At 45.7% G+C, this 113,101-nt stretch overlaps 1 protein-coding gene and 2 long non-coding RNA genes across 11 annotated transcripts; 2 read left to right on the forward strand and 1 right to left on the reverse strand.

The window, feature by feature from the left end:
- Positions 1-12,897: 12,897 nt before the first annotated feature.
- LOC141407403 (uncharacterized) lies at positions 12,898-18,284 on the forward strand. The gene is made up of 2 exons (XR_012416348.1): positions 12,898-12,997; positions 17,910-18,284. It is a non-coding gene; the product is annotated as an uncharacterized lncRNA (long non-coding RNA).
- CAPN9 (calpain 9) lies at positions 16,386-71,203 on the reverse strand. 8 transcript variants are annotated; one of them, XM_005539799.4, is made up of 20 exons: positions 70,898-71,203; positions 63,256-63,325; positions 58,961-59,079; positions 55,785-55,918; positions 50,919-51,087; positions 49,647-49,730; positions 46,857-46,942; positions 44,320-44,397; positions 40,166-40,326; positions 38,976-39,133; positions 38,604-38,812; positions 33,377-33,413; positions 31,787-31,867; positions 29,220-29,277; positions 27,512-27,576; positions 26,946-27,014; positions 26,519-26,597; positions 24,161-24,277; positions 20,920-20,978; positions 16,386-18,075 (listed from the first exon to the last, which is right to left on the reverse strand). In XM_005539799.4, exons 1-20 carry the CDS (start codon positions 71,108-71,110, stop codon positions 18,049-18,051), a joined length of 2,073 nt encoding a protein of 690 aa, XP_005539856.3. In that variant the 5' UTR covers positions 71,111-71,203; the 3' UTR covers positions 16,386-18,048. The 8 variants fall into 8 exon arrangements, 6 of the variants coding, with proteins under 6 accessions (XP_005539856.3, XP_015298184.4, XP_073854600.1 ...); XM_015442698.4 differs by lacking the exon at positions 70,898-71,203 and adding an exon at positions 64,365-64,760; XR_012416258.1 differs by lacking the exons at positions 16,386-18,075; positions 20,920-20,978; positions 29,220-29,277 and having other exon boundaries at positions 20,988-26,597.
- LOC135971611 (uncharacterized) lies at positions 38,489-39,933 on the forward strand. 2 transcript variants are annotated; one of them, XR_010587870.1, is made up of 2 exons: positions 38,489-38,606; positions 39,700-39,933. It is a non-coding gene; the product is annotated as an uncharacterized lncRNA (long non-coding RNA). The 2 variants fall into 2 exon arrangements; XR_010587882.1 differs by having other exon boundaries at positions 38,495-38,606; positions 39,458-39,933.
- Positions 71,204-113,101: the final 41,898 nt, after the last annotated feature.

The raw sequence follows: 113,101 nt of genomic DNA on the forward strand, positions 1-113,101 counted from the left end.
GGTGTTCTCTTTTCACACGCGCTTTCTTGTGAAATCTTGGCTTTTAAATGACTTATCTGAATTGGCGCCTTTTAAATTCAAATCACCAGCTCCAAAATCTCACAAAGAATCCACTCCCACACTCTCATTTTCGATCAGGATGTTTTTACATTGATATTCCATAGTGACCTCAAATCTCAAACTGAAATATACTCCTCGTCACAATGACCCATTTTATTTTTGGTTTTGAGACAAGGTCTCACTATGTTGCCCAGGCTGGTCTTCAGCTCCTGGACTCACACGATCCTCCCAGTCTCCGGAGTAGCTGGGGTTACAGGCTCGTGCCACCACGCCTGCTTCCAGTTTACTCACTTGTGTTAGCGGGACCATTTCCTCCGTCTGTCCCATGGTCACGTCAGCCATCTTTGCTTCATCCTTCCTCTTCATGGCTCCTACCACTCTTTCTCTTCCGTCAGGCTTTAGGCTGGGCCACCACTGTTCCTCCGGAAGGTTGTGTGGAAGTGAGTAAGTATTCCTCTCTCTGCGCCTGTTCTACCTTCTTTCAAAGACAACATTAAAATTCCTGAATTTGTAAAGTGAGGAAATGAGGCACTGATTGGTTTTCATTTGTCTGGGCCACATGTTCCCCGGCACAATTAAGGGCAGTGTCTAGATATTTCAGACACGGGAAGAGGATGAGAGAGACAGACTGAGAAACAAAATTCTCTGTGCTTCTCTTTCATTCTGTCTGAGAACCAAAAGTATTACCAACCCCGCACCCCTGGTGAATGTATGTGAGAAGCCTTGGCCTCCGGCCTCTTCACATCCTCATATGTAAAGGCATGAACAAGGATGGTGGGATTTCTTCCACGCCTGGCTAGCTCTTTCCAAGAAGATGATCTCATTTGTCTTGGGTCTTGGTGAAAGGCTTATTTTTAAAATGCACATTCCATTTTCCATTATTTAATAGGCACATAATGTCTTGCAGCTTCCTTCTAAGTGATTTCATGCATGGTGATTCCATGTGTTTCTCCAGTTCCTATATGGGCCTCAGTGAATCTCTATATATTTTTTTCAACACTATGGTAATAAAAACACGTTGGGCAGTGTGTAGCTGTGGTTTCATTTCAGAAAAACTTTAGTCTAGAACATCAATGCCCTGTGACTTCGGAGCAGGGGCTGAGAGGGAGACTATCTGGCAGATGATCCTGTACTGCCTCTTCCAAACAGAGTTAGACAGGGGAGACACTGGGGTGTAAGCATGTGTAGGGTGGGAAGGGCAGGGATAGGAGATAATGTTAAATAAAAAAATAATCATGACATTTATTAAAGATGGTAAGGGAGGCCGGGCACGGTGGTTCATGCCTGTGATCCCAGCACTTTGGGAGGCTGAGGCAGGCAGATCGCAATGTTAAGAGACGGAGACCATCCTGCCCAACGCGGTGAAACCCCGTCTTTACTAAAAATACAAAAATTAGCTGGATGTGGTGGCACGAACCTGTAATCCCAGCTACTTGGGAGGCTGAGGCAGGGGAATCGCTTGAACCCGGGAGGAGGAGGTTGGCGACAGAGCAAGACTCCATCTCAAAAAAAAAAAGATGGTAAGGGAGATTTTATTTATTCAGAAATATGGAGATAGGTGTAGGGATCACAGCAGTGGTGTTCTGCAGTGCAGGAGAGAGATTGGTCTCAACTCTGAATACAACAAGGAAAAGTGAGAATTTATAGTGAAGCAGTAGAGTGGAGGGAGTGGTCATCGGATGGAATATTAGTAAGAGGAAGCATTAGGGCTAAGGGGGATTCTGGCTAAACCAGCCTAACAGGATTCTTGCTGAAGGCAGGCCAGGGTGATCAGACATCACCTGGCAAGTGGTGGAAGATGAGGAACCTGATCAGATATTGATGGTGATCAGATATTGAATATGGACAATCTGGTTAAGCTGACTTAGCAGGGTTCTTGCTAAAACTGGACAATACAGACACCAACATGGAAGTCCGAAAGTTGTGTCCATTTAAAACGTTATATTTGCCAGAACTTTCAGAACCATGTTGTAAAAATCGTAGACAAACATGAAACTGGGAAGCTTTCAAAACCCAGGATTCAGAGAACACTGACAAATCTTCACAGGAGGTTGCAAATTCAACCTCAGAGATGTCTGGAAAAATATTCTACTCAAGCTTGGTCTTGATTTCCAAAGATCTACACATCTAGTGAAGTTCTTGCTGAAGTGAAAATAGCCACCAGCCAACTGCAGCTAGAAGTTGAAGCACAGGTAGTCTGAAAGCTAATGGCTCCTCAGTCTCAGAAACCACCCAGTGATGAGCACGCCCACCAGTGATGAACACGCCCACCTTCATGAACAAAGGGAGGCGTGAGCTGTCTGGACAGTCCCCATCAAGGGGCCATGATAAGAAGTCAAAGGCACTAGAAAACAGTGATGGCAATTTTTCAGGAAATGGTTTTCAATTTAAAAGTAATCAGAACAAAGCTACAGTTTTAGTTGTACAGAAAAATTGAACAGCAAGCAGAGTATATCCTCTCTTCCCCTCTCTCCCTCCACAGTTTCTCCTAACACTAACACACACACACTCATGCACACGTGCGTGCACACACACACACATTAACACTGATGTGGTACATTTATCGCAATTGATGAACTCCAATACTGACACATTATTGTCAACTGAAATCTATCATTTACATTTGAGTTCACGCTTTGTGTTGTACAGTTCCAAAAGCACCTTCTGATTTTTGTGGAAAAATGCAGAAGTTAATTTAGAGAAAAAAAAAAACTTTATATTTAGAAAAAATGGCTAAGGTGATTGACTACTCATTAATCTGAATTATATATTCTTTAGAAAGATTTATTCTGTGCAATGTGTTAGTATAAAATTTGCATTAACTCTGGTCTTTCCTATAAGAGTTGTAGCAAGCCCTTAGAATTTCATCATTACAATTAATCGCATGCATATATACTTTTCTATAGGAAATAACTTTTTACTAAAAACACATTACGTGTTCCCTTTAGACAACCTATATTCATGGCACAAATTGCATCTTTGCTTTCTCAGATTGCAAAAGTCTGTGTAACCACTGTCCTCAGCAATTGTCACTATTACTTGGCCCAGTGCCATTGTGCAAGGGAAGGAAGGTTTTGTCTTGGCTCAGTGGTAGGAGGACTAACTCTTCCCACATGGAGACATACTAGAGAGGATATTCTGGCCTCCCTGCAGCCTCAAGTTCTCTCCTCCCTGGGAGAATAGCTACTCCACAGATCTGTGTCTGCATGGAGAAGTCATGCATGTGTTCTATGCACTTTTAGCACCACCCAGGTACAGGGTTTGTCAGTCTTAGGTGCTAATCTCTCAGCTCCACATTTATCCACATATGCCCTGCTCTGTGGCACTGAGGCTGGTTCTCTGCAAAACCCATTTCTGTTTTGTAGCTGCTCCCTGTGAGGCTGTAACAGTAAGAGGCCTGAAAAGAGACTGGGAGGCTTGAGGAGGAAGAGGAGACTTGCTCCTTCTTGTCTGCCTTCTGTCCACTTACTGTTGCTATGACCATCACCCTGAATTCTCCACCCCAGCAGCAGTAGAACCTTCCTATAGCTGCAGCAAAGTCAGTTTGCAGTTTTTCTAACCCTTGTAGAGTTAGCCTAAACCCACCCTCTTCAGAGCTGCTACATTGCCCTCATGACTAACCCATTCTCCACAATCCAGATTTAAGCAGCACTTCAGAGGAGTTTGCCCAGTGATGAATATATCTGATTCTTTGTTCACCAACTGGCTATTGCTATTTGTGCATTGACTCCACTGGTCAGAACCAAAGACAGCAGGAGAGGTAAGTCCAGCCAAATTCATCTAGCCTCACACTGACCTTCCTATAATCCATACTGCCAAGTGAGGTGTCTGCAAACCAAAGATACTTTGCCAACTGGCTTACTGTTAGGTAATGTGAATAGGAGAGAGGGCCTGAGAGAAGATCAGAACACAGAAAGAAGAGAGAATCTTCTCTTTCGGGTTTGACAGTGTGGTAGTTTCTGGAAGTTTGTAACACCAGCAAGAACAGGGTAACACCTGAGCAGAAGTAGGATTGATCTGGGCTCAATCCTGGGCAAAGGCAGTACCTTTTTGACAATTTCCAATCTCTGTGGTGCCTTCAACCATGCAGCAGTAGGTACAAACTCAGGAGCACAACTCTTTTTTGTGTATGGAACAGACATGAATATTGCAGCGGGGAGGGAGTCTGAGGGTGAACTGTGTAAGGCCTGCTAATGGCCCTCTAAATTATTCATGCCCTAATCCCAGAAACCTGTGAGTGCATTATGTCATCTGGAAAAAGGGATTTTGATATGTAATTAAGGTTATAGACATTAAAATAGGCAGATTTTCTGAATTTCTGAATATTCTGCGTGAGTCCAGCAGTGGGGAAAACGAAAACTACTAAATGCTGCTGTGGTCCCACCTAACAAAACTTACAAGCAAGGCTCAAAAGGATCAAACTCATTTCAGATAACTGTGTCCCTGAACAAAGCTTGATAATATTTATAGGAATACAAACTATCCAGCAACCATTGTCTGGCATTCAATCACAAATCACCAGTCATGCAAACAAGCAGGAAAACACAACCCATAATGAGGGGGAAAATCAGTCAGTTGAAACTGACCCAGAACTGACACAGACAATATATTTAGTAGACAAAGACATGAAAATGGTTATTATAACTGTATTCCATGTGTTCAAGAAGCTAGAAAAAATATTGAACATGTTAAATAAAGAAATGGAAGAAATTGGCTGGCGTTCTGGCTCATGCCTGTAATCCCAGCACTTTGGGAAGCTGAGGCAGGTGGATCACCTGAGGTCAGGAGATCAAGCCAGACTGGCCAACAGGTTGAAACCCTGTCTCTACGAAAAATACAAAAATTAGCTAGGTGTGGTGCATGCCTGTAATCTCAGCTAGTTGGGAGGCTGAGGCAGGAAAACTGCTTGAACCCGGGAGGCAGAGGTTGCAGTGAGCTGACTGCACTCCAGCCTGGGCAATAGAGCGAGAATCCATCTCAAAAAAAAAAAAAAAAAATAATAATAATAAATAAAAAGAAAAAGAAAAAAGAAAAAGAAAAAGAAAAAAGTAATGGAAGACATTGAAAGACCCAAATTGTACTTCTAGAGATGAAAACCACAATGGCTTAGATAAAAAATACAGAAAATGTGATTAACAGCAGAGTAGACATTAGAGATAAATTCAGTAAATCTGAAGACAAACTAGCCAATCAAACACAGAAGGAAAAAAGACTGAAAAATAAATTAAGAGAGCATGTTAGCTATGGAATAACTTCAAGTGGTCTAATATACATGTAATTAAATTGCCCAAAGCAGGAAGCAGAAGAAGGGGAACAAAAATATTTGAATGAATAATGACAGAACATTTTCCAAATTTAATGAAAACTATAAACTCACAAATCCAAGAAACTCAGTGGACACCAAGCACAAGAAACACAAATAAAGTACAAAGGCACATTATAATCACATTGCTAACTACCAGGAATAAAGTAAAAACCTTAAAAGATGGTAATGGATTTCTCATAAAAAATATTGTAAGTTAAAAGAAAGTGGAGCAATGTCTTTAAAATATTGAGAGAAAAAAGAACAGTCAATCTAGAAACCTGTACTCTATATCAAAGATACTATAACAAAGAAAAATAATCTCGAAAACATTGGAAAATACACTGATGTAAATGAAAACAAAAACACAACATACTAAAACTGATGAGATGCAGTGAAAATAGCATTATAAGGGAAATTTATAGCTATAAATGCATACATTAAAAAATAAGAAAGATTTCAAATCAATAACTGAACTATACACCTCAAGGAACCAAAAAAGGGAAAAACAAAATCCAAAGATAGCAGAAGAAATAAAATAATAAACATTGGAACATTAATAAACAAAATAGAGATATAAAAACAATAGAGAAAATCAACAAAGCCAAAAGGCAGTTTTTTGAAAACATCAATGAAATTGACAAGCCATTAGCTAGACTGACCAAGGAAAAAAAGAGAGAAGACTCAATTTACTAAAATCAGAAATGAAAGGAGGGATTATAATCAATTTTATATCACCTATACAAAATAAATGAGTACCTAGAAACACAATCTACCAAAACTGACTCATGAGGAAACAGAAAATCTGAACAGACCTCTACTCAATGAGGAGAGTGAATCAATAATGAAACAAATAAAAAATCCAGTACCAGACAGTATCACTTGTGAATTCTACCAAACATTTCAGTAAGAATTAGCATCAACCACTCTCAAATTCCTCAAAAAGTTGAAGAGAGAACACTTCCTAACTCATGAGGCAAGCATTAACTTTATAACAAAGTCAGATAAAGATAATAAAAGAAAACTATGTTCCCATATCTCTGATGAATATTGATGTACAAAGCTTCAGCACAATACTAGAAAACTGAATTTAGCAGCATAACAAAAGGATTATATATCATGATCAAGTGAGGTCTACTCCTGGAATGCAAGGATAGTTCAACATATGAAAACCAATCAATGTAACACACCATATAAATAGAATGAAGATACAACCTACATTATAATAGCAATTGATTAAGAAAAAGCATCTGAGGCTGGGCGCGGTGGCTCAAGCCTGTAATCCCAGCACTTTGGGAGGCCAAGACGGGCAGATCACGAGGTCAGGAGATCGAGACCATCCTGGCTAACATGGTGAAACCTCGTCTCTATTAAAAAGATACAAAAAACTAGCCGGGTGAGGTGGCGGGTGCCTGTAGTCCCAGCTACTCAGGAGATTGAGGCAGGAGAATGGCATAAACCCGGGAGGCAGAGCTTGCAGTGAGCTGAGATCCGGCCACTGCACTCCAGCCTGGGTGACAGAGCGAGACTCCATCTCACAAAAAAAAAAAAAAAAAAGAAAAGAAAAAAACATCTGAAAAAATTCAATACCATTTCATGGTAAAAACACCCACCAAAGTAAAAATAGAAGAAACTATCTCAACATGATAAAGGCCATATATAAAAAACTTGAGGCTAACTTCATATTCCATGTTGAAAAGCTGAAACTTTTCTCCTAAAATCAGAAATAAGAACACCTGCTATCACCACTTCTATTTAACACAGTACTGCAAAGTCCTAGTCAGAGGACTTAGGCAAGAAAAAAAAATAAAAGGCATCCAAATGGGCAGGAAGAAGTAAAATTATCTCTGTTTGCAGATGGCATGATCTTATATGCAGGAAACCACAACAATTCCACAAAAATCTGTCAAAAAATGAATTCAGCAAACTTGCAGGATATAAAATCAACACATGAATATCAATTGCATTTCTACACACTAGTAATGAACAATTCAAAAAGAAAATTAAAACAATTTAATTTACAAGCACATAAAAAACCCTTAGAAATAAATTTAACCAAAAAGGCAAATATTTGTACACCAAAAACTATAAAACATTGCTGAATGAAATTAAAGAAGGCATAACTGGAAAGACATCCTATGTTAATGATTGAAAGACATTAAGATATTAATATTTCCCAAAGTGATCTACAGATTCAATGCAATCCTATTAAAATCTAGGTGCAGGTTTTTTTTTTTTTTTTTTTTGTAGAGATAGAAAATCTTATCCTAAAGTTTATATGACATCTCCAAGAATTCCATATAAAATAATAAAGTCAAAACAATCCTGAAAAGGAAGAACAAAGTTGGAGGACTCATACTTCCTGATTTCAAAACTTACTATAAAGTTACTGTAATCAAAAGAGTGTAGAACTGGCATGAAGACCGAAATACAGACCAATGGAATGGAATAAAGAGTCCAGAAAAAAAAAACAAAAAAAAAACTGTCATGTGTACAGTCATTTGATTTTGATAACTGCCAAAACCATTCATTGGGGGGAAAAGACAGTCCTTTCAACCAATAGTACTGGGATAATTGGATTATTCACATGCAAAAGAATGAAATTGGATCCTTACTGAACACTGTACACAAAAACGAACTCAAAGTGGATCAAAGGCCTAAATTTAATGGCTAAAACTATAAAACACCTAGACAAAAACATAGGAGAAAATCTTCATGACACTGGTTTTGGCAATGGTTTTTGGTTATAACTCCAAAACCATAGGCAATAAAAGAAAAAAATAGATGAACTTCATCAAAATTAAAAACTTTTGTGCAGCAAAAGACACTATTAAGAGAATAAAAAGACAACCCATGGAATGAGAGTAAACTTGCAAATCATATATCTGCTAAGGGATCACTATTCAGAATATAGGAACCACAACTCAAAAATAAAAAACAAGGCAATTCCAAAATGGGCAAAAGACTTGAGTAAACATTTCTCTAAAGAAAACATACAAATGCACAATAAGCACATGAAAAGTGCTAACATTATTTATCATTAGGGAAATATAAATCTAAACCACAACAAGATGCCACTTCACACCCATTAGGATAGCTGTTATTGTTAAAAATAACAAGTGTTGGTGAGGGTACGAAGAAATTGGAACCCTGTGCATTGCCAGTAGAAATGTAAAATGATACAGCTAAGTGGAAAAAAAGCTTGGTGATTCCTTGAAAAGTTAAAAAATTTATAGTATGATCCAGCAGTTTCTCTGCTGGGTATGTACCCAAAAGAAAACAGGACCTTAAACAGCTACTTGTACACCAATGTTTATAGCAACATTATTCACAGTAGCCAAAGGGTGGAAATAACCTAAATTCCATAAACAGATGAATGGATAAACAAAACTTGGGATATCTGTACAGTGGAATACTGTTTCGCCCGAAAAAGGAAGAAAATATTGATACATGCCACAACACGATGAAACTTGAAAACATTATTCCAAGTGAAATAAGCCAGATACAAAAGGATGAATATTGTATGAGTCCACTTATTTCAGATACCTGGAATAGGCAAATTCATAGAGATAGAAAGTAGAACAGAGGTTGCCAGAGGCTGGATGGAGGAGGAACTGGGGAGTTATTGTTTAATGATTACATGGTTTCTGTTGGCATGTTGAAAACATTCTGAAAATGGATAACGGTGATGGTTGTGCAACATGGAGAATGTACTTAATACCACCAAACTGTATATCTATAAATGGTTAAAATGGTATATTTTGTTGTACATATTTTACCATGATAAGATTTACAAAATGATTGTCAAAACTGATGATGATATTTGGGAAGATTTTACAGTGTTTTCCTTACATTTTTATGACTTAAACTCATTATAATAAATATATCACAAAACACCCCACTGTTTATAAAGCAGTTTAGAAATAGCAGGACTTATAATTGGTGGATAGAGCTCAATGAGGACTTCACGAGTTATTATTGTGCATATTCCCATGATATGCCATCCAAAGTAATATATAGCTCTGTGATTTCAGCTAAGGAAAGTTCTGTTGCTGCAAATACAGTGACCAATTCCTAGCAAAAAAAAAAAAAAAAAAAAAAAAATCAGCTTTGTAAATAACTGATTTGTTTTATATTTCTAGAAAATGAAATAATAGATCATGGTAAACGTAATATAGGGTTTATGTGGGAATCTCAACCCCACATTCTCTAACATTTCCAGGGACTTCACACCAACTGAGTGCAGCTTGGATTGGTGATGTTTTTAAAGTTGTAATAATTGTGTACAGCAGGCATGTTCTATGAATTGCACTGATTCTTGTGCTTAGCAAAAGGGCGTGCACCTGTTTTCTCTCAAAGGTTTTAACCATAATGCTCATGGCTCCTATGAGGGCCACGCTGTGTGCTTGCAATTTCTATCTGGAAGGCATAATGCCATCTCCAGAGCCAAACACCGTGGATGCTTTTGGAGCAGTGACAGAGCCAGTTTTATGTGCCAGCAAACGACTGTTCAGTAAGCATCACTTCACAGAGCCACAAAACACAAGCCTATTCTGACCATTCAAAGAGACTGAAGGGGACAGGAATATATTCTGAATCCAAGATTTCCTTTCATCCACACTTTTGTTCCACAAACATTAATCAACACGTCCCGTGGGTCCGAAGCTGTGCTGGGCACCGAGGATACATGACAATGAACGTGGCTTGACCTCGTCCCCGCTGTTGAGCTGCTCCTCATTCCTGGGGGAGACCTGCAGGGGGCGAGCGCTGAGAGGCTAAGGGCAGTGCTGTGACCCAGCCAGGCTACGGGCCCGGTTCCAAATGAGAGACCTGTCAGTCCCAGTCCAGGGCTACATCCTGACGGGCTTGTCTAACCACGCTAGAAGTAACCAGGACTTTGCTGGTGTTCTTGGCATTTTTCTGGGAGCAATAGGGAGGCAGGAACTATTGTAAGCAGCGGGGTTACTCTGCAGCCTTCCTGCGCTGGCAGAGTGGGCATCCAGCATCCGCAGAGTGCACAAGCAGAGGCCGCTGGGGAAGACCTGGTGGAGCTGCGAGTGAGAGCAGCCCCAACTCTCCTCTACCATGTGTTGTCAAGGAGCCCAAAGAGGCCAGGGTGAAGACACAGGCATGGGAGGAAGTGACATAGAGATGGAACCATAAAGTCTCCATGCTTCCTCCCATGCCTGTGACTGCAAGGAGACGTCCGGGTGGGTGACTCTCTTTTTAGAATGTAGAAGGTAGACTGGGAAGGACAAGAGAGAACGCTAAACCCATACACACAAGTCGGGTTCTGGTAAGTGTGTATAATGGAGGAGCTGAGTGTGTTGAGATGTTGAAAGGCAGGAGGAGTACAGCTTTATAATCCTTTATACATGTTTTATACTGCACGCTGGCTCACAAGGAGACTAGAACAGCAAACATGAACCAGGAGCAGTGTATAGAGTGAGATGAGAAGAACACCAAAAACTAGGTGTAAACCCAAGGAGAAAGCATGATGAGACTATGAAAGGGCAGCCAGGGAGGCAGAGGAACGCCAGGGCAGGGTCAGGTGCAGAGTAGGAATCAGTCTTATGGGGGAAGGGGTGGTCCATGGCATCTCACATTGCAGACACCCCACACAGGATGCTGGCTGACGCTGTCCCCTGAATTGGGCCATTTTCAGGGCACTGTTGAAACTGTGCCCCAAATAGTTAACGAAACCAATGACTAACAGAAACTCTTGAGTTTGCAGCATGGCAGGTAAAAAAAGAACTTGCTGAAACACTGAAACTCCCTCTGCCTACGAGATTTTTTAAAAAGTGGCTGAAATCAGTTGTAACCACCACGGCCAATTGGAGTCTGTGCAGGACGAGCTTGCTGATGTCACAGCCTGAATTTCCACCACATGTTTCATACTAATTCCCCTGAAATTTGCATAGGGAACTCATGAGGAGGCATGGAGAGAGAAAAACACATGCCCAAGGACTTTCTAGACTTCCTCTTTCCTCCACCAATCACCTACTAATCTCAGAATCTTTTCTAATAAAAATACTGCTTTGGAGCCAGCACAAGAAGACAGATTTGAGCTTGACGTTCTAGTCTTCTTGTGAATCAGCTTGCAGTATAAAGCTTTTCTTTTCTCAGAAATGCGGTGTCATATAGCATTGGCTTCTAGCACACTGGGCAGTGAGCCCCTTTTGTTTGAAAACATACTGTTCACTGTTCTGACTAAGGAAGCTCTTCCAGTGCATTGAAAAGTGACTGCAAGGAGATCGTCCGGGTGGGTGACTCTCTTTTTAGAATGTAGAAGGTAGGCTGGGAAGGACAAGAGAGAACGCTAAACCCATACAGACAAGTCGGGTTCCGGTAAGTGTGTATAATGTAGGAGCTGAGTGTGTTGAGATGTTGAAAGGCAGGAGGAGTACAGCTTTCTGAGAATCCAGGTCCTGATGTGGTCTACAGAGAATCTTCTGCATGACCACATTCTTCTCATAACTCTGAGCTCTGTCAGAGAATCAGATGAATTCTCAGGCTTGCTGGCCCCACTTCTGCTACCTTCTCTCCATCCGTCCAGTTAGACCAGGACTGAGCCACACTTGACCTGGCCTTCTAGTTCCCAGAGGAAGAGAAAGAGGCACACAATTGCAAGGTGCACGGTGGCCCAAAGAGGTTAAGTGATATGGTTAAGTCCACACAGCTAGCTGGAGGTAAGTTCTAGACTGGAATACAGGACTCAAACTCTAGGTTCAATGCTGCTTCCATTACATGATCCTGCAGTTGCTCCATATGGTTCAGTGGTTCCCTTTCCTTGGAGAGTCCTACTGATAATGAACCAATAAACCTCCTCGGGACTATCACTGAGCTACGTTCTTCCATCAGAGGCACTGTTCAGGCGCCAAGGAGAGTCTCACCCTCTGCCTCTCCTCCCACTCAGAAAGGCACTGTGGGGCTGGGAAAATGCCCCAGGCTGGCATCAGTAGCAAGCACAGCCTACTCTTGATTCACAGCTGTGGTGACGAGGCAGCCTTCACACTGGTACTTGGCAGGCGGTCTTGGCTCTCAGTAGAATGGTTCTTTGTTTCTACTAATGATCCAGTACACTGAATTGGGCTGGCACCAATGAACCGGGTACCTCTGCCAACCAGGTCACATGCTCTGTGCTTTCTGAAGCCCTGGCCCCTCAGTGCACTGCGTAGCTCTGCACAGCACAGGGTGGAGAGGAGCCTGGAGGCATGCTCTGTATTTCAGATAAACATGACTACGACTTGAGGTTCTCTCCAGGCACTGTCCAAAGGATTTGGTCTCAGGACCAAAATGTTACAGGTTGATATGGTATGATATGTTTCATGTTGTAGGTTGATATGGTTTGGCTCTGTGTCCCCACCCACATCTCACTTTGAATTTAATCCTTATAATCCCCACATGTCAAGGGCAGGACCAAGTGGAGATTAATTGAATCATGGGGGCAGTTTCCCCCATGCTGTTGTCATGGTAATGAGTGAGTCTCATGAGATCTGATGGTTTTAAAAGTGTCTTGCATTTCCCCTGCTGGCACTTCTCTTTCCTGCTGCTTTGTGAAGAGGGTACCTTGCTTCCCCTTCACCTTCCACCATGATTATATGTTTCCTGAGACTTCTCCAGCCATGCTGAACTGTGAGTCAACTAAATCTCTTTCCTTTACCAATTAACCAGTCTCAGGTATGTCTTTATTACAGTGTGACAGTGGACTAATGCATAGGTCTATTCAGATTTTCAGTATTCTCTGAAGGTAGTTCTGGTAATTTATCTTTTTCTAGGATTTTTTCCATTCCATCTAAGTTGTCTAATTTGTTGACATAAAGTTGTTTAAAACATTCACTTATCATTCATTTAATTTCTGATGGGTCAGCAGTGATGCCTGCTCTTAGATTCTTGATTGTTAATTTGTGTTTTCTCTTTTTTTTCTTGGTCAGTTTAGTTAAAAGTTTATCAATTTTGCAATCTTTTTTAAGAATCACCTTTTCATTTCTTTGATGTTCTCTATTATTTTTCTCTTTGCTAGTCAATTGATTTCTGCTTTAGTCTTTCTTTCTTTCCTTTTAAGGTTTAATTTGCTTCTCTCTTTCTCTAATCTTAAGATGGAAGCTTAAATTATTGTTTTGAGAACATTCGGCTTTTCTAAGTCCTGCTTTAGCTTCATCCTATTAATGTTGATGTGTATAGACATGTGTAAATACATAGTATATTTTATTTTTGTTTCATTCAGTTCAAAATCTTTCTAATTTCCATTGTAATTTTTCTCTTCAGCCCATAGTTATTTAGAAATGTGTTAATTTCTAAAATTTGAGGATTTCCCAAACTTATTTTTGTTTCTATTTTAATTCCTTTGTGGCTGGAGAACATACTCCGAGTGATTTAAATTCTTTTAAATATATTAAAAATTAGTTTTATGGTCTAGTATGTGGTCTAACCTGGAGAATGTTCCATGTGCTTTTGAAAAAATGTGCATTCATTACTTGAGGGAAGAGTGTTCTATGAATGTCAGTTAGTCAAGTTGGTTGATAGTGTTGTTCATGTCTTCTATTTCCTTGTTAATTTTCTGAATAGTTGTTCTATCAGTTATTAAAAATGGGTTAATGGGTTATTGAACTCTCTAACTACAATTGTTAAGTCTAAATAATCTATTTCTTCTTTTAATTACATCAATTTTTGCTTCATAATTTTGAGACTCTGCTATTAGGTACCATTACACTTGTAATTATTATATATTCTTAATGAATTGACCCTTTATAATACTGTAATATCATTTCTTGTCTCCAGTTATATTTCTTGTCTTAAATTTTATTTTCTCAGATATTGATGTAGGCACTCAAGCTCTCCTATTGCCAGTATTTGCATGGTACTCTCTTTTTCATCCTTTTACTTTCAACTTTTGTCTTTTTGTGTGAAGTATCTCTTGTAGACAGTATCCAATTGAATCTTGCTTTTTTATCCATTTTGACAATCACTGCCTTTTGATTGTAGTGTTTATTCATATTTAATATAATTATCAGCATGGCTGGATTAAGGTCTGCCATTTTGTTTCTATGTCTTATTTTTAAAATCTATTCTTCCCTTACTGCTTTTGTGCTAAACATTTTTTTTTTTTAAGTATTCTACTTTGATTCCTCTGCTGTTGTACTGTATTTTTGAGTTATTTTCTTAGTGGTTGCTCTGTAGATTACAATCTGCATCTTAATTTACCTGAGGTAATACTGACTTAATTCTAAGAAAATACAGAAATATTGCTTCAATACTTTGTTTCTTCCCCTCTCCTTTATATCTCTCTATTGTTATAAATCCAACAATACAGTGCAATAATTAATGCTTTATATCATCTAATGTCTTCCCTCAAACAAAATTAGAATGGAAGATAACACGTGTTTATATAGTCTTTTATATTTACCGAGAGATATCCTTTTGAGTGCTCTTCATTTCTTTCTACAGATCCACAGTCTCATCTAGTTTTATTTCCTTTCACCCTGAAATACATCCTTTAATATTTTTTCAGTGGCAGGTCAGCTAATAATGAATTCTTTCAGTCTTTGTTTAACTGGGAATATCTTTATCGTGCCTTCATTTTTGCCGTTCTAGTGGAAAAATAGAATTCTTGATTGAAAGATTTTTCCTTTGGCACTTGGAATGTCATTCTACCGCCTTCTCTCGTCTATCATTTCTGATGAGAAGTCAGTTGCTAATTGCATTGTTCCCTGTTCATGATGAGTCATTTTTCTCAAGCTGCTTTTCAGATTTTCTCTTTTTTTCCCAACAGTTTGACTTTGATGTGTCTAGGTGTGTTTCTCTTTGTGTTTCGTATGATTTTGGTGTGAAGCAATAGCGTTAGATAGCTCGCGTATACTACTGTTTAATTAATTAATTTTTATTTTTATTTTTGAGAGAGTCTCATTCTGTCACCCAGGCTGGAGTGCAGTGGCATGATCTCGGCTCACTGCAACCTCCGCCTCCTGGGTTCAAGTGATCGTACCACAGCCTCCCTAGTAGCTGTGATTACAGGCTGCACAACCACACCCAGCTAATTTTGTTTTGCTTTCTTTTTTTTAATTGTATTTTTAATTTTTTTGAGATGGAGTCTTGCTCTGTCGCCCAGGCTGGAGTGCAGGGGTGTCATTTTGGCTTACTGCAACCTCCACCTCCTGGGTTCAAGCGATTCTTCTGCCTCAGCCTCCCGAGTAGCTGGGACTACAGGCACGTGCCACTACACCCAGCTAATTTTTGTATTTTTAGCAGAGATGGGGTTTCATCATATTGACCAGGCTGGTCTTGAACTCCTGACCTCGTGATTTGCCTGCATTGACCTCCAAAAGTGCTGGGATTACAGGCAGGAGCCACCATGCCCAGCCACTGTTTAATTTAAAGGTAGCAGGGCATGAATTTTTTGGTGCCAAGACCTAAAGCATATATTACACAGGTGGTGATAGACATAATGTGAATGGCCATAAATCGCAATTTTCCTAAGACAGCTCCAGTTTACATCTATTGTCCTGGTGTAATAACTAATATTATTCCTTTCACACTCAAAAGCTGTTGGTTTGAATTATAAGCTACAAAATCACTCTAATTATAGTCAATCAAACTCATGCATGTAAAACATCTTCTTTTGTTTCTGGGTATCAGTATCAGACCATATAATTCAGAAACAAATAGAAGCTAAATTCATACGCGTTTTTTGTTCTCAACTCATGATCATATAATATTCTCTAGAGCCCTATTGAACTGTCCTTCAAGACTGATGGTTCTATAATTCTTGAATTCTTGCATTGAAGAACAGAGATAAACCGAAAGCATGTGATAGTATCTAACTCTTTTAGACATTTAAGAAAACACTGGTTCACAACAGTGGGCCTTAGTTGTGCTGAGTGCCTGTTATGTGTCAAGTACTGTGCCAGGCACCTTCTACTTACTTACAATTTCATATATTCATCATAAGACCTCAGTGAGGCAGAAATTACCATCCTCATGAGTGGAGGAAACTAAGTCTCAGAGAGGTTAATAACTTTCCCAGGGACATATGGATGGAAAGAAAACAGGACACCAAGTTCATAAACTTCATTTCCTGGGTACCTTTCAAGCACAGGAAAAATCAGTGAGAGACAGTTACGTGCTCCTGGATATAAAGGCCGAGAAGCACCCTGTGGGAGTGACACTAGAAAAAGGAGCTCAGAAGCTGAGTCCCCTTCCAAGTTTTACCTGTGAGCAGGGCTAGTGTTCACAACATCTAACAAACAATATGGCAGCAGTGTGCACCGATGAAAGTGGGCACAGGCCGAGCACAGGAGATGGCATGTCTGGGGTCGTACTGGCATGCCCCAGCACAGAACCTTGGTCCTAAGCCTGCTCCTGAGAGAGAGCGCTTGTCTTGCATCCACTGCTGTGTGAACCCAGGGAAGGGCTGGAAGGTAAAGGAGAAGATCATGGTGCCTTGGCCACTATCAGGCACAGGGTTCTGATGAAGCGCCACTTCTTTTTTTTTTTTTTTTGAGACTGAGTCTCGCTCTTGTTGCCCAGGCTGCAACCTCCGCCTCCTGGGTTCAAGTGATTCTCCTGCCTCAACCTCCCAAGTAGCTGGGATTATAGGCGCCCCCCACCACGCCCAGCTAATATTTGTATTTTTAGTAGAGATGGGGTTTTGCCACGTTGGCCAGGCTGGTCTTGAACTCCTGCCCTCAGGTGATCTGCCCACCTTGGCCTCACAAAGTGCTGGGATTACAGGTGTAAGCCACCACGCTTGGCCTCCACTTCTAACTTGATCTTCATCCCAACAATTCTCCCTCCTTCCCTCTTGGCATCTCCCGCTCCCATCCTCCACCTCATCTGCTACAAGTGTACCAGCAAGAATGCGGGGCTTGGCGTGTATTGGGCCAGTATCTTCTCATGTTACCTCCCATTATTGCAGTTCAGTGGATTCTCCTATTTAGCACTAATGAGCTATAATGAGAATTCTCTGTTCTGTTTTCCCCCATCATGTTGAGGATGAGTAAGACCAAACCTCACCAGAATCTGGATTCCTTGAGAAGAAATAACAGCATTCAGCTTTTCTGACCCAAAGTCTTCAGACACAAAGAATGTCTGGACTGGATAATGACTGTTTTAGTTACTACCTCTTGTAGGAGGAGATAGAGATTGTCACCTTGATCCACTCTTATCAGAGATCCACTCTTGTCCAATTATCGGAACTACCTGATGTCTTCCCCGATAAGGAAGCACACTTATGATGCAGAAATGCTAAATTATGACCTCACCCCATTTCCCCCTCATCTTATTCCACACATACATTTATAAAAACATGATTTATAAAGGATGTCTGATCACAATGACTGGAGCTACATGGAAGCCAGGATTCTGTGCATTAGAACTCTGAGTGATTCTTAATGGAAGGAAGTAAGGAAAGTAGAGTGTGGGAAAGCTAGCGATGCCTGAACCTGGATGTAAGGCATAGGTGGCGCCATCAGCCACCTTAAGGCAGTGACTTTACAAAGGAGTAGCACAAAATCAGAGAGTGTAGCTGAGTTCATTTCATTCTTCCCAGATCAAGATGGAGAAGGGAGAAGGCCTGACGATGAGAGGGGAGTGAGCCCTGGGCGTAATGGTTCCACACCAGAAGTTCTGAAGGTCAAGGTCCAGAAGCCAAGATTCAGCTGGGCAGGCTGCATCTCTACAAGGCAGCCTCAGATGTTCATTGTCAAATGGATGAACTGGGGGCGGGGGTGGGGGGGGAGAGAGAGAGAGAGAGAGATATGAGGGGTTGTTGTCCTTCCATGTCCCTTCCAGCCTCAGCCTCAGGAGTGGCCCCAATTTGCTGACATCACAGGAGATCTGCTATTTGATGATGTTGCCTGCCAACTTGGATGCCTGTCTCAACAGGAAACCATTTAAAAAAAATAAATGAATTCTCAGCACTTGACATTTTCTGGAGGTTCTGAGTCCTTTCCGAGTGAGCTCACATCAAGCACAGATGGTAAGACAGAGACGGGAAAATGTGCTTTCTCCCTGTTAAGAAGACAGCCTTGCTGAGGCCTCTTGGGCAGGGCAGTATTAAGTGCCTTTTCCTTGTTGATGAGGGGTCCTCTCACCTTTGGGAGAGAGGTGGCCCTCCACCACGGAGGGGCTGCAGGAAGTGGAAGCAGGTTCTGAAGCCGGTGGGTGTTACAAGTGAGCTGAAGAAGTAGCATGGAATTCCTCCTCATTTTCCCTCCTGAGTCCACCCTGCCTCCTCCTTCCCAACAGCTTGCTTGTCACAGCATGGTGACTTGGGGCAACATGATTATATGAGATATATAATTCTCTGTCCTCCTTCCTGGGCACAGCATATATAGTATGGGGGTTACTGTAACAAAAAGTGCACAGGCTCTTTTAGGAAAGTGACTGTAGGTGAGGCCAATTCAGCCAGGAAAAGCTCCTATTGCTTCCTGGGATGGGTCAGGGGAGAAGGAGAGAGACTTTAAAACATGGATACTTCAACTTGGCTGCACACTGGACTCACCAAGGGGATTTAAAAACAACAACAACAATGTTTGGGCCTCACCCCTAGAGATTCAAATTTAATCAATCTGGGGAGTGGCTGGGGTATCAGAATTTTTAAATCTCCCCAGGTGATGCTAGCATGCAGCCAGATGTAAGGATGGTAGGTTTAGAGGGAGAGAATGCAATGGTTTTCCCTGTTGTCCTGCAAAGTGATGATATGGGACAGAGCAGGAACCCATTCCAGTCCCTACACCTGTGGACACTTGGGTTGGAGATGTCCACACTTCCACCTTGAATCTGCAGCACTGGAGTACTTCCTCCATGCTGCTGGTGCTCTGGAGCCCTTGCCTAGCCAGGAGGCCACTGAGTAACAAACCTTCCCACTCTCTCTTTCCACTGTGGACCAGGGACAGCCATCACACTTTTCATGGTTTTTAGTGACATTACTTATCATTTACCTTAAAGTAAATGATAAATAAAGGTGGACCTAGGGGTCTCTCTTGTTTTCTTTCTTTCTTTTTTAAGAGACAGGGTCTTGCTATCGCTGTCATCCAGGCTAGAGTGCAGTGGCGAGATCATAGCTCACTGTATCCTCAAACCCCTGGCCTCAAGCAATCCTCCCGCCTAGGCCTTCCAAATAGCTGGGACTGCAGGTGCACACCACCATGCCCAGCTTCCTCTTATTTTCATAATAGAATAGTTTGAGTGTGCACATCTTTCTTTGGAATCTTGGAGTGATCAAAGGAGGTATAGTTATTACATGTGTCCTACATGCTGAAGGTGAAAGACAAAACTAGAGAAGAAAAATGCCCAGTTTCTGTTCTCAATGAAATAATAATGCATCCAGGGATCTGAGATACACACTTGAGAAAATTAGTGACGAGTCAACATAATTGCCAAATTATATGATATTATTATAAAGCAAAACTTTTGGTGTAATATATTAAGGCCTATGTCTCTTTCTGTAAATGGTTAAACCGAGGCGCAGAGCAGCCTAATCAATCGAAATCAGAGCACAAAATAGGGGAGGAGGTACAATCCTCTAAAACACATACTGTCATCAAGCTCTTCGTCTTCAAATATTCAATAAAATGTTATCCAAACCCAATGTTACTACTGAATTTGGAAATGAGCTAACTGTGAGTGTGAGCATGGAAACTGGTGGAGAGGAGAAACCCCAGAGATTGGGTCAGAGCCACGGGCTGCCTGGCTTTAGTGTTGTTAGGTAGAAGAGAAAGCAGACCTAGAAAGAGAGATACAGGGAGGGAAAGAAGGAAAAGGGAGATAAAAATTACAGAAACCACTGAAGGAAGCTGCTCCACAGGTTTCCCTCTGTCTTTGGGCAGGAGAATGTCTCAAGAGCGTTCTCAAGCTTTATGTGCACAGGAATCACTAGGGTCCTGTGAAAGGCGACTTCCATTCAGCAGGTCTAGGGCAGGGCCTGGCACTCTGCATTTCCAACGCTCTCTCCTAAGTGATATCTGCGCTGCTGCTGGCCCATGGACCACCATCTGAGCAGACGGGGTCCACGGGGATCCTCTGGGGAGGGGGTGATTGAAACCCCCTGGAATCCTTCTCCCACGCCTCTGACACTCGGACCCATTGTCTCCCACCCCCATCATTGCTATGATGACCCCGGTAACTGACCAGTTTTGTACTTGTCAGAGTTTGGGGGAGCATCATGGGAACCACAGGACAACATGAGCAAGTGAGAGTGAGCAAACTGGCAGCTGGAAGGCAGGCAGGCTAAGTTACCCAAATGACAGAAGGAAGAGAAGGACAAGAAGGCAGAGTCTGCTCACTCACTCAAGTCAAGGTGATTAATCTCTCTATGCCTCAGTTTCCACCCTGCAAAATGGGGATACTATTGGTACTTAGCTCACAGAATTATTGTAATAGCTCAATTGATTACTTAATAAGTAGTATCTCAAAAATATTAGCTATTTTGTTGTAATCACTCCCACAGCTAGATATCAGGCCTCGCATGAAATCATGGGTTCGGCAAACATTTATGGAGCTTGGACTCTGCCGGGCCCTGGCTGGGTCCCTGAGCAGAGGGTCTGGATTGGCCGTACCTCATTTATAGTGAGATGAATGAACTCCTTGTTCTTCGTACTGAGAGCCTGGAACACCCCTGATAGGAGAGACGGGGGAAAGGCATCCTTTTAAAGAAAATTCCTTTACCAAGTTTGTTTCCCAGCGACCAAAGGGCCTTTCACTGGAGCCTGTGGGGAAGCTGCTCCATCTGGTGGTAAACAAGGACTTTCATTAAGGATGGCGGCAGGACTCGGGCCGGCTAAAGGGGAACTTCTCTGAATGGATGGAGGTCTCCAGTCCTGTAGCAAGCCAGTGTCACCTAAGCCAGTCAGCCGGCCAGCAGCTCCTGGATCCAAAGCAACTCCCCTATCTTAACCTTCTGCGGGGTACAGGGCCCTTGAAATCCATGGGCCTCAGAAAAAAAGCACATATACCTAAAGTTTTGCATGAATCTGAAAGTTGTTAGTCTCGCCCTTGTAGGAAGGGGCCGTGGGTGCTGTCACAGGACAGGAGGAGTCCAGCGGCACAGGAGAGCGTGCCAGCACTGAGCCGGAGGCTGGGTCTACCACATGGTGTCACCTGAGCAAGTCACTGCTGTCTCTGGGCCTCAGCCTCCTCACCTTCAGAAGATGAGGTTAGGCCAATTAGCCCTGGCTTCACTTGAGGATCTCACAGGCAGCTTTAACAATACAACCCAAAGCGGGGGCTGGGGGGGGGGGACCGTCACTGAACACAGGAAATGGAAGAGAACCAACAACCAAACATGGTGACTGAGTCTTATGTGGATCCTGAGTCAACCAAGCAACTGTAAAAAGGTGGCCTGGGAGATTTGGGCATGGACTGGGCACTAGAGAACATTGAGGGTTTGCTGAGAATTTTGTTAGGCATGGAAATGGCATGATGATGATGCTAAAAACAAGTCTGGGCCGGGCGCAGTGGCTCAAGCCTGTAATCCCAGCACTTTGGGAGGCCGAGACGGGCGGATCATGAGGTCAGGAGATCGAGACCATCCTGGCTAATACGGTGAAACCCCGTCTCTACTAAAAAATACAAAAAACTAGCCGGGTGAAGTGGCGGGCGCCTGTAGTCCCAGCTACTCGGGAGGCTGAGGCAGGAGAATGGCGTGAACCCGAGAGGAGGAGCTTGCAGTGAGCTGAGATCCGGCCACTGCACTCCAGCCTGGGTGACAGAGCAAGACTCCGTCTCAAAAAAAAAAAAAAAAAAAAAAAACAAGTCTGTCAGCTTGAGATAGTCAGATGAATGGACAGAGTTTCTGAGATCTGCTATTAAATTATTTAGGGGAAAAAAGTGTGTGTTGCGGGAGCACAAGGAAAAAGTCAGCAAGATGATAATTTTTGAGGTTGGGTGTAAAGGTCTGGAAACACCTGGCGAATTTGTATAACTCCCAATGCTGTGTGCCACCCCTGAGATTCTAATAGAATTGGTCAATTGTGCAGCCTGGTCATCAACATTTCTTTAGGCACCCCTGGAGATTGTAATGTATAGCAAAGTTTGAGAAGTGCTGGTGTGAGGTGCATGGGAACCTATTATGATTCTTTATATCTAAGTGGAGGGTTGACATTTTTACAATAAAAAGTTAAAATAATACTGGAGTAAAGCTCCGTCCTTGGTAATTGTAAAAGTCCTCCAGGCGAATCTAATGTGAGGATCCCAGGGTGGAAGGTGTTAAGCCTATAATATTCCTCTATTATAAGAACAAGCTGAGGCACTCCCACCCCTCTTGCTGGGAAGGATTAAGCCTGGGTGGTTTAGAAAGGGAAAGAGCAATTGAGAGAAGAGAAACTAGCAAATCTCATTATTTCTAGGGTCAGCTCTGACCACCCTGTAAGTCTAATGAGTGATTCTCTTTCAGGTGGGGTCTTTCTAGGACGCACCTCTCACTAGCTACCAGTAACCCCTAGGGAAAGCCCAGTCTCCTGGCTTGATATACTAGCCCCTTTGGGGCCTGCTGATCTCTCTGTGGTTTTCTCTCATCATCTCTTAATCAACACATATGATTGTCCATAAATTATGGCTCTCCTGGAGCTTAGAGTCTAGAGGGGCTGTGCTTCAAGCAAGTAATTAGTGTTCTATTACCAAAGAAGCAGAGGGAGCTGTCATGCTGATAACCGAGGGTCACAGCCCTCACCTTTTAATTTTAATTTTATTTATTTATTTATTTATTTATTTATTTATTTATTTATTTTGAGATGGAGTCTCACACTGTCGCCCAGGCTGGAGTGCAGTGGCACAATCTCAGCTCACTACAACCTCCGCCTCCCAGGTTCAAGGCGTTCTCCTGTCTCAGCCTCCTGAGTGGCTGGGATTACAGGTGCATACCACCATGCTCGGCTAATTTTTTGTATTTTTAGTAGAGGCAGAATTTCACTATGAGCTGGTCTTGAGCTCCTGACCTCATGATCCATCTGCCTCAGCCTCCCAAAGTGCTGGGATTACAGGCGTGAGCCACCGTGCCCAGCCCCTTGCCTTTTTTTTTTTTTTTCAATCAAGTATTCGTACCTCGAAGTGGCCTATGGAACATAGATTAGAAAATACCAAGCAGGATCAGCTGCATAATTTGCGAGGCCCAGGGCAAAATGGAAACGCGGGGCCTCCCGCTCCTATGTTATTAAGACTTTCAAGATGAAAACGCTAGAGCATTAAACTAAGCATGAGGCACCCTTGGGGGCATGGGTCCCTTGGCACCTGCACAGAGGGCATGTCCTCGTAGTCACCCCGGTGCTGAGTTACAGGCCCTGGACATGCTTCATTCAGCCCCACCTTCAAAGCCACCTGTGAGGGGCAGGATGGCTATGACAATAAACTGCAAACACTGAAGCTCACGGGCACATAGTCTCTCTCTATTTGTGGTGTAATAAATCTTGTTTAAGGTAACTGGGTTAATGTCTAGGGCTTACAGGGTGGGGAGGTGGGGAGGAGGAGGGACAGAGACTCTCCTGTTTCTATATGTTATGATGGGATTTAACCTGAAATTGAACCTTTCCTCAAACACAAGGCACAAACCTGCCCCACCCCATCATCCTCCCAGAGGCACTATGAATGTATAAAGAAAGGCGATGCCAAGAAACACGCTGCAGGGGAGGCTGGCACATTCTGCTCTTTAGCTAACGGCAGAGGCCCACAGGTCCGCACACATCAGACCATGGCTCTCTGTGGTCTGTCTTTGCCATTACTTTCACCAGGCTGTTTCCCACGCGCTCACGGAGGGTGACTGAAGTTGCCACCCCGAGTGCACCCTCAGCCTCACTGGACACTTACGGCTCGCATTCTCCAGCCGGACCAGGCAGTTGAGGAAGTCATCGAAGTCCATCTGGAGCTCCTCATCCGCATACCTGAGCACGATCAGCTGTAGGAGGTGGCTGCTCAGCTGAAAGCCTGTGGAGATGAAGGAGGAGACCCAGGACCCGCCGTATCCGAGCCCCGAGATGAGTCTGCACCTTTGAGGGAGCTCCCAGGCAGCCGAGGGGAGGCCTCAGAAGGGGGACCCACTGTTTCACTCCTCAAAGCTGGGGTCCCCACACCCAGTGGGACTGCTGTCCTTGGTGTGAATGCCGTGTGAAAGCGTGAATCTGCAGTGCAGGGGCGAGTGTGCGGGGGACTCTCAGGCATGCTTTCTGTGTTTAATGGCTTCCGAGTTTAGTGAGTTCACGATCTTAGTTTTGACACCCATGTCACCCATAGGGTCTCGCTGACTTTACAGGAAGCTTCGTTTGGGGGAACTTAACACTGGTGGTGTCTGAGCCCCACACTCATTCCTACACCGGCCTCCCCTCGTGTTCTGTGTCTCAGGTCACTTCCAGCTGTGGCTCTAGAACGTTTCTCAGAGGGGATGCTGCTGCCCACGGTGAATGACACTGTGTGAGGGGCCCATTCCTACACACCCACGATGGGGGAAGAACGCCAGGCCAGGAGGCCTGGATCTGAGCCCTGGCACTGCTCCAGCCATGGCATACGGGTTCAGTTCTCTGGGCTTTGGTTTCCTCATTGTCAAGTGAGGGGTTTAGACAAAGTGAAGTTCTTTCTAGATCCAATATTTAGTGCTTCTATTTTTTTTTTTTTTTTGAGATGGAATTTTGCTTTTGTTTCCCAGGCTGGAGCGCAGTGGCGTGATCTCGGCTCACTGCAACTTCCGCCTTCCAATTTCAAGCGATTCTCCTGCCTCAGTCTCCTGAGTAGCTGGGACTACAGGCGCCCGCTACCATACCTGGCTAATTTTTGTATTTTTAGCAAAGACAGGATTTCACCATGTTGGACAGGCTGGTCTCAAACTCCTGACCTCGTGATCCACCCGCCTCGGCCTCCCAAAGTGCTAGGATTACAGGCGTGAGCCACCACACCTGGCCAGTGCTTTGATTTCTCATCATTGCCCTTAGAGGTGATTTCTTTCCCCCTTTCATTTTGGTCTACATGTTCGCTTTCTAGGAGGTGTTCACAGGATTGTTCAGAAATCCACCCGGGGTCTTTCTGCTTCTTTGTAATTCCAGCGGAGGAGCAGGCGGGTCAGGCGCGGAGCGCAGAGTCTCTGGAGCCTGCACGGCAGTGCTGGCAGCCGGCCTTGGCCAGAATCCTGGTGTTTGGGGCTAGAGCAGGGGGATGAGAGGCGATCCCCCCTACGCTACGTCAGGGTAGGAAAGACACAGCCATGCCCCTCCTCTCTGAGCGCTCCCTTTGTCCCCTGCTCAGTTCCTTCTCCTACCCTGGAAACAGAGTCACCACCCCCTAAGAAAATCAGGGCGCCCTTCTCAGCCTGGCACTTTGCTCATTTGTAAATCATCTGATTTTCTTCTCCCTGACATAGGACCTGAGATGGTCCTGGCCGTGTATACTTCATCCTTTTATCAGGCCTGAGCCTGGACATGTTTCCAGATTTTGCTTTCCCTGGGAGGGAACCCACTTTAAAAGGTTCAGGAGGCCCCTGTCTGTGAGGTGTGCTTGGTGAGCAGCACAGGCGGCCCGGCGGGCGGGAGGTCTGCAGAGCACCCATGGAAACTACGGTTGTGTGTGCAGGACATGGGACCACACAGAGGCCGACGGCCATCCAACCCCAGACAAGGGTGGGAAACGCCACCTGGAGCCCAGCCTTCGGGAAGGGGAGCAGGGTGTAAACTATGATGCAGTCATCGGTTTGGATTCAGAGTCTGCTGCTGATAAAGCCCGGGGCCGGGCCACAGGTGGCAGAGGGGCGTGCCGCCCACAAACCATGCGCGCTGCATGCTCTGTCTCATCCACAATAACAACCATCTGAGAGCAGAAATGAGACATTTGGAATCACTGCAGCTTGCCACCAAACAGCTATGTGTTAAGTACTGGGCCAGAAAACACGGTCAGAGGCTATGAGGCCTCCAGAGGGCAGGCCAAGTTCAGTTTTAGCAGACACATTTAAAAAGTTTCTACCAGTGTTCACAGCAGTTTAAAATGAGGGCCCTGGTGTCAGCAAGTGAATCTTGGGTCTGAACCCTGGTGCTGCCACTCCAAGGGCCATGACCTTAAGAAGCACCAACTGGGCTCAGAGGCCCACCTCCTGGGCAGCAGAGAGAAGACCTGCCATCTGCTCAGGTTGCCCATGGGCAGTACCTGGCATGCAGTCAGCCACCTGCATTCCAGTCTTTTCTTTACCTGCAGCTTTCAGTGCAGTCCGCAGTTCATAGGTAGACATGGTGCCGGACTTGTCAGCATCAAACCGAAGGAAAAGGTTCTAAAGGGTGGAGAGCAGAGGCATTGAGGAGGAGCGCACCTGAAAGGCATTGCCGATGGCAGCAAGTGGGTGACAGCCAGCCCAGGGGAGCTACCCTCCAGGGGCTGCAGAGGCCACGGTTGGACTGGGCCTTCCAAAAGAAGTGGGTCTCCCTTTTGTCTTCCTTTTCATCTTGGGTGGAAGCACGGTGGTACTCCCATAAGCATCGGAATAGCATGATGCTGTTTTCCCTTCTCCCCTGTCTGAATACAACTCCTCTGGCCTGCAGTCTGCTGCACCTTTTTAAATCCCCTCCGCCCTAGGCGCACAGGTTCCCCTAGAGGCCAAGCCCTGCTCCAGGTTACATACAATCCACTGCTTCAGCTTGTCCCAGAAGACTTTGAATTCATCAAACTCCAGCTTCCCATTCCCGCTGGTCTGTGCCGTGTGGGTTAAGGGAGACGTGAGCAGCGTTTCAGCCTGAGGCTCCTCGTGGGACCTCAGCTCTAGGACTGCAGACGGGGAGGGCTGATGGGCTGGCCTGGGTGACACAGGTTTGGGGCCCTGGGGAAGTGGTTTTAATGGTTAAACCACAAATCTCTGAAGAGGGGAAACGGCAGAGGTGGGATGGGGGTGCTCTCAGAAAGTTCACAAAAACAGAATTCCGTTCCCTTAGACGGGATCCCAAAGTGGCAAGAAGACCCCCAAGTTCCTTCAAAAGCTTCCCACCCCTGCCCCTGGGCAGGCTTGTGCATCTTGATTCTGATCCAATTTCAGCTTCGGGGTCCCCCAGCTTTGGGTTATTTTCTGCGAAGAAGACTATTCTACTGGCTAAGGATGTCATGTTCTTGGAGAGTCTGAACTATTAAAGATTACTCTACTGTGCTTAAAGCCCGGATCCATGTCTATTTCTGTTCAAATATTTGGAAGGATACATCCATCAGGGAAATGATGTTTTTACAGGAGATCAGGCTTAGCTTCTTGAATTTGATGTCCTTTTCTGAAATTGCACATGAAAGCTGAATTTGGTTGACTCCAATAAGATAAGCCTATGTACCCATCTGCTGAAAGCCCAACAATGTGGCTAAAGCCGGGGCTGCTGGAGGCTGTGATGTGGCTACTGTCTTATGATGCTGGTGGGAGTAGAAGTTAACATGACCTTTCAGAAGGAAAATTGGCAAAATGTGAAAAAAGCAATAAAAGTGGGAATACGCCTTCATCCATTTATTCTAGTTCTAAGAATCTCGAGCAAAGAATTACATATGAAGATTTTTGTCATCACATTATTTATAGTGGCAAAAATTTGGAAGTGAAATAATGACCAATAGAAAGGCACGGTCAATACTTTAGGCTATGTCTATGTAATGGAGTATTATATGACCCTGAGGAATCATATTTTTGCAGCCTATTTAATGGCAGGATTTAAATTTGTTGGAGAAATTTGTACTCCCATACTACTGCTGGTGAAAATGTGAAATAGTCACTTTAGAAAAACAGTTGGATAGTTTTTAAAAACATTAAACACAGAATTAAACAATCCTCTTAACTAAACATATAGTTAAGAGGATGGTTACGCCACCATGTAACCATAGACTGTGGCATGGTGATGGAACCATCCTCATAACTATATACCCAAGAGAAGTGAAAACACATGCCCACCCAAAAAACTTGTACAGGAATGTTTACAGTTGCATTATTCATAATGACCAAAAACTGGCAACAACCCACATGGCCACCAATAGATGAATGAATAAACAGAACAGGGCCCATCCATACGATGCGATGTTATTTGGCTATAAGAAGGAATGAGGCATTGATACATGGATGGACTTCGAAAACATCATGCCATGTGAAAAAAGTCAGTCAGAAAGGACCACATATCGTATGATTCATTTTTTTTCTCCCTGAGACGGAGTATTGCTCTGTTGCCCAGCCTGGAGCGCAATGGCGCGATCTTGGCTCACTGCAACCTCCACCTCCCAGGTTTAAGCAATTCTCCTGCCACAGCCTCCCAAGTAGCTGGGATTATAGGTGCCTGCCACCATGCCTGGCTATTTTCTTTTTTGTATTATTAGTAGAGACGGGGTTTCATCATGTTCACCAGGCTGGTCTTGAACTCCTGGCCTCAGGTGATCCGCCTGTCTCGGCCTCCCAAAGTGCTGGGATTACAGGTGTGAGCCACTGCTCTCAGCCTATGATTCCTTTTATATGAAATATTCAGAATATGTAAATCGAATCTATAGAGAAAGAAAGTAGATGAGTGGTTGCCTGGGGCTGGGGGAAATGGGTACAGGGCTAACACTGTTAACAGGTAAAGGGTTTCTTGTTGGAGTGATGAAACGTTCTAACATTGTATGTCTACACATGTGACACATATGTACATACATGCAGATACACGTATGTTAAGAGTGGTTATTTATGGTGGCGAGATCATTTGTGATTATCTTTGTCATTAGGCTTTTCTGCATTTTTAAGAATTTTCTACTATAAACCTGCATCATTTCTGGAATCAGGAAACAATGAAAGCTATTTTAAAAGTTGGCTGGGAGGAGCAGGGAGCCTGGGGGGTTGGGGGGGACCCAGGCAGTGTGGTTGCTGGTCCCTCCATAGGCGCCCTGGGACCCTGATGTGGGCAGCACTTACTCTTTCGCAGCACAGCATTTAAAACATACTCAAGTTCCTCTGCGGTCACCTCCATGTCCTGTTGAAGTGGAGACAATTGCTTTTTATAGCCCTCAGCACCTTCTTTTTTAGGTTTTTTTTTGTTTTAAATCAGTTCTGAGCTTGATTTGGCTCAAGTGACAGGCCAGCCTTCAGGACCCTGCTCTGGGCAGATGTACCTATCTCCTGTGTGGCTGCAACTACATGTCTCATATGTCACATGTTTTAGGGACATGCCAGCCCAACTAGGAGAGAGCCTAACTTGAGAGATGTCTCAATCCAGGAAAGCACCTGGAAAGCTGGGCAGGGCAAGGCAGTGGTTTCCCAACTTCCCTGAGGGTCAGAACCGCTCCTAGAATTGTCGTAAGCTCCTCAGATGGTTCCTATGTTGGAGGTAGTTTGGGAAGGCCAGATTGAGTCTTCCTCTGCACCGTAGAACCACCTGGAGAGCTTTAAAACAGTCCCACATCTGGGGCTTACCCCAGGGACTCTTGAAATCAGAGGACCTGGGAATATGGTCCTATTTTTAAGACCTAGGGGTTGATTTAGAATTAAGAATAAGGGTGAATGATTTAGAATTAAGAATAAAGGTGAATTTCAGAATCATGGATCTAAGGTGCTCCAGGAAATCTCGGCAGCCCCCATCCCGGAAGCTGGTTAGAAATGGAGAGTCTCAGGTTTTTTTTTTTTTGATACAGGGTCTTGCTCAGTCCTCCAGATTGCAGTACAGTGCTGTGACCACAGCTGACTGCAGTCTCAATTTCCCATGCTCAAGCAATCCTCCTACCTCAGCCTCCCAAGTAGCTGGGACTATAGGCAGGCACCACCATGCTGGGCTCATTATTTTTGCAGAAACGGGCTCTCCCTATGTTGCCCAGGCTGCTCTTGACCTATTGATGAGGAATCTGTGTTTTTTTCCCAGGATGCCCAGGTCACTTTATACACATGCATGTTTGAGTAGCACTGACACAGACCTCATTTTGGTCAGGGTTTTGCACTAGCCATGTGGAATGCTGTGGGGTGTTTCTAACACATGTTCGCCCTGAAGTCTCTGGGCCTGGGGAATGGGGGTTTGGGATGTTTGGTGTTGATGAGAAAGCACTGCACCAGCCAGGCCTCCACTGAGAGAGGAGGAAAGAGAAATGGAGCCACATGCCCAAGTTATCCAACTACTTGGAAGAAAAGCAGGACATGAGTCGAGGAGGGCTGAACTCTAGAGGTACTTTTCTGGTTGTTAATCAAGGTCGACTGAAACTCCTGCAGCATTCCCCGCTTCCCTCGCAAACCCTGGATCTCCATCTCACAACTCCTGTCCCTCCCGCATTCACTCCTCTGAGCCTGTCATGCGGGGTCTGACCCAGCATGCTCCAGATAGCGCCTGGAGCAGGGAGGTCACCACTGCCTTCCCCCCTCACCACGCTCCGTCCCGCCCAGGGCTGCGCTCAGCCAGCTTCCTGCTGTACTTTAAGCAGTCACATGAGCCACCCCTTTTCTCCATCCCATCCTGTTGTCCCCTAATCTCCCTGCCTTGCCTATTTATTGCAGTGCCTAATATACTACCATTAGACAGCACCTAGGTTTAGATATCACCATTCCAGGTGACCCCTTTCATAATTCAGGAACCCCAGTTGAGTGAAACACAGGAAGCTAATAGAGTCATTAGCATTTTGACATGAATTAGTTCATCTGCTCATTTTATTTATGGCTCCAAGGGAGCACCTGTGGGGCAGTTTCTAGAAAGACTTCCCTCCCCCATGACTAGCAGGTGGAGGAAGAGCCTGGATCTGTGTGAGGCTCCATCCAGGGTCCCCAAAAAAGAAGCTGAACAGTGGAAAGGACTGGGATAGGGTGGGGGACAGGAAGTTGCAATTGAATAGGAACCTCCTTGAACATGATCCCCTTTACTACAGCAGAGTATTCTAATGGCAGTGATTTTCAGGCAGAGTTCAAAGGAGCCACCTCTTCAAGTCTTGCTCTAGCCTCCCAAAGAAAGCACCTGGGGCCCGGTGTGGTAGCTCATGCCTGTAATCCCAGCACTTTGAGAGGCTGAGGCCAGAGGATTGCTTGAGGCTAGGAGTTTGAGACCAGCCTGAGTGACATAGTGAGACTCTTTATCTTTTTTTTTTTAATCAGCCAAGCATGATGGCATGTGCCTATAATCCTGGCTACTCAGGAAGCTGAGGCGATAGGATCTCTTGAGCCCATGAGTTTGAGGCTGCAGTGATTTAGGCTTATACCACTGCACTCCAGCCAGGACAACAGAGTGATACCCTGTCTAAAACAAAACAGAACTAAAAAACAAAGTGTCTGGGTCCATTCTGAGCTCCTTTGGGCTCACTAGCCCCATCCACAGCCGCAGACTGTGTAAGTAAAAGATGCAGTAAACAGGGTGGTCTTCGGGCCCTCCGTGATCAGTGCTGGTGTTTGCAATGAGCTCCATCATGCCTCGGGACGATGTTGCTGACCAACCCCACAACTGCAACCCTTTGCTGGAAAGCCAGGCCCAGGCCCTCAGCCTAGTGGGGAGATGGAAGCGGGGCGTGTCCTACCTCACCAGCGACTTGTTCAAACAGAGCTCGAAACCGCAGCTCCTCCTCTGTCTCCTGGTCAGGCGGAGTTGGCTTTGGGGGCTAAAAAATAGCCGAAGAAACTTGCACAAAATGATCCACAAAAAGGAAACATGACAAAAATAGCAGGAAAGAAGCCAGGAGCCTCTGTGCCCAGCCCCATGTCACCCTCCTGATGCGGTGTGCACAAGCTGTGTCCTGTAGCGTGAGGAACATTTTCTCATGAAGGCTCTTTAGAAGGTGAGACTAGAAGGACTCTATTAGCTGGACCTGTGGTGCCCTTTTGCCTTACAGACGAGGAGGCCAAAGAACCCTGACCCCTGCCTAAGTGAGGTCCTGGCCACTGGATTTTCATGCTTCCTGCACTTCCTCTAGCTTACCTCTTACCACCCTGGACTGCAATGACTCACTTCATCATCTGTTTTGATAGCTGGTAAAATCACTGAAGGCAAGAGTCTGTTTCTAGCACTGAGCTCTGGGCTTGGTATATAGAAAGAGCTCAGTAAATGTTTTGGGTGGTTTTTGGTGTCTTTGGTTTTTTAGCACCATTAATAAGCTGTGCCCCAGCACGGAGAAGCAAATTCCCTCCTAAAAGCAGATCTCTGCTGCCCCTGGATGTGTCAGACTGTTTCCAGCTATAGCATCTCAGCGCCTCTGGAGAGTCCTCCAGCCCTTGGATGAGGGTAAAACCACCCCCACGGCTCCCCTTCCACACACACATAATGTAGGGGAGATGTAATGTGTTCCCCTGAGTCCACAGTAAAAAACATCTCCCTGCCTCTCTGGTTTTCTTTTCACTGATGAGTTTTCTTAAAATACAATTAAAAGATAATCTACCCCCTTCAGAAGTGGCAGCTTCCTCTCAGGTGCAGTTGGTAGTGTGAAAGTTATTCAATCAAAATGAAGTCACTAATGTTAAGAAAACCCTGACAAGTAGAGCTTGGGAAGGCCAGAAGGTCCTCATGCTTATTTGCCTGATAACAAAAGTATCACAAAAGGCTGCAAAAACCACAACCTTTCACAGAGCCCTTGCAACCATACGCAGAAATACTTCTACCTCTACGTAGCAACTGCCTGTCCAACATCAGCCTGGCCTCACCTTTGTTATTGATCTTTGTAGCCAAGGATAATTATTTCAAAACAATTACGTAATCCTTCTCATTTTTTTCTTTAAAAACCTTTGTCCTCTTTTACCTCCCCAAATATGTGCATAGTTTACTGTGGCATGTATATTCCCATGGCAGTGCTTTATCCCCAAATAAATAGCTTTTCTTTTAGAGAGTGTCTCTGTGTTTGTTATTTCAGTTGACAGTAGCACAGAGGAAGATGATATCGAACAGAACTTTATACCAAGCACCCACCTCACTTCCATGCCAGGTCCTTGTGTACTAGAGGAGCACAGACTAGAAGACACACATCTTGGTCTCCAGGAGGTTAGAATCATAGACGCTTACTTGATCGCATATAACCACTCCCTGAATCACAGAGTTTTACATGACTCTGTGATTAGAAGGAAGGTTTCCAGAACCATCACCTGAATCCTATACTCCATAGCAACATCAGAAGACTCACCTCAGGAAGGTCAATGTCTACATTTCCATCCATATCCCTGTATGGGCAGAAAAACACACAGCCTCAATTGTGGATTAACTTCTCATTGGGATCTGCAGAGCTGAAGAGTCCAGAGCTGTTGGAAGGTTCTGTCCCATTGAATCCCTTATTGTTCAGTGCTGTTTACATTTCACAGAGTTTGCAGACCCCACACATTGACACCCCCACCCTTAGTCATTCAGCCCTTGCTCAGAATGCAAATAAGAGGGACAGCCATTGTGTTAGGCAATTCTTGCATGGCTATAAAGAAATAGCAGAGAGTAGGTAATTTACAAAGAAAAGAGATTTGATTGGCTCACGGTTCTGCAGGCTTTACATGAAGCACAGTGCTGGCATCTGCTCTGCTTCTCAGGAGGTCTCAGGAAACTTACAATTATCACAGAAGGTGAAGGGGTGGGGGAGTTGCCACACACCCTTAAACAACCAGATCTCATGCAAACTCACTATTGTGAAGACAGCACCAAGCCAGGAGAGATCTGCCCCCATGACCCAAACACCTCCCATCAAGCCCCACCTCCAACACTGGGGATTACAATTCAACATCAGATTTGGTGGGGACACATATTCAAACTGTATCATTCTGCCGTGGCCCCTCAAATCTCATGTCCTTCTCACACTGCAAAATATAATCACGCCTTCCCAATAATCCCCCAAAGTCTTAAGTCATTCCAGCATTAACTCAAAAGTCCAAAGTCCAAAGTCTCACCTGAGGTAAGGCAAGTCCCATTGCCTATGAGCCTGTCAAATCAAAATCAAGTTCCAAGATATGCAAATTCCATTTTATACTTCCAAAATACAATGGGAGTATAAGCATTGGGTAAACATTCCCCTTCCAAAAGGCCAAAAGAAAGGGGCTACAGGCCCCATGCAAGTTTGAAATCCCACAGGGCAGTCATTAAATCTTAAAGCTCCAAAATGATCTCCTTTGACTCCATGTCCCACGTCCAGGGAACACTGGTACAAAGGGTGGGATCCCAAGGCCTTGGGGAGCTCTGTCCCCGTGACTTTGGCTGCTGTCATGGGTTGTTGAGTGCCTGTAGCTTTTCCAGGCTCAAGGTGCAAGCTGCCAGTGGATCCACCATTCTTGGGTCTGGAGGATGATGGCCGCCTTCCCAGAGTTCTGCTAAGCAGTACCCCAGTGGGGACTCTGTGCGAGGCCTCAAATCTCACATTTCCCCATCTGCATTGCCCTAGTAGAAGTTCTCTGTGAGGGTTCTGTCCCTGCAGCAGGCTTTTGCCTGGGCATCCAGGCTTTTCCATACATCCTCTGAAATCTAGGTGGAGGCTGCTAAGCCTCGTTCAGTCTTGTACTTTGTGTGCCTGCAGGCTTAACACCATATGGAAGCTGCCAAGGCTTATGGCTTGCACCCTTGCACCTTCTGAAGCAGTAGCCCAAACTGTATCTGGTGCCTTTGAGCAGAGACTAGAGCTGGAGCAGCTAGGATGCAGGTAATAGTGTCCTGAAGCTGCATAGGGCAGTGCGGCCCTAGGCCTGGCCCATGAAGCCATTTTTTTCCTTGGCCTGCGATGGGAGGGACTGCTGCTGCAAAGTTCTCTAAAATGCCTTTGAGGCCTTTTCCCCGTTGTCTTGGTTACAGCACTTGGCTCTGCTTTTTCTTTCTCTGCTATATAGTCAGGCTGCAAATTTTCCAAACTTTTATGCTCCACTTCTCTTTTAAATATATATATATTCCAACTTTAAGTCATATCTTTGCTCCCACATCTGAGTATAGGTTGTTAGAAGCAGCCAGGTCACATCCTGAATGCTTTGCTGCTTTGAAATTTCTTCTTCCAGATACCCTAAATCATCACTATGAAGTTCAAACTTCCACAGATCCCTAGGGCATGGACACAATTCAGCCAAGATGTTTACTAAGGCATAACACACATAACCTTTGCTTCAGTTCCCAATAAGTTCCTCATTTCCATCTGAGACCTCGGCAGCCTGAACTTCACTGTTCATATCACTATCAACGGTTTGGCCATAACAATTTAACCAGCCTCTAAGAAGTTCCAAACTTTTCCTCGTCTTCCTGTCTTCTTTTGAGGCCTTCAAACTCTTCCAACCTCTGCCTGTTATCTAGTTCCAAAGTCACTTTCACATTTTCAGTTATCTTTTTAACAATGCCCCACTCCTCTGTACCAATTTTCTGTATTAGGCTGTTCTTGTACTGCTATAAAGAAATACTTAAGACTGAGTAATTTACAAAGAAAAGAGGTTCAATTGGCTCACAATTCTGCAGGCTTTACAAGGAAGCATGGTATATTCCCTAGAAGTTAACTTGACTCCTTGATTTCTAGGGAGGCCTAGGAAGCTTACAATCATGGCAGAAGGGGGAAGAGTCATGTCACATGGCAAAAGCAGGAGCAGGGGTGGGGCAGGTACCACATACTATCAACCACATCTCACAAGCATTCACTCAGTATCACGAGGATAGCACCAAGTCATGAGGGATCTGTACCCATGACTCAAACATCTCCCACCAGGCACCACTGCCAACACTGGGGATTACAATTCAACTTCAGATTTGATGGGGACACATATTCAAACTATATCAGCCATCACTAAGAACTTGTGAATTCTGGGTTTATGGAACTAAAAGAAGTTAAGCCAGTAGTCACTCCCCATTTCTTTGATGAACTTTAACAAAGGCAACGGATAAAGTGTTTTGTAGAATAGTGGCACCTCCAATGACCCATAAACAGTGCAGTTGCATTACACATTCACTCTCCATGAACTCTGCATCTTCAAGGAGGATGCATATCTGTCAGAGACCATTCAGCCTATTGAGTGATAGGCATTGGGGAGGGGGTGCATTTTCAAAGATTATAAAGTTGAATCAGAACCAAAAAGACCACATTTTTTTTGTTTTGTTTTGTTTTTGAGACGGAGTCTCACTCTGTGGCCCAGGTAGGAGTAAAATGGCACTATCTCGGCTCACTGCAACCTCTGCCTCCTGGGTTTTAAGTGATTCTCTTGCCTCAGCCTCCCAAGTAGCTGGGATTACAGGCATGTGCCACCATGCCCAGCTAATTTTGCATTTTTAGTAGATATAGTGTTTCTCCATGTTGGCCAGGCTGGTCTCAAACTCCTGACCTCAGGTGATCCTCCTGCCTTGGCCTCCCATAGTGCTAGGATTACAGGCATGAGTCACCATGCCCAGCCTAAAGACCACCTTTTGAAGCTGCATCCCTAACTCCTGCCTCTCCTCACAGATGTAAATTCCTGATTCCACTGGTGGGGTTGGGGAGGGATGGGTGTCTCTGTGCTTATGTTAGGGAAAAAGAGGGAAAATGATGCAATCATGTTTTTTTGCTATTCACATATTTAGGGGGAACTTGTAGTATTTGGATAGTAGTAATATTAACAGGAGGAGCAGGTTTCAGCTTTTGATGATGCTAAAAACATTTGGAGGAATACAGTCTTATAGATTAAAACTTGAAGCACTCTCAAAGAAAAACTGATATAAAATCAAAATCAAAGGGAATACAAATAAATATTAACGTTGAATGAGGGTAGTCCTCCCTTTCCTCCTCATCCCCTGGGCATACATGACATAACCCTTTCAGAACTTTTGTTTGTTTAATCAGGAGCCTGAGAGCTAAACCAATGCACACAGAGCTCAGTGTGAATTTTTGTTACCAAGCTACAGAGCTGATTCTTATACTCAGTATCATAGCAGACTAAAATATCTTGTTCAGAGCAAGATTGAGTATGGAGGTTTTTTTGCCATGTACAAGTCACCTGATGCATGCCAGTGACTCTGAGCTCACCACACTAATGGGATAGAGAACAAGAGGCATGGCATTGGCATAACTTGGGTCTCTCTTGTTCTTGCCACCCGTAAGAGATGTCAATCTGCATGGATCTCATACAGGGTACTTTTGTGTGAACAGATACTAGGATACTCATCCCCACCTTGTACTAGTATCTGAGAGAAGGCTGGAGAAAAATTATCCGGTAGAGTGTTTAAAAATTTAAGACTTTTCAGCATCTATTTAGCCAAGAGAAAGAACCATGCCTTTTGTAATCAGCTTGAGAAACCCCACCAGACTTTGTAATTGAGTCTTCTCAATGCATGCCACCAATCTAATTCTATCTCACTAAACGAAAGATGAAACTAGAGTGAGTCATGTATTCACAGCTGTCTCTCTTGTTAACTCTGTGCAGATTGACTTTTTGTTAGAGACTTATCTAGCTTAAATACAGAATTAGCAGATTTTAGCATTCTCCGTAATCTTTAGAATATCGTCATTGGGAAAAGAAATGGATTCCTCTATCTTGAACCATTTTTCCCCCTGTGCCACAGAGCAACCCACGGTGAATGGGCAGTAAAGGGAAACATTTTCCACAGAAGTAACTGATATAAAATAATTTCACTAAGACACTGTGAGGAAGATGCGGTGGAATATTGGGTATGTAAAATGAGAGGCAGATTTGCCAACATTTATTTGAATTGGAGGTGAAAGAACATGTCATTCTTGAAATTTGCAGTAGCCACTGCCTTCATCATGCCCAGAAATGTCTGGCATCCCTGCATGGGGCTCTTACCCCAGAAGCTTCTTGGTAATAGGGTCTGAAAAATGAAGGGCTCCACCCAAGAGTGTCCCGTGAGCATGACTCTGGGACCAGTAGAAAAGAGCAACTTTTCAATGGTTTGCTTGAGGGAGGGAGGAGCAGAGCTAGAAGGAAATGTGCCTTGCCTTGCAGATGAGTTAACAAAGCGTCCTGCAGCCTGGCGTAGTGGCTCACTCCTGTAATCCCAGCACTTTGGGAGGCCGAGGCGGGTGGATCATCTGAGGTCAGGAGTTCGAGACCAGCCTGGCCAACATGGTGAAACCCCGTCTCTACTAACAATACAAAAAACATTAGCCGGGTGTGGTGGCGGGTGCCTGTAATCCCAGCTACTCTGGAGACTGAGGCAGGAGAATTGCTTGAACCTGGTAGGCGGAGGTTGCAGTGAGCTGAGATCGCGCCACCTCACTACAGCCTGGGTAACAAGAGTGAAACTTCATCTAAAAAAATTAATAATAAATAATAGAAAAGAAAGAAACTGTCCTGCCTTGTTTCTCAGGTACACATGGAAAACAGAAGAATGGAGTCTTGGCTCCAGCAGTTCCCGGATGACTTCTGTGTGAACAAACTGCTAAAAGAAGTGGGATTCTGGAAGCCGTTCCTCTGACTCACCGGGTAATGGCTTTTTTCTCTGAAAAGATTCTCAGACAGAAATCAGCTTCCTGGTGGGGCTCAAAAGTGCTGGGAATCAGGATGTACTCCCCAGGGGGTAGCTTGAACCGGTCGGAGACTTCTCTCAGGTTGATGAACGTCTTGCTTCTGGCCCGAGAAGCGTGGTATCTGAAGAAGTCTTTGTTCAGGCGTTCGTCTTTGTCAGGGCACTGCAATGGGCAAGAAAGGGAGGGGTTTCCTAGGGAAGTTCCTCTTGGCTTTTCGGACACAGTTCATGGACTCTTGGTTGAGTCTCAGGCGTGAAACCGAGGAGGAGCTGCGAATTTAGAACTCAGATGGAGAACTCTGAAATGCAATGTGGTTCCCACCTACCTCGTAAATGGCATAGCCGATTGTCAGCACATTGGCACCAAATCTCTTGAGTTTCCTTCTATCTTTCTGCATCAGGGCTACAAGGAAACTGCACTCCTCCTGCCCCTCATCTTTCTCAGTCAGAGACAATTTTATTTGTGGATTGGTCCAAAAGGTATCTGTCATTTGGGAGAGGTGCATTATTTTCCCTTTCTTAAAAAACTCCCCAAAGACCACACACACACACACACACACACACACATACACACACACACCTATCCGCTCTCATTACATATCCTACCAAACATGAGAAAGTAATACCTCCTCTCCCTGTTCAATAAGCCCTCCTACACTACTTCTGATAATGCCTAACGAGAATGCAAAGTATCCTCTCTTTCATTTCCACCTTCTCTTCAACCATTTCCTATGCAGCTTTTTAAGGACATTTTTCTGGGTCTAGTCTGCTAAAGCTTGTTCCATCTTTTTCTTTTTTTTCCACTTAGTATTTCAGAGGAGAGTGCAGTGGACTTCTGGTTGTCTCCCGGCATCTACTTGATAGTGGGCAGTTTGAGTAGGATTGATCTCGATCACTGCTCCAGCATGAATTCTGATTGGTCTATGCCAGTCCCTCTTGCCACCGAAGATTGGACAAAGCCAATCAATGCATAGCATTCACCGGGCAATATTGGTTCAAGGAATTTCCAATTAGAGGGAAATTGAGAACTTTTTTGTTTGATAACCCCAGGAGCTTTGCTGTTCACGTGAATGAGGGCTCAGGAAGCCCTGGATACTGCTGCCAGTCCTCCTGCGATTATAAAGAAAGCCAGACAGAGAAAGAAGTCAACACAGAAAAGAGGGCAGAACAGTGAATTACAAGCAAATGGAATCAGGGCCCTGATAGAACTGTGCCTGAAGCCCACCCTACTTTTCCTCCAAGCTCTTCGATTATGTGAGATAATAAATCCTTTCTATTGCTAAACTGGCATGAGTCATGCTTTCCATTACTTGGAAAATAACCTAAGTGGTAAAACAAAGGAGTTTCCCCAAACAATTCTTACCCGACTAAATCTTTGCAGCCTTCTTTTCCCAGTCACTTTTGAAATCTTACTATGTTTCAGGCTTTCTCTGAGGACCCGGCCCTTATCCTTTGGTGTCCTGGGTTGGAATGGACACTTGGGAGTGGCAGAGAGAATGACAGGCAGTCTACCTACCCAGGAAATTGCGGCAGCCCCCAGCCGTGGAGCCACGAACCCAACTTCCCTGATGGACCGTCACCTCCCATTTGTGGACCGCATCTTCCTCCAGGGCATCGGGAGTGAGGTTGCAGATCTCCACTTTGTCAAAGTGGGCCTTGAAGTCCTTAAATGCCATCCTGCAACAAAGTGGAGAGACACGATGCGCAGGAGGGCGATGGTGAGGGCATCATCCATTCACTCATTCATTAAATCATTCACTTATTCATTAAATCATCTTGTTCCTGTTCACAAGGAGTGGGGCGACTGTAAAGTGTGGGGAGATGGAAACATTTTTTAAAGTAAAGTAAAGGTTAAAAAGGTAAAAAACTGGGGTAAAAATACAGATTTATTGTAGATGTTAAGTGCTACGGAGAAAAATCAAATTGGGTTGAAGGATGGGAGTGTAAGGGTGGGATGCTATTTTAAACAGGGAGATAAGGGAAGCCCTTCCTGATGGGGCACATTCTGAGTGGAGACCTGAACTACCAGGTACTGGGCAGAGCAGCTTGCTGGGGGTCTAGTCAGATGGATAGCAAGGCCCCAAGCCAGAGAGGTGCTTGAGGTGCTCATGGAACACCAGGAAGGCACGAGGCATCCGTAAGGAATAAGATCAAGAGATCACAGTATGTCAAGTAGATATAGGGATTTTGGCTTTGACTCTGAGAAGATGGAGAGCCACTGGAAGGCAGTAAAGGGAGGAGTCACATGCTCCATGGCTGCTGTGTTGAGAACAGACTTTGGGGACACAGGTGGAAGTAGAGAGGCAGCCAGGATGTTAGTGCTGGTGTCCAAGTGAGAGACAAGGGTGGCTTGGTCCAGGCTGGTGGCATGGGAGGTGGGAACAGTGGCCAGATTTGAGATATTCTGAGGCAAATCTTACAGGATTTGCTGGGAAGGAGAGAATGAAAGGAATCAGGATGTTTGGTTTGAGTGACTGGAAGGATGGAGATGGGGAAGGCTGTGGTGAGACAGTTTGAGAGAGAAGCTCAGGAAGTCAGGTTTGGGCACATGAATCTGAGATGTCTATTACACATTCAAGGGGAGATGTTAAGTAGACCGTTGAGTATGTGACTTTGGAATTCTTGGCAAAGGAGCTGAAGATGGAAACCTGAGAATTAGTGTAAAGATAGTTTTTAAAGTCATGAGACCAGATGAGACGCCTAAAGTGTCAGAATAGATAGCAAGGAGGGGGACCACGGATGGGGCCCTGGGACACCTCAGTGCTAACAGGTTAGGAAGATGAGAGGGGGCCAGGACAGGATGTTGAGAAGGCGCTCAGGTAAGAGGAGGACCACCAGGGCGTGTGGTCCCCTGCAATCCAGCACATCAAGGGCTCCTGATGGATCAAAATGATCTGATCAAGCAAAGTGAGAATGGGTGGCCTCGTTGGCAACATCAGGGTCAGTGGGATGGTGGGGCACACTCATAGCTGAGTGGAGTCGAGAGAGTAAGGGAGAAGAGGAACTGGCGGGCTTTGCTATAGAGGAGAGGAGAGAGCTGGGACGGTCACTTGAGTGGATCAAGGGAGGCTTTCTTTTCTTTACAGGTAGCAGAAATGATAGTGTTGGAGTGCTAAGGTGAATGATCCAGAAGAAAGGGGGAATTCATACATAAGGGGAGAGAAGAGAGCTGCAGGAGGTACATCCTAGAGTAGGTGAAGGATGGAAAGAGGCTACACAGGGTTTCAGAGTCAGGATTCCAGGAGGAAGGGCTCCATGCACAGGGTGCATGATTTAACACCACCCATTACTTCGGGCAGGCTCAGCCCAGGTGTCGGGGCAGCTCCTTCAAGAGGGTCAGGGCAATGGATCACTCACATGGACCTCTTTGCGGAGCCTCCTGCTGTGAATTTCTGAGTTTCCTCTGCCCGGCTTCTCCCACCTTCTGTACCAGACCTTCCTTCCACTAGCCTGACCTCAGGTAGCCTCTCAAACTCTGGTTTCTACCTCCTGCTCATATGCACTGATTAGTGTGATGATACTAATTCCAGAACTCAGCTTTCTTCCTGCAGTTTTTGCTCCTCTCTTGTAACCCCCTAAGTCAAAGTCCCCTGTACTTCAAAATTCAAAGTTCATCTGTAATTTCTAATTTGACAGCTTGGGAATCTCTCAAGCACCCTGCACATTTCCCACAAATCTGGGGAACTTAAGCCCTCATGGTTCCTGAGACAGAGACGGCTGGCATTCACCAGCACAGGACTAGGGACTGCACCCCACTCCTTCCATTTGGGAGTAGAATGTGAGCAGTGATGCATTTACTTCTGAGTCAAGATTTTTAGAAAGTGAGAGTGTCTTCTTCAATTTTTTATTTTATTCTTCTCTTCTGCTGGCTACGTGCAGATGACCATGTGACCTTAGAAGATGGCAGAGCCACACAATAGAATCACTGTATAAACAGAGTCACCCACAGAATATGAACATCCTCCCTGGACTGTCACAATGAGTGAGAAAAAAACTTCACTGTGTTTGAGCCTTTATACATCTGGGGCCTATTGCACTACTGCAGCTAGTGTTACCTTGAGTCTTTGGTGCCTCGAATTACAGAACTGCCATAACAAAATTCTAAAATATGTTAGCAGTTTGGCAAGAGGGAACATGGAACTGTTGGAGCTGGAAAATGGGGATATCTATGTTATGCAGTGGCAAAACATTGGGTAAATCTGTTGCATGTTGTTATGGACTGAATGTTTGTGGCCTCCCCTAAATCTGTATGTTGAATCTTAACCCTCAAAGTAATAATGTTAGCAGATGGGGCCTTTGGGAGGTGACTAGGTTGCGAGGGTGGAGCCCTCATGGATGGGGTTAGTGCCATTATAAAGGAGGCCCTAGAGAGCCGCCTTGCCCTCTTTCTACCGTGTGAGGACACAGTGAGAAGGCTCCATCTGTAAATCAGAAATAGGGCCCTCCCTAGACATGAGTTCTGCCTGTGTCATCATCTTGGACTTCCTGGTATCTAGAACTGTGAGAAATAAATTCCTGTTCTTTGTAAGCCACCCAGTCTATGGTATTTTGTTATAGCCACCCAAATAGACTAAGACAACTGTAAAAATACAGAAGGCAGAGCAAATCACTACTAAGGCTGTGTTCTATGGGAAAAGAATGAAAAAGGCTGGAATAGTTATGGTTTTGGGTTGTTGTATTTTAAAAGCTGTTACGAGGAAGAGATGAGTTCAGGCAAGAATTGACTGGTTGGAGCACATGAAAGGGAATAGAGCCAGAAACCAGAAATTATTTCTTGCAGGGTTAGAAGGGCCAACTTCTAGATCCCAAACAGGAAGAAATAAGCCTGAAAAAGATTTTAGAGATGAAGGCCCAACACAAAGATTCAATTAAACAAAGAGATTCAGGCCAAGGCAAAGTCCAGAGTAGAAAAGTTTCCTTCCCACGTAGATCAATATCTTTAGATGCTCTCAGGGCAGCTGCCTTCAAAGGTACCTCTCACCAAAGTGGGTGTGGAGGGAATGGACCCCATGAGCAGCAGAGCTGCCTGTCTTCAAATTCACTGTGTAAACCTGGATGACACAGAGCACCAAGGAGGTATGTCAGGCTGGAGACCAGACACTCTTCCTCTATTGGACTGCAGCAACCCCCTGAAGACTCTTCAACAAACTGAGAGCTGGGGTGAGCCCCCACCAAAACAGGAGGGAGATTAAATTTCCCTCTAATCTGGGTGTATATGAGGGGTCTGAGACAGATGAATTTGATTTGCCAAAAACGGAGAGAGAAGGCTGGGCGAGGTGGCTCATACCTGTAATTCCAGCATTTTGAAAGGTCGAGGTGGGTGGTTTCTCTGAGGTCAGGGGTTCGAGACTAGCCTGGCCAACATGGTGAAACTCCATCTCTACCAAAGACACAAAATGAGTCGGGTGTGGTGGTGCATGCCTGTACTCTCAGCTACTTGGCAGGCTGAGGCAGGAGTATCACTTGAACCTGGGAGGGGGAGGTTGCAGTGAGATGAGATCGCACCACTGCACTCCAGCCTGGGCAATAAGAGCAAAACTCTGCCTCAAAAAAAAAAAAAAAAAATGGAGAGACAGAGAGTGAGAGAGAGAGAGAAACATGGTGCTCCTTACGCCCCTGGGCCATGGGACTTGCTCATATCTGCAGTTAACACAGGAACAAGCACTGTACCAGAATTCGCCATCATCCAGAGCAGTGTGACACAGACGCTTCTGTTCAGCTGGACCAACAGAACGCCACTCCGGAGAACTAGGAGTAAACAAAATTGGTGTTCAGGCAGAGGTCATGAAGAGCAACAACGGCCTTGATGTGGAACCCACAGTGTGTGGTTATGGAGGAAATAAGTCCTGCTCAGTGACTACTCACTGGGTCCCAGAAATGCACCCAGGGATGCAGCGGCCAGTGAGCCACTGGCCCCCAAATAAGAGGGCTGGCCAGAAAGTACATCTCCAAGTGCTGCTGATGGATAAAATACCCCTGAGGATGATTTGAACCACCGACATGGAAGATTATCTTGGGACAGTCGCAAGGCATTGCATGCCCACGGGGTAGCAGAAGAGCCCAGCTGGAAGCCACAAGTCCACTGACTTTCGTGCTTGGCCTCCAACTTGCCATGTGACCTGGAGCAGTGCTTGGCCTCTCCTTAGTGGATAAGCTGACACTTGGAAAGGTGATAATGCCTTACACTTGCCCATGCTTGATGTTGTCTGTACTGGGCACCTTCTGTATGTGACCTCGCTAGCAAGCCAGGTGGGGTTCTGTGAGCTATGTGTGCCCATCCTGCAGATGAAAGGGCTCAGGTAGGCCGATGGACACATGCTCAGGGAAGAGTGGGGGTGGGAGTGGCTGCCTGTCATTCTCCAAACTCAGGATTTGTGACTCCAAGTTCATTGCATTTTCTGTGACCCCCACAGTCACCTCCAAATAGTTCAAAGTATGTCACCACTGTTGTGGTGCTACAGCCAATGTAGCAGCTCCCTCTCATCCTGTGATCTTGACTCAAAATCAGCGGAGTGCTCCGGAGATCCAAGGGGAGGATCAGCAGGGACCTGTCTCCAGGTGCTCGGGCCAGGATCAGAAGAGTGGAACTGGCAGCCATTAATTGCTTTTGGAGCCATTATCTTAAGTGGCTTACACCCAGGTAATTGGCCTGACAGGCTGACCACGTGGTGCCTTCAACCCTACTCACATGTCGCCAGCAGCACAGCAAAGTCAGGGGGTCAGGATGGCTCCTGCCCCGTGCATCAACCATGGAGGCTGCATGAGTGGAAGACGAACTTCATTCCAGCCTCGGCTCCCAGTCAGAATGCACTTTCTTTATTTCTACCTCTGTGAGTCCCAGAAAATGGGAGAAACTGGCCCATTTTCCCTTTATAGGCTACTATTTCAAAGTTGAGGGGCACTGCACATCTTACAACATGATGTAGTCTCACTAATTTTGGTTTCAATATTTCTCTGTGCTTTCCTTTTCTGCCAGGAGAGGGAGGCCAATCTCTTCCCTCCTCAACCCATCTCAGCTCATCTCTGCCAATGCTTCTTGGTTCTCAGAAGGCGGCAGCCAAGGCCAGAGCAGAGGATGGTGGGATGAGAACCTCCACGGGGGCGATGACAGCCTGGAAAGCATACGCCTGTGTGCTCTGCCCTCACACTGGGGTCTGGCTAACAGAGCAGCAGCTGCACCATGCCTGGTGACCTGGTAGCTGTGTCTGGACTGAAGACAAACCCTGGCTCAGTTTTAACCAAGTTCTAGACTAGCTTCAGATTTCCCCAGAAGCTCAGGGGCCACGGGTGTGGCAAGAAAGGCCTTCAGGAGCCCAACAAGCAGAGGAGGAGCAACAGCTTCAGGCGGGCCCTGCCACGCACCCACCCAAACATCCCTGGTTCCCAGTCACCTGGGCCACTTCCCAAGGGACCAGAGCTGGGGGAGCTGTGGGGACACACACAGAAAAGGCAGACCTTTCTTGATAACTGGGAGACCAAAACTCTGGTTAACAGCTCTGTAATAAACGAAAATCCAATTCCACTTCCTCTATTTTTTTCCTTTTTTTTTTTTTTTTTTTTTTTTAAAGAGATGGGGTCTTCCTCTGTTGCCCAGGCTGGAATGCAGTGGCGCAATCATAGCTCACTGCAGCCTCAACCTCTCATACTCAAGTGATCCTCCTACCTCGGCTTCCTGATGTGTTGGGATTATAGGCGTGAGCCACCAAGCTCAGTCCCACTTCTATTTCTCTGCTGGCCTATTGGTCCTCTGCCATGGTTAGTGACCATCAGAGAGAATCCTATAGTTACACACTAGGTAATATTTCAGGGATTCCCATACTCTAAACACACACACACACACAAACACACAGGCGCACATGCACATGCACGCTGCTTACTGGAGCTACTCACAACTACAGATAAAGCTTTTCACCATATCACTGGGTTATAAACATCACCATGGGAGGTAACACATTTATGTATTGACATAAATACAGTTCGTGAAAGTTAGAGTACTGTTGTAAGTCTTTCTTGAGAATCAAGCTTGATGCAAGGTGGGCCTGAGGGCTGAAAGGGGAGGAAGAAGGGGCACCCCAGAATCGGGACAGGACCCTGAGTCAGAGCCCGGGAGGGTGGTAGACAGGTCACTCCTTCACATGTCTGCACAAGCCAGCTCTGGTCCCACATGCCCCGGGAACCAGCCAGAGAGGCGGGATAGGGTGACTGACCTGTCGCTCCATGACCCGTTCCACTCAACCTGGCCCCAAGGGTTCCGGACTCGGATGAGCTCAATTCTCTGGCCTCGGAAGTTTACCTAGAAGAGAAAAGCATGAGGGAAGTGTGAGATGATAAATATGGTGGAGGTTTGGCCACATTCACCCATGAGCTCCAGGTGGACCAGCTCCATCCAGGACTGGTTGTTGAAAAGTCTCTTGCCTAAAACGCTGCTGAAGGTATGTAAAAGTTCGCCAGTTCTTAACCAGCCCTTGGAACCTTCTAATTCCTATTGAATAATTGCTACTATTGCCAAAGATACTATATTAGGCACCAAAATGCTTATGCCACATCTGGGAAGTAAAGTGGAATTGTAATTAACAAGAAATTAGTCCATGTGAATCTAGAAATGGATGGGTTTCTCTCTAGACTGGGATCTCCCTAGAGGCAGGAGCCAAGTCTTAGGCATCTTCAACACCTAGTAGAGTGAATGGTAAAAAGTAGTCCTCAAAGATGCTCATGGAACTATTACTGAACTTTCTTCATCCTAGCATCCCATGCACAGATGAATGATAAGAAAATAAGCACATGCTGGGAATTTAAACACAACAATAAACAAAAAGAGCTTTTACATCTTCGAAACCCAATATTCTCCTTGTTTCAGGTATCTATGAGGATTCCTGCTGTTTACCTCAACCATCCTTGAGCCAGTGTACCCTCAGGCTCTGCCTGGGAGCAGGGACAAGGGCCAATGCATTTGAGAAGGGTTTTGGAGGAGAGAGAGTGAAAGTAAAAGACTTCTAGTTATCGACTAACCAGAAGCTGTAGCAGTCAGAACGTTTTATCCTCATGCATTTGGCATAAATGATATTTTGGATGTGTAAAAATTCAAGTAACATCAACTCTTCAGAGTCCAAGATGTGGCTTGTGGCTCACCATTTAAGGGGCTCATTTAATTTGAAAGGTTCAGGGCAGGTGAGTTCCTTGTAGGGGCAGAGGAAGCAAAATCAAGCAAACCAAGATGATGGGAGGTTTCTGTTGTTACGTGGAATACGTAGAAGATCTAAGCTAGAAAATCACACGCCCACTTGAGTGAGCGACCTGCAAGTCATGTATGGACGGGGAAGGAGGACGAAGGAAACAACACAAATAGCTAACATTCTAAAGAATCCCAAAGAGTCCAATTGCATCTCACACCTTGGCTCCAGTGAGGAGGAAGGGCAGGGCCTCCCTTCTGTGTTCTTAACTCCCCATACATTCAGAGGATGTCACTCAACATGTGGGTGGCTACAGAAGACCAGGGGCACCTGTGCCTTCTAAGTGCTGGGCTTAAGACTGGTCCAGGGGAGGTATGGAGTGGGCAAGGCAGGCTTCCGGGCTTTGCTGAGCTTGAGTCTGGGAGAGTGATACCTTTGGCTTCGTGTCTTCCTCTTTCATCCTACTCTTTATTTCTCTTCCCCTTGTGCCCTTCAAGGATCTCTCCTCTTAACCAACCACTCCCTCGAAGTCAGGGTGGTGCTGTGTGGAGTCTGGGTGTTCTCGGGATCAGTTCCACCTGGGCTACAGCTACAGAGAATAGGATTTGTAGTGATTAATTTTATGTCAACTTGACTGGGCCATGGGGTGCCCAGATATTTGCTTCAAGGTTATTCTGGTTGTGTCTGCAAGGGTGCTTCTGGGTGACACGAGATTTAAGTTGATTGAGTAAAACAGATTGCCCTGCCTGGTATAGGTGGGCCTCATCTCATCTGTGAAGACCTGACTAGAACAAAAAGGCAGAGGAAGGGGGAATTCCCTCTCTCTGCCTGGGTTCCTGAGCTGGGACATCAATCTCTCCTGCCCTCAGACTGGGACTTTTACCATTGGTGTTCCTGGTTGCTAGGCCTTCCTTTTAGACTCAGACCAGAACTATGCCACTGGCTTTCTTGGGCCTCCAGCTTGCAGACAGCAGATCACGGGACCTCTCACTCTTCACGGTTGCATGAGCCAATGCCTTACAATAAATCGTATTACAGTTGATCCTGGAACAATGTGGGGGGTTGGGGCGCCAACCCTCCTGCATTGTCAAAAAATCTCATATTCCCTAAAACTTAACTCCAAATAGCCTACCATTGACCAGAAGTCTTATTGATAACATAAAGAACCAATTAACACATGTTCTATAATTATTTATATTGTATACTGTATTCTTACAATAAACAAGCCAGAGAAAAGAAGTGTTATCAAGAAAATCATAGGGAAGAGGAAATACATTTACTATTTATTAAGTGGAAGTGGATCGTAAAGGTCTTCATCCTTATTATCTTCATATTGAGTAGGCTGAGGAGGAAGAGGAGAAGTTGGTCTTGCTGTCTCAGGGATGGCAGAAATTGAAGAAAATCCCCACATAAGTTCAAGCCTGTGTTGTTCAAGGGTCAACTGTGTGATGTAGATAGATAGATAGATAGATAGATAGATATGTGTGTGTGCTTAATTGTATGTACGTATATTTGGTTCCATAGTGATTCTATTTCTCTGAAGAATCCTGATTAACACAGGACTGATGGAGAATTGGGAAAGAAAGGAAATTAAAAATAAACAAAGAACAGGTGCTTCCACCTGCTAAACGAGTTTTGTGCTGCGGTGGAATCACACGGTTTCTCTCTTTCCTGGCTTGCCGTTTTGAATTCCAGCCTGCCTCTTTAGGTTTCCCTGAAATGTCTGAAAGGCAGACATTTAAACTGCAACACACTGAATAAATGCCTAAGGGACTAGCATTATCATGCGTCTCCCCTCACCCTGCGGTTGGAATTCAAGTCACCTACCTGGTCAATTCCTGTTACACTGTAGGCGTGACCCTTAATAAGACCGAACGGCGTCCGGGCCTCAGATTCCGCAGCACTTCCGGTCTAAAACAGGGCAAGAGCAGAGTCACACGCACCGTCTAAGTCAAGCCTCCCCTGCTGGATCAGACCCGGCTACAGGCCTGGCCTGGTCACAACCTCCAGCCCCTTCTGCTGCCCCAGGTGCAGGCCATGTGCGTGGGCTATGCACGGGACTCCCCTAGGATGTTTAGCAGTGAAATGCAGCAAGTTCCAGTCTCTTCCCAGAATGGGGAGGCGCTTGTTCCCAGTGTGGACTCCAATGAACAGTTCACTATTGTGTCCCCAAACAGAACAACTTGTCACCTTCATGTAGTATAGTGTGAGAGAGAAGACACAATCACATACATCCCAGAGACGAAAAGAAGCATATAACAATAGGACACACAGCTCTGCGTCACAAACCTGAAAGTGCAGAGGAACTGGCTAATTCATTAGCGAAAAACAGACCCCATGGCTAATCTAAGAGGAAACAGAAAACTAGAACTGATTAAAAATATATATATACAGTGTCATAGCAGTCCATAAAAAACAACAAAAAAAATTTAAAAAGATGAGATAAAATTATAAATGTGTGTGTTAAAATACCATTAGACTTCTATCTGCTATTTTTTCATAGTATATGAAATGAAAAAAAAAAAAACTTCAGAAAACTAGACAGAAAGATCGCATTTCAGTAAAATCAAACCAACTGACCTTGATGTTTGTGTGTGGACGTGTGTGCCTGTCTGTACGAGCAGAGAGAGAGCTGGGAAGGGTACAGGCCAGGTGATCCCAGTCCCAGGGTGGAGCTGGAGAACAGAGGCAGCTGAGAAACGGGTGGGAAGGAGGTAAAAATGCACCTGTATGGGTCTCAAGATTGTTCCATCTGATAAAGCAAGTACATCTTACCTTTGTCATTTGACAACCATTAAATAAAAACTTGTGTTTTATTTGTTATTTGTTTATTAGAGACAGGGTCTTGTTCTGTCACCCAGGCTGGAGAGCAGTGACACGATCATAGTTCACTGCAGCCTCAAACTCCTGGGCTCAAGGGATCCTCCTGCCTCAGACTCCAGACACACACCACCATGCCTGGTTAAAATTTGTGTTTTAATTAGCGGGAATAAACACTGCCCCCCAAGAGTTATGCCCCTTCTTAGGTGTGGCTGGGGTACCTGGTGCAGACTGCAGCCCCAGCATACTGCCTGGAATGGGAGCTCATGAGTGACTTACATCAATGAAGCAGCCCAGCAGGGAGCCTCTCTTCAAAGCCTTCTCTAGAATCTCATAGAAGTTCTCGGGGGCCTCTTTCATTTGGAAGGTCTCTGCCACACCCCCGGTGAAGTCTTCCATGGCCTCGATGGCGCTGCCTCCCTTCAGAGCTTCATAGCTCCCATTTAGCCTGCAAGGGTGGCAGGAGAGAGAGGAGACAGTCAGGGACCTAGGGAGGCCACCGGGGGCACCCTGCAGTCAGAGCTTTTCTAACTAAGCCAGAAGCATCTCCCAGGGTTTGTCCTGGCTGGGTGGTGTGGAAGGAAGATGGGAAGCAAGCATCAGGGTTTGCTTGGACCTTTGAGGAAGCCAAAGATCCTGAGCTTCCTGCAAGGGAGGCAGTGTGGTGTGGTGGTGTAGAGCAGCAGCCCTGGTGCCTGAGTGGCCGCAGGTTCAAATCCTAGTTCTACGACTTACCATCTGAATGACCAGGTCACTCAGTGCCTTAGTTTTCTTATACGCAAAATGAGGGAGAGTTGTGCTCTCCCTTTTAGGACTGCTGTGAGGTTCAAATGCTGTGTTTCACTCTGCAGTCTCCCATGGAATGGAGCAGGGCCTGACTATGTGGACAGAGAGAGGCCCTTTCTCTTCTCTGGTCTCATATACCCCTAACCATTTTCTTTCATAGTCATCTCTTTTATTCATAGGCATTTTACATGAAAGTGCTCTGCTTGATTGTTAAATAAGCTTTTCGATGTAGAATTTTAGAATCTGGTGGGAGGTGATTGAATTAGGGAGGTGGGTCTTTCCTGCACTGTTCTTGTGATAGCGAATGAGTCTCATCAGATCTGATGGTTTTAAAAACGGGAATTTCCCTGCCCAAGCCCTCTTTGCCTGCCACCTTCCATGTAAGATGTGACTTGCTCCTCCTTGCCTTCTGCCATGATTGTGAATCCTTCCCAGCCACGTGGAACTGTGAATCCAATTGAACGTCTTTCTTTTGTAAATTGCCCAGTCTTGGGTATGTTTTTATCAGTAGTGTGAAAACAGACTTAATAATTAACAGCTTATTTGGGCTCCCTTAGTTTCTACCTAATGTCTTTTTTCTGTTCCAGAATCCCACTCAGGACCCCACATTGCACTGAGTCCTCACGTATCCTCAGGCTTTTCGTGGCTGTGACAGTTTCTAAGACTGTCCTTGTTTTTGATGACCTTGACGGTTTTGAGGAGTCCTGGGCAGGCATACTGCAGGATTAGAATTTGTCTAATGTTTTTTCTCGTGATAAGACTAGGGCTATTAAAGAAATGATAAATGCTTGAGGTGATGAGTGTCTCAATTACCCTGATTTGATCATCACACATTGTGCGCTTGTAATCAGAATATCAAATGTGCACCATCAATATGTACACTATTACGCATCCATAAAAATAAAAAATGAAACATTTTTAAAAATTAAAAAAAATAGCTGGGTGTGGTGGTTGGTACCTGTAATCCCAGCATTTTCGGAGGCTGAGGCAGGAGAATCACTTGAGCCCAGGAGTTCCAGGCTGCAGTGAGCTATTACGGTGCCGCTGCACTCTAGCCTGGGTGAGAGAGCAAGACGCTGTCTCTAAAAAAAAGTTAATAATAATTAAAAAAAAAAAAAGAGTAGAGCTATTGGTTAGTGGAAGGAAGACCAAAGAGGTAAAGCTCCTCTCTCATCTCATCATATCAAGGGTACCTGCTGTCCACATGCCTTACCACGGCTGATGCTGGCCTTGATCACCTGGCTAAGGTAGTGTTAGTCAGGTTTCTCCACTGGAAAGTTGCTCCTTCTCTCCCCTTTCCATACTGAACTCTTTGGAAGGAATCATTATGTGCAGCCCGCATGAAAAAATTAGGGAGTTATGCTCCACCTCTCAAGGCTGGAATATAAACATAATCTTTTGGAATTATTCTACACAGGATATTTGTTCCTTCTTCTGCATTTATTTATACGATCATTTACTCAAAGTAGTATGGACCCATTGATATTTATTTTCTACTTGGGTTTATTTTGTGGTTGTTTTGTTTTGTTTTTGTTTTTGAGATGGAGTCTTGCTCTGTTGCCCAGGCTGGAGTGCAATGGCGTGATCTTGGCTTACTTCTACCTCCACCTCCTGGGTTCAAGTGGTTCTCCTTTCTCAGCCTCCCAAGTAGCTGGGATTACGGGCGCCCACCACCATGCCCGGCTAATTAGTGTATTTTTAGTAGAAACGGAATTTCACCATGTTGGCCAGGCTGGTCTTGAACTCCTGACCTCAGGAGATCCACCTACCTCGGCCTCCCAAAGTGCTGGGATTACAGGTGTGAGCCACGGCACCTGGCCTCTACTTGGGTTCATAATCCAGTACTGCTTTGTCTGTTTTGTTGGTTGAATTCTTCTAGCTTTGGCTGTTTGGAGCTCCTTCAGCATGCTCTTGTGTCCTTTTGGCATAGCCTTATTTGTGTGTGTGTGTGTGTCTTGCATGTATTCTCACTTTCTGGGACTATAAGATGACCTAGGCTCATTTTACGTATGTATGCATGTATGTATGTATGTGTGTATATATATGTATGTATGTGTGTATGCCCCAGTTCTAGAATTTGCCTTATCTCCAAGAAGCCCTAGTTCCTTTGATTGAAGAATGATCTTAGAAACCAAGACTTGAGACATAGGTGTGCTTGTTGCTACAGGATTGTCATTGCTTCTAGCTCCTCTCACTGACAAAGCAAGGAAATATATATGTGTATGATAACCCAAGTATAGATCAATATATATGTGTATGATAACCCATGTATAGATCCATGTATCTCTACGTAACCATCTCTATTAAGCTATATCTAAGTTAATTCTGGAATCTCCAACTCTAATCTGCATGGATCATTCTGGCCTCCTCCCCGTGCCTATCTGTAACCTCTCAATCCAATAGAGAGAAACTCGGTTCCTGCCGTCCACCCTCCATTCACTCGATTGTTCAACTCAGTATGTGTGTATAATTAGATCAATTTTTCATTTGTATTCCTTTGAGAAACCACTTTAGCAACTAGAGCACAGCACTCACGTACAATTTCTTTTGCTTTTAATCTTACAGACTCCACTAATTTCCAAAGTTACTTAGGTCAGCACCTTTCTTTCCAACCCCTTAGGTGAGGTTATTTCATACATTTGAAATTGGCTTTCATAGTTAGGGAGGCCAAGAAATCTCACAATCTGCCATTTGCAAACTGGGGAACCAGGAAAGCTGGTGGTATCATTCAGTTTGAGTCTGAAGACCTGAGAATCAGGGGGTTGATGATGTAGTCCAAGTTTGAGTACAAAGGTTTGAGAACCAGGAGCTCCAATGTCCGAGGGCAGGGGAATATGGATGTCCCAGCTGAAGTGGGGGAGGGAATTCACCCTTCCTTTGTCTTTTTCTTTTATTTGGATCTTTAACAATTTGAATAATGCTCATCCACATTGGTGGCAGCAATCTTCTTTACTCAGTCTACAGATTCAAAAGCTATTTTCTCCAGAAACATCCTCACAGAAACACCCAGAAATAATGCTTCACCAGCTATCTGGGCATCCCTTAGCCCAATCAAGTTGACACATAAAACTAACCATAACACCATCTATATATCTTTTTTTTTTTTTTTTTTGGTGAACTGTTCTGCCAACCATTTTTGGCCTTTTTAAAGGACCCTAATAAACCTTTTTTATGTTTAGAAACTAGATGATGCACAGTTTCTGTTGCCTTGCTTGCATCCTGTTGTGTGGGGCACTCACCAGAGGGCAGAGCTGGGCTTGGGTTCCACCCACTGGACTCAGAAACAGTGCCCTGTGTCCCCTTAGCCCTGTCTAGTGGCACTGATAGTGTTTGCACAGACCTGGGTGGGACAGAGGGCAAGCGTGGGCATCTTTGGTTCTTCTTTGATGGTTTTAATTCTGTCCTGCTGAATTCAGGATTAATTTAACCACAGTATGTCTTCACTCTATTTTTGCCACTTTCATGCCCCACTTGGAGGTAGAAGCAAGACCATCCTTGCTTCTGTCTCTGGGGATAGGATTCTCATGGCTTGAAGATCCAGGCTGAACCTGCAAGTGGCTCCCAGGAGCTCTGCCATCATCTGTGGATCGAATTCAGGCTGCTGTGGCCTTTCACTAACAAGCTAGTGGGCTGCAAATTGACAGCCTGAGGAAACTGAGGCCATTTGGCTGGTGATTAAAAATGAATGTCTTGGTTCCATTTATATGAGGTTCCTAGACTAGTCAAATCATAAAAGCAGAAAGTAGAGTGGTGTAGCCAGGGGCTGGGGGAAGGGAGGAATAGGAAGTTATTGGTTTATAGGGACAAAATTTCAGTTTTGCAAGATGAAAAAGTTCTGGAGATAGATGGTGGTGATGGCTGCACAACAACGTGGATGTACTTAACGCCACTGAACTGCACACTTAAAAATGGTAAAATTTATGTCACATACATTTTATCACGATTTTTTAAAAATAAAAAAGAAGCATCCTGTAGGATGGACGATCGATGTCTCTATATCCATGTGGGTGACAGCCCAGATGTTTGAGCCATACCAGTGTCGGAGAAGTCTGAAGCACTAAGTGCTGTCGGCACAGCCAGAATTCCCCTCCGCTTGCCTTCCCAGCTCTTCCAAAGGCCAGATTCACGACCCAGGGAGACAAAGGGTCATGAATGTAGCCACCGTTCCCAAAGATGGGCACATCTAGGCCATGACAGGAAACCCACCTCCATCCCCTCTTGAGCCCTGAGAAGGTTGGGTCCTGCCGAGCCTCACCTGCAAACCCAGAGCCCTGTTTTTTTCCCAGCCCTTAGATGCCCAAAGGCCAGTGGAGAGACTCCTGTCGGGAGGCTGCCCGAGCTGGGGAAGCTGTCACTCACTTGGCGTAGGCTTTTTCCAGCAAGGCGCTCCAGAACTCATTGTGGTCAGCAGAGTGGAGGAAAACCAAGCGGTCCCTGAAGGTGGGCAGGCGGTCATCGATCACCACATCCAGCCACTCACTGTGCTGCCAGAACTGTTGCCCAGGAAAAAGACAGAAATGATGGGAGTCAGCTACATGGGAGCTCCAGGCCCTGTTTGTAAATGTTGATCCTGTTGCTTTTTTCCCCTCTGACCAAGCTACCCACAGACAGCTTTGAAAATCACACACAGGTTCCATGGTAGGGCATCTGGGCTTCGTCCGCTAAGTTACAAGCTGAGCATTGTACCCAGTACCAACCACTGACATCAGTTCAAAGACTCAAGGTCAACCCATCAAGGCTGCGGGCGAGGAGGAGGCAGAACAGGAGTCACAAGTAGACACTCTATGGTGCTCTGAATTAGGTTTTCTTCTTCACAAGAAAGTTGTTTTTGTGGGGGAGGGAGAATGTATTGTGGTGTTTGAGTTTGCTGTTTTGCAGCCCAGTTCTCCATTATTCTCTCCCACCCAGTTTCAGGGTCTAGCTCCAATTTGCCTTAACCTTGCTTCCTCCTCACCCATAAGCAGAGCCCCTAAGACTGATTTGTTGGCTATTCACACAGGAGACAGGTGGACTCAGTGTCTCCTGTGTGCCAGGTGAGGAGGCGTGAGGAGAGCGTGGCTGTGTGTGAATGCATATGTGTGCACACATGTGTATACACGTGCATGCAGGCAGGCATGACAGGTATGTGCACTCTTTGTGGTTTATACATTGCATGTGTGCAAGCATGTGTTTGCTCACATGTGTGCAAGTGTGTGCATACAAGCACATGCATGTTTACGTGTGTGTATGTATGCACACATGTGTTTGCAAGTGCTTCTACACACGTGTGTGCTTGAGCACATGTATGTGTGTGTGAGCTTGTGTGTGGTCTGCTGGGAACAGGAAGGAAGGTTGGAATGAGTCAAGGACCATGTGTAGTTTCTCTGTGTATCCTGCGGTGACCCAACTCCTCCCCGTTCCTTCTGGTTCAGTTGGCCTGAGAGCAATCCTAAGGTAACCTCTAAGAGTAAGAAGATAGAGGTCGAAAGAGGAGGGTAGGCACAGTGCTTTTGGGAGCCATTTATTTACAGCTTTGCTGTGTCATCCTGAGCATCTTGCTGCATCGGTGATTCAATCCCAATCAAAAGAGTTGGCCACAGTGTGGCTGAGGGGGTGTGTGTGTGTGTGTGTACATGTGTGTGTGTTTTAAGGAAGATTCCTGTCACCTGCTCCAGCTGGGCCTCCCCTCCGGGGCTTCCCACTCTTGGGGCTATCCACAGCTTCAGGTGGGACTGAGGCACAGTTGGGTCAGGTGTTTAAAGTCCAGGCCTGGACCTTGACCTTCCTGAGCAGGAGAGGGGTGGGGAGGAGCCTCAGTGCTGGCTTTCCTTGCAGAGGGGCTGGCTCAGGAGGCCTGTGAGTCAAGAGAGATGTATCCGCCAGCCCTGAGAGCTCCGCTAACTTCCTAGCACCCACACACCTGTACTGTGGCTGAGGGGTGGAAGAGGAGTGTGAAGGAGGTGGATTTATTTCCAGTGCTCTGCTTCCTAGGAGGCCAAGGAGGGGAGCGGGCAGAGTATGGTTATTGTGGGACTGACAGGCACCAACAGGTTCATTCCTCCCCACCACCTGATCCCTGGCAGCACAAAAGGATGCTGGAACCCAAACCCCCGAGTTAGAGGTCTGACTTGGCTACTTATTGTTTTGTGACCCTGGATCAACCACTTCCACTCCCTGGGACTCAATGTCCTTGGGGGTCAATGAAAGGACTGGGTCAGGGGATTGCCAAGGCTCCTCCCCGCTGTGACATTTAAGGGACAAGAACACTGGTCCCTTGGGAGCCCAAGATCAGATGGTGATGGTTCCGGTTTAGAGGCAGTAGTTCTGCTGGATTTTCTGAGCTTAACCACCCCCAACACTGCCACCCTGGTGTGCTTACGAGGACTGGAGAAAGACCAGCTCCTGGGGGTGCCATCAAGCCAAGACTGTGGTCTCAGCAGAAGTCACAGGAGGGGAGGGGAGACAGCCAGGCGGTGGCAGGTCTGTGAGAGAGCAGGGGTAGAGTTTCCCTGGGACCCAAAGTGTCTCTGTCCGCCTCCCCCCACCCCCCACCCCCGCCGGCACAGGAGGCCCGACCCCTGGGAATTGCATGCTCCTGAGCTACACGTGGTCGGCTCGCTGTCTGTGCCTTTGAAATGCTTCTGTGCCATTGGTGACAGGGCTTGAGAGTACCTCTGTTTATCAGCATGCAGGCCTCAGGGACAGAAGAAACGGGCTGGCCCTGAGTGGTGGCCTGTGAGTCAGGAGAAGGTGACACTGTCTGGGGTGCAAGGTCAAGGAATGCCTACTTGGTGCCTGGCTCTGTGCCGGCTCCTATGTGTGATGCCATTTAGCTCTACGGGAAGCCTGCGGGGAACAGTCAGTCTCTCCTTTCTTCACATGAGTGTAGAAAAGTCTTAGTGTCACTAACAAAACTGCCTGAGGTCACCCACCTAAGTAAGTGCAAGGGGCAAGTTTCAGTATTGGTCGAACGCTATATAAGGACAAGGGTGGAGGAGAGAGTGGAGAGATAGAAAGTGGAGGTGAAGGAGCAGGAAACCATCTCTGGGGGGCAAGCCTCACCCAATGTGCACCTCGGTTGAGGGTCTGCGGGTCACACGGGACTCCAGCAGATGCTGTCTGTATTTTTCTCAGTTTTTATTTTTTAAAATCCCTCGAGATGTCCAAATTCACATTTCTTCCATAAGGAGAACCTCTGTGTTTATGAGAAATCATCCAGTTTCCTGGAGGCATAATCAGTTTAGTCAATTTGTGCTTAAAGCACAGGAAATTCCAAATAATAAAACCCTTAACATATGGACCCCAGATTTGCCAAAACATCACTTACAGTTTTACATGTATGTTCCATAAGAATTTGCCGTGCAATGCCGTTAATGTTCTTCGGAGGCATTTAGCTGTTATTCCGTGATAAAATGTGGCTTTAGCATGGTTTAGGGCCATATGTCACACAGATCTGATGACATTTTTTTCCAGGGTTACTAGACAGTGTGAAAATGCACCTGGCATCATGCTGGACCCCAGAGAGGTAAACCCACTTGCCCAGAGCTCCCTCTTACCTGGAAATGGAATATCCCAGCATAACCAGGGCCAAAGCTTTGGTCCTGGGGGATGACTCTGGCCAGCGCTTTTTGATTAAGCGTAAGGGAGGCGATGGCGGCTAATAGCCAGCAGTCTCCTGCAAAATGAAAGCCATAAATCACAATTTTCATTACTATTTCACAGCAAATAGGAAAACTCTGTGTCAGAAGGCGACATGGGGAGTTTCAGATGTGGCCACATCTTTTCTACCTGTTTAAAAATAGACAGGACACCAACAAATACCTGTCTCCTCCCCTTCTGCCTCCCTTGCCTGCTCTTCTCTTGCCCAGTCTATCATAAACAGCGGTTGCCTTCTTGGCACTGTTATAGGATATGCTTACTTGGGTTTGAGACATATGGCTGCATGATGCCTCAGCTCTGTGAATTCCAGCAACTCCCCTTCCAGAGGACTGAGGCTGCATACATCAGTGTCAGCATGGGCTGGGCGAGCAGACATTTCATAACTGCCGCCCAAGTAGTTAGGCAGTACTGGGGAGGGTGGTTAGAAATCGCCTCTGCAGCCCCAACCCAGACTCAGCTTAATTACACAGATAGTGGTATGTCCATGGTGGCTCCATTTGCTTTATATTACCTTGCATTTTCAAGATCTATTGACTGACCTGCTGAACTTCCCAGCTGCGTCTTTATGTTAACACACATCTGGAGGAAAACTAAAAAGTGAAGTCAAACATCAAACCCTATTTTATCTGTGCTATCTGTGCTGTACCAGACTCCTGGATGCATTCCTTTGCCCACACTGAGCGTGGGCTGTGTCTGGTGTGTGCCTGACAGTGTCTCAGATGTTGCCTGTGTAAGCAGATATCTGGGAAGATCCATTTATCCAAATCAGCTTTATCCAGATTCATTTGTTTTCAGTAGACAACACCAATGTCATCGGAACCTAAGAGCCCATCACACTCAGCTTGGCAGTTTCTGAGTTCACATTTCTGGAAAGCGCCGTGTACCATTGGGCTTAGGACATTGCAATATGGCCCTTTCTGGCTGTTTACACAGGCAAGAGAGACTCACCAGGGCCGAACATCGGGAAAGCTACTTCCGAATCGCCCTGGTTCTGGCTTTCTGGGAGATGTCACCAGCAGAGTACAAGCCACCCCCAGCCTTAGCTGGAGCACAGAAGGATTGGTTTCTAATGCATCTGTTGGTCGGCTTTGGGAGATGCCACTAGGAAGTGACATGAATGGAGCCTGCAGGATCATTTGTTCAGCAAACTTTACCAAGTGCCTCTAGGGTGGCAGACCTTGTGCCATGCAGAAGACAAAGATAAGGAGAGACTTGGTGTCTGCCTTCAGCTTCAGGGCGGCCAGGCCAGCAGGAGTCTCATAGAGTAACCTCTGCTGTGGGCTGACCTTTCCCAGTTCTCCACCCAGTTTCAGCTTTGCCCAGTTGAGGAAAATGAGTGTTTCTTGGCCTGAGAACTCAACACCTCACATGTATTCAGCCAGAAATGCCCTGAGCTTTTCAGGGGGAGATTGAGAAACCAATGTTATTTATGCAATTTAAAAGAAACACAAAAACTCCACAACAAAACAAGATTGTTTTTTTCTCTCTTGGGCCTGGGCAGATGGATGGGGCTGGCCACCCAGCTGTGCCTGGGAGAAGTGCCCTCTGCGGGTCAGTGTGTTGCTCGGCTGTCTGGGTGGTGCAGAGCAGAGGGCACTACGGGAGGAGCAGGCTGGAGTGAAGTGGCACTATCTCGGCTCACTGCAGGGGAGAACCCCGTGCCTCTCAGGTTCTCAGGGACCCCATACTGCGGTTGCTCTCCTGATCCAGCAACCCAACCTCCCTCTTGCCATGCTCCATCCCCTCACACTCACCCAGCTCCCCTCTACCACCCCCGGCAGATAACAGCATGCCTTGATGCTATTCTAGGTGTGTTCTAGTTCTTTTTTTTTTTTTTTTTTTGATAGAGATGTGGTCTTGCTATGTTGCCCAGGCTAGTCTAAAACTCCTGGGCTCAAGAGATCTTCCCACCTCACCCTCCCAAAGCGCTGGGATTACAGGTGTGAACACTGCACCCGGCCAGATGTTCCAGTTCTTATTGTGGGTGGCAAAAGATCACGGCTGTTCATTTTCTTTTATTCTTTATAACGTATATATGCCATGGATAGTACTTTGGGGGTAGTAAGTGTTTCAAAATAATATTTAGAATCAACCATCCACTAAGGTAAAATATAAGGTTGTAACTCCAAATACATGTTTATGCCAACGTGACAAACCAAAACTTTGAAAAACAAGGAGCCAGTAGAATGATTTTCTATTAGATAGCCATGGAGGACTACGGGGTCGAGGGGAAGGGAGGCAGAGCAGGAGTGGGAGAGGTAGGCAGCGTCAGGGAGGATCTCCTGGAGAAGGACCACCTGAACATAAACATTGTGAAAAGTCTACATTGTATCTAGAATATGGCACACATGGGGGATTGGTTCCAGGACCCCGGTGTATACCAAAATCTGTGCATACTCAAGTCCCACAGTCAGCCCTGTGGAATCTGCCCATCAAGTCAGCCCTCTGTGTATGCGGGTTTCAAACCCTTCCTTCCTTCCTTCCTTCCTTCCTTCCTTCCTTCCTTCCTTCCTTCCTTCCTTCCTTCCTTCCTTCCTTCCTTCCTTCCCTCCCTCCCTCCCTTCCCTCCCTCCCTCCCTCCCTCCCTTCCTTCCTCCCTCCATCCCTGCCTCTCCCTTCCTTCTGTCCTTCCTTTTTTTCCTTTTTATTTGTTTGAGACAGTGTCTTAGTCTGTTGTCCAGGCTGGAGTGTGGTAGCACGATCTCAGCTCACTACAGCCTCAACTTCCCAGGCTCAAGGAATCCTCCCACCTCAGCCTCCCAAGTAGCTGGGACTATGGTCACGCACCACCAAGCCTGGCTAATTTTTCCATTTTAATTTTTAGTAGAGATAAGGCCTCACTATGTTGCCCAGACTGGTTTTGAACTCCTGGGCTCAAGCGATTCTCCTGCCTCGGCCTCCCAAAGTGCTGAGATTATAGGTGCTAGCCATCGCACTCGGCCTGGAATATTGTATTTTCTATCTGTGTTTCGTTGAAAAAAATCCACTTGGAAGTGGTCCTGCACAGTTCAAACTCAAGTTGTTAAAGGGTCAACTGTAATTCTGTCTATCATCCACCATCTATCTATACCTATCCATCCATGTATTTACCCACCTACCTTCCTATCATTATTTACTATCATCTATCTATTATTATCTATTTATTCTGTATGGTCTGTCAGTCAATCAATCAACCTATCAATCTTTTTATCTATCTAATTATGCATCCATTTTCTACCTATCATCTATTTCTTATCTATGTTTCTATCTATCCATCTGCTTCTCTCTCTCTCAATTGTCTCTCTGTCTAGCTAATTAACTATTATCAGTCTAGGTTTGTGACTTTGGATCTTGTGTTTAGGGTAGCTCAGTTGCTCAGCCCGGAGGTTCCAGCATGGCCTTTCTTAACCAATAGACCACAGTGGCAACCTCAGCTATAAGTAAGTCAGGGTCCACATAAGCTTGCAGTGGTTTGCTCTCTCGGCTGATTTCACTGGTGTTTTTTAAAAGAAAGTCTCTCTCTCTCTCTCTCTCTCTTGCTCTTTCATAGATAGACTAAAGGTAAACCCAGCCCATTTGGATTAAATCCTAAAATGCAAGACCCAATTTGAGTGACTTGAGGCGCACTCAGGTCCATTGCAGGAGGCAGACTGGATTGCTGAGGAGCGGCTCCCCAGGGTGTGCTCCTCAAGAGGCAGTGTGTATAATGGTTAGCAGCAAGGGCTCTACTGCTGGAAGGTCTGGGTTCACATCCTGATTGCCCGTCTGCCACCTCTGTGACCTTGGACAAGTTACTGAGCCTTCCTCAGCCTCCGTTTTCTCATCTGTGACGTTAGGAGGGTGGGTTGGGAAGATGGAATGAGGCCATGTGTGCTAGGGAGAGTGCCTGGCAGGTGACTGAGTTCATGTGTGCAGGTGTTAGCTACCGTGGTGGTGTAGGAGAGCCCGACCAATGCTGCTGGGTGTCACTCTCCTCTGGAAACTCTGGGGCTGTGAGCCCCACATCACAGGCACATCTGACTCTAGAGGAACAGGGGTGCAGGGGCTTGAGGCCACTGGACTCCATTCAGAGGGAACAAGGAAGCAGAGGCTGAAGCAGTGTTGTTCCCCCAACCCCGTGCCTCTTGGGTCCTCAGGGACCCCATGCTGCGGTTGCTCACCTGTCCCAGCGACCCAACCTCCCTCTCGCCATGCTCCATCCACTCACACTCACCAAGCTCTCCCTGGCAGATATCAGTCCTGGTGGCTCCTCCAAGAATGAATTCCGGGTTTTTCACGATTTCCTGGAGGAATGAGAGTGTTATTAGACTGAGACCTGCCATGCTGCAAGCCACCATGAAAGGCGGGCTCAGGGTCTCTGCTTTCTTGGTGCAGAGGGCTTTTGTCGTGCTTGATTCTTTTCCCTGCAGAGGGTCACGGGAATGGAAAAGGCTGCCACCTCTCTATGCTCTGGACAAGCCTGGGCTCATCTTTGGTAATCTCCTCCCTTGGGGAGTCCTGCCTACTGAGCAGCACTCAGCACCAACCACTAGCCCAAGAGACTCAGGCCACACCTGGCCACAAAGTGGGACATCAGCCACACGCTGAGGATTCCTGTGTTCACTCAGGCACTGGGCTAGGAGTCCAGGGCTACCCCAGCTGTGAGCTCTGTGACCTCTGTGGGCTTCAATGAGCTGAGTAATGCATGCACCACAGGCTGGGGCCTTGGACTAAACACACTCCCCACCCACCCAGCTTCTCCAGTTTTTAATTTAATCCTTCCCCGCCAGTGGATTCCAAATATATATAGGTTTAGAGACAGAGTCTTGCTCTATCACCCAGGCTGGAGTGCAGTAACGTGATCATAGCTCATTACAGCCTTGACCTTTTGGGCTCAAGCAATCCTCCCACCTCAGCCTCCCAAGTAACTGGGACTACAGGCATGAGTCACCACGCCCAGTTAATTTATAATTTTTTTTTTTTGTAGAGATGGGGGTCTCGCTATGTTGCCCAGGCTGGTCTCAAATTCCTGGCCTCAAGTGATCCTCTTGCCTTGGCATCCCAAGGTATTAAGGTAACAGACACATGCCACCCTGCCCAGTGTTTCTTTTTTTTAGATATGCAGTTAGGTGAAATTATATGTATCTATACCATATAAAGAGAGATATCCACGCATCTCTCATATGGTTTCACCGAAGTGGATTATATATACATATATATATTATTCTATATTGCACATAAGCACATACATTATATTAATCTAATCGTTAATACATATTAATATATACATATACAATATGGAGGGATATTTCATGAACAAAAAAGGGTAGAAAATAATCTTACGAAATGCATATATTTTCCACCATTTGGGTTGCTGGGCTTCATTCCTGGCATTGGATGGCAGCAAAGAGAGAGGGAAAGCCCCCGCCCTCTTGGAGCTGCCCTGGATGCGGTGGACCGTGCTCGCGGAAGCCCCGCCCCTCCCATCTCCTGCCCCGCCCCTCCCCCAGCCGGCCTCAGGCCTGGCCTCACCCACGGTGCCCACTGTGCCGGTAGCTGCCACCACCTCCCAGAAGTGGTTGTTTTGTTCAGGAGAGTTTTGCAAATTGCATCTGAGGAGGAGACAAACCATAAACCAGGAGAGAAAAGAGCGAGGATGGAGAGGGAAGGGGTGGGATGGGGCAAGGCTAGCTACCGCAGTCTGCAGGGGAGGCGTCTCTAGGGGAAGCAGAGGAGCACAGACCTAAACAAAGGGAAGGAGGGAGGAAGCCAGGCCGGTCCCGGAAGAGGAAACAGCCAATCCTGTGACAGCGAGGCACGTTCTGGCTCACCCTGCAGGTGTGGTGAGTTAACTGGGCCGGGGCCTGCAGAGGAGTGAAGGATTTTTCCCCCATCTCCCCACTTTTCCAGGCACCAGGACTGAGGAGGGGCCTGGGCTGGAGGTGGAAGGTTCCAGCAGTGTCTGGGTGGACGCCGCGTGGGGAGCTCAAGCTGCGCCACTTTCCCCGAGAGACCTCTACTTTGAATTGTCTTCCTCAGGCTTCTCAGGACCCTGCTTCTCCTCTGATCTTGTGTCCCTAAGAATCACAGGCAGGATAGAAATTTCTTTGAAGTCAAGGGAATTATCAGGACCAAGAGCAGAAGCTTCAAGTGCTGGTGCTCTCTCTGCATCTCCCAGGATGTGACAGCCTGGAGGAGTGACAGACACCAGGGGCGCCTGCCCAGGGAGAGCTATGTGCGGCATTAGTGTCTAGAATATTCAAGAAAGCTTGGCCAGGAGAATTTCTGAAAAACACGGTGTGTTTTTAGATGCACCAGGCCCAGCAGAAGTAAGGACCTCCTAAATGCTGGCCTCTCCTCTGCCAGGTCTCACACGTCTTTGCATTCCCACCCCCAGCTCCAGGTAGCCTTGGAGCCTTTTCATTAAATGACTCTGATCTCCACGGTGGCTGGAAAGGGAGTGAAGGTGGGGGGCAGCGCTCAGTTCTGGGGTCCTGGTAGACCTCTCTCATCTGTAGGAGGTACACTGCTGTTCTTCCTCCTGCACCTCAGCTAGCGCAGGAGTTTGCAGGTGGCTCTGAGCTGAGCCCATAAGGACAATGCAAACCAGGACCATGTTAGTGGGCCTCAGTAGAGTCCTAGCAATAGCCTGCCCCACTCAGCAGTGGGTCTCAGGGTGGACCATTTAACTTCTCATGGCTGCATCCTCATCTGTCGCCAGCTTAGACATTCTGGACTTGTTGCAGAATGTGCCTGCCCAAAGGGAACCCCAGGATTCCCCCAAGCCCTCCCTGTCTTGATTGCCCAGTCCCTGCCAGGGGATTGCCCTGGCGAGCAATGCCCCCACTGCCACTGCTACTCACTCCTCAAGTGGACATAAAATGGACTCCAAAAGCCACAGATGCCTGCCCAGCAGGCTGTACTGGCTCCTGGGGCAGGGCTGTTCCCGGATGCCCGCCTCCTTCCCATCCTCCCTGTTCCTCCCCTCCCCCAGCCTTCTGCAGGCCTGGCCCGGCTAACCGCACCAACTGTGCCTGCAGCTGCCGCCGCCTCCAGCTCCTGTCTTGCAATTGGTTGTTTTGTTCAGGAGAGGTTTGTTTTTGTTTTTGTTTTAAACCAAATCGCACCCAACGAGGAGAAAAATACAAAAGGAGAAAACTCAGAAACTCTCTCCAAGTAAACACAAATTAGTCATCAGGTATAAACTGGGGAGCTGACTGGATGTGTGACCGATTCCTCTGCGGGTCACTGTTTCTGGGAATTGGTGTGCACCCGGGCCAGTCGCAGGGGGTTCTGCGGACGCATGTGTGGAACGGCAGCTAGGCCGTGGGCCTGGGAGTGGTGTGTATGTAACAGCCCACATGCCCACATGTGCAAGGTGCCTGTGACTTGCCTTAGTGTGTGTGCCCAGGTGGGGTACACGTCTGTGCCTGTGCATGCTCCACATGTTGTGCTGGTTGCCTGTGCACTGGGGAGCATTGTCTATGCGTGAGTGTCCTGCATGTGCATGTCGATCCTGGATGTACAGTCGTTCCTGTGAAATGTTGTTTGGGAGGCCATGAGAATGGGGTTACCTGAAGTTACAGTCCTGTTATAGGACGATCTTAGGTGTCTCAATTGCAGGGGCCTTGACAAACCTGAAGTGAGCCCAGACTGCTGCCTGGAGATGCCTGAATCCCTGAGGGAGGCACGCAGACCCCTCCCCCGCCCCGCTGCCCTACCGCCAGGTGGTTTTCCTGGAGCACTAAGGGCCGGTCACCCTGGAATGTTTGCTTTCAGGGACTGTTCTGTTTACTTTGTACATCATCGCGGCTCAGCTGAAGACACAGACTTTCCTCTATTAAGCACACTGAATAATTTACAAAGGGAAAAGCCTTCTTTCTTTCTTTCCTTCCTTCCCTCCTTTCCTTTCCTTTCTTCCTTTCTTTCTTCTCTTTCTTTCTCCTTCCTTCCTTCCTCCCTCCCTCCCTCCCTCCCTCCCTCCCTCCCTCCCTCCCTCCCTCCCTTCCTTCCTTCCTTCCTTCCTTCCTTCCTTCCTTCCTTCCTTCCTTCCTTCCTTCCTTCCTTCTTCCTCCCTCCCTCCCTCCCTCCCTCCCTCCCTTCCCTTCCTTCCCTTTCTCTCTCTCTTCCTCTCTTCCTCTCCTCTCTTTTTCTCTTTCTTTCTCTCTTTCTTTTTCATTCATCCTTTCTTTCACATGGCCTTTCAGTGAAGAAAAGCCACATTTCTAGCAAGGTCTGGAGATGCCAGACGCTGCCATTCATAGCTGTCTGCTCATCCCTGTCATGTGCCCGGCACTATGGAGGCCATGGGGCCTTTGGGGCTGTCCCAGAACAACTGACAACCCCTCCTGGGGGTCAGGGGAGCAGCACAGGGAACAGCAAGCCCACCGTGCAGGAGAGGCTGTGGTCACGTCCCACGCTGTGCACAGGTTTGCTGGGGGGTTGTCCACACGGGCTAGAGGGGTGTGGGCACTTTCAGGGAGGTGTCCTGGATTTACACTGAGAATTGGGAGAGGAATTGCCTGGCCAAAAACAGATGGGTACAGACAAGGAGGGCTGGACTGCATGGTGGCTGCTCCCCATCAGGCTGGGAGATCCCACCCGATACTCCCTCTTCTTCTTTCTGTGCACCCGCTTACACTCAGGTACACAGCTCCTTGCATGAGACCTGGGGGTGATGTCACCTTCTCTCCAGGTTGAGCCTATCACCTCTCTGCCTCCCAGCCCCTCCCAGCCAGTTCCCTGAGTCACCCCCTCAGTGCACTCCTTGCCCTGGGCTCCCTGGAGGGCAAGCCTGGCTGTCCACTGCCCTCCAATGTCCCCTTGGCTTTGTGCTCTGCCCACCCTCCCCAAGCACAGCTGTGTTTGACAAGAAGGTGGTGCTGGGGAGGAGGGCCCTCAGCCCCACGGTCCCACGGGCTGCTGAGACATGCACCGCGTAGTGCTGAGCCCCACTGCAAATGATGCCCAAGCCACAGAGGTCTGCAGGGAACCTGGTAACGCTTGTGATTTCCCTATGGCCCACTGCCCCCGACCCCCTGTGACTCCATGCTGCAGAAAGAATCTCCATGCTCATCCTCAGCCCTTTTGCTCCTGATTTTACAGAAATCTGTAAGATACGACGTAAAGCCCCTAACTCCCCTAATTAAGAAACAGATAGGGGTGCGGGAATGAGGACCAGACCAAAGGGACAATCTCAGTTGCAGACAAAGGAAAAGGCAGAACAGATTCTGAAAATGAGTCCGTGGGAACAACAGCAACATAGTAGACCTGGGTTAAGATCAGGAAAGGGTCTGCCCTGGGTGGAGACAGTGGGATGAGGAAGGGACAGAGGGCTGGTACAGGGGCATGGGCTGGGTGGCAGGTGAGGGTGCATCTTGGCAGGGGCTCGTGTGTATCAAGGGCCCTGGCCTATGAATGAAGGCCTCACCCAGCATTTGGGGCAATGCCAGAGGAGATAACACTAAGGAAGACAGCCCCTTGGAGCGGAGATCTGGGACTCTAGAGTCACTGGGCAGGCCTTGGTGGCCCTGGTCCCAGGAGGGGAGACTCTAAAGAGGGAGACAAAGATGCCCTCCATGCTGGTTTGTGTGCCCAGCTTTTATCTTGGAGAATTCTAACTTTGACAAAAAGTAGGTGAGTTGTAGAGTACAGATTATACTTTAAACTAAGTGACATCAAGACAGACTGCGAGGATGGGGACCCTCCTAGAGTCAGGAGGCAGTGGTGTTAGGTTGCAATGACAGCAGTAGAAATAACAAGGACTGGCACTGATTCTTTACACACCAGGCTCTTTGCTAAGTGCTCTACTCTTGCTAACGCAGCTGACCCTCATGAGGACCCCGTAAGTTGCGTTATTGTCCCCATTTTAAGGAAGAGAAAAAGTGCTTCCAACCTTTTCATATCAAGCGCCTGTAGAGAACATGAACATTTATACAACACCCTGGATCAAACAGAAAGAGCTGCTGCTTCCAGTCAGGGGCTCTGCTCACCGGGAGCCCAGGAAATCAGTTTCTCTGGAACTCTATTTCTCAGGACTCCTGACATCAACTGCAGGGAAATCTCCGCCCATAGTTAAAAATGCACCCATAGCCTGCAGCCTGGGCAGCTGCCCACGCGCCCATTTGTTCATGTGTTGAGGCCAGAAATAAGCCCAGGGAGACCTAACAGTCACGGGCAGAGGGTCAGAGGTCACTGTTTTATGTCTTGTAACTTCTGCTTTTTTATTTTGGAAATGTCCTTTTTCTTACTTAGCAAAGCATGATCTACTAATCCTGTCTGTAAAGTGCAACCCCACATGATCTGCCAGTGCCCTGACCTCACACTGCAATTGGCCATATGCAGAGAACCATAACCAATCACAGCGTGGCTTTGGGTTGTGGTGTGGTGAGGAAGGTGCCTGGGAGCTTTTAGGGCCAACTCTGATAGGGCCACTGAATGCTCACTGTGATTTCCCCACGAACATGGCACCTTGTGGGATCAACTACCCGGCGGGTGAAGATCAAGGCACCTGTGTGCCTATGCCTGCAGTCACTCCGCCACCCCCGCCCCACACATATGTATATGCATATCCACGCACGTGTGCACACAGTCACACACATGCACACACATAGTCAAATTCCTACACACACAAGTGCATGCACACACACGCACCCCACACTGCCTACCGCAGGAAACAACAACAAAACGCTTACCGCTTCGGAAACAGCCGCTTAGGTTTACCTTGGCCCTGCCCATGAAGAGCCCAGAGGTTTTGTGAATGTGCATTAAAAAAAACCTTAAATCATCAACATTATTTTAATGTTGGGAGATAGAGAGGAGGTAGTTATGGTGAGTCCTCTGCTACTCATATGTAAGATGAGACTCAGAGCTAATCATCATCATAATGATAATAATAGTATCAGTGATAGTAATAATGTGACAATAGCTGTAATGTACTGGAAACCTTCTGTGTGCTAGACATTGGCCTGCGTTAGTCATTATTGTTTCCATTTTACAGGTGAGGAGACTGGGGCTCAGGGAAATTAAGTGATATGACTATATGCATAAGACAAATTGGCAGGATAAGACGGGCACTCAGGATCTCACCTGTAGGACCAGCATCCCTTGTACTGCCCCTCCTTGCCCAAAAGCCACCTGACCCCACGGTAGCCACTCCCAGGCCCGTACCCACCCGGAGGGAATGGAAGCCAGCCCAGCTGGCGCCGGGTCAGAGGTAGAGCCCTGACTAATCCAGCACCGCAAATATTGACATGGTGTTTCAGGCACAAGCTGGCACCTCTTGGGACCCAGTGACCAGCTGGTACCTCTTGGGGAGACACCTCGAGACTGTCAGAGGTGGGGCACTGTTCACCCTGATCTCTGGGAATGGGGGATGCATGATTCTGGGGAGAAGATTCCTGCTTCCCTTGTATTCCATCTGTCACACAGTTGCTGAGACCTTGCTGAGCTAAACATCCATCCACGCTGAGCACCCTCAGCTCTGGGCCAGAAGCCACAGAGCACTGTACATACGTGATCTCAGTGTTACCACACACACAGGGTGGGGGCCTGTCCTTGTGGATAAGGTTTTGATTCGTGCCTATCACCTGCTGACAAGACCCGCTCTGACTCCAGGTCCTCAGCCTCGGTGGGAGTCAGAGAGCTTGAGGCAGGGGAGGCGGTACAGCCAGATGCCTCGGGCCCCCACCGCAGAGCATCCCAGGCCTGTTATCATTTTCTGCCTCCAAACTGCAAAGCTTTCCACAGTAGACTGGGGTGATGCACCTCTGTTGCACTGAGCGTAGCCGGCCCCTCCCAGCTCCCGTTTCCACTTCCTGCGCGAGCTTCTGAGCCTCGGCGTCGTCTGTGCTCCTTCCCCTGCTCGCCCCACTCACCCCTGGTCGTTTCCACACAAAGGGGACCTGCGGCCTCTCGCTGTAGAACAGGGAGGAATTGCTGGCCGGAAAGTCTGCATCCTCAAAAAGGGTGCCTCTCTGCAGGCACTCCTGCCTCAGTTGCTCAAAGTTCTGGCCTGAGGAGTGGGTGGTCCGGGCGTCCTTGGGAACCGGGTGTGCCTGGGGCCCTGGGGCCCGGTAGAGGTAAGGCATAGCTGCTCCCTGGAAGGCCGGCTTGGGCCCGGCAGTGGATGGAAAAGGAAGTGAAGGAGCGAGCTGTGTGTGCCGGTCAAGAAGGAACAGCTCAGAGGGCTCCTGGGCTGAGTGGCCCTCACCTCCACCTGTTTTCTGGGCACCTCCCTGTTAGACTGAGATGGGACACGCCCTGAGGGAAAACAGCAGAGAGAGCCCTTTGTCCACTCTGTGCTCCTGCAGACCCAGAGGCAGCTCTGGGGCCTGGCACGTTCCACTCATAGGCGGCACCTCTGCGAAGTGCACTCAGGGGGCCTAGTGGGGGAGAGAGGATTGCTTCAGAAGGAAAAAGAGCAAGAAACCCAACTGGTCCAGGAGGTGGCTTTATGGAGAAGTGCACGGTGTGGCCTTGAGTCACATCTCCTACATCAGAGAATGGCAGAATGTTGTAGTCGGAAGGGAGCTTGGTGAATGAAAACAGGATGTATTATGTGAACACAGCTGGCACAGCTCCTGCACAGGCAATCCCATAGTGAGTAAGAGCTGGCTGGGGTCAGCAAACTTTTTCTGTAAAGGCCCAGATCATGAATATTTTCAGCTTTGTGGGCCATACAAAGTCTGTACTGCAACTGCTCAACTTTGCTGTTGTAGTGACAGAGCAGCCATAGATGTGACACAGATGAATGGGTGTGGCTGTGTTCCAATAAAACTTTATTTACAAAGGCAGGTGGGGGCCATATTTCTTCCAACCTGACCCCTGATAGAGGACAACACACCGAGGACATCTGCTCCTCCTCTAGGGCACATGTGCCTCTCTAGTTCTCTAATAAAGTTCGTTGTTGTTACAGTCCTGCAAATAGGATCTCACGTCTGAGAAAAAACAAATGTTAGAGGATGGAGGTGGTTTGATAAATGTGTTTGCCTATAGAAATGATTAATACAGGCTGGGTGTGGTGACTCACACCTGTAATCCTAGCACTTTGGGAGGCCAAGGGGGGTGGAGCACTTGAGGTCAGGAGATTGAGACCAGTCTGGCCAACATGATGAAACCCTGTCTCTACTAAAAATACAAAAAATCAGCCAGGTGTGGTGGTGGACGCTTGTAATCCCAGCTACTCGGGAGGCTGAGGCAGGAGAATCCCTTGAACCTGGGAGGTGGAGGTTGCAGTGAACTGAGATTGTGCTACTGCATTCTAGCCTGGGTGACAGAGAGAGACTCTGTCAAAAAATAAATAAATAAATAAATAAAAATAAAAAAGAAAGAAAGAAAAAAGAAAAGAAATGATAAATACTGGAGGGGGTAGATAGCCTAAATACCCCAACTGGATATCACACATTCTGCGCATGTAACAAAATAGCATATGTACCCCATCAATACGTACAAATATTATGTATCAATAAAAATAAGTAAACAAAAGTATTAGTCACCGTGTGAAAACCCTGATGTTCTAAGCACTTTATAATGATTTCTGTGTGATTCTCTAACTAGTCAAAGTTGGGGTTTGGAGACAAGGGGTCTTGAGTTAATGGGTGCAGTTAAAAGGCCATGATGTGAATTTTTATATAAGCTCTCAGTTCCCAGGAATGTGCACTCAGTCTGACACACGTACTCTCTAGTAGATCCTGCATATGGTTTTACAGGGGAGGGGTAGACATTAGAGTTGGGGATATTTGGCTTTCACTCTGCTATGGCCTGATTGCTTGTATTTCCCCCAAGATTTGTATGTTGAACCCTTACCCTGCAAAGTAATGGTATTAGAAAGTGGGGCCTTTAGGGGGTGATTAGGCCGGAAGGGTGGAGCCCTCATTAATGGGATTGGTGCCATTATGAAAGATTAGGTCCAGAGAACCCCCTCCTCCCTTCCACCGTGTGAGGACACAGGAACCACAAAGTAGACCCTCACCAGGCATGGAATCTGCCAGCACCTTGATCTTGGACTTCCAGCTTCCAGAACTGTGAGCAACACATTTCTGTTGCTTATAAGCCGCCCTGTCTGTGCTGTTTTGTTATAGCGGCCTGAATGAACTAAGACAAATTCCCAGTTTTGCCTGGAGTGATCTTGAGTGAGTTATCCATGTTGTCTGTCCCTGCTTCCGAGCTGTGAATCGGGACAATCGGTGCTGCCTCCTAGAGGCATGGCAGGTTTGTGGAAACAAAGCCACTTGCAGAGTTGGGCACATGGAAGGGATCAGGCGTTGCTGGTTCCTCCCTTTCCCCTATCCTCTCTGCACCCCCCGCCCCTCCCACAGATGCTGACTTTCATGGTCTCCTTCTGAGCCTGACTTGCCTCAACTTGCAAGGCTTCTCTTGTGTCTCTTTGTTTGCACAATGAGGGACTTTGGAACTTGGGGTCCTCTGGCTGGGACCAGAGTGCAGTTCTGGCCCGTCCAAATGATTCTTGGCTAGAGATGATGGAGCTGCCCACGAGCATCGCATTGCCCGCTGCCCTGGCAGATGGCTCTGGTTTGAAGTGATTAAGGAGGGCAACCCGGGGAGACAGGTGTGGCAACATGAGGGCCATCTGGTGACACCTCGGCAGGGAAACGATTACCAGCCCAGATCTCTGAGAACATCCCCTTCAAATGCTCCAGCAACTGAGAAAGGACCTTGAAGTACATTTCAGCACTGTCCAGAGTGGGTCCAGCACCGGACCCACTCCCAGCTTCAGGGATTTACGTTCTCATTCTCCTCCCGATAGAAACTCCTCTCCAGGCTGGGGTCTTGTCCTTCCACCTGGGACTCTCTGTGCATTGGAAGAACCTGTCTTTTCCTTTAGAGCTTTATTATAGTTGCTGGATAATCAGAGAATCGCATCGTCATTGTGAGTAAAGCAAACATGCCTCAGAGTAGGAAACACACCAAAAAGGTTTAACAATCCTCCAGAACCACAGCTGGAATTCCTCCTGCCCCCTGGCTCTCTGGGACTCTGAGAATGTCTGCGGGAGCCAGCGCATCCTCAGGATTTACATCTTCATCATTCTTCCTGCCCAAAGTCGGCCCACAGAGCCCTGGGCGCATCTTTCCTGCAGAGCTCGTGGCACTGGACTTCTCCATGACTTTGTCTTAGTGTCTAATCCTGCTCCCAGCTCAGCCCAGCGCGGGGCAGGAGCACGATGCACATTTGCCGAGTAAACATTGAACCAATGCCCCAAGCCGATAGCGTTCTTGGGTCTCTCCGTTTCGTTTTCCAAACCTTCACTTCTCAGGATGAACAACAGTTACAGAAACTGCAGCCACACAGTCTGAGGCCTACTAGGCCTTGCACACTTCCTCACCCACACTGGGAAAGGGAAAGGGCTCTGAGCTTGGGCAGAGAACCATGTGCACTGCTTTTAATAAGCTCTGCCCGCTTGTCACCAGCCTAGAGACACACGCAGCTTTGAGCCAAGCAGGGACCGTACGTCAAGTGTATTTTCCTCTCTTTAGCAGAGCAATCTGCTGGAGCAATTTCTACATGAAGTGAACCTGAGCCGGCAGCTGGGGCCTTCCTGGCCTCTCTTTCCTGTGCTGTTCTTTCTCTCTCCTCCACACTCAGGCCTGTGGCAATCTCCCTTTGTTGCTCTCCTTCTTGTTCATCTCGCAGGGCGGCAGGGTGTGAACATAGTGCCTGCGTGGCTCTGGGATGCCATGAGGCAAAACCCCAAGGACGAACGCTCGGAAGCTTCACATGGATGCAGGGAGACGACCCCTAGAACTCTAGCCGGTCCGGGCCTTACAGCAGGGCCCGGGTTTTGAGGGATATACCAAACAGCCTGGATCCTGCAGAGGGGAGTGTCCTATTTTCCACCCCTATGATGGGCTGAGAGTGAGCCTGCCCGGCTGCAGTGTTTGTGGCCCCTTGGCTTGCAGTGTGGAGGATGGGGTGGGCTGGCGAGGAGGGGGGAGAGTGGAGAGGCAGGGGACCTGCACAGGTGTCCAGGTGAGAGGGGCCGAGGCTAACTCCAGATGTAACCGGAGTGAAGGCGGGACGGGGACAGATTCTTCTAGGAGAAGTACTGTCAGGGTGTTCTGCTGGGGCGCAAGGATGGAGGTGTGAGGGTGGCGTCCTGCTTTCAGACTTGAGCAAATGGGTGATGGTGGTGACAGGAGGAGGAGAGGCAGACTTGGAAGAAAAGTTGAACACTTTGGATATGTTAAGAGTAAGACAGCCGGGCGCGGTGGCTCACACCTGTAATCCCAGCACTTTGGGAGGCCGAGGCAGATGGGTCACCTGAGGTCAGGAGTTCAAGGGCAGCCTGGCCAACATGGTGAAACCTTGATTCTACTAAAAATACAAAAAACGAGCCAGGCGTGGTGGGGTCGCCTGTAATCCCAGCTGCTTGGGAGGCTGAGGCAGGAGAATTGCTTGAACCTGGGAGGCAGAGGCTGCAGTGAACTGAGATCGAGCCACAGCACTCCAGCCTGGACGACGAGTGAGACTCCATCTCAAAAGGAAAAAGTAAAACACCCTCCTACTTGCTGGTGGGAGTGTAAATGGGTGTCTCCTTTTTGGAGAACTATTTGTGAATACCTCTCAGAGCTGCCAATGCACCCACTCTGATCCAGATATTTCCCTTCTAGAAATTTATGTTTATCCTGATGATACAGCCTCATCCCGAAAAGTGAAAGGTATACCAGGTTGTTCATTTCATGGTGGCATTGTTTCTGTTTAAAAAAACAAGTTGGAAAGCACTTAGTGTCCTCTATTGGGGGAATGGTAAAGAAAATTACAGTCCAGCTAATCATGAAGTGGAACAGTATACAGCCATAAAACGGAACCAGGAAACTCTGCATACACTGATGTGGGAAGGTCCCTGGGACACAGTGTTCAACTGAAAAGCCGAAGTGGCCAGGCACAGTGGCTCACGCCTGTAATCCCAACACTTTGGGAGGCTGAGGCAGGCGAATCACGAGGTCAGGAGTTGGAGACCAGCCTTGCCAACATAGTGAAACCCTGTCTCTACTAAAAATAGAAAAAAATTAGCCGGGCGTGGTGGCGGACACCTGTAATCCCAGCTACTTGGGAGGAGAGGCAGGAGAATTGCTTGAACCCGGGGGTGGAGGTTGCAGTGAGCTGAGATGGCACCACTGCACTCCAGCCTGGCGAGAGTGAGAGACTCTGTCTCAAAAAAAAAAAAAAAAAAGGAAAGAAAATTCAAAGTGCTGAATGGCATGTAGGGTATGCCAGCATTTGTGGAGAAAGAAGGCAAAAAAATATTTATTTGTATCTGCATAAAAATCTCTCAGAAACTACACAAAGATCTACTAGTAATAGTGGTTCTGCTTTCTGGAGGTAGGTGGAGTAGATGGGAGTAGAGGAATGTGGGGAGACTTTTCTATACACCTTTTATACTTTTTAAGCTTTAACCCTATAGATTTACCTGGCTGAATTTTTTTTTTCAATTTTATTTTAGAGTTAGAGTCTTGCTCTGTCATCCAGACTGGAGTGCAGTGACATGATCATAGCTCACTGAAGGCTTGAACTCCTGGGCTCAAGAGATCCTCCTACCTCACCCTCCCCAGTGGCTGGGACTACAGGTCTGCACCACAACACTAGCCTTAACTGCTGTCGACTTTTAAAAGTCTAGTTTGAAACTTAAAGCCCACAATGATGTTTTGGCCTAGGTGGGCTCTGCCTTCCCCTCCCCGTGTATCTCTCCTCGCAAGATGTCTGTGTGTTTACAAAGGAGTTTACCTGTCCTGAAGGCCACCCCCGTCTCCTAGAAGTTGAGAGCTAGATCTTCACCCAGACCTTGCTTCCCTATCCATCCCCTCCCATGGTCATTGGTAAGCCTGACACCAGGCAAGGGTCTCACTTTCTTCATCCGGGGACTTGTCCATCCCCGGAACACTCCTCATGTCACCCCTGTCCTAGCAGGCACTCATTCATGAAGCACCACAAAGCTTTTCTTCAGTGGGAATGAGCCGTGATCAGGCATCACACCATAGGGTGAGAACCATCTCCTGAAAGGCAACAGAGCACCCAGCCCAAATCTCTCCCACACCCACTGTTCCACAGGGTAATGCCCAGTCTTTGTCCTCAGCTGTCTGACTCAAGAGGTCCCAGCTTGGAGGCTCACAGGCTCGTGGGCGACTTGGTGGTTCCCCTGGTTTCCCAGGGCTGCACAAGCTGCCTTTGCTTCTCTCAGCTCTGGCCTTGCTTTCTGGCTTGATTGTGGAATATAGTTTCCTCCAAGGCCTAATCTCCCTAAATAAGCTCTAGATCACTGCCCCTATGGCCTAAGGTGACACCGTTGAAATTGTACTTCCATCCCTGAGAAGTAGTTTCACTCCTTAAACATTCAGTGTTGAAGAATGATAAATATCCCTGTCTGCCTTCTGTTAACTCTCTGGGACTTCTTTCCCTGGAGTTTGACCTCAGCCCAAGATGATTTTCTTTCTCCATCTCATCTAGGGGTTGGAGGTTGATCCTATGCACAGATCTTAGGATGACTTGAACCACAGGTGCAGCAGAATAGGAATTTACTCTCCACAGTTTAGGGCACAAAAAAATCCTAATTTTTTTTTTTTTTTTTTGAGACGGAGTCTCATAGTGGAAGTGTGCCACGCTAGAGTGCAGTGGCATGACCTCGGCTCACTGTAACCGACCTCCTGGGTTCAAGCAATTCTCCTGCCCCAGCCTCCCAAGTAGCTGGGACTACAGGCATGCTACACCACACCCAGCTAGTTTTTGTATTTTTAGTAGAGATGGCGTTTCACCATGTTGGCCAGGATGGTCTTGATCTCTTGACCTCATGATCCACCCGCCTTGGCCTCCCAAAGTGCTGGGACTATAGGCATGAGCCACCGTGTCTGGCCAAAAATCCTAATTAAAAAAAAAAAAAAATCTCTTCTTGCCTTCTGGAGTCCCCAATTACTACCTAGCACCAAAAATTGTATTTAGATTTTGTTGTGTGAAACTCTTATTCATTTTAAAATGGTCTCTCTTACTCTATCTCTCTTCTTCTGTCTCTGTAAACTAGCAGTTACTTCGAAGTTCAAATATCCTGTAAGGTCTATCAGAGGTGTTTCAGCCAGAGTGACTCCAACTTGAATAGGGATTGGGTAAAATAAGGCTGAGACCTCCTGGCTGCTTTCCCAGGAGGTTAGGTGTTCTTAGTCACAGGATGACATAGGAGGTCGGCAGGTCACAAAGATACAGGTCACAAAGAACTTGCTGATAAATAAAACAGGATGCAGTAAAGAAGCTGCCAAAACCCACCAAAACCAAGATGGCAATGAAAGTGACCTCTGTTCATCCTCACTGCTCATTATACATTAATTATAATGTGCTAGCATACTAAAAGACACTCCCACCAGCGTCATGACAGTTTACAAATGCCATGGCAACGTCAGGAAGTTATCCTCTATAGTCTAAAAAGGAGAGGAAGCCATGTTTCAGGGAAGTCTCCTCCCTTTCCTGGAAAACTCATGAATAATCCACCCTTTGTTTAGCATATGACCAAGAAATAACCCTAAGTATACTCAGTTGAGCAGCCCATACTGCTGCTCTACCTATGGAGTGGCCATTCTTTTGTTTCTTTATATCTCCAATAAACTTGCTTCCGATCTATAGACTTGTCCTGAATTCTTTTTTGTGCGAGGTACAAGAACCCTCTCCTGGGGTCTGTATCAGGACCCCTTTCCGGTAACAGGTCCACTTTTCCCCAAATAAGTGATCTTCCTCCTCCTTCCTCCTTCCGATAGTGGCATCTAGGTCAGGGTGAATCTTATCAAACCTGCCACTGGAGCAGGGACCTCTGGCTCTCTGGGATCTCTTGGTTGAGGTGTCTCTGGGAACCGGCTTCTTTCCTTACAGTATTTGCTGTGGAGGGGTTACAGCCAGCAGCATAACTTGTGTTTCATTTTCCTATCGGGGCAATGCACCGTAATTACCTGGGAAGCTCAGTCTGGCTCCAGCATTTCCTGTTAATGATGAGCCCTCCACCTGGTTTCTCTGTGTTTGCCAAATCTCAGAAACTCCGTCGCTCTTCTCAGTGGTCCCCAGCTTTGGGGTCTCAGCTCTGCAGACTCTGCCACACCATCTCCTGCCTGCTCAGGGCAACACCCTGGTGGACAAGGTGACTCTTAATTCTCAGCCGCCCCCCACCCAATAGTGGAAATTGTGATTGGATATTTATTATTAGTATTTTAAAGACACTGCTGGAGTGCAGCGGCATGACCATAGCTCACTGTGGTTTCCAACTCCTGGGCTCAAGCCATCCCCCTGCCTTAGCCTCCCGAGTAGTTGGGACTGCAGTCATACCCAGCTAATTAAAAAAACAAAAAACAAAAAACAAACTGTAGAGGAGGGAGTCTCAGTATGTTGCCCACTCCAGTCTTGAACTCCTAGCTTCAAATGATTCTCCTGCCTTGGCCTCCCAAAGTGCTGGGGTTACAGATGTGAGCCTCTGCACCGGCCTTGTTATTTTTAATTATAGGGAACATTGATAAAGTCTGTTACATAGTAGCAAGAGTATCCCTAACATGCCTTACCACTGAGAAATAAGATTCTTTGCTGCTGAAGGTGTGTGAAGTTTTTCTATAGCAGAAGGAGATGTAATTTTTTAAAAAGTCCTTTGACTACAGAGATTTTTATATTGTCTATGTACAATATTACTGGGTTTATTAAAATAATTTAATTTAAAATATCTCATTTGATTTATCTCCTACATCTATAGTTGTGTATTTAGTTATGGGACATACATCTCATTGAATTCCCATCTTTTTGTGGTAAAGGTTTATTTTCAGCATCTCTTCATGCTTCTCATCCTTTCCCACTCTCCATTTTCTCTTTTTAATGCATCATTTTCTGATTCTTATAAATGACACATCCTCCCACTTTGGCAAGGCAGCGTTAGCCAGCAAGCATACCTAATGTTTGTGTGGATACAAGGCTCAGGAAGAGAACTATTTGTCTCTTTTGAGCTTATGGCTTTCACAAAGTGTCATAGCAATTTTTATGATTCAACTTTCAGAAGAGATTTATTAGCTTGGGTCTCTAGGAAAAAATAGTTTATAAGACCACTGACAATCATAGCTGTGAAGACATAAAGTAACATAATAAGCACTTATTTTTTATAGCACTTTTTACACATGAGACTACCATGGTATGAGGTTCAATTATGATGACTGATTTATAAACATCATTTCTTGTTTAACGTGGGTAATTTTTTAAAGTATGAACTGCTGAGAGTGTCAAATGGTGCAGCCAGTTTGGAAAAGAGTCTGACAGGTCCTCAAACAATTTAACACAGAGTTACCGTAGGAGCCAGCAGTTTCACTCCCGGGTATCTGTCAAGAGAACTGAAAACAGATGTCCACACAAAACGTATTCACGAATGCTTACAACAGCACTATTCATAACAGCCAGAAGGTGAAAACAACTAATTGTCCATCAGCTGAAGAATGGATAAATAATGTGTGGTATATCCACATAGTGGAACATTATTCAGCATAAAAAGGAATGAAGTACTAATGCTACACCTTGGATGAATCTTGAAAACATTACGCTAACTGAAAGAAGCAAGTCACAAAAGACAACATACTATGTGACTCCATTCATAGAAAGTCCAGAACAAGGACATCTATGGAGGCAGGAAGTAGACTAGTGGTTGCTTAAGGTTGGGGGTGGGGTAAAGTGGGAGGGGTGGGGGTGATGGCTAAAGGCTTTCTTTTTGAGATTATGAAATCTTCTAAAATTGACTGTGGTGGTGGTTGCACAACTCTAAATAAACTAAAAATCATTGAATTGTACACTTTAAGTAGGTGAATTGCATGTACAGTATATGAATTACATCTCAAAGCTATCTTAAAAAAATAAATAAGCTCTGTGCCTCATTTTGCCTCCTACAGTGTTTCGTAAAGTTGTAGTACTAAAAGGGAGACTTAAATTTTAATAGCAACAATGATAATAATAATAAACAGGCTGGGTGTGGTGGCTCAAGCAGGTAATCTCAGCACTTTGGGAGGCCGAGGCAGGTGGGTCCCTTGAGGTCAGGAGTTCAAGACCAGCCTGGCCAACATGGTAAAACCCCATCTCTACTAAAAACACAAAAATTAGCCAGGCGTGGTGGTGAGCACCTGTATTCTCAGCTACTCAGGAAGCTGGGGCAGGGGAATCGCTTGAACCTGGGAGGCGGAGGTTGCAGTGAGCCGAGATCATATCATGGCACTCCAGCCTTGGCGGCAAAAGTGTAACTCCATCTCAAAACAATAATAATAATAATACTAAACAGTTTCTAAGTATTATTCTTAGCAGTCACCTACGCATGGCACTTTGTACAGATGACTCCTGCCTATGTCAGGGTTTTCGTTGCGAGCAATGCAGTCTGATTAGTGCAAATTAGGCAGAAAGGTATTTGATGAAGGGTTCGGGGAGCTCAGAAAATTGACTGGGAAGCTAAGAACCAGGTGTGGAAATGCACAGGAGCTAGGGGAGATCGGGGAGCAGGAGCAGAAATGGTCTTGCACCAGGGTCAGAAATGCCTGTGCTTGAAAGTCAGCTGTCTTCAGCATTCGAACCACGGTGCTCCAGATTCCAGCTCCAGGGTGGTTGGCTTAGCAGGTACCTGCCTCTCAGCCCAAGGAGAACAGAGCTTCCAATTCACAGAGCTTCCAGCCTCCACTCAAGAACAACAGGGATCCAGGTGCTGAAAAGGGACAGATGCCTCCCGCAGAGTCCAGGGAAGCATCAGTTGTGACCACCTCTACCCTTTTAAGAGACTGAAGCCCAGCCTAGCAGGAAACTGAGCTTTGGAGCTTTGAAATTTTGCCCCAGAGTGCTGCTAGAAGAATTGGATTAGATAGGATACCACCATGTCGCTGACTACTTAGGGGGGAAAAAAGCTGAGGTAGTGAAAACATTTAATGAAATCCTGAACACCCAGAGTAACCTAATTCTTCTTTGCTCAGTCCCCATTTATGTCTGAGAACTGTGTTCATGCCCCAGATGTTGCAAGAATACTACAGAAACAAAAGTGTTTGAAATAATTCTTTTTTTTTTTTTTTTTTTTGAGACAGAGTCTCACGTCATTGCCCAGGCTGGAGTGCAGTGGCACAATCTCGGCTCACTGCAAGCTCCGCCTCCTGGGTTCACGCCATTCTCCTGCCTCAGCCTCCCAAGTAGCTGGGACTACAGGCACCTGCCACCACACCCAGCTTTTTGTATTTTTAGTAGAGATGGGGTTTCACCATGTTAGCCAGGATGATCTCGATCTCTTGACCTTGTGATCTGCCCACCTCGGCCTCCCAAAGTGCTGGGATTACAGGCGTAAGCCACCGTGCCTGGATGAAATCATTCTTATGTTCAAGATCAAAATGATAAGGGGTAAACTGTGTTAAAAAACAAACACACACACACACACAAACTTTGCCTTAAACATAAATGTGTTTGACAAGCTTGGAAGCAGAAAATAATTTTGGGACTTGAGTATTATTAATCAGCCTCTGTGTTTTCAACTGCATCAAGAAATATAGCAAAGATATGCAGACTCTTTGAATTTAAGACATCACCTTTGTGTTTTGACATTCTTTCCCAAATCCCACCTAAATGATGGCTGGGACTATTTTCTTTTAAACAGTGAAGTCAGGATCCTGAGAAGACACTTGAATGGGGCAATGGGAGGAGTGCTTAATCGATGAATTATTTACAAAGATGTGGGCAGGAAAACCATGACAGATTGAGCAGTTGTGGGAGCTGGAAGCAGCAGGGCACCCCTAGAATCTCCAGCTCTGAGGGAGTGAAGAAGAAGAATTCCAGGAAGGAGGGTGGGATGGGAGCTGATGGGGGAGGATGCAGTCACCTGAGGCCATCCTAAGGGGAAGGAGAAGCTGTGGAGTGGGAGCCAGGGAAGCCAGGGAGCCCCGTGACACCATCTGCGTAGTCAGCCTCCCAGGAGGTGGAGCACGGTGACAAGTGCACTCCGAAGGAGGGGCCGCCAGGTGAGTCAGCCGAGGGACGGATGCTAAGAAGGGGGGCAAGCCTCCTCCAAGTGGGGTTGGGCAGGGGGACAGAGGAGAACAAAAAAGCCACTTTACATACTTCTGTATCGAGATTTTACCAAAGATTGTATTAATTTACACTGTAATTTTAAAATAAAAGTGTAGAAATATTAAACGTGACTTGGAAATCACTGAGTTTGAGGATCTCCTGAGAAGTTGATGACCCTTCTTGAGGTAACTAATAACACTTTGGAAGGTGAAACCAGGTTGCTCACCCGCTCTAAGAAGGAGCGAGAAGGAGGAGGAAGGAGAGACAGCACTGTGCCCGCTTCTTCCCCTGCAGTTGGGGCGAGAAGATTTCCACGCTCTGGGAGGTGGTGGAAGGAAGCGTTCAGAGAGGCCCTTAAAGGCAGTGGCCCTGCCAGCCAGTTGTGATGTTGACGGTGCTCTCCTGCAGGAGGGCGGGAGGCCTATAAAGTATCAAGCACAGTCCTCCATGAGCAACGCGGGGGCAATGAGCTACGCTCTCCTTCAGGGATAAACACAGACCCTTTCCTCCAGGGATAAACACAGCCGGTTATATTCACCAGCTATGAATTAAATGTTTCACCGGAAGCAGTCTTTCCCTGTACATAGGGATGAAGCACACACACACACACACACACACACACACACACACACACACACACACACCATCTATGTATTTATATATGCGTATATAAAAATTATGGTAAAATACATATAACATAAAATTTACAACATCCATTTCGAAGTGCTCAGTTCACGGGCATCAAGTATATTTGCATTGTTGTGGACTCATCACACCATGCATCTCCACAAATCTTTTCATCTTCCCCAGCTGAAATTCTATGCCCATTAAGCAAAATCTCCCCATTCTCCCCTCCCCCAGCCCCCGGAAGCCACCATTCTGTTTTCTGTCTCTATGAATCTGACTATTCTAGGAACCCTGTATAAGTGGAATCATACAGCACTTGTCTCGTTGTGACTGGTTTATCTTACTTAGCATACTGTCTTCAAGGTCCATCCATGGTGTAGCATATGTCAGAATGTCCTTTCTATTTTGCCTGAATAATAATCCAACATATGGATATGTTATATTTTGTCTTTCTATTTATCTGTTGGTGGACACTGGGTTGCATTCACTTTCTGCAAATATAACACATACACAATGACATACAAACTCCAATATGTGCCAGGGACCCCCACTTGTTAAAGGGTCATCTATAAAAGAGAAAGATAAAATACATGTGCCAACCTAAGAGAGCAGATGAGAAGCTTCAAGAGGCTTGAGTTGGGTCTCTGTGCATCACAAAGGTGGAGGCTGGACTGTTGTCTGGGCCCGGGCCCTTGGGTAGTGGTCCCTGAATTACTGGCAGAACAAGCCCATGAAATGGTCTCCGCGCAGAAGACAGTCATGTGGAAGTGGCTAACTGGTAGACCAGCTGAGATGAAGACTACTGCAATCCTCACAGCGGTCCTCAAATGGCCCTATCAAATCAAATGTAATGACCAGACACAGACTAGGGTGAAAACAGTTGTGGAAATCCATTTGTATGTGTCTTGTAATATATGATTGGATTAGCTCATCCCAACTCAATGAACTTCATTGCCAAGTTCTCCAGAGGAAAATTCTGTCCTTCAAGTACATTCTGTTTTCACACAATAAGCAAGGATGACATTTTGGCATGACTTGTTAAGTTGTAGCAAATGAGATAACTGTCAGGGTGTAGACAAAGGCAAACAAGTAACTTAGTCATTCGTCCAGTAAAAATTGACTTCAAACAAAGGCTCTCACTGGAGTCTCCTTGTGGCATTTCTCATGAGCACTTGCTTTCATAAGCTTTGATGTTACTTTGCTAGGCGAAAGTGGAAAAGTGTATTTGGAAACACTGAGTTTCAGAGCTGATAGTAATACTGTATCATTTCAATCAGAAAGGAGTTTTGCAAAAAGGGACTGACTTTTTTTTTGTTTTTGTTTTTGAGATGGAGTTTAGATCTTGTTTCCCAGGCTAGACTGCAATGGTGCAATCTTGGCTCACCGCAACCTCTGCCTCCTGGGTTTAAGCGATTCTCCTGCCTCAGCCTCCTGAGTAACTGGGACTACAGGCATGTTCCACCACGCCCAGCTAATTTTTTGTATCTTTAGTAGAGATGGGGTTTCTCCGTGTTGGTCGGGTTGGTTTTGAACGCCCGACCTCAGGTGATCTGCCTGCCTCGGCCTTCCAAAGTGCTGGGATTACAGGTGTGAGCCACCATGACTGGGAGGGACCGACTTTTAACAGATCGGTTATTTAAGCTTGTCCTCTGCGCCTGGGATGGTTGCAGGTGCCTGTCTGCACTCACTGTGCTAATACAGTGTAGTCCTCAAATACCGTTGGCCCTTGAACAACACAGATCTGAACTATGCGGGTCCACTTCTCGGATTTTCTTCCACCTCTGCCACCCTTGAGACAGCAAGATCAATTCCTCCTCTTCCTCCTAAGCCTACTCAACCTGAAGATGATGAGGATGAAGGCCTTGATGATGATCCACTCCCACTTAATGGAGAGTAAATATATTTTCTCTTTGTTACGATTTTCTTAATAACATTTTCTTTTCTCTAGCTTACTTTATTGTGGGAACACAGTATATAATAACTACAACATAAAAATCTGTGTTAATCAACATTACATTATCGGTAAAGCTTCCGATCAACAGTGGGCTATTAGGAGTTGAGTTTGGGGAGAGTCAAGTCATTCTTGGATTTTCAACTGCAAAGGGAGTCAGTGCCTCTAACCCCAGTGTTGTTAAAGGATCAACTGTAGTTCACCATGAAAGCCAGGGTTGATCCCATCCCAGCCCCACCCTGCTCTTGGTGGGCACAGAGAGTTTTGAGACCCACCTCTGGCCAGACACAGTTCTAGGTGTGGAAATATTGCAATGAACAAGATCAACCCTCCAAATGCTCACTGTGTCCAGGTGCGGTGGCTCACGCGTATAATTCCAGCTCTTTGGGAGGCCATGGTGGAATGATTGCTTGAGGCCCAGAATTTGAGACCAGCCTGAGCAACATAGCAAAATTCTGTCTCTACAAACAAACCAACAAAGTAACAACAAAAAATAATGCTCGCTGTACATAAACCAGCACATAAGTAATATAATTTCATGGGATGATAGTCACTATAGAGAAGATGGGCTGGTGCAGTGGAATAAGGTAAGATAGGGTTGCGGGGCAGGGCTCTTCTTTGGGGGTGATCAGACGGGTGAAATTTGAACTGAGATATGAGTGATGAGGAGCCGCTGCGCAAAGATGCTGGATAGAGGGAACAGCAAGAGTTGTGCCCTAGGAAGCTTTGAGTTTCTGTGTTTTTGTTGTTGTTGTTGTTTGTTTTTTTTTTTTAGATGGAGTCTCACTCCGTCACCCAGTTTAGAGTGCAGTGGGGCAGTCGTGGTTCACTGCAACCTCTGCCGCCCAGGTTCAAGAGAGTCTCCTGCCTCAGCCTCCCGAGTAACTGGGATTACAGGCGCGTGCCACCATACCCGGCTAATTTTTTGTATTTTTAGTAGAGACGGGGTTTCACCATGTTGGCCAGGCTGGTCTTGAGCTCCTGACCTCAAGTGATCCACCCGCCTTGGCCTCCCAAAGTGCTGGGATTACAGACGTTAGCCACCGTGTCTGGCCGAGTTTCTGTGTTAACAGGACACAGAGGAAGTCAGCACAGCTGGAACGCGGAGGACAATGAGGTGCATGGTACAAGGCTGTAGAGAGAAGGGCAGCAGCCAGGTTGTGTAAATGACTGCACACTGCAAGGATTCAGGAGTTTCCTCTTATTGCAATGGGCAGCCTTGTGGAGTTTTCCTCTGGGAGGAAATCTCATGGATTCATACTGAAGAAATAACTGGCTGTGTTCTGTGTGATAACAGATGGAAGGGGACTGGAGGGGAAGCAGAGAGTCGGGTTGGGAAGCCTGTGGGACCCCTAGAAGCCACCCCTGCACTAGGTAAACAGTATGGACCTAAAAGGGACAGCCTGAAGCACAAAGTGTGGTTTACAAATATTACTTGAGCCAGAATAAGGACAGCTGCCTGGAAGCCTCAGACACAAGTGACCTTGGATATGAGCTCCATTTGGCTTTTGTCACAAGGTTTTTAAAGGAACAAAAAGGGAGGAGTCAGGGAGTGGCCTGATACAAAGTTCTGTCAGGAATTCTCATTGGTTTTCAGAAATAACATTGATTAGTGATTGGCTATACATTGTTAAGCAATAGGGTGTGGGTTACATTGTCCAGTGAGGCATTATTAGGTTAATTCATAACTACTCTTAGCAATAGCAAGCAGTTTCAGTGGATGAATACATAGCTCAAAAGGGGCATGTAGGATGTGATTGCTGTCTCATTTTAATGCCTATCTGGGCCTAATAATTTGAAAAGGCTCACAGTCCTCAGAAGAAAGTTATTTTCCTTCTTCAACAGCTGTGGGCACCGTTGGAGAAGTATAACAGAAAACAAAATCTCCCAACCCAGAAATCCTCTCTACAAAGGTAGCAAAGAAAGAAAACACTCTCATTACGGAAAAACACTTTAAACCAGAAAGTGTTACACACCACAAGCAACCTGCTAAGAGACAGCCAAGACAGGAAGGAATCTCACCTGTTTATGGAGCTAAGCAGACACAGCTCGTTCCACACACGTTTTCAAGACGGACAGTAACTGTTACCAACTGAGTCAGCTTTTCCCCTAAAGGCGGCGTTGTGAAGCCAATATACGAAACCCAAAGCGAGGGCCAAGCAGCGCAGACTTTATTCAATGACCAAGGAATGGAGAAGCGGGAGCATGGCCGCAAATCAACTTCTTGTCTAGTGAGAGGCAGGGGGGTTAAAATATAGGGTATCTTGGCTGGGCACCGTGGCTCACGCCTGAAACCCCAGCAATTTGGGAGGCCGAGGTGGACGGATCACTTGAGATCATTAGTTTGAGGCTAGCCTGGCCAACATGGCAAAAACCCATCTCTACTAAAAATACAAAAAAAAAAAAAAAAAAAAAAAAAAAGGAGCTAAGCATGATAGCTCACACCTGTTATCCCAGCATTGTGGGAGGCTGAGGCAGGTGGATGACCTGAGGTCAGGAGTTTGAGACCAGCCTGGTCAATAAGGTGAAACCCTATCTCTACTAAAAATACAAAAATTAGCCAGGGGTGCGGGGGGATCACAAGGTCAGAGCCTCCTGAGTAGCTGGGACCATAGGCATGCACCACCACGCCTGGCTAATTTTTTGTAGTTTTAGTAGAGATGGTGTTTCACTGTGTTAGCCAGGATGATCTCGATCTCCTGACTCCCTGATCCTCCTGCCTCAGCCTCCCAAAGTGCTGGGATTACAGGCTTGAGCCACCGTGTCCAGCCCGTCTTCCTGTTTCTTAAAGATAAGATAGAGAAGATAGGTTAGAGGAGAGTAGAAATTCAGCTATGTCAGGTAGGCATTACACTGGGTGACATAAGTAGTAAGAGAACTTGACAACACTATTTGTCACACGCCGTTCATTCTAACTTTACCTGGTAACTGAGGTGACCATTTGTATTAGCTAATGGGCTTTCTCTAGAGAAAAACAAGTTTCTTACATCTTTGTGATGGGAGGCAGTTTTGCAACTTGGAGGCAGGTGCCCACTAAAGGCAGGCTCTCACCCTCCCACAGACACTGGGAGCTGGAGCCACTGTCTCTCCCTTGATGTTTGCCTTTCAAGGAGATGGCTCCCGGGTCCTTGAGACATGCCTGAGTCATCAAGCTGACAAAAGGCCTATCTGATCTTCAAAAAAAAGTTACATGCATTTGAAAGAGAGGAGAAAGTGCTTATAATTACAAGTTTTCTAAGGTAAATGCTCTGAGAATAAAGAAGGGAAGGAAATCTCTTCCCCCATTTTCAACTGGGAGAATTAAGCCTCTTGTTTTTAAGTTGCATTTGTCCTTACAGTGGCTACTAGGTGTTGGGAACACTGCCAGGGAGCTAGTAAGAACAATTGGGGTTGGAGGCCATTTGGCGCCAACAGGCTGTTGCTGAGCGTGGATGAAAGTCCAGAGAGAGAGTGGAAGGTGGGGGTCAAAGGGCATGGTAGTGCCCTGCATGGCAGATGGTGGAGAAACTGCACCAGGCAGATGCCTCAGGCTTTCTGAGTCAGGGGAGAGGGTCAGGTGGCCTTTGCAGTTCTGTTTGCTGTTAGCCTGACTGAGTTAACTGCGTGAGTACCTGACTCTCTTTGCCCAGTCTACTAGTGGACAACCACATTTCCAGAAGGCTTTTCATGAGTGATAAAGCAACTAATGCTCTCCCAGGGCTCACTGCCTAGCAGGCTCTGCTCCGAATGTTAACCAACTCACTGCCTGGCAGGCTGTGCTTTCATATGTTAACTAATTCAATCGTCACTACAGCCCACGAGACAGGAATTGCAGGGAGTATAAAAATGTGTCAGATGTGTTTCCTGGCATTAGTAAAAGAGGATGTGAGGCTAGAGCAAAACTAATGCACGTGCTGAAAGAGCTATGGTGCAAAGAGTACACACAAACCCTGTCTCCCCTTCTCTGTACACTGCTGTGGACACTGTTACGAAGCATGAAAATGAGGCCCCAGATGCAAAATGCTTGAAAGGGTGACCCATACCTCAAAAGTTCTAAGTGGCACATTTTATTATTGTGGCTATCATTTTGCCAGTTACATCTTAACAGGTATAAATATTGAAACCTCCTTAGTGAAAATTGTAACAGTGAGCAAATTATGACAGTGGAGGAGATCTGACCTAACCATCTCCCTCTTGCCTTTTAACCTCAAAACTGTCCTTGGTCATTTTGGGGCATGGGTCAAGCTAACTTTAGGAGAAATTTAGTTTATAGTTTAAATGATAATAGACCTTCCCAAAACGAAGTCACCTTTGTAAAACTAACGAAAGGCCACCAGGTCAAAAGGATGAGAGGGGCCTGAATTCTCCTGAGGTGTAGACATAGTTAAACAATCACCAGCCATTATTCTGGAGGTCACAAGATTTGCAACTTTCTGAATTACTCCTATAATTAACATCACTACTGTAGACCCTAAGTTTGGCCTTTTCAGATTCTTTTTCAGACTTTTGTATGTCTGATGACCAGATGACTTCATCTCAACCTGTGACCCATGCCTGTGGCCCCCCACCTAGAAGCAGACTCAGCATATGAGGACCATTTTCTCCACATCCCTATGATTGCATCTCCAACCAATCAGCAGCATCTGTTCTCTAGCCGCCTGCCTACCAAACTATCTTTTAAAAACCCTTGCCTCCACATTTTTGAGAAGGCTGATCTGAGTAGTAATAAAACTCTGGTGTCCTGTTCAGCCAGCTCTATGTGTATAAAACTCTTCTCTATTGCAACTCTCCTGTCTTGATAAATCAGCTCTATCTGGGCAGTGGGGAAGATGAGCTAATTGGGTGGTTACAATATTACCTCTTCAGTATGACTGAGGTTCTTGAAGGCAGGAAATTGTCATATAATTTATGTCTCCCATGTCAGAACGTTATATAGAGTAGTTATCAATAATTACTCATAGAAGATGAGAATTACTGGTTCCCTAGAAGTCATTTTCCCATTCTAGGCATGGTGCCTTTTAGGGGACAGAGCGCTGACTGAACTATATATGTCCTCCTTAGTTACTTACTTAGGGTCTTGATTTCTTCTGGAAGCTGTATTTGTCACTTAAATTTTGCTAGATATTACGCATATTACTTAGGTTTTCACACTTTATGGCGTAAATCTGTACCTGGTATTCCCTCTCAACTTTCTAATCTCCTCTGTAACTGCAGTCTATTTATATGTGCTCAGTAAATATTTGTTGAGTCTGATTGACAGTTTTGGGTTAGGATCTGGACTAGCTCAGTGAGGGCAGTTGGATATTTGCCTCCTGGGAGGACATCTGGGATTCATAATCTGGATGCTTGGTGTCTTGAGACAATCTCCCTGCCCTGGCTTGGGGGGGCCACCCAGGGGTTAAGGCATAAGTAACAATTCCTGACAAGAGTGGAGTCATTAATGTCTGGAGCAGGAAGCTGGGGGGAGTTGTGTTTTTCTCTTGCCTCAACATTTTAGGAGGAGAGAGAGTCCTTTCTAGGCATCAGGGTCATCCCTGAGCACCCCTGGTGTGATTTTAGGGTTCTCCAAGGCCCACTGTGGTGCTAATTTCCTGCCACCATTCCTGAACGTCCCACCATTCATATCCTCAGTGTAGAAAACAGAGACAGTAACTTTGACTCCAGGTCACCATTCACATGACCGCTTAGGAGAAAGGGAGAAGGGAGAACTTTCAGTATTTTATCCAAATTCTTTATTTGTCACTCAGCTAGCCCAGATGTCTTCTTAGGAAGCATTGCGAGATATGAAAGAGTGGCATGGGGTGGGAAGCAAATGGTTGGGGGGACATAGCATCTGGCTTCTTTGGGAGGCCCTGCTGGGTTGAGACAAATCTGCAGACAGGAGGAAGAATGAGACGAAAGGCACTCGAGTGTTATTCCTCTCCAGATCATGATTCTCCCAGTTTGAATAAGACTCTTCGCTGAGTTTTGGAGGAGAGATGCTTGGAAAGGATGATTGAAGAGGTTCATTCACCCATTAGATTTCCTACTATTGATTAAGGATGTAATGAAGTGATATAAGTCATCAATTAAGCTACTTTTTTAAAAAAACATAGTAAATGCAAACTAAATAGAGCCCTCTCCCACCTTAGCCAGTAGAGTGACATCTTAGGTCCTTAGGTCAAGTCTTTTTTGTTGTTGTTGTTCTTTTAGTTTTTAAATTTGGAGCATTAGGGGATTAGGATGACAAAGATGGCACCTGTGGGTGAAGGGGATGTGGAAGGAGTGGAATGACATTCAGACATTTTTTCCAGCAGGTTTGTTGGTTTAAAAACACAGTACCTGAAGATAAAATGCTTGGATTCAAATCTTGGCTCCATAACTAACTGAGATCTGTCTTCTCTGTTCTTTGTCATCTTCATAAATAAAATGGGGAAAAATAACACTGTCTGTGTCTTAGAGAGAATAAAATAGAACATTGCATATAAAGTGTCTAACACAACTCCTGGCACATAGTCATCAATAGCTTGTTTATTATTGTGCTTGTGAAATTCCATTCACGTGGAAGATCCAGGGATCCGTTCAAAGTTGGCTCTGGCTGCCATAATGCCAAGTGAAGTCATTCCAGTTTTGTGGTCTAAATAGCACACACTGCCTTGTCCCCAGAAGAAATACTAACCCAGACATTTTGAATTGACCATTTCCACTGAACCATTTATAAGGCAGTTGATCCTTCTTGTCATTAAGATGAGCAAAGCCGTTGTTGTGGGCACTTCTCTTCACATTGATGTTCAGTCATTTAGGTCTCTGTGCAGTGGCTGGCAGGTGGCCCTAATGGTGACAGAAATCCCAATGACTACTGTCCTACTGGCTCTGGTTGGAAGCCTTTCTTAGCAATCCTACCATGACTGGCCTCTTGGATCCACTCTGAATTCTCTACTTCTCTTTGCAGTTAAAAGGCATTAACTGATATTTCTCTTTCCAAATTTCTTTGCAATGTTTTCTGTAGAAGAACTGAACATTAAATAAACATTATTTCTAGAACTCAGTTTTCGCAAGAGATAGCATTTCAGTCCCACAAGGGCAATATTTATATCATTGCAACTATGGGGTTTTGGTGGGAAAAGGATGACAACATTTTTCCATTTGGGTAGCTGTTTCTTATCTAAACTTATTAAATGTTGAGCAGAACTCTTCATTGTAGACTTTTCCCAACCCTGAGTGCCAAAGCAAACACACAGAGTTCGGACCACTGACATGTTGCTGCAGTAGTATAAGGGCAAATAAGTCTGAATGGAGATAACAGACTTGGAAACGGTACTTTCTGTCTCTACTTCATGATCCCTCCCTCTACTGACATGGAAATAGCACCCTAGGCCTTCCCAGGTCATCCCTGAACTAGGCAGGCATCCCCCGTCAAAACAAACTGAGGACATTGGAGAATTCGCATTTTACATAACAGTATTTTACTCAGATTTACGTGGCTGCTGATGAATTTTCATCAAAAAAGTGTTTTCTGGAATAAAATCCATTAAACCAATTTAATCCCCTAATCAATTTTTATGTAGTGTAGTTAAATCATTTTTATTTTTCTAAAAGTTAATTAATGAAACATTTTCTATTTTTATTTCTGAAAAGTAATTTTCATCAGGATAGATCTTTTCAATTTAAAGCTTATAATAAAGAGCTGATTAATCAATTAACTTTTGTCCTCTTCAGATTTTACTGAGTATAGCTTCTGCCACTGCAAGTTTTCTTTTATGGCCAGATCCAAAGTTTCCTTTTGTTTTGTTTTTCCCCTACCATAGTCAAGTCCAATGTCTCAGGCTCAAATTTTGCGTATCTAAATTTTGCCAGCAATATTCTTTTTGTTTGTTTGTTTGAGACAATGTCTAACTCTGTCACCCAGACTGGAGTATAGTGGCATGATCATGGCTCACTGCAGCTTTGACCTCCTGGGTTCAGGTGATCTTCCCACCCCAGCCTCCTGGGGAAGCTGGGACTACAGGCACATGCCACCAAACCTAGATAATTCTTTGTATATTTTGTATGGATGGGGTTTTGCCATGTTGCCCAAGCTGGTCTCAAATTCCTGGGCTCAAGCGATTCACCCATCTCAACCTCCCAAAATGCTGGAATTACAGGCATGAGCCACTGTGCCCAACCAGCAGCAATATTCTTTTTAATCAATTTTTGGTTGGTGACAAAGTGACTATTTCTACCTATAATCATTATGGATTGGATAAAACATATTGTCTAATTTTTTTGGTGTCATTGTATTCAGAATTCCCAGCATAGTCATCCCTTCATATAGGAATAGAATAATAAAATTGTACATTAAATAAGTGCTGTAAATACAGTAGGTATTTCTAAAGCTAATTTTTAAAAGAAAGGACAATGTATAAGTCTAGAGCTAACTCCTCTGTCACGGACAATCTGAATTAACAGAACAGAGTAGCGGTTAGCAAGCTTTTTCTATAAAGGGACATGTAATAAATATCTCAGGCTTTGCAGTTCGTATGTTCTCTGTTGCAACAACTTAACTGTGCTGTTGTAGCACAAAAGCATCCTGGACTATTCATAAACTAATTAGCATGGCTGTGTTGCAATAAAACCTATTTACACAAACAGATGGTGGTCCAGCCCAGATTTGGCCCATGGGCTGTAGTTTGCCGATCCTTGGAACAGATAAATGTTCATTCTATTCTTTATTTAGTAAGAGTACCCTTTAGTTGCCAGGTTGACCATGAACTACCATAAATACAGAGCTCCTGGAAGGTACATTGGAAGTTTTTCCTTCCACCCAGTTTTTTCAGGATCACAGCTGTCATACAAAGCTCTGTGTACACCAGGCTCATATACAGTTTTCTTAGAGGAGCTCAACACCCTGTGGACTTAAATTAAGCATGATAAAACCTCTTGGTAGTGGACACAGAGAAGATAACCATTTTCCTGTCTTACTGAAAACAGAAGCAGAACAATCACCCGGACTCATACCACAGGACTAATTACAGATGGAGCATATTAGATGATAAAATAAAAACTAACAGGAAAGCAAAGCATGACACTAGCTTTGGTATTCAGTCATGCTTACAGTTACTAGCCTCATCTGGGTATAGCAGACAAGCTCTGGCCTTAGGAAAATATTATACTCTGCACTTTGGTGACTCCCCTAAAAACAAAACAACTAAAACAATTGTAAAAAGCAAAACCTATTACAAAGAGGGAGCCAAAATTCAACAAGAAATATACTGTGCTTAATAGAATTGAATTCTTGAATAATGTTCTTCTGGCCTCTGAGTGAGAATAAAGGTGGTACTATTTAAGAATGTTTTCAGTTGCACATAACTGCCTGTATTAGTCCATTTTCACACTGCTATAAAGAAATACCTGAGACTTGGTAATTTATGAAGGAAAAAAGTTTAATTGACTCACAGTTCTTCATGGCTTGGGAAACCTCAGGAAACTTACAATCACGGTGGAAGGGGAAGGAGACACCTCTTTGCAAGGCTGGAGGAGACAGAAAAGCGTGTGTGAAGAAGGAACTGTCAGGCATTTATAAAACCATCCGATCTTGTGTGAACTCACTATCATGAGAACAGCATAGGGAAAATCATCCCCATGATCCAGTTACCTCCCTCTCTTGACACATGGGGACTACAGCTGCCTCCCTTGACATGTGGAGATTACAATTCGAGATGAGATTTGGGTGGGGACACAGAGCTAAACCATATCATTCTCCACTGGCCATTCCCAAATCTCATGCTTTTTCAGATTTCAAAACCAATCATGCCTTCCCAACAGTCCCCCAAAGGATTAATTCATTCCAACATTAACCCAAAAGTCCAAGTTCAAAATCTCATCTGAGACAAGGCAAGTCCCTTCCACCTAGAAGCCTTTAAAATCAAAAGCAATTTAGTTACTTCCAAGATACAAAGGGGTTACAGGTATTTGGATAAATTAGCCAAAACAAAGGGGCTACAGGCCCCATGTAAATCCAAAGTTCAGTGGAGCAGTCATTCAGTCTTAAAGCTCCAAAATGATCACCTTTGACTCCATGTATCACATCCAGGTCACACTGGTGCAAGAGGTGGGGTCCCATGGCCTTGGGCAGCTCCACCCCTGTGGTTTTGCAGGGCACAGCCTCCTTCCCGGCTGCTTTCACAGGCTGGCATTGAATGTCTGTGGCTTTTCCAGGTGCATGGTGCAAGCTGTTGGAGGATCTACCATTCTGGGGTCTGGAGGATGGCAGCCACCTTCTCACAGCTCCACTAGGCAGCACCCCAGTGGTAACTCTGTGTGAGCACTGCAACCCCACATTTCCCTTCTACATTGCCCTAGCAGAAGTTCTTCATGGGAGCTTCACCCTTGCAGTAGACTTCTGCCTGGACATCCAGGCGTTTCCATACATACTCTGAAATCTATGTTCCCAAACCTCAATTTTTGTCTTCTGTGTAGCCACAGGCCCAACACCACGTGGAAGCTACCATGGCTTGGGGCTTGCACCCTCTGAAGCAATGGCCTGAGCTGTACCTTGGCCCCTTTTAGCCATGGCTAAAGCTGGAGGGGTTGGAACACAGGACACCAAGTCCAGGGGCTGCACAGAGCAGGGGGGCCCTGGGCCTGCCCACAAAACCATTTTTCCCTCTTAGGCCTACAGGCCTGTGATGGGAGGGGCTGTGGTGAAGGTCTCTGACATGCCCTGGAGACATTTTCCCCATTGTCTTGGTGATTAACATTTGACTCCTCATTAGTTATGCAAATTTGTGCAGCTGGCTTGAATTTCTCCCAAGAAAATGGTTCTTTATTTTCTATGCCATCATCAGGATGCAAATATTCCAAACTTTTGTGCTCTGGCTTCCTTTTTAAACATAAGCTCCTATTTCAGATCATTTCTCTCAAGTTCAAAGTTCCCCAGATCCTAAAGGCAGGGGTAAAATGCTGCCAGTCTCTTTGCTAAAGCATAGCAAGAGTGACATTTGCTCCAGTTCCTAATAAGTTCCTCATTTCCATCTGAGACCACTTCAGACTGAACTTCATTGTCCGCATCTCTATCAACATTTTGGTCAAAACCATTCAACAAGTCTCTAGGAAGTTCCAAACTTTCCCACATCTTCTTGTCTTCTGAGCCCTCCAAACCGTTCCAACTTCTACCTGCTACCCAGTTCAAAAGTTGCTGCCACATTTTTTGATATCTTTACAGCAGACAGCAGTGCCCCACTCTCTGCAGCACCAATTTACTCTGGCTAAAAATGCTGCAAATAGTGCTCACACAGTAGTGCAGAGAGAGGCAATCATTTGTACTAGTTTAAATAGCTCTATATGCCAAGCAAAAACCCAGGTGTTTCCTATCATTTTTTGCTTGTTGGCTTTTGGTCCTTACACTTATTGCCTCATGGTTGCAAAATGGCTGTTTTGTCTCCAGACATTACATCAACATTTGAAGGAGGAAGAAGAGTTAGTGTCTGAGCCACTGACTCTGCTGATAAAAGGACAGGAAAAGCTCTCCTAAAAGCCCTCAACAGATTTCTGCTTATGTCTCATTGGTCAGAACTATCTTACTTGACCACTGATGGTTACAGAGGAGAGTAGTGATGCAGGATTTTTCTTGGTTCCGTTGCCAGTCGGGGACCTCTGGCTGGTGATGCTGGAGGCCTTACTTGGGGCACACTACCTGCTACTGGAGGAGCCTTGCCCAGTTGGTCCCCCTGGGCCAGGTCTGGCTTGTATACCAGTTCCTGAGTTCTTGTCCCACACCCAAAGTGAATGAGGATGTGCTGAGCACTGAAGGGTGAGGGTGGTGGAGAAGAATTTTTTTGACCAAAAAACAGCTTTCAGGGTGGAGGGGACGCAGGGGTGGTCTGTCTACCAGAAGGTGGTAAAGTCCCCCATGTCGTTGGGTCTGGGGCTTTTTATGGACTCAGAATGGGGAGTACGTGTCGATTGGTTTATGAGTGTGCAAAAAAGGTTAAAGCAAAGACACTACTCAAAGGTGGGCATGACAGTGCAGAAAATCAGTTAGGAAAGGACAGGTATATGTAAAATAGGTGAAGGGTGGGGATCAATCAGAGGAAAGCACACCAAACAGGAAGACAAGTATTTGTCTTCAAGGATTTAACTTGTAGCTTGGCTTTCAGGCTTTAAACTCTCTTCAGCTTGGGGGTGGGGTTTCACCGGGGACCCACCCCATCTGCTTAGGCATTTGGCTCCCTCCTCCTGCTCTTAGTAGGAAAGTGAGTGTTTCGTTTTCTCAATTTCTTTTCTCTGTGGATGTGGACAAAGGAGAAAGGTGTAGGGAATAGGGGGGTGTAGTCAACCTCCCACAGTTTATTATCACTGAAATTGTGCCCTAAAGAATTAAACAAGCCAGTAACTAACAGAAATTCTTGAGTTTGCAAGGTAAGAAACAACTTGCTCAAGTGCTGAAACTCCCTCTGCTTGTGAGTAAAACTAGCAGAAATCAGTTGGAAGCACCATGGCCAACTGGAGTTTGCACACAGTGAGCTTGCTGAAGTCACGGCCTGAATTTCTACCATGTGTTTCATATTAATCCCCTGAAATTTTCTCATGGGACCCATGAGGCAGCATGAAGAGAAAACTGTGCAAGCCAGAGGACTTTCTAGGCCTCCCCTTTCCTTTCACCAATCACCTACAATCCCAAAATTCACCCCTAAACCTTTTCTAATAAAATTACGCCCTGCCTTAAAGCCATCTCAGGGAGACAGGTTTGAGCTTGACCCCTGTTGCAATATAAAGCTTTCTCTTTTGTCAAAAACCCAGAGTCATTGCATTGACTTCTAGTGCATCAGGCAGCAATCCCTTTTTGCTTGATAACACCACTTTTCATAAGTACCTGAAACTGGATTCACTAATTATGTCAGCTAATGTTGACACTGACAGAGGCAAACGACTCATTTATTTACAAATCTGCAACTTGACAAGAAAAGTCATTGGCTTAGCTATAACTTTTGAAATGTGCTGCAATCGGCCAGGCGTGGTGGCTCATGCCTGTAATCCCAGCACTTTGGGAGGTCGAGGTGGGCAGATCACGAGGTCAGGAGATTGAGACCATCCTGGCTAACACGGTGAAACCCCGTCTCTACTAAAAATACAAAAAATTAGCCAGGCGTGGTGGCTGGCGCCTGTAGTCCCAGCTACTCAGGAGGCTGAGGCAGGAGAATGGCGTGAACCTGGGAGGTGGAGTTTGCAGTGAGGCAAGTTTGTGCTAGTGCACTCCAGCCTGGGCGACAGAGCGAGAAGCCATCTCAAAAAAAAAAAAAAAAAAAAAAAAAGAAAGAAAGAAATGTGCTGCAATCACAAAATTTCCCAGAACTTTATCTTATATGACTGTTCTCCTCCAGCTCATGGACAGCTATGTCTGAATCAACAGCAGTCCACAGGGCACTGCCCGAGGTTTCAGGTGATGTCTAAAAGGATTCAATAGGAGGAGCAGGCATCTGGGAATATACCAAAGGAAAAAAAGTCAACACCTAGTAACAATATCTGCACTCCCAAGTTCAATGAAGCATTATTCACAATAGCCAGGATATAGAAACAACTTCTGTCTGTCAACAGATGAATAGATAAAGAATAGATAAAGATTTGGTGTACTGTATACACACAATGGGATACTATTCAGCCTTCAAAAAAGCATAAAAGCCAGGTGTGGGTGGCTCATATCTTAATCCCAGCACTCTGGGAGACTGAGGTGGGTGGATCACTTGAGCTCAGGAGTTTGAGATCAGCCCAGGCACCATGGTGAAACCCTGTCTCTATGAAAAGTACAAAAAATTAGCCAGGTGTCATGGCATGCACCTGTAGTCCCAACTACCAGGGAGGCTGAGGTGGGCAGATCACTGAAGCCCGGGAGGTCAAGGCTGCAGTGAGCCATGACTGTACCACTGCATCAGCCTGGGTGACTAAGTGAGACCCCGTCTCAAAAAAAAAAAAAAAAAAAAAAAGCAGAGTGGAAATGTGCCACTTGCTACAACTTGGATGACTCTGGAAGACATTATGCTGAATGAAACAAGCCAGATACAGAAAGGAAAATACTGCATGATCTCACTTATATGTGGAATCTTTTTTTTTTTTTTTAAGTGAATATACAGAGATAGAGAATACAACAGTGGTTACCAGGAGTTGAGGAGTAGAGCAGGGAGGAGATGCAGGTCAAGTGATACAAAGCAGCAGATATGTATGATAAACAAGTCTAGAGATCCAATGTACAACATGAGGACTATACTTAAAAACGCCATATTGCACTTGGGATTTTTGCTAAAAGGGTAGACTTTAGGTGTCCTTGCCACCTAAATGAGGTGAGATGATGGATATGTTAATTTTCTTGACTACCATAATCATTTTACTATCTTCGTGTCAAAATATCATGCTTACACCTTATATAAATACATAAAAATTATTATTAAAAAAGAAAGAACAGGCTGAGAATGGTGGCTTATGCCTGTAATTCCAACACTTTGGGAAGCTGAGGTAGGAGGATCACTTGAGACCAGTAGTTCAAGATCAGCCTGGGCAACATAGCAAGACCCTATCTCTACAAAAAATAAAAATAAAAAAATTAGCCAGACATGGTATCATGCACCTGTAGTCCTAGTTACTCTGGAGACTGAGGCAGGAGGATTGTTTGAGCTATGATCATGCCACTGCACTCCGGTTTGGAGGATACAACAAGACCCCAACTCTAAAACAACACACACACACACACACACACACACACACAACCATTTCTCCTGGGTGAAATGGGGGAGCTCGGACTATTTTGTTTTGTTTTTCAGGAGTCTAAAGCCCATGTGAGCCAACTTAAGAAAATTCTGTTTGTATTTGAGTGTTCTTTATAGGAAAGAAATGGACTTTTCCTTAACCCTAATGAGCCCATTTTACAAATTAAGAGCTCCAAATGCCTGGTTCTAGCCCCCATGATGTAGATGGGTAGCAATGAGGACCAGAAATGCTGGGAAGTGTCCTTGCCATGCAAGGAAAACATGGAACTTCAAGGATCCATCATGGGATGCAGGGTAGCAGGCTCCACCCCTCTCCCTGTTTTCCAGTAAATGATGTTCAGGGCTCACGTGCCCCTCCCAAGGCATGATGTGGGGTTGCAGTTCTGATCCCAGCAGAGACAAGGCTCCTGTCAAGCAATTAGTTTTGGCTCAGAGGCAAAAAATGGAAACCCCATTTCTGTATTTACCCTTCATTCTTTCCTTGCTTCATACAGCTGGTTCCAGGTTTGATTGCATCATATACATAAATAAATAATCTCTTGCTTTCCTGGCTTGGTTTAGTTTTGCTGGAGAGAGGAGTTTATGTGTCCATCCCATGACTAACTGGGTGGTCAAGAGATTGGAAAGTAGGAGTCCTAGTTTAGACCAAGTCTCATCTCAGAAAACCACAGAGTAGAACTGATCCCAAATGTTATCATCCCAATAGCACCTGCCTGACTAACACATCACGCTCTGCTAACTCCATATGTGGCTGGTTTCCTGGATCCACTTCTGACTGATGGTGTATATTTATCTGTTCTTTGCTGCTAACAAAGACATACCAGAGACTGGGTAATTTATAAAGAAAAAGAGGCTTAATGGACTTATGTGTTCCACATGGCTGGGGAGGCCTCACAATCATGGTGGAAGGTGAAGGAGGAGCAAAAGCATGTCTTACATGGTGGCTTGCAAAAGAGAGAAGCATGTTCAGAGGAACTCCCCTTTATAAAACCATCAGATCTCATGACACTTATCCATTATGACAAGAACAGCACCAGAAAGACCCATCCTCATGATTCAATTACTTCCCACTGGGTCCCTCCCACCACACATGGGAATTATGGCAGCTACAATTTGAGATTTGGGTGGGGACACAGCCAACCCATATCAGATGGCTTACTCGGTTTCTATGTAGAGTCTCTGCTTTTCATTCAACAGTCTTCATTTAGCCACAGATAAACTCTGTCTCTAACTTCCACTGGAAGTGGAATGAACACATAAGAAACAGAAGGTGCCTACTGGGAAGAAAACTGGCCTGAATCTGAGCTGGGTCAAATGTCTGTGGTCAGTTTGAATGGCTGTTCCTTATGGGAATAATTTACATTCTCAATAAAATTCTCTAGTAATTTTTGGATTGATTTTAATGAGCTTTAAAGCCTTACATAGAAGATCCCCCAGCTGACAGCCTTGGGCGTGGATTAAGGGCTTTTAACCAATCTTGTAACACGTTTAAGCAGATATTCTTTATTGGGTCCAATCTAACTAAAATTATTTTCTTATGTTCTCCCCAGTAACATGTCATTATTAAGAGAAGTTTGGCTTGCTTAGAGGCCACATTTAGAGGGTCCTGAAATTTTAGTTTCTTTTACACCACTTTCCAGCATGTTAACCGATCAGTTGTTCATTATTTTTGCTGTTGAATGGAGTGATCATTCCAAGGACCAGAGGCAGGAGGCCCAGGCACAGTGGAAACTCTCCCAAAGACCAGGATCTTTGTGTCGTTCCCCGACATATGCTGAGCACCAGGAATAGTGAATGAATGAAACAAATTGTGAGGCTTTAAAGAGCTGAAATATTTAAACACTGGGCACAAGGTTGGTGCTTAATCAGTGCTAGATCCTTACCTCCCCCTTGTGCCCAGGTCTACTTGTTACTGCAAGTAACCACTTGCTGATCCTCAAACAACTAGTTAGTGGCAGAACCAGGCCTAGGACCCCAGTCTCTACTGCTCCAACTAACCCATTCACAGGCAGGAGCACTTTGGATGGTCTCTTATTTAAAAAAAATTAAATAAAAATTGTCTATTTATTTAGAGACAGAGTCTTACTCTGTGGCCCAGGCTTGAGTGCAGTGGTACAATCAGAGCTCACTGTAACCTCCACCTCCTGGCCTCAAAAAGTGTTTGAATTACAGGTATGAGGCACTGTACCTGGCCTGAAGGTTCTCTGGAGACAAAGCCACCTCTAAGTCATTGTGGGGCCCCAGACAAGTAATTTTTGAGGATTCCCTATCTATAGGAACAAAGTGATTTTAAAAATGTATTACAGAATTTACAGGCCTATGTGAGATATGATTTTTCAAATGAAGATTTAGAGTAATGGGTAGAAAAGAGGTACATGTGTATTTGTTTATTGTTCAGTCAGTGAATGTACAGCTTCTGCCTCATATCCAGGCACCATCTCTTCCTGCTTTTTGTTGTTAAATGTTCCTTTCCTGGGTAATTTCACGTCTGCCACCGTGGATATGCCGTGGCTCCTTGAACCTGCTTGTGTTGAAGCAGGATCTTCCTTCCTGCCCCTGCCCCTGCCCTGTTAGTGCCCTAACACCATGTATTTAAGGCTGGACACATCACCGCTCCCAACCTGCCTCACCCACTGCATCACTTGTGATCACTGGCTTCCAGCGACTCTCACCAAGGTCGTTATCGTGCCCCGTTATAATAACTATAAAAGCAAGTCTTACTTATAGGAAAATAAGAATTATAACCCTCTTACTGGTCATGTGAAACTTACCATTTGCAATTTGTACAGCGTAAACTTAGAATAGCACGTCTTTCAAATGTGGCTTCTCTGGAACTCTGCAGGCCATGCAGGTAGGCTGCACTCCGAGAGTGTGTTCTCTTTCCATATTCGTCAGACTCTGCCTTTCACACCCGGACATCAGTGGAGAGAATATGCAAGGGCATGGGTTGAGGGAAAAGAACATCTCATCGTCCGAAAGAATGTTCTTTCCTCATCTGGCATGGCTGAAGACCAGCCCCAGAAAGCATGGTGTCACTACATTGATTGGAGGGAAGAAGGGACATGTCTTAGAAGGGTCCTTAGCTCACACTGCAACACTTGGGAAAGCGCTTGAAAGAGCGAGAACAGCTACCGCTGGAGGACTGCCTGACACAGGGCTCAGAGCCTGCAGAGGGCGTGTGGTGACCATTTCAAGTCAGAGGCAGGGGACACACAGGGAGAAGGATGCCTGCTGCCACCTGTACCCTTGAATGCTATAGAGCAGGGAGGATACCATGGAACATGGGTGGATGGGGGCAGACACACGAGCCCATACACAAGCCCAACAGTTGTCAAAGGGCGGTTGGTAACTCAGAGCTCTGAAGTCCTGTGTGCATTGTGAGTCCCTCAAAGGAACACATCACCACCATTACAGCGGCCCAATCTCCTGTGGTCCTGCTGTTTAATATCAGTGAAAGAAACCCTGTGTCAGTCATCAAGAGTGATTCGACTAGAAGATGGCCCTCCTAGAGCTGTGAGATGCCCCATCAGCTGGAGTCCCAGAGATCCTCAGATATCTGGTCACCCTGCTGCAGCTTGGAGATGAGTAAAGGGTGGGGAAATGCACTGAAGGGGAGAAACAGGAACCAGGGATCACACAGGTCATGGTCCTGCCCCTCCACCAGTCTCGAGCACCAAGGAGGAACTTAGAAAACTTGGAGGAAAGTGCTCTTGGGTACATCTTGCAGTCTGAGCTGGGGCTCTAACGGCAGTCCCATTGGGAGCCTCCTAGTTTCATGGTCCTAGTTTCATTCAACTCTTCTTGCCTTAGGTTACCCACTGTCTTTGGGCCATTTGGAGATAATATAGAAAAACCTGGTTATGCACATACTTGGAGTTCAGGATTCCTATGCCAAAGTACTAGTTTGATTAAAAAGTGGCCGGGCGCGGTGGCTCACGCCTGTAATCCCAGCACTTTGAGAGGCCGAGGCGGGCAGATCACAAGGTCAGGAGATCGAGACCTTCCTGGCCAACAGGGTGAAACCCCATCTCTACTAAAAATACAAAAATTAGCTGAACAAAATGGCACGTGTCTGTAGTCCCTGCTACTCAGGAGGCTGAGGCAGGAGGATTGCTTGAACTAGGGAGTTGGAGGTTGCAGTGAGCTGAGATCGCACCACTACACTCCAGCCCAGTGACAGAGCAAGACTGTCAAAAAAAAAAAAAAAAAATGTGCAGCAATGTTTGTCTAAAGGGCAGGTGTCCCCCCACCCCTTGATACTGCCATTTTTGTGAAGCATTTGCAGTCCTTTGGAGAACAAGTCTAAAACGGCTTATCAGAAATTAAACTGCAATTCCACATTAACAAGCACGATCTAATTTTCATTTTATTTTAAATTTTTTTTTCTACTTTCTGCAGAGACAGGGTCTCACTATGTGGCCCAGGGCTGGTCACAAACTCCTCCCAAAGTGCTGGGATTACAGGCATGAGCCTCTGCACCTGGCTTAAATTCCTTTCGTGATGCTCGAATCATGTGCCTGGGGAGAAATGGACTGTCAAATAGGTTTAGGGAGAGCACATTTCCCAGCCAATGCCTCTGCCTGGGCTGGATGTGTCTTTTCTCTTGCAGGAATAGGAAAGTTTGCTGATGCTCCTGGTCTTGTCTGAGAGGGTCTTGCCGTGGTCTTGTCTTGGGTAGGGCAAGAGAACACCCCCAGCCTTGAAGGACAGAGACTTGCAGGGAGGAGTGCACCATCCCTGTGGCCAGTCCTGTTTCTGGGAGAATCGTGGACCATTAGACATGGATGGAGCCATGGAGATCATCTGGGCCCCAGCAATCCTACTCCCAGGGCTACTCTCACTCATCCTCAAGGTCTTGCCTTGACTCCTTCTTTCTTAGTGTGAGTCTATTCTGATCTTTCAGGCTGGACCAGGTTTCTGTTGTATACTCAGGACACTCACTGCTCTTTCCTTCCTAACATTTATCCCAACTTCAAAGAGATCATTGTGTACAATAATGGATTAATCCTGACTCCCAGTGAAACTACAGGCTACATGAGGGTGGGCTATGTCTCAGTTGTTTACTGTGGTCACAGAGATTCTGTGCTTGGCATGCAGTAGATTTCCAGTCAAAAGTTGTTGAACAAAGTAATGAATGTGGTAGAAAATGTGTGGGTGTTGGAGTCAGACAGACCTAAATTCACCGTTTTCTTTCTGGGTGACATTTAGCAAGTAGCTGAAACTTTTTCGGCCTTGGTTTTCTCTCCCTAGAAGATGGGGATAATGAAACATAGTGCAGACATGTTGAGAGGATTTATGCACCTAGCATGTAGCAACTGCTCAATATTAACTTCCTGCTGTCTAGTTTCAGACAGTTTCCCAACCCCTCTTCTTCCTTTCAATACTGCATTTCTTTAAAGAGGAGCTCACAACTCAATGTGCCTGCATCTCTTCCATCCGCTCAGCCTGGCCTCTCCCTCATGCTTCCCTGAGGCCACTCTGCAGCTCACCAGTGACCTCCACCTGCCTCTTCTGGTCTTTGATGAGCTGTACAGACTTGGGAAATGACTGGCTGAGAATGATCTGGGGAGATGCATCTGAGCACCAAAGGCTTTAAGCCTTCAGGACATACTGACAAAAATACCTCATTCAGCCCCAAACTCCTCACTTTGCAAAACTCTCCCCCTTGGCTTCTGGAACAGCATCTCCTTCTTGCATTGCCCCTCAGATGCCTCCTCTCCTGATTCCTTTCCCTCCCCCAACTTTTGGATTTCTGTCCTCTCTCCTCTCCTCATGGATAAAATGTCTCCACTCACAGGGCTTGAATTGTACCTTGATGCATTTGCCTCCCTAAAAGAAAACCTGTTTCTCTACTTACACTTGTGAAACCAAATGAGTGGGGAATTTTCCAACACCAACCAATTTTGCAACTCTTCAGACACCTACTGGGTTTTCCACAACTCAGGTCTAATATTAGCTGCCTGGAATTAGTGCAAACCCTGCAGGGCTCAGTACCACAAGACTGTCCCCAACTTCAGACGTCAATTGTAAGTAGTGGGTCCCCAGGTTACCCACACTTCTGTCTGGCTTGGCTACAAATCAGAAGTTTCCATGACCCCTTCCTCATTTTTGCTAGTAAGACTCACAAAAATCAAGGAAACAGACTTGTTGGTGGGTGGTTCCAAGATGACTGAATAGGAACAGCTCCAGTCTACAGCTCTCAGCATGAGTGACGCAGAAGACGTGTGATTTCTGCATTTCCAACTGAGGTGCCCAGTTCATCTCATGGGGGCTTGCCGGACAGTGGGGACAGGACAGTGGGTGCAGCCCACCGAGCATGAGCCCAAGCAGGAAGAGGCATCGCCTCACCTGGGAAGTAAAAGGGGTCAGGGAATTCCCATTCCTAGCCAAGGGAAGTAGTGACAGATGGTACCTGAAAAATCAAGTCACTCCCACCCTAATACTGCGCTTTTCCAAGGGTCTTAGCAAATGGCACACCAGAAGATTATATCCTGTGCCTGGCTCAGAGGGTCCCACGCCCAGGTAGCCTTGCTTATTGCTAGCACAGGAGTCTGAGATCGAACTGCAAGGCAGCAGCAAGACGGGGGGAGGGGTGCCCACCATTGCTGAAGCTTGAGTCGGTAAACAAAGCAGCCGGGAAGCTGGAACAGGGTGGAGCCCATGGAAGCTCAAGGAGACCTGCCTGCCTCTGTAGACTCCACCTCTGGGGGCAGGGCATAGCTGAACAAAAGGCAGCAGAAACCTCTACAGACTTAAGTGTCCCTGTCTGAAAGCTTTGAAGAGAGTAGTGGTTCTTCCAGCATGGAGTTTGAGATCTGAGAATGGACAGACTGCCTCCTCAAGTGGGTCCTTGACCCCTGAATAGCCTAACTGGGAGGCACCCTCCAGTAGGGGCAGACTGACACTTCATATGGCCGGGTACACCTCTGAGACGAAGCTTCCAGGGGAATGATAAGGCAGCAACATTTGCTGTTCAGCAGTATTCGCTGTTCTGCAGCCTCTGCTGCTGATACCCAGGCAAACAGGGTCTGAAGTGGACCTCCACAAACTGCAACAGACCTGCAGCTGAGGGTCCTGACTGTTAGAAGGAAAACTAACAAACAGAAAGGACATCCACACCAAACCCCCATCTGTACATTACCATCATCAAAGACCAAAGGTAAATAAAACCACAAAGATGGAGAAAAAATAGAACAGAAAAGCTGAAAATTCTAAAAATCTGAGTGCCTCTCCCCCTCCAAAGGAAGGCAGCTCCTCATCAGCAATGGAACAAAGCTGGACAGAGAATGACTTTGACGAGTTGAGAGAAGGCTTCAGATGATCAAACTTCTCCGAGCTAAAGGAGGAAGTTCAAACCCATTGCAAAGAAGCTAAAAACCTTGAAATAAGATTAGATGAATGGCTCACTAGAATAAACAGTGTAGAGAAGTCCTTAAATGGCCTGATGGAGCTGAAAACCATGGCACAAGAACTATGTGATGAATGCACAAGCTTCAGTAGCTGATTCGATCAACTGCAAGAAAGGGTATCAGTGATTGAAGATCAAATGAATGAAGTGAAGTGAGAAGAGAAGTTTAGAGAAAAAAGAGTTAAAAGAAATGAACAAAGCCTCCAAGAAATATGGGACTATGTGAAAAAAACAAATCTACATCCAATTGGTGTACCTGAAAGTGACAGGGAGAATGGAACCAAGTTGGAAAACACTCTGCAGGTTATTATCCAACCTAGCAAGGCAGACCAACATTCAAATTCAGGAAATACAGAGAATGCCACAAAGATACTTCTTGAGAAGAGCAACTCCAAGACACATAATTGTCAGATTCACCAAAGTTGAAATGAAGGAAAAAATGTTAAGGGCAGCCAGAGAGAAAGGTCAGGTTACCCACAAAGGGAAGCCCATCAGACTAACAGCAGATCTCTCAGCAGAAACCCTACAAGCCAGAAGAGACTGGGGGCAAATATTCAACATTCTTAAAGAAAAGAATTTTCAACCCAGAATTTCATATCCAGCCAAACTAAGCTTCATAAGTGAAGGAGAAATAAAATCCTTTACAGACAAGCAAATGCTGAGAGATTTTGTCACCACCAGGCCTGCCCTACAAGAGCTCCTGAAGGAAGCACTAAACATGGAAAGGAACAACTGGTACCAGGCACTGCAAAAACATGCCAAATTGTAAAGACCATCAATGCTAGGAAGAAACTGCATCAACTAACGAGCAAAATAACCAGCTAACATCATAATGACAGGATCAAATTCACACATAACAATATTAACCTTAAATGTAAATGGGCTAAATGCTCCAATTAAAAGACACAGACTGGCAAATTACATAAAGAGTCAAGACCCATCAGTGTGCTGTATTCAGGAGACCCATCTCATGTGCAGAGACACACATAGGCTCAAAACAAAGGGATGGAGGAAGATCTACCAAGCAAATGGAAAACAAAAAACGGCAGGGGTTGCAATCCTAGTCTCTGATAAAACAGACTTTAAACCAACAAAGATTAAAAGAGACAAAGAAGGGCATTACATAATGGTAAAGGGAATTAAACAGGAAGAGCTAACTGTCATAAATATATATGCACTCAATACAGGAGCACTCAGATTCATAAAACAAGTCCTTAGACACCTACAAAGAGACTTAGACTCTCACACAACAATAATGGGAGACTTTAACACCCCATTGTCAACATTAGACAGATTAATGAGACAGAAAGTTAACAAGGATATCCTGGAATTGAACTCAGCTCTGCACCAAGCAGACCTAATAGGCATCTACAGAACTCTCCACCCCAAATCAACAGAATACACATTCTTCTCAGCACTACATCACACTTATTCCAAAATTGACCACATAGTTGGAAGTAAAGCACTCCTCAGCAAATGTAAAAGAACAGAAATGGTAACAAACTCTCTCTCAGACCACAGTGCAATCAAACTAGAACTCAGGATTAAGAAACTCACTCAAAACCACTCAACTACATGGAAACTGAACAATCTGCTCCTGAATGACTACTGCATACATAACGAAATGAAGGCAGAAATAAAGATGTTCTTTGAAACCAGTGAGAACAAAGACACAACATACATACCAGAATCTCTGAGACACATTTAAGCAGTGTGTAGAGGGAAATTTATAGCACTAAATGCCCACAAGACAAAGCAGGAAAAATCTAAAATTGATACCCTAACATCACAGTTAAAAGAACTAGAGAAGCAAGAGGAAACACATTCAAAAGCTAGCAGAAGGCAAGAAATGACGAAGATCAGAGCAGAACTGAAGGAGATAGAGACACAAAAAAACCCTGCCAAAAATCAACGAATCCAGGAGCTGGTTTTTTGTAAAGATTGACAACATTGATATTAGCAAGACTAACAAAGAAGAAAAGAGAGAAGAATAAAATAGATGCAATAAAAAATGATAAAGGGCATATCACCACCGATCACACAGAAATGCCAACTACCATCAGAGAATACTATAAACACCTCTACACAAATAAACTAGAAAATCTAGAAGAAGTGGATAAATTCCTGGACACATACACCCTCCAAAGACTAAACCAGGAAGAAGTTGAATCCCTGAATAGACCAATAACAGACTCTGAAATTGAGGCAATAATTAATAGCCTACCAACCAAAAACAGTCCAGGACCAGATGGATTCACAGCCGAATTCTACCAGAGGTACAAGGAGGAGCCGGTACCATTCCTTCTGAAACTATTCCAATCAATAGAAAAAGAGGGAATCCTCCCTAACTCATTTTATGAGGCCAGCATCATCCTGATACCAAAGCCTGGCAGAGACACAATAAAAAAAGAGAATTTTAGACCAACATTCCTGATGAATATCAATGCAAAAATCCTCAAGAAAATACTGGCAAACTGAATCCAGCAGCACATCAAAAAACGAATCAAGTGGGCTTCATCCCTGGGATGCAAGGCTGGTTTGACATATGCAAATCAATAAACGTAACCTAGCATATAAACAGAACCAAAGATGAAAACCACCTGATTATCTCAATAGATGCAGAAGAGTCCTTTGACAAAATTCATGCTAAAACTCTCATGCTAAAAACTCTCAATAAATTAGGTATTGATTGGACGTATCTCAAAATAATAAGAGCTATTTATGACAAACCCACAGCCAATATCATACTGAATGGGCAAAAACTGGAAGCATTCCCTTTGAAAACTGGCACAAGACAGGGATGTCCTCTCTCACTGCTCCTATTCAATATAGTGTTGGAAGTTCTGGCCAGGGCAATCAGGCAGGAGAAAGAAATAAAGGGTATTCAATTAGGAAAAGAGGAAGTCAAATTGTCCCTGTTTGCAGATGACATGATTGTATATTTAGAAAACCCCATCGTCTCAGCCCAAAATCTCCTTAAACTGATAAGCAACTTCAGCAAAGTCTCAGGACACAAAATCAGTGTGCAGAAATCACAAGCATTCTTATACACCAATAACAGACAAACAGAGAGCCAAATCATGAGTGAACTCCCATTCACAATTGCTTCAAAGAGAATAAAATACCTAGGAATCCAACTTACAAGAGATGTGAAGGACCTCTTCAAGGAGAACTACAAACCACTGCTCAACAAAATAAAAGAGGACACAAACAAATGGAAGAACATTCCATGCTCATGGATAGGAAGAATCAATATCATGAAAATGGCCATACTGCCCAGTGTAATTTATAGATTCAATTGCCATCCCCATCAAGCTACCAATGACTTTCTTCACAGAATTGGAAAAAAAAAACTACTTTAAAGTTCATATGGAATCAAAAAAGAGCCTGCATTGCCAACACAATCCTAAGCCAAAAGAACAAAGCTGGAGGCATCACGCTACCTGACTTCAAACTATACTACAAGGCTACAGTAACCAAAACAGCATGGCATTGGTACCAAAACAGAGATATAGACCAATGGAACAGAACAGAGCCCTCAGAAATAACACCACACATCTACAACCATCTGATCTTTGACAAACCTGACAAAAACAAGAAATAGGGAAAGGATTCCCTATTTAATAAATGGTGCTGGGAAAACTGGCTAGTCATAAGCTGTAAGGATCTCTTCCTTACACCTTATGCAAAAATTAATTCAAGACGGATTAAAGACTTAAATGTTAGACCTAAAACCATAAAAACCCTAGAAGAAAACCTAAGCAATAGCATTCAGGACATAGGCATGGGCAAGGACTTCATGTCTAAAACACTGAAAGCAATGGCAACAAAAGCCAAAATTGACAAATGGGATCTAATTAAACTAAACAGCTTCTGCACAGCAAAAGAAACTACCATCAGAGTGAACAGGCAACCTACAGAATGGGAGAAAATTTTTGCAATCTATTCATCTGACAAAGGGCTAATATCCAGAATCTACAAAGAACTCAAACAAATTTACAAGAAAAAAACAAACAACCCCATCAAAAAGTAGGCAAAGGATATGAACAGACACTTCTCAAAAGAAGACATTTATGCAGCCAACAGACACATGAAAAAATGCTCATCATTACTGGCCGTCAGAGAAATGCAAATCAAAACCACAATGAGATACCATCTCACACCAGTTAGAATGGCGATCATTAAAAAGTCAGAAACCAACAGGTGCTGGAGAGGATGTGGAGAAATAGGAACACTTTTATGCTGTTGGTGGGACTGTAAACTAGTTCCACCATTGTGGAAGACAGTGTGGCAATTCTTCAAGGATCTAGAACTAGAAATACCATTTGACCCAGCCATCCCATTACTGGGTATATACCCAAAGGATTATAAATCATGCTGCTATAAAGACACATGCACACATATGTTTATTGCGGCACTATTCACAACAGCGAAGACTTGGAACCAACCCAAATGTCCAACAAGGATAGACTGGATTAAGAAAATGTGGCACATATACACCATGGAATACTATGTAGCCATAAGAAAGGATGAGTTCACGTCCTTTGTAGGGACATGGATGAAGCTGGAAACCATAATTCTCAGCAAACTAATACAAGAACAGAAAACTAAACACCGCATGTTCTCACTCATAGGTGGGAATTAACAATGAGAACACTTGGACACAGGAGGGGGAACATCACACACCGGGGCCTGTCGTGGGGTGGGGAGAGGGGGGAGGGATAGCATTAGGAGATATACCTAATGTAAATGACGAGTTATTGGGTGCAGCACACCAACATGGCACATGTATACACATGCAACAAACCTGCAAGTTTGTGCACATGTACCCTAGAACTTAAAGTGTATTAAATTAAAAAAAAAAAAAAGAAATTTACTTGTTTAAAAAAAAATCCAAATCCTGGCATTGTCCAGAAAAATGTAACAAGTTTATTTATAATTATCATAAAGTTGAATTGCTGAAACTTGTTCACTGAAACATTTTGATTTGCATTAATGCCTTATGTTTCCACATTTATATTAAAAATTCACACACAAATAAAAATGGAAAAACTGCCAAAAAAAAATCAAGGAGACATTTTATTTACATTTACTGGTTAATTATAAGGAATACAAACGAACAGCCAGAAGAAGAGACACAAAGCGTGAGGTCCACAAGGGTCCTTTTTAAGAGACAGAGTCTCTGTCATCCAGGCTGGAGTGCAGCGGTGTGAGCATAGCTCACTACAGCCTCAAACTTCTGGGCTCAAGTGATCCTCCTGCCCCAGCCTCCCAAGCAGCTAGGACTACCAGTGCATACCACCATATCCAGTTAGTTTTATTTTTTGCACAGATGGGGGTCTTGCTATGTTGCCTAGG

Source organism: Macaca fascicularis, chromosome 1, assembly GCF_037993035.2.
Source record: "Macaca fascicularis isolate 582-1 chromosome 1, T2T-MFA8v1.1".
Classification (NCBI taxonomy): domain Eukaryota; kingdom Metazoa; phylum Chordata; class Mammalia; order Primates; family Cercopithecidae; genus Macaca; species Macaca fascicularis.

Coding starts and splice junctions, on each gene's coding strand:
- CAPN9 (XM_005539799.4), bottom strand. CDS start 71,110: ATGCCTTACCTCTACCGGGCCCCAGGGCCCCAGGCACACCCGGTTCCC. Junction 27,577..29,219: donor AAATGCTGTGCTGCGAAAGA/GTAAGTGCTGCC, acceptor GTGCAATTTCAG/AAAAGGACATCAAATTCAAG. Junction 18,076..20,919: donor TTCATCTCACTATAAATGAG/GTACGGCCAATC, acceptor CCCCGCCCCCAG/TTCATCCATTTGACAATGAA.